Source organism: Melozone crissalis, unplaced genomic scaffold (genome assembly GCF_028551555.1).
Source record: "Melozone crissalis strain CALT ecotype California unplaced genomic scaffold, PUWL_Pcris_2 ptg000006l_1, whole genome shotgun sequence".
Classification (NCBI taxonomy): domain Eukaryota; kingdom Metazoa; phylum Chordata; class Aves; order Passeriformes; family Passerellidae; genus Melozone; species Melozone crissalis.
In genome coordinates, this window is record NW_026535784.1 from 29,752,577 (window position 1) to 29,896,755 (window position 144,179).

At 36.7% G+C, this 144,179-nt stretch overlaps 3 protein-coding genes across 12 annotated transcripts; 1 reads left to right on the forward strand and 2 right to left on the reverse strand.

Moving 5' to 3' along the window:
* Nucleotides 1-13,010: 13,010 nt before the first annotated feature.
* Nucleotides 13,011-20,583, reverse strand: SPCS3 (signal peptidase complex subunit 3). Its single transcript, XM_054292212.1, has 5 exons — nucleotides 20,374-20,583; nucleotides 17,790-17,865; nucleotides 15,456-15,530; nucleotides 13,899-14,014; nucleotides 13,011-13,454 (listed from the first exon to the last, which is right to left on the reverse strand). Exons 1-5 carry the CDS (start codon nucleotides 20,514-20,516, stop codon nucleotides 13,322-13,324), a joined length of 543 nt encoding a protein of 180 aa, XP_054148187.1. The 5' UTR covers nucleotides 20,517-20,583; the 3' UTR covers nucleotides 13,011-13,321.
* Nucleotides 20,584-27,097: 6,514 nt separating this feature from the next.
* On the forward strand, nucleotides 27,098-60,756 carry ASB5 (ankyrin repeat and SOCS box containing 5). Of its 3 annotated transcripts, none has more exons than XM_054292201.1 (8): nucleotides 27,098-27,267; nucleotides 50,173-50,240; nucleotides 53,535-53,614; nucleotides 54,710-54,817; nucleotides 56,177-56,327; nucleotides 56,461-56,595; nucleotides 58,587-58,778; nucleotides 60,148-60,756. In XM_054292201.1, exons 2-8 carry the CDS (start codon nucleotides 50,183-50,185, stop codon nucleotides 60,273-60,275), a joined length of 852 nt encoding a protein of 283 aa, XP_054148176.1. In that variant the 5' UTR covers nucleotides 27,098-27,267; nucleotides 50,173-50,182; the 3' UTR covers nucleotides 60,276-60,756. The 3 variants fall into 3 exon arrangements, with proteins under 3 accessions (XP_054148176.1, XP_054148160.1, XP_054148168.1); XM_054292193.1 differs by lacking the exon at nucleotides 27,098-27,267 and adding an exon at nucleotides 44,732-44,812; XM_054292185.1 differs by lacking the exons at nucleotides 27,098-27,267; nucleotides 50,173-50,240 and adding an exon at nucleotides 44,510-44,812.
* Nucleotides 60,757-63,399: 2,643 nt separating this feature from the next.
* On the reverse strand, nucleotides 63,400-119,634 carry WDR17 (WD repeat domain 17). 8 transcript variants are annotated; one of them, XM_054296071.1, is made up of 31 exons: nucleotides 108,976-109,032; nucleotides 108,066-108,166; nucleotides 101,817-101,945; nucleotides 100,637-100,820; nucleotides 98,638-98,868; nucleotides 96,246-96,497; nucleotides 95,375-95,497; nucleotides 94,871-95,058; nucleotides 93,446-93,614; nucleotides 91,425-91,516; nucleotides 87,027-87,109; nucleotides 86,045-86,131; nucleotides 85,148-85,312; nucleotides 84,071-84,273; nucleotides 83,785-83,934; nucleotides 83,547-83,677; nucleotides 81,584-81,709; nucleotides 79,264-79,419; nucleotides 78,923-78,987; nucleotides 78,410-78,542; nucleotides 77,102-77,193; nucleotides 75,863-75,962; nucleotides 74,619-74,758; nucleotides 72,157-72,177; nucleotides 71,086-71,197; nucleotides 70,239-70,380; nucleotides 70,048-70,150; nucleotides 69,079-69,180; nucleotides 67,935-68,030; nucleotides 67,584-67,767; nucleotides 63,400-65,894 (listed from the first exon to the last, which is right to left on the reverse strand). In XM_054296071.1, the coding sequence occupies exons 2-31, from the start codon at nucleotides 108,129-108,131 to the stop codon at nucleotides 65,775-65,777; spliced, it is 3,945 nt and encodes a 1,314-aa protein (XP_054152046.1). In that variant the 5' UTR covers nucleotides 108,132-108,166; nucleotides 108,976-109,032; the 3' UTR covers nucleotides 63,400-65,774. The 8 variants fall into 8 exon arrangements, with proteins under 8 accessions (XP_054152046.1, XP_054152045.1, XP_054152048.1 ...); XM_054296070.1 differs by lacking the exon at nucleotides 108,976-109,032 and adding an exon at nucleotides 108,333-108,499; XM_054296073.1 differs by lacking the exons at nucleotides 108,066-108,166; nucleotides 108,976-109,032 and adding an exon at nucleotides 119,615-119,634.
* Nucleotides 119,635-144,179: the final 24,545 nt, after the last annotated feature.

Consider the following 144,179-nt stretch of genomic DNA (forward strand, 5'->3'; position numbering starts at 1 on the left):
TTGATCAGAGAGTTTGGCATCTAGGACTAGCTATCGGGGCAGGCAGGGAAAAGAGGTAAAGAAAGAGGCATAGCAGAATGATTAAAGCAAACCTCAAAAAACTGAAAAGCATACTGATAGGTAGAATTGAAACATTCACAGATGTCAGCCATATAGCTACTCTTTCAAAGATTATCTCATTTTAGGAACTTAATATGTTTTCATATGTCTATATATTTAGGCAATATTGATCTGTGAATTTGAATAAATTACATTTCATATTTCACTTTATCTGTCCATGGTTTTTGTTTGTGCTTTTATTACATTGCCCACCCTAACATATTCCAAGGCCTTGAAAATATTTTCAGTAGACAACCACTAAAATATCTGGTAACTTAGTAACATTAATATACTCATAAAAAAGGGCTTAATATATTTTTACTGTAAAAATAAAAAGAATACCTACACATTCAGAAACAACTCTTCCAGATGATAGTTTAAAGGGTTTGCCAAATGCAGTTAAGGAGCATGGATAAATTAACATGAAAATGAGTGTATATGGCACAGTATGTTTTCTGTTTAGTGGATTAACAGACAACTTTAGCCTATTAGTGTTTTCTCTGCTATATACACATCAAATCAGCACTAAAAATACAACTTCTGTAACTTTAGCTTCAGCTCCCAGATAAACAAGACTCCTTTAACATGACAGCTATAAGCATTCATGAGAAAATAACTCTTTTCAGCAGTCATGTAACAGAAGCCATATGCAGAGACACATACCAGCAGTAGATAAAAATCTTACTATACTGAACTCAATTTCCCCAAGACACAGTTTTGCTCAATGTTCCACCACATCAGAACCACTATTCCTGTTTCTCACATGGTAAAATCACACATGTATGGATGTGACTTCATTTGATCCCAAGTGTAATCACAAGAGCATTGAGAAAGCTCTGGTGGGGAGCGCACACTTGCCGGGAGAAAAACTTTTACTGAAGAACTCAGGGAGAACGAAGTTTGAAAACATCACTCTTTCAGGGAAAACATGTAAAGAGCATTTAAATTAAGCAGTAAAATTCATCAAACCTCTGTAGTTTATCACACTGCCATCCACAGTCCTCTTTTTGTTACTGTTTTACTGCCAATGTTCACATACTGTTACACTGAATTTAACATTTGAAAGACCTAAGACTTTGTAGTATTAAACTTTAGTAGTATTTTGCAGTAATAAAGGCTTTTAAAGTATTAAACATATTTTGCTAAACACTTCAATAAGTCAGGCCCAAAGAAGGGAGAATGCCAGATAAAGAAGTCAGCTCTTGGCAGAATTCAACTCCTCTAAGGCTTCAAAGAAAGGGCAGTCTCTGAAGACAATGGATTGGGCAAGCAGTTTTTAGCATGCCATTAAACCAAAAAAAGTCCAGATCAAAAGTGGAAGCAGATTGGGCTGTCTCTCTGAAAACAATACTTTGCATGCCATAGTGTTTCTCCAATATAATTTTGACTTGGCTAGAACATTACTTTGGGTTTTCTTTAGCAGACCTTCTTTGAAAGGTGGGAATTTCTAAAGCACAGACTTCAGTTGAGTCATTACTATTGTTTCCTTTAAATTTTCTCACCAGCTCATCCTGCACCACTTCCCTTGTTCTCATGAATGAACAACAGTAATGGAAACGTACCCATTGGTAAGAAAGACTGAGAAAACTGTTGTGATACATTCTCAAATGTCCTGACAAAAAAAAGTCAACAGTTAATTCTAGTCGCTGATTTTAGGGCTGTTGTAAAAATTAAGAACTTAATATGAACTCATTTCAACTTTGGAGCCATGAAACTCCTTAAGAGCAAAAAAAAAGCATCCATCTTGTGCAACTTTGTTTTATGATCCATTACCGTAAAAAGGAAGGGGGATGTGATTTTAATCTTAAAATAATATCCCATCTGTGTAAAGGCAATGCATCATCAAAGCTTCATTTCCCCATAGCATCTCTGTATATCAGCACAGGGGAAAAAAATAAAAAGTCTTTACATACCAAGAAATCTTACCTCCTTTCGAGATTAATGAGCACTAGTCTGTACGTACATTAAGAGGTCACTCGACCCCATCTGTTGTGCAATAGGCAGGCACACTGGGATAAGTGAAGGAGACTGAAAAGCTTCATTTTCCCTCTATAAGTCATTGCATGCAAGCTTTGTGCTGTGGGCCCTTCGTGCGTTACGCCCTTGGAACTCCCTTTGACAGCAGTGGAATTTCTGAGATTGACATGAGCGTGGTACTGCCACACCAGGTTCTGCCAAGTGCTGCTTTCCTGCAACAAGCTCCCCCAGTTATTTGGTCTCTCCTAGTACTGAGACCAAAAGTTAAAAACCAAACAGCCCTCCATCAAACAAACATAAAAACCCCATGAAAATAAGGGGAATAGTCCAGTTCCACTAAAGACATGCAAGCTTTAACAAGTTGTAGCCTAGACTTCGTTTTACTTAGCTACAAAGGAGGCCAAGAACTTCCAGCTGCCCTTTCATGAAGGAGCACTATGACACAAACTCTGACTAAACAGACGCCTACTGCAATTTCTGTTCCACCATAACTATCAAGGCCTTCAAACACAAACACAAATATTAACATTTCTCTCCTATCAAGATTATAAATATATGGTTTTTAAATAATGATATCACAAGTCTGTTTCCTAGCTTCTCATTTGTTGCACTTTTAACCATGAAAACTGCCTCAAAAACCTGGTTTTTCTCTGTCTTAAGAACTTGCTCATATAGTTTAACAAAGTCTCCCTCTGCCATGTGTTACATTGCCATCTAGTGACACATTGTAAGGGTTTTTTCTGCTGATAAACTATTCTCAATCACTTTTCCCTAATGAAATTTCACTCAGTGTATTAGCTTAGGGTTAATAAAAGATTATTCAAATCATTAATGTAGTTTAATAGGAAAGGAAATTATATTATTTGATTGTTTTTAGACTATTTCTCACTGTGTGTTTGCTTTTCCATAATTAGCTCTTCAGCAGTCTCGCTGGTATTTTTTAATATTGTTAATGGAAAAGACCGTTATATTAGTAGGAAGTGGAAGTATTTTCTCTTTGAAAAAGAGATCACACAGGACTATTGGCATGGTTACAGACCTTGCTGTTAGTGCTCTGAATAATTATATTAATAATTTTGCTGGTTTTACACTTAAAATTGAACCTTCCCCCTAGTGCACATCTTACATGCCATCACCTTATCAATACCAGGTGCTTTCAAAACAATAAATCTAAGAACCAATTAAATTAAGCTAGGCCTAAGCCAAAAATGAATGGGCTTGTGCTGAAGATGAGAAACATACATGTGCTGTTGGGTTACAGCCTTCTCTCAAGCAGAGGGCCAGATAAACCAGGGTGTCACAGCCTCAGCTCACTGTGACACTGCAAGTCTCCTGGAACAGGCACAAGATGCTCCAGCACCATCTTGCTAAGGTAATAAATGCTCTAGAGGGACACAGTCAAAGCCCAGACTGACAGCAGCCTTGGCAGGGTCCTTCCCTTCAGCTTTAGAAGGCCTGTGGTGTGCAGCCCAGCCCTGGGGAGCTTGCACTGCACTGCCTCTGGCTACTCTCATGACAGCTAAAAATCCAAATGAGGACAGTTCCAGAGAGCCTCATCATAGTTTGCACAAAGATTTGGTTGACAGGGTTGACTTTACCTGTCTATAGTGTATTATACCAAACAGTCTTTGAAATTGTTCCAAACAATCTTTGAAATGTCGCTACTCTCCAGAAGCTATTTTGTGCACAACAGCAAGTTTGGATGCCCTGAGCTGTTTTTATGCTTTGGACTTAGGCACTGAAGGTGACCATTTCACTGAACTTCTTGCAATTCAGAACAGAATTAATGTGGTCCAAATGAGAAGAGTCTTGCCTCTGGCAAGAAAGTGATGCTGACCAGCTCAGGCTGCTAAGTCTAGTGATGAGACTGATTGTCCATCTGACTAAGTCCTGACTCACTGATTCTCTCTGCCTGAATGAAGGAGCAGTTACTTGCCATTCATTCACAGAAAACTGTTGGATCAGCAAGCTCTTCAAAATTACTTGGCCCCAACCCTTGAGTTGGGCCAATAAAGGTGGAAAAAGTATGTGAAATTTTCTTCAAATACTTTTACACTAAGTCATCCTCTTTCTTATCTGCCACTTTCAAAGTGGTTTATGAGCACTACTGATTCTTATTTATAGCCGATATCTTTGTCTTTCCCTTTTAAATTGGATCAAAAGTACTTTCCCAGTGCTTGCACATAAGGGAAAACCCCACAACATTCTGGAACTGGTATAAAACCAAAAGGTCCCTGATAAATGTAGCACTCCTTTATTTCTCATATATACAGAACACAATATTTTCTTACAGCACTTATTTTGGCCCTTCTTACTTGAAGTGGCAAAAGTTGGTAGGTAGAGGATAAAAATGGTTGGTTGTTTCTAATACAGTGGGAACTGCAGAGGCAGCAATTCTCATTTCATGCTCATGCTTTCTGTTGTTTTAACCACGGCTGCTTTGAGTTTCCTGCTGCTGCAGCACCAGCAACTGACTTGTATCTTGTCTCCTTGGGAAGCAGCTGTTCCCACTTAGCAGGGGTAGATGCTCAGAACACAGACATTTACCTTAAAGAACAGGGTCACTGCGGTTATCTGTATAGAAATACTACCCCACTTCAAAGGACAGCTACTCCTGCTCCAAATATTTACAAAAAATATTTTTGTTTTCTGTATGAAACATGTAACAGGTAATAAATTCACTGAAAATTGCCTTAAACATATTCACTACAACAACGTAGCTTCAGAAAGAAGATGATGCTGCCCAGACTTCATTCCCTACAGCAATCTCTACCCATACTATTCAAAGTTGGAAAATTTGATTTATATTTGCAATGAATTAGGATTCAAAATGCTTGTGAGGCAACCAACCATCACTCCCTATATAGTTTAAAACTCATCTGCATTTGTCGTCTGCAGCTTTTTTTTGGCCCATGAAAGATCTGTAGAGGACCCAAGAATAACATCCCAGAGTCTCGGGGCTGTCACAGATTTTAGCTGTAAAGATTTTTTCATTTACAACAGATGATAGCAAATCCCATCCCAGGGATGAGATTCCCAGGGATAAACTAAAGAGCACTCTCTTAAACGTCACCAGACACTTACTGCCTAGAGAACACAAATGCAAGGATGTCATTTGTGTACAAATGTACATAATTGACTCATCTTTTTTTACTGTATTATACATGACATTCATAAATACGTCAAATACATTTTAAAAAAAAGTTACAATAAGACAATCAGTGTCTAAATCCAAACACTCTGAAAATTCCTTTAAATTAAAATATCTCAATTCAAATAGGTAAAAACTCCTGCATATTAGAATTATATACCTAAATTTAAAGTCCAAATATCTTATATACCCTACTCTAAAAATGAACATTTCTCTCTCTCGATTGTTTTCTAAAGTGAATGCCTGACATCTGCTGGTAAATATACAAACTGCATATTGTTGAATTAAACTGTCTTTGTTTTTTAGACTAAGGAAGATGTTTTAGAATATGTAATTGATCAAATAAAAGATTAAAATTATTATAATCATGACCTAATGAGGTTTCAAAACTGAACTGCATCAATGTTGCTTTCACTCATCAGACTCGAGAGAGGTTCTTAGATTTTCCTACAAAATTTCCTTGCAGGAATGATCAAATCCAACCCTCAAAAAAACCAACATGAAAACCAATCATTTTTCCTCAACATGATTTTTGTTTATGTTATTTTTACTATATTAAATTAGCAAAAGCAATTTTAGTGCAATTAGACTGCCATTTTGTTTAGATTGAAGATTCTTCAAAAAGCTATTTCTACACTATTCTGTAATATTTCCGTCACGTTACCAAAAGTATAATTGCTGGTTAAAAGCACTGGAATGCCCATTAAAGCACTGACTTATAAAAGCCCAATCTGTGACAAAGGATACAAAACATTTTTTTAAGACATGTCAAGACCCAGGAAAGATATGGGAGAAAATAAAGGATATTTCTCTAGAAAAAGCAGCAGAGAGCACTGTCCCCAGAACTGATCAAATGAAGGCTTTCAATTTTTCTCCCTCTCATGTATTGCACAGTTCTTTTTCTAAAATCTGAGCAATTTTTAGCATGGATAATTAGGACTCAATTTTTATGATGTACCTTTGTAACACAATGTCTTGCTGAAACACAATTCAGAAACTAATTTTGCGCACAAATGGGTCAGCATATCAGAATTAAAAAATCTTGCTGGATCACAAGCAGAAATCAGGAAGGAATGAATATACCCAGGAAAATGAAAAACTAAAATATCGTATGAATTCTTTAATATGGAGTAATATGAAAGTGGTAAAAAACTAAAGTACTTTTTGACAAAATTTAAAAGGGGAAAAAATTTCCAAAGTTAACAATAGGATTTGCTTAAACCCTATATGGAAATGAAAGAGCAGAACTCCTCCTTCAGCCAGAGAAACTGATCCTTCATTGAAAAAAAAAATTGTCTGACAATAATTTCTTTTGTAAAGTAAAAAGCTATTGTCTTCATTCAATTTTGGTTTTTCATTTTCCCTCTGTACCAACAAAAACAATCCAGTATAATTAAAACTTGGTACAGTTTCTATTGAGCCTCTATATCATAATGTGCATTTCTGGTGTTGAACAATATAAACACTATACTTTGCTACGACACCACCAAAAAGAGAGCATAAAAGAATTACTATAAATTTAATTGCAAATGTAGATCAGTTTTCTGAAAGCAAACCATCCACAATTCTCTTCGACAGAATAAATTAATAAAAAAGGAGAGAGAACTAAAAAATACAAAAATTAATTAAAATCCAAGCCATCAAAAACCTTCACTCTGGATCCAGCAAAAAAGTCATTTACACCTCATATAGCTCCCTGAGAAAAGGGTTAAATTTGTGTTGCACCCTGTAGAGTGGCCAGATAAATCTCAGTGTTTGATGCTGGTTCCTCTGAAATACAAGCAGCACTGAAATAAAAATTGCTGAAGTTCCCTGGTGCTGACCAGTTCTTGAAGGATTACACTAAACAACAGATACGTATAGTATAAATATTTATTGGATCTCCCTGAAAGGATAGCAGCTTGTTCTGTAAAATACAAATGGAAGTTCACCATTCTTTGTTTTCTTTAACAGTAAAAATTATTAATTTCAGAGTAATGGGAAATTGTCATCCTGGGATCAGGAGAGCATTAAAAGAGACATCACTACCAAACCCATGACTACTATTATGTGAAGTATCCAGAAAAAAAGAAACAAACAAACCCAGACACCTCTTATCTGAAGACACCCTCTGGCTTTGATGAATATTGATGGATTCTTACACAGGTTATCTCACTTTGATAAGTGGCCTACTGTCCATGCTGAGGATGTCAGCATCTCCTTTACAAATTTCTGATTAATAACTTATTAAAGTGAGAGACAGGGAAAAAAGATACTCATCCAGTAAAAGGCTCTACCTATACTCTATTAAAGTTAAAAAAAAGTTTTATTAACCAAAAAACCAAATCCTAAGGAGATACTCCTTTTTAGAAGAGACACTTGACAATACAGAGAGGTGACAACTAGGCAAAGTTCACTGCTCATGTGGATCAAACCTTGTGAAACGAGGCAGTCTTTACAGTGAGATCAGGAAACATTTTTGATGAGATATATATAATCAAAAGTTAATGCTACTTCATTACAGCATTAAACCATACAAAACATTTTACTTTTTAATTTTAAAATTTGATAATATAAAAACCCCCAAAAAACAGTCTTTAAAAAGAAGAATGTTAATGTTGGTTGTTGCCACATGTGCATTTAGAATGCAGGCATTAGTGCATTAGTGCACTACTCTCTTTCTTACCATACTAATTCCTAAACCAAAATGCAAATGAACAAGTAATATTTAATGAGCAAAGGGGACTAGAAAGGCAGGAAAGAGAAAGAAACCCTTGCCTGCTCTTTCTTTCAGAACTAGGAGAGAGAAAGAAAGAAAACAAGAAGAAATTTACCTTCTAGAAATAAAAGTAAAGTAAAAAAAAAACAAAAATCAACCAACCAAATAAACCAAAAAACCAGCAACACCACCAAACAACAAAATGCAAAACCCAGAAAGACTTCAGCAGCCACAATCTGATCACTGTTACTTCCAAATTACAGCTAAACTAGTTTTATCTCAATCTTCAGTTACAATATCACACAAAACAGACCTGTCTGCCTCTCATAACTACATCTAACACCAACCATTCCTAAGCATAAACATTTTTACACTTCAACTCAGAAATCAGTGTTTGGCTTATCTTCTTTACCCATCTCATAGCTTCTACCACCACACTCTGAAACCTCATCTGTGTATCAAATCCAACAAATTCCCTTCAGCATGAGCACATGGGACCAGAGCAGTCTCTTGGAAAACAAAAGCAAACCCTGACAGAGCAAGAAGAAACACCAAGCAAGGAGGCAGACTGAATGAATAGCACTGTACCTGCTGTGCACGTTGTAACACAGAAACAAAACTCCACACACGGCATCCAAATCCCGGCTCTGCCAAAGGCCTGCCCAATTAAGAGTTCTCAATTATCCCTTCTGGTTACCAACCACCTGTGCAGCCAGCTGGTGGAACTTGTGGTGGGTTTATCCCATGCCACACAGGCAATTCTAGTTATCCCAGGATACTGTTTTGAAGACTGTTGCTTGCAAAAGCACTTCCAGTATGGCTTAAGAATGCCAGGATCTTTCTGGGACTAAATGTGTATTTTTCTTGTAAAGCTCTTGGAAATCATTGCATTACAAGTGCAAAGCACATGATGACTGCTGCTAACAAAGTTAGTGGTATAATACAAACATGTCTTCTAATTACAGAAATGCTTGCTCACTGTCATGGTCTTCTAGCACTGGAAATATGTATGCCCTCTAACCCATTTCTGCCAATTTTATAATTTTAAAACGTGCCAGCTATTTCTTCAGAATTTATGCGAGTACTACCAAGGAGCAAAAGGGAATACAGCTGGGAAGCAGAAGAAAGTTTCAGATGAATTTGCCCATGGTTAACCCACAGTTGTTCTTTTTCCACTTTATTTTCTAAATAGTTTATTCACAGAGGATTTAGAGTTTCATTATTAGACCATTAATGATTGAAAAAAGCAGTTGTGTTGAAGCTTGGAGTAAACAGGCAGGGGTAGTGAGAAGGAGGGAAGGATGAGAGGAGGGAAAGAGGAGAAGGTGGAGAGATGGAGAGAAAAATCCTGGCCATACAGATGATTACAGGGATGGCTGAGAGAATTGAGCTGTTCAACCTGGAGAAAGTTCCAGGAACTTCTAATTGAGGCCTTCCAGCACTTGCGAGGGGCCCTAAAGAAAGATGGGCATTAACAGTTTAGCAGGGCTTGTTCAGATAGGACAAGGGATAATGGTTTTACACTGAAGAAGGCTGGATTTATAGAAGGAAGAAGTTTGAGGGTGGGGAAGCACTGAGCATGCTGCCCAGAGGGGTTAGATGTCCCATCCCAGGAAACATTCAAGGTGAGGCTGGATGGGGCTCTGGGCAGCCTGATGTGGTTGGAGATGTCCCTGCTCACTGCAGAAGGGTTGCATTAGACGGCCTTTAAATGTCCTTTCCAACCAAGCTGTTCTATGATCATTCTTAATACTGAATACTCGTTTCCATCTGCGCATCTTCAGCTCATTATCTTCAATAACATTGAGAAAATGGTCTGAGGGAAGTGTTGGAGGGCACCAGAAAAAGATCCAGAAATGATTTGGCTTGTTCAAGCTAAGTCTTGGATATTTTTTTTTGTTTAATAAAAAGATGCCTGATATAACTACTGCAATATGAGCATTTACCCATATGTGTAGAATGAGACTTTTCAGGCTAAACAGTAGCTGTCTGTTGTTTTTGAATGAACAGTTTAAAATTTTATAAGTTTTAACTGTTTTAATGAAAAAAAAAAATTCCAAAATAAAGTAGCCAAATAAACCAGAAAAACTTTTTTTGAAGTCTTGACAGTTATTCTGTATGGATTTTCTGACACAAATTTGGAGCAAGATTGCTTCTCCAGTACCTGAGTTTTCAGCTTAAATAGCTTTCATTTTGCAGAACTGATCTGTAAAACCTACCATCTTGAAGCAATTTTCAGAACAATATTTTCAACAGTTGGAATCCAAAAATTATGCAGGAACTCTATTTAAATCTTGCTAGTAAACAATATATTAGCTAGGTTTCATTTCATTGTTCATAAGAAATATATAAAATAATTAACAACTGATAGAAACAATTTTTCTTAATGTCTATTTTCAATTACTGTAGAGCCACCCATAAATAAGACTGCCTGCTCAGGGGAGCAGAGCTCTAAACACAGATTTTTCAAAGCTATTTTGCCCCTCCTGCATAGAGCTGTCAGTGTAGTGCTGCATGTTTTTGATGGCAAATGGAAATAAAGGCTACTTTAAAAATTTCCCTTTTCCAGTCCTTACACAAGAACTGCTGTCTCCAGAACCTCACTTAAAAATTATTATCTGAAACGTATCTTTAGGATTTTCAGTTCAGCCTCTCCCCATTAAGTAAATCACTTGCCAGGGAATACCTTGTTTGTATATATTACTTCATAAACCAGCAATATTTGGTCAGCAACACAGCTAAGAGCACACTCAGCTGCCAGCAGTACTAGTACCTCATGAGATGTGTGAGACAAGAGGAAGTCAATGCCATTAGTTCCCACAAAAGCACATTCTTTTTGTAAATGCTTTTAAAAATTGTCACAACAAAATACAGTGGCCATTTGACTTTTGGAAAGGCTTTTTAATTTTTATAGAGATCAGTTGAGGAATTCACCTCCTTAAACTCTGAACCAACACCCCGTCTCCATGACTCAGGAGCAAAGACCAAGCTATTACAGCATCAAGTGCTCATTTATGCTGGCCTTTTCATCAGGATAAAAACAAGTTCTTCTCTCCAAGAATTTGAACTCCATGATGGTTTCTTCTTCGTCCCTCTAAAATGCTTACCTCAAACATAATTTCTCTTCACAGGGAAACACAAGTAAAGCATCAAACATCACATTTGAAAGCTACTGTTTCTGTGTTTTGAAATTCTGCTACTGTCTGCTGGGAGGAATATACTATTTTGTAGGACAGAAAGTAGCTTTCTCCCTGATGCTCTTTGACAGCAGATCCTTGTCTCTGTAGTTAAAGCTTCTCTTTAATAGGCAGACATTATATTCATTGGAAGAGTACTGCCAAAGGAATGCAGGGAAGTGGTTGAATGCCAAGCCACAAGAAATGCTTCAGTAAACAACTCAAGAATATAATTTATGAAAAAACCAACCACCTATTTGGCAATTAGCAAAACAAATCCACAACTGCCCAATTATCTCTAAAAATAGTTTGTTTTCCTTCTCTATGACAGTTTTAAGTTCTCTGTAACAGTTTTTAGAGCCATATATACAATTGATATCAAAGCACAGCAAAAATAGTATGTGTTTCAACGTGCTGATTATACTACTCTGTGGAAAACAGCACAAGTTCAGAGAACTGAAATTCATGCAAATATGCTGGATACAAATGACAAATTCTCCTACAACATTTATGTAAAAATTTTTTTTAGTTTTTTCACTTAAAATTTTGTTTGTACAGACAAAGCACCTTTTGGGAATTTTTTTCAAGACTTTTTTTGATTAATACATCAACATGAAGAATGTATTCAATAGTCACTTAGGAAAAATTCACAAATATTAAAGATCCCTTTTTAAAAGCAGGTTAGTTCCTTCAAAATCAATCAGCTCTTAGGTGAACTCAAAACAAAGGGAGATACTCTGCTCCGATCTTTTGCATCTCTTTTTTTTATAAGGGTTTTCACAATGCAGTTCTTATCATTTTTCCTATTACTTTTTTTCTGATTTACAGCATTAAAACCTGAGTTTTAGTTTCCTCTTTTTCCAAGCGTCCAGTACATCTAGAACATTCCCTGTCTGGCAATGAATTCCCTTTGTCATGCTTTGTTTGAAGACACACATGTAAATCAGGCACTGTGCCAGGAGGGCGACAGCAGATAGAGGGGGTGCTCCTTCTCCTGGCTATCCCCTGGATGGCCTGAATGCACCAGTCAATCACTGCAAGCCATTGCTGCTGCCTAGAGGCATCCTGGTACCCTGCTCCTTCCCTCCTCCCAACCCTGACAGCACTCCCAGCTGTGGCTGAGGGAAGGACACACACAGGGGGATGTGCAGCCACAGAGAGGCCGCTTTTTCTGCAGAGGTTTTGCCTGAAGCTGCTGCACGCTGCTTGCTACTTTTCCTGGCTCATGCAACTCAGCAAGCCTTGCAGGCAGACCCACTGACAATCAGGTTGGGAAATCTGCCTCAATTACTCTATCTTACCATGGGGAAACCCTGGTAAGATAGAGTAATTGGAAAGGTTTACCCAGACTGTTTAGGGAACATCTATCCTATCCCTCGCTGTGGAAGGTCCCCTCTGATATCAGTTGTCTCAGCCCCTTCTGGGACAAGCACGTTCATTCTTTCTTGATGAACAGATCCCAGTAAAAATCTAGAGATTCCATTTCAGAAAGCCTTTCTCTACCTAAAGCTTTTACTTTTCTTACTGACTTAGCCTTATGTCTTATGCTTAAAGAAATAAGACTCATACTGAGTAGATTTCTTTTTATTCTTCCAGTTTGCTGCGTTGCAAGCAGTTATTAAAATGATTTGTAATACAGAACTGAATGTGGGCTTCATCAGTGGCACTCAAGATTTGAGGCTGACTGACAGATAATGAACTACCAGTTTTCCAAGTAGCTGCTGACAGTCCTAGAAAGGACCAAGTTTAGCCTACTGTAACATACTGCACATGGATTTAAAAAAATGCCCTAAAATGGAACAGCCATTTCCTTCAGGCACTTCCAGAAACCAACTCCAGAAAGTATATTTGAGTTCTACACAAAATAAATAAGAATCACAGTACTTAAAAAGCCCAAACACAGGAAGACTATCTTCTGGTTTAAAAATATTTATTTAAAAGAAAAGGAGATCTATACTTAAATGGCCAGGAAAAAAAAAATCCTCAGTTTTCCCCCTCAAAACCGTTGCTCTGCAATTTACCTTTCCCTTAAGTTTCAGCTGCAATGTTTTATTAAAAAAAAAAAACCTGAATTTTCATTTCTTTTTCCTATGCTACTATCCTGAGGAAATTAAGCTCCATTCAGTGAAAAGTTGGATGGGATGCAAGAAGAAACTGCAATAAAATGTATCCACAATATACAAGTATAAAAATATTTTGCTTATGATTCAGTACTATAATTTAATAACTTTTTGTTGTTTCATAGGTATCTGGGAAAGGTACAGACACATGTCCTGATCCTGTTACAAGAGGTAGAATGCCAGCATTTGGTACAACATTCCAGGAGAGAGTCAAGGTGATATTCCTGTTTCCCCTGCAAAAGCAACAAAGACTATCAGCACAAACACTCAAGTTTAGTGATTTAATTAACAGTTACTAGTATTAAATAGATTAGGATACAGATTGTTTATCTGGGCCAGAAACAACAAGCTGTTTAATTTTAGGTAGTTACTGCCTACTTTTTTTTACTTGACTGCTTTGGAGTTGGGTGCATCACAGAACCAATTTTACACAGACTGAAGGCAGAAACCCAGAAGCCTGTTGCTCATTATAGCAGCACATCTTCCAGTCTACAGAATACATAGGATATCTTGCACCCCAAGGCAATCTTCTAACAATGAAAGATGCAATAGAGATGACAGAGTATCACATAGAACACAGGCACCTTACTACACCAATGAACACATGTATTAAATGCAAAGTAAGTAAGTAAATCAAGATACCATGAATACTAGTAATAAAACAAATATTTACTTACTTGAGACCATTTCCATCATCAAAGAAAAAGTACTTTGACTTCATGTCTTTTAAGGACAGCCTTGGGTTATCTCCTCTCAACATGATCTTGTCCCAAAGGACCACCTGATTTAGGGCCTAAAATCACAATTGTAATTAAGTCAGCAAGGTATCTTAGCAAATCACATTCAGACACTGGACCTTCATTGCACTGTTCCTCTAAAACCCCCTTTTGCAAGTACATGCTTGCAATCCCTAACTAATTTAACAAAGTAACATTTCACAGTGGGGCAATGTAATACTACTACACAGTGAAGTGCGGCATGGAATAAACGGAAACAACAAGGAACATTTTAAAACACAAGAAAGGCATTTAAAAAGAAGTCATATGCTTGAGAAGAATTACAAAGCATAAAGGGGTTTCCTTCTGAATTGCAAAGTAAGTCACTTTCAAAGCAGTATTTAGACTTTGTTTTAAATACAGGACCTAAACTGAGTTAGCATGACTCTGCTTATGTCCATATCATTTTTCCAACTTTAATGGAAATCTCTATTTTAATTGCAAGCATAACCCCAAAAAATTTATTAACAGTTGAGAAAGTGAGATCCCAAGTTCTTATATTACTGGAATTTACACTCTAAAGTGTAAATTCTTTACACCCTAAAGTGTAAAGTTGTTTCAAGTAGATGCTAAACAGTCTTGTTTACTAATTTATAGAACAATTTAGAAAAATACATCCCAGTATTTGTGAGAAGTGTTGAGTTACATGAAAGAAAAATCTAAAATATGGAACAATACAGTAAAATCACTGTACAATCTAGTACAAACACAATATCCACCACCTTGTTTAATATAACTAAGGTACTTTAAAAAAAAAGTTAAAAAAGAAGGACAGTTTTGTACAGCAAGTTAAGAAAACCCCCAAGTTTCACCATATCCTTGTAATGTGACCACAGCAGCTTTAACTACAATTCAGTGGTACTGTGGCAGCATGCTGTTTCATGAAAGCAATTTTTGAAACGGCTGCTCCACATGGCTTTTATCAGATCAGTAAAAAGGGTTTTCAGCTATCCCAAAGGGAAGGCTCAGTAGCAACCAATTTAAAGGAACAAGGCAAATTATTTTGAGAAGTATGACAAGGTAATGTAAATGAATTACAAGGCTACAGTAACTGGTAGGGTCAACTGTGATCCATGAACAAAACACACACCACATCAGGCCAGCCCAGAAGCCACTCCCTCCTGTTTCTAACAGCAGTCAACTGCAGACATTTAGGAAAAAAAGGAAAATGGACAGAAAAGGTGAAAAATCTTATTTACAGTATACTATTGTAAGTATACTGCAACACAAGGCATGTGTCATTTTTCTCCCATTTTACTGGGCATATATCAAGTTAGGTTTTATGGAGGTGAGCTTCCCAGCCTACAGTTTAACTGTCAAGAAAATAATCATGAAGGCCAGTGCAGGCTAGTAGGAAATACTGGTGGCCTTAACTCTTCTCAGAAGAACTACAGAATGCTTAAAAATAGCTGCAGTACTAAAATGAGTAATTGCTTCAAACTTCTTTTTAATACTTACATTGTTTTTTGTTGAATATTCTGCAGACAAATATAGAAACAACTGTTTAACATTCCAATCAAATATACTCTGCAGATGTATGCAAGTTAAGAAAAATACCATACTGTACTTATATAACCTTATTTTTACTAGATCTAAGTAGTCTATAATCATTACAGTGAGCTCTTACCTTTCAACATACCTCATCTTACTCATAAATCAGAGCACTGCCAGCAGTTTGAACACAAGTTTTAGTCATAATAAAGTGACAAGTTTTCAGGTGGGTATTTCTTTTTACTACTTATGAAGTCTAGCAGCTATTTCTCCTCCAATAATTTAGGAGTTCTATATTTGACACTGCAAGCTAGTAACCACAATCCTCTGCTAGACAACCTATTATAAAACCTTAAACATAAAAGTCACGACAGAATTCTTCCACAAATATTCCCAAGGCAATTTTTATAGTATCAGAGAACCCTTGCATCCAAATACAATAACGTTAAACAATATATAAATGCAAAATTGGTGACGGCTAGGGAATTCAAAGAGCCTTTAATGCCCATGATAGAGAAATTAGAATATGGGAAGTATTTCCTATTGGAAGGGACCCCAAAAATTAGCAAATTTGATTCTCTACTGACAACAAAGAAAGCTCATTAGACTCGAACAAAAAACTCTGATCAGATTTTTAATCAGCAGTAAAGACTGCTGTAAAAACTGCAGTAAAAACTGATGACTGCCATTTGAGACAGTATAATAATGCTGGGAATCTAAACAGTTGTCTGTTTATTTAACAATAATGCGTGACTGCTAAGGAAAACACTTTTTAATTCACAATAGAGATTAGCTGTAATCTTTTATTTCCTAGTCCTCTTTTCTATTCTATTTGCCATTATCTTAAAAGAATAAATAGATTCCCTAACCAGCCTCAAAATCTGTTTCTCCTTCTTCCACTCATCCCAAGACACACATGTTTTTCAGCTACTAATTCAAAGGGCAAGAAAGGAAAGAATTAAATATTTAACTCCTGTCGCTGCAAGAATAGGTAGAAATATTTTACTTGAAGATTTTTTTGTCACCTGGCTCAAAATATCAAACAAGATTTTGAAGATCTCCTTGATAGGATTTCTTATCACTTGCAAAAGTTAACAATGAATTAAATAAGCTTAAAGGAGACTGTCAAAATTCTATGCTCCCTTTCCTTTGCCTAGTTCCTTTTTCTAACTGCCATTTTATTTAACTTCTCCCAGGACTAACAACTTCTTTCTGCTAGTTAAGACAGTCCATGTACCTGTATCTCTTCAGACATTTTGAACAAAAAACCCTACCAGACTTCAACAGCTCTACGTATTGCAAGCTTTGTTTATGCCAGGCATGAGAGATTCAGTCAGAATATTAAAAAAAAAGGCTGTTACTAGTAGCAGTCATTCAAACATGGAATCTTTATGCTCACATACTGCAGACTAATCCTTTTATAAGAATATTTCTTTTAGAGGTCCTGTCCTGCTTTGCTCTGCTTCTCTCTATACACAATGTGTACAGGTCTGTGCATCTAATTTAGAATTCAGTCTCTCTTTTTAATATATATAAGCTTTTCAGAGGTAAAACTCAGGAACTTACTTCTCCTGCTTCCAGTTGATAAAAAAAAAAATCCTCTCATTCCTGTGCAAACAGGCCTGCAAAAATCTGATTAGCCTGTTTATCCAGCATTTGTATCAGGAGTTGTATTTTGTGTGGTCAGCTCACACAAGACACAGCTCCCCTTCAAAAGGGCAAAACCAAAACACACAGGTGATCAGTGCCTTGTCTAAAAGACAAAAACCAGCAGACAGGGAAAAATCCCAGGATTCTCAGACCAGCTGCAAAACGTGGTTTAGTGTAATCACCTGAACATGCCACCTATTATTTGGTACTGACTTCTGAAGAAAAACTCTTTCAAGAGCCTAAATGCAGACTAGCAGGGAAGCAAAGAAATACAAAAAAAAACCTGCAAAACTGCAACAGCAATTGATCCACTCCTCAAACCACTGATACAAACTTCACTTAAAAGTAATAATGTCTAGATGTTAAACTGCACTCCCCATTATTAGATACAGTGCACTTAACAAAAGAGCCTGATTTCAAAAAAAGGCATTAAACAACTTGTCAACTACTAGAGACCAAAGAGCTGGTTTAAGTTCTATTTCACTGCCATAGCTATGCAAAATACTATTTTTAGCTGCTTTAAATTTTTATTTTTAGACAAATTGCTAGTTTTCCCCATGTCCTGAATATCTGAAGATTATAAGGTAACAAAAATAGCATCTAAGTGTTCTCATTCCAAAAAGCCTGCAAACCATTTCTTCCATTAAGGATATCTGCAGTAATGTCAAATGTGACGAATCCCAGATCACTTCTTTCTCTAGGTCCAGTGAAATCTTCTACATTTTTTCTAGGAGAAAACAAAACACAAGATTATCCTTTCTCATTATTTATACCTTACACATTACAAAAATTATGGTTTTTATTAGATATTTCCCACATCCATTTTCTGTATTTTGCTTTATATACTTCTGGCTAAAAGGCAATCAAAATTACAAACTAACACCCACCTTCCAGAAATTATGGTGTCCCAGTTTTAAATGTCAGGCCTTGACACCACAGTGTCTAAGACATATAAGTAGCCTATTGACTTTTTCCTGTTAACAAAAATCTGTATACAAGCTGGACTACATTTCACTTTAGTAAAATATGTTTTAGCATCTCCCTATAAGTAAAACTGATTGGGACACCATCAGCATAGCAGTCTGCTGGCAACCACATTCAATATTATTTCTCAACTGTCCTTGAAGAAACAAAAAAACCCAATGCCTTTCGTGAGGCTTTGACCATTCCAACACAACAGTTTACATGCATAGCTCACACAAGTTTCAAGATTTATTCCTGTGATGTATTTAAGTAACAGCATGAAGAAAATAGTTATTTTCATCTACATTCTGGAAAATGGTATCATTTTGGAAGGCTTTATTATAAGCGTCCATTTGGAAAACTACCTCATGTTGGCACAGTAAAACACAATGGAAAGAGTAACTGGAAAATAACAGACACACAGCAGATATTGCCATATGTATTCATAAAGCTTATCAGTTTTATGAACTGATAAGATTAATGAATACATAAAGCTTTACCAAACTTACCATCTAAACGAGGAATACCACAAGCAATTAGCTTGGCCATCAACTATGAACCTCAACTCTTCATTGAACAATTTTTTTTATGAATTATGAACTTCATAGCTATATTTAGTCCAGTTCAGAAATTAGTCAATTAAAATATTATTTCATTAAAACCAGGTTTAGTAATCTCAAATTAAAAAAAAAGTTTACAAGTGAAGAAAACACTTTTGGAGATAGCAGATAAGAAAAACACCACCAAATCTTCACAATTTAAGCCTTGCTATGAATTTTCATCTCTTTGCAAAAAGCAGTATATTTTTAAGTAGAAAACCTTATCAAGCACTTGACTTCACCTCTTATCCATTGTCAGTCAGATGGAGTAGCAGGCCTGAGCTTGGGGTCTCCAGAACTTCTCAGACATTCAAGAGAAGCAGATTAGGTGTAGTAAAAGTACAGTAACACCAGATCTGTGTGCCTCACACAAGGGACTGGCAATACACATTTCACCCAAATCAGGCATTTGTATGCTGCCCTATATATGCTAGGCTCACCATAACATTCGAAGATATGCTTTTATGTCAAGTTTGTGCTTTTGCAATCCTCAGTGTAGCATGAATACAGGTTCTTGGTTTTTTTCCTGTGGTATTAAACCAGTCTTAAAGGTGATTAAACCAGAATTAAAGGTGACAGCAGTCCCCTTATTTGCAATCATATCTCCTTTCAAGTCCTGCTATTAGGCATTCACAGGTGACACAACTTGGGGTGGTTCCAAAGCTCCACAGAATCATCACCACATCACAGAATGGCCTGGGTTGGAAAGGACCTTAAAGATCATCAATTTCCAACCTTCCTGACATGGACAGGGACACCTTTCATTAGTCCAAGTTGTGCAGAGCTCCATCCAACCTGGCACTAAAGTGTGCTGCTTTAGCTCCCTAATCTGAGCCAAAATCAACCTAACAAAAAAGCATGAGCTGAGTTAAAGCAGGTCAGTTAAATGTCCTATTGGCCAGAAGCCCCAGTGTCCTCTGGTAAAGAACCACGTGGCAAAAACGGGAGCAAAGACCTCCACTCATAGGTGGCTGTAACAGCTGCTCGAATGCTTGTGAAACTACTGCCCTCCACATCACACATAAGTAACTAAATGGAAGTTCTCTGTGAGGAAGTCTCCTTTCAGAGAAAAAACCCCACCTCGAACTAACACCAAAACTAGGAAAAAAGGTTCCCCAGCACAAGTTTGCATCAGCCCATTTTATCTGTGTAGGCAACACGTTTTGATGTGCTATTGTGTCCTACACCTGGTGCATTTCACAGGAAAGAAGCCATCCCAATCACTTTGCTACCATGGGACAGAAAGTATGCTAGGTTACCAATGGAGGAACCCAAGAGAGCTACTAATCAAAAGCAAAAGGTACTACAATGGGATAAACGTTCATGGGATAAACTCCACGTTCCTGTATTCCCTGTCTCTCCACAGCCGCGGGCAGCAGCTGCCTCCGCTCCGCTCCCGGGGCCGAGGCGGCCGGGCCGCTCCCCGAGCGCCGCCCCGGCTCCCGCCTGGCCGCGCCGTCGTGGGGTTCCCCCATTGGCCCGCCCAGAGCGCAGGAGGCCGAGCCCGAGCGCCGCGCGAGCCGCCGGCCGCCCCTGCCGGCCGCAGCGTCCCCTCACCCGCCCCTGGCTCTCGGCTGCCGAGCCCTTCACTCCCCAGCGGGCAGCGCCTGCCGCCCGGCTGGGCCCGGCCCTGCCCCGCCACTCCCTTCCTTCCCTCTCCGCGCAGCACTCACAGCGTGACCCGGGAGACGGCGATGCGGACGGGCACGCTGCGCTCCTTGAAGGCGGTGGTGATGAAGCAGCCGAAGGTGAGCGCCGCCATCACGCTCAGCGAGAAGGCGAAGAGCGAGTTGGCCCGGGACAGCACCGTGTTCATCTCCCCGCTGGGCCCGGCCGGGGCTGCGGCCGCTGCTCGGGCGGGGCGGGCGCGCGGACGCGGCAGGAAGCGGGCGGCGGCGGGCAGGGGGGCCGCGCGCGCGACCGCCGGGAGGGGGCGTGGCCTCGCGCCGGCCGGGCGGGCTCCAGCATGGCCACGCCCCCTCGTCAACTCCGCCCCGTTCCGCCAGGAGATGGGCGGGGCCGGCGCCGGAGCGCGACATGGCGGCCGTGACATGGCGGCCGTGGTGGGGCGGGTCGGGAAGTGCTTTGTGGGTTCTTTGTCTGCCCCCGTCCCCTGTGCTCTCAGGGCACTCCCTCTCACAGGGCATCTGTCGTTCTCCTGGCTTTTTGCATTCGTGTAGTAAAGCGTAAATGAGTTTTAGGCGGAGGCTTGTATTTTTACTTGATGTCTGTATCTTGCTTTCACTGGTGGTGCTATTTGCCATTTCCTCCCTTGCTTCCTATAGGATGTTCCTATTCATTTGCCCTTCGTTACACACGTGCTCAGTGTGTCAATGTTCTTGCCTAGACATTTCCTTTAGTAGTTGGGCTTGTTCCTGGATCTTCTTCTTTGGCGTGGTGATCCCACACCGTCGGCAGGATGAGACAGCCTTTCACCTTACCCCACCAATTTGGTTGAAGTTTCAATTTAAATTGGTACCAGCAAAGATCAGTTTGTGTAGTGAGGTGATTCCTTACTCCTCCTGGGGCCCCTCTTTGATGCCCATTCCTGCTTCCCGGACCTGCAACGTTATCCATGTGAGAGCCCAGGGGAATGAGAACTTTTCAGTGTTTTGGTGCCCTGCTTTTCGGTGTTCCCAACCGCTGTATTCGTGTGTATTAACTATACCAGAACGGATAAACCGGGATTTCCGGGGCTGCCAATAGGTGTCAGCAGTGATTCGATTATGTTTGATTTCCCGGCCCTGAGGTTGCAGCGCTGTAAACCCTGGGAGTAGGAGCAGGAGCTCCGAGCTAGGAGTCTGACAGGCTGGGAGCCTCATGGGGACAGAAGGGACAGGGAGAAAAAGGTGGGCACTGCCAGGCCATTCTGAAATACCTCTCTTCTGTAATGATGGTGCTGTTTCTTTTCCTCCCTGTAGCCAGGAGCCAGGTCTATGAATCAGGGAAGAAAAATCTTTGCAGATAAAGGTAGGAAATAGAAAAGGAAAAAGATCATACTGAGGGTTTTTGTTTCCCCCAGACTGAGTACCTGCAGCAGCACATGTCTGTTTAGTCTGTAGGATGTGAAGGTACCTATGGAGCCATTCCTTTGGGGACCCTGTGTTCCGCCATCTGTGTGCCTGTGCGTTTGCCACATTGAGATCAGTCACAATCCTAAAGAGGGTAGGCTCTTTTCTGGATTGCGTTTCCTAATTATTGGCGTTTTTGATATTTCATAAGAGTTTCAGCAGCACAGAGAGTTTCTTGTGTAAAGATTTTTGTTGGCTTGTTATTAATTTATGCTATTCAAAATACTAATTATTGTTGTGGTTTATGGTCTGGAACTTGTTGTTGCTGAAATCTTGGATTGTTTTTACTGAAAAGTGGGTACTTTTCCCCAAAATAGTTGAAGACTTAGAAGCATTAAGGAAGCTTTTACTGTAAGCTTCATTTCAGAAGTTATAAAATGTCTGCTGCTTTCAAAAGGATAGTTCAAAAGTGAATACCATTTTTTTCCTCATATCTACGAAGAAAAGAAGGCTTAATCACCTTTGTTCTTGTTTTTAGTTCATGTGGTTGCTATTTTGAGTTTTTCATACTAAACAACACTTTATTAAAAATATGGCTCTTTGGCAGAATTTACAGGAATAAAGTAGTGAAATTTTGAAAGCAGTAGTTAGGTACCGGCAAAAGATCAAAATCAAAAGGCTTAGCCAAATTAATGTGTTTTTAAGGCAGTGCATAAATATGGCTATTGCTTGTGGAGGTCTGGATTTATTTTAGCAGAAACCTTAAATAAGTGTCACTTAAAAGCACAGTAAACAGGAGAAGACAGATGGTGTAATTTATTCAAGGACTGATCTATTACTGTTTCAGAATAAAGAAACCTATAGCTTTTTAATGACTGAAATATTGCAAAATCAAAATAGGAAAGTATCTTGAAATAAGGCAGTTGTGGGAGATAATTATTCACAATAGCTGTTTAGTCATAAGTTCTAGATTGCTCTTTGAAAGGTATAAAATATGATCTTTTGTGAAGAATGGTGACATAATATTAATATCAAAAGTTGCTGACAGCTAAATAAGTTATGTTACTGGGAATTGAGCAAATACTATAATTATGGAAACAAATTTGAAGGAGCTTGGGGAAGCAGGAAACTTTGGGAGACCATTTCCAAGATGCAGTGGAATGGTATTCATTACACCCAAGCAGCATCCTTAAGCCCAGACCAGCAAAGCACAAGGCGTGTCAGTGTTCAGGCTGGCTCTTACTTCAAGAAATGTCATGCTTTTCATTACAAACTCGTTGAAAAAAATGCAGAGATAGGATTGGCAGCAGGTCTGAACTGTAGAATTTGCCATCCTTCTCCAGTCCTCAGCCTAAAATTATCTGACTTTGCAAATGAGTTTTTGTACCCTCTTTGATCTATTAAACATGTGTTCTTTTTTTTAGAGTGCTGGCACTTCAGCAGGATTGATCCTTGTCAGCAGCTGATGATAAGTAGTTTTTTGAGAGAGAGTAGCTTGCTTTCTTTGGTTGATATGTTTCTACTCTGATGTTCAAATTACGGAGCAATTCCTTTCATCATCTGTAAACAAAATAGCAAGTGTTGACACTGACCATCAACAGAGATTGCTATGAGTTCTTTGTTTTCCCACTGAAGTCATATTGAACACATAGATGGAAGCTTTGGGGTGTATGTTGTGAATTTCAGGTGAAAGGGAGGTGTTAACTTCAGCCCAGCACCTGTAGCCTTCTTGGGGCTTAAGTTTCTGACTAATTTTACAGGGGAAAATTTAGGTGCCTGTGGCATTTTTGGCACCTAGATAGATGAGGACCTTATTTTTGATCTAGGTATGTATGTCTTGATCTTTTTACCATGAATGTCTAAATAGTTTCTTGTATTTGTCCTTTATTAATTGTTGAAATGTTAATTCTTTAAGAGACAGTAGCAGCACACAGCCTCTTAGACAGCTCTGGGTAGGAAGATAAAGATTAAAATAAATGTGGCCATGATCAGCTGTCTCTTGCAACAGCCCTCTTTCAGTTAACACCTCTTCTGGATGGCTCATTTTTACAGCTGGCGTGGAAAGGCTGTGACTAAGAGAAGAGGCTTTTTGGACTGCATTTGATTCTAATGTTCTCCTCACCTCCATTTTTTAAACTTTGGATCTACACAGTATGCAGAATAAGAAGATAAGCAAGAAGAAATTTTCACTTGTCTTTGTGGTATTACTGTGAATCCTTCAGCAAGAAAATCTCAGGGAATTTTTAATTTCTGATTTCAGAATGAAGTTGATATTTTACAATATTGTCTCGTTTAGTGGCATAATAAATAGCAAAATAAAAGCTGCATCACAGAGAGAATCAAATGCTCTTGGCTCCAAAGTCAATATGTTTTGGAGCCTAACATATTCAAGTTTTGGCTCCTGTGGGGTTTGCCCATTTCATGGCCTATGAAGCCAGGTTAGTAAATTCATTCAAACATTACTAATTTAGCTTAACCTTTCTGACTTCATTGTGCTTTCCATTCTGAACTAGAAACCTGAGTGCTACTGCTCCACCTCAACTGGGGTTTAACCTCATTCACTCAGCCGCTTGCAAGACTTCATCACAAGGTATTTTTATGTCTCTTGTAAAAGCACCAAGCAGAGACTTGTCGTGCCTCAGCTTGAAGAAAAAGATGTTTTACTAGCTCTGTCATGGTGATATCATTTAGCTGATACCAATTTTAGTGGATGGAAAAAGCCTTTCTGTTATGAGCAGTAGCCATGGGAGTCAGTATATAATGACATAAGCTTGCAGAATAAACTTTTAACTCTCATCCCTACTATTGACTGTGTAATTTCCTTTTATTAACAACATTCTTAGGCACCAAAATACACTTTACAGAGAAAGAAGAAAAATTAAACCACTTAACTGCTTTTACTTAGTCAAGAACAAAACCTGACAAAGTTTGAAGAAAGGGGGAATAAAAGTAAACAAATTATTTCACTGTTTTGAGAAACAAAAAATATTTTTGAAGAAAACATTTAAATGGTTAAAGAAAAATTTACAGACAGCCTGTAAGGAAGAATAAAGTTAACAATTTTGAAAGGAATTCAAATTGATGACAAAAGATTCACAGCTTAAGAATTATTTTATTTAGAGGCATCTGTTTAATAAGAACAGGTGACATTTTTGCTGTTAGTTGAAGAAAGGATTAAAAACTGCAAGAATACCAGGTTTAGTTACATTAATTTAGATTAATAAGGTGGTTGCCATGCCTACTAAAGTTACTTAAGTTAGTTTTTCAATCTAATTGAAACTAAAGTTAGTTTGTCAATCTAGTTGAAACACCAAAAGCATAGCTCCTGTGGTACCACAATCCTAAGAGGTTGAGTTAGTTGCCACAGAGGGAATCTCTGTTCTGTAGACATGGTTGGCAATGAAAGAAATTGCTTGGACCCAAGAAAGGAGCTATACAAAGGGAAAGAGGTGCAAAATGAGGAGATTCTTCCCAAGATACACTGATACACCTGTGTCAGTACATAAGGCCATCAAAAATTATGCCTAAGTATCCTTAAGAAGAGGCAGTGAGTATGTGCATTTTGACATTACTCTCCCTTCATAGTTTGCTATGAGTTTTTCCAGTGGGTCATTTGCCTTGTCACAGAATGGGTTGTAGGGGGTGGGTGTGAGTGGTTTTTTCATTGTAAAGTCCAACAAGTTTGGTTTTAATTTATTAAGAGTTGAAATTGCCAGATTTTGAACTGAGGAATGTACCAGTACACATTCCTTCCTGTTGATTTCCAGCAAGGGAGAGAGAGGGGCAGGAACCTTTAGCTGAGGAATGGGATGTGCAGCTGGAGGAGGTAACTTTTTAAACTTCTGGGGGGCAAGATTTGCTAGAGTTCGTCTGTCAGCAGGCTGTGTGTGCCTGCTGTCTGACACGTTTCAGGGTTTAGTAATGTCTCAAAGTACACACATGACTTATTTTGGAATCTTCTGTAATACTCTTAATAGTTGAGTTATGTTAGGTATCCAGAGAGGACTGCAACAAATACTGTAAATAAACTTACTATGTTTCTAGCAAAACTCAGATTGAATTTACTTGTAAGCTTGTTGGTCATGCCTACTTCCCTTCTGGGTAGAACTTTGCTGTCAGTGATTAGATGGACTGGTTAGGCAGATCAAGCATGTTCATGTGATAATGTGACAGCACAATTGGCTGATGCCAGACTTGTAGCTGAAGGGGAATCTATCCTCATTATGAGAAGCAGCTGTCCAGTGGTGCATAACAAAGGGGTACAGATTTAACATTACCATGTTATTTTTTCAAGGACTGAGAAAGTTAGAAGACTAAAATTTCATGATCACTTAAGTATCTGAGTTACTTTTTATGCCTTTAAATATATGTTATATGGAGAATGTCTGCTATGTGCAGAGATGCTGATTGATATTTAATCCCTGACCAGTAATCCCATTCTCTGGAAATCCAGACATACAAGTCTGTAGGCTAGAATTATTTTCTAAGATAGGAGTAGTATTTCCAACTACTAGAAAAGGCAAAACACCTCAATGAAACCATTTTTAATTCATTAAGAGTTAGTAGAATAAACAGTCTTTTTGTGATGTTAGAAATGAAATCATTAATGTACTCAAATAACTTGATTTGTATAGAGCCTAAACTGTGTCAGACCAACGATTTTAGTACACTGGACCAAAAAAGTACCACTGTACCTCCCAAAAGGATGAATTTGAACTTTTAGAGCAGTTCAAGAACTGTGGAAATAATGTGCTACACCAAAATATAGAGAGAAAGTATATACATAACAAACCTTTGTACATTTTTGTGTATTAAAGCTCTTTTAAAGGAACTGTTGTGCTTCATTGTTAGAGAAGGCAAATGGTGTCTAAATAAGTAACTGTTAAGTAGAATGGGTGTCAAAAGCCAGAGCTCAACTATGAGGAGAAGTGTTCTAAGACACTCTCATTTTTCCCTGTTGTGCCACTAAAGTTGTCATTGCATTGCATTTTGAAACAGACTTTTGGTTCAAGTCTTTGGTTGGGTTATCAGGCTATTAGCAGGGATTATGAGAACTACAGAAATTGGAATGAAACTAACTTTGGTTGTGAGTTGTAAGTTCATGTTGTATGGTTTGTGTAGATCCTGGATAGACATGGCATTCAGGAAGAAATCTGTAAAAAGGAGAAATGGGTCTTTCATTTCTTTGGTTTACAGTGTTATATCTGTTGTAATTGGCAACACAACTCTCAGGTTTTTGTGCTGATATTATGGCTTTGTCATGATGCTCAAGTAATTTTGTAGAATTCTTAAGGATACCAATGAGGTGCGGTGAAAAAGCAGTTCAGATCTAAACCAAGTTTCCTCTTTTCTGGATGAAAAAGTTTGTGTTCTCTCATATTTTGTCTTTTCATTCTCCCAAAGCAGTAGCACAGTCTGTACTTCAGCCACCTCTTCTCTTAATATTTTATGAAGAGTAGTATTTGGGTCGTACTAATGGGCCTGAGCTCCGGTTTAGAAAAGGACACAGCAGCTGCTTGATGTTTCCCTGTCACTCCAGCTTCTGAATTTCTTCAGGTAAATATGGCTTGTTTAGGTTTATTTTCTGTGCCTATGCATAAATGCATCATATCCTTAACTTATGAATGATATTAATGAAAAACACATTTAAGACTTTTTGAAGACTGTTTTATGGTATGTATGCCTTTTTTTTGTCTTCAATAAGATGTTAAGGTAACATTTTGAATAGTGAGGAAATAAATTTTAAAATAGTTCCTTTGAGTCTAGATTTCTCCAGTTCAAATGCTTTGAACATAAAATGGTAGAAAAAAATGCTGAACATAGATTAAGAAGTAAATGACATAACATTCAGTAGCTTTAGATAAGTAGGTAAAATTTTGAAGATTAGCATCTCATACACTCATTAAAATACAAGTCAGCTGGTCACTAAGCAGATAATTTTTCATGCTGAGTTAGACATTTCCTTTTCAGTAGCTCATGCTTCTCTTTTTTTGAGCCCTTCATGAAGCATTTTATGCTTATATCAGAAACTCAGTAATAAAATTTGATTTCTTACTTGTATTTTATTTTAAACTCTTTGTTTCAAGGGTATTACTTTAAAAATTTCTCCCAGTTGGTTGCCTATAATATATAAAATAATCAATTCTTGTAGGCACCTAAGAGTTCCTGTTTCTCTGCCTCTTATCTGAAAATCTACTGTTATACCTGCTATTGGACAGAAGTGTCAGAATCAGGATGTCTTGTGTATATCTAGATGTCTCTTACATGTGGAGGAAGACATGCTGGTGAAGTGTCATACAAATAATTCCTTGTATTGTATTTCATCTTTATCTCATTTTTAAAATAAACATTTTCACTTTCAGGGTTTTATATGCATCTCCAAAATAGAGAAGATAACTGTTAAGACTTAGTGTAATGGAATCTGTGTTGTGAATATAATTACTCTTTTACATCTTCTATAATTTAGTTTAAATAGATTACTTTAAAAAATATAAATAGAAAGAAGTATGTTTTCCAAATGTAACAACACAGCATGTGCTACAAAGAAATCATATTTCTAAGGGTTTTATAGTCTTTGATGTTAAAAGAAGTGCCTTCAAAGACTAAATATTCTGTCGGTTGTGTTAATTTTCTTTTGTATCTCATCTTACTGAAAATTAGACACACCAGTCTTCTAAAGCATAGAAGAAAAATTGTGAGAATAAAATAGTTTATGAATGTGGTTATGCAATTAATCATAGATGATAGACCACAGGTTTTGTGGTTTTCTTTTTTGTTTTTTTTTTCCCCTTTGGTTTTTTGTTTGTTTGGTTTGTTTGTTGGGTTTGTTTTTCTGAAAATTACTTTGTTTGGTTGAGGGTAAATTGTACACTAGATTTTGGACAGTTTGAATTAGCACAAACAGGTGCCAATGCTGGATACTTTCTTTCTGCACTTGGCTGCTACACAGCAAAGCATTAAAGGCCAGGGTACTTTGTCTGAGCTCTGGAGTTTGAAATGAACCCCTTTATAGTCATTATAAACAGCAGTATTGCTATCTTGATTCTACAGATTATGTTCTTGAGAAATGACAGCTGACCAAGCTACATTAAAAGGGAACTCTAGGACCATAAATTCCAGCATTTGAAGTTTCTTAAGGGGTTTTAAAATTAAAATAGTTAGTTGCCAGAAGTGGGGAAGCATATCAGAGGAATCATTACATTGTTCTTGTTTTATTTACTGGAAATGTGCTGGAAATGTGTCAAGGTAGGGTATCCTTGTCTGCTACAGTATTACTATCTTCTTAAACAAAATAAAAATACAAATATTGTTAATCTGCAATGTAGCTTGTTGCCATTTTCTTGTGTGCTATGATAAAACCCTAAATGCTAAAATAATTTTACATCCCGTCTCTTCTGTTGACATGAAGCGAATGAACAGTCAAGATTTCATTTCATTTAGGTTTGTAATCTGAATTTTGTATTAAAATAAAAATTATTAAATACATAGTTATTTATTCTTTTCACCAGGATACCTGAGTGTTTTTTTAACAGCAATGAAATTATCTTCAGAATACTCCCCATTTTACTACTGAGGAAATGAGGCCAAGAAATTTCATTCCCAGAAGTCAAAACTACATGGGAAATGCGAATATCCAGACTAAGCCACTGCTCTTTTTAAGTGTTTTGATATCATTATAGTGTTGTACATTTGTTACATATGGTGCATTTCCATTTGGAACCTCTCAATATTCTGAAGTGCTTCAAGATATTGCCATGCAAGAGAAAATGTGGAACACTTACATCTCACTTTTTTACAGTCCTTCATGTCATCTCATTGACTGCCAGATCCTTCATTTACTTACCTATGTTTCTATTTTCTGATTTCCATTGCAACAGCTGTAGCTTTCTGTTTCTGGTTTTCCCAGTCTGCATGGGCTTCCTCTCAGCTCTTCTGTGTTCAGATCTCGCATTCACATTGTTGGTTCTCCCAAAATGCCGTGTGGGCGTTAATTTCTAAGCAGTTGCTCAGTTTTCATGACTGGGTGCCTCATAGCATGGCTTTGCCAGCGAGCTCTAACAGTAATTTCTATAGCTCTTTAGAACCCTTCGATTAGGATAGACTTGGTTCTGTGCAGCTGGGAGAGTTTCCAGCTAAGCTGGCACATAAGAGTTACAGAGCACTAAAAAAAGAGGAAATATTATAAGACTAATTTTGCCAGCTTCTGATGAGTATGTGTGAACTGGAATTCTCAAAACTCATGATTTCATGTATTTTTTCATCCTTATGTAGTTTATTACTGATGAGGGAAATTTTTGAAAGGACGCGAGGCAAGTTTTGATACAGGAATAACCTTCCTGTTCAATTTTCATCTTGTTCCTAAAAGTGGTTTTACAAATCCGTGAGGTTGTTTGAAACATCACTTACAGAATACTAAATGCATATTAGCCTTATTATTGTAGTTTTAAATTTACTTTTTCTTGAACCTCGACAGAAGAAAAATAACTTGAAAAAAACAATCTAACAATTGAGAAATTTATTTTGTGATTTATCTACTGCAGTTATAAGAAGCAGGAAACAGTATTGTATGGTGAAGATGAATTCTGAGCACTGTTAACTCCTGCTGTTATTTATGGTAATTGCTATTTGGGGTTTTGCCTCTAAAAAGAAAGATTATTTTGTTTCTTAACAAAATATGGGAGAAGTCCAGATGAGAAAGCAGGTACTAGGTGGCATAACATGAAAAAAGGGAAAAGGGGTCAGGTAAAACACTGTAAGGAAGAAAAAGCTTTCTGTAACATAATTATGACTTTTCCTTGTACTGCATGGTAAATTTGTGAAATAGGTCCATAAGGTGGCTGGAAAATTCTGTGGACTGATCAAGTTAAGCTTAGTAATACTAGTACAAATATGGGAGAAGTAAGAAATTCCAGTATTGGGTGTGTTACAAAGGAAAATACCATTTCTATTAATGATTGAAACAGAGCTTGGCAGTGGTAGCTCAGATCATAATGCCTTTTATACTTGTGGAAAACATGACGCCTCAATTCAGTGTCGGATAACAATGTGCCAAATATAAAAAGGGATTTTCATTTGGCATTTTAAGTACTCATTCCCGCTTCTAAGAATGGTATGAGGAAAGTAGTTCCTATTCTGGCTGGATGAGAAAATGTCTATAAATGAAATTTGGTAAAAATTTGGGTATTTTTTTACTAACTAATATAGTTTACAAGGTAAACTCCTTTTTAATTGCCTTTTCTAGTTATGATTGACTTGTAAGTAGACTAAATTTTTTCAGAGAAAAATACCTGTTGCCTGTTTCTCTCAAGATAAGCACAATTCACTTCCTGTCTGTCAAAAATTTTAAAAATTTTCAAGAACATTTCCACTTACCATTGTCTTTTCTTCATTTGTATAAGTTTGTTTGAATTCAGTTTCCAGAAAACATTATAGCTTCTTACTCTAATAAATTACTCCGAGAGTCAGATGATAAGAGGTGCCTTATTGTTTCCACTTCCCTTCAGAAGTATGATTTTGTATTATAGTGCTTTATATCTGCTATTCTGTTCATTGAAGTCAGGGTGATTTGTGGATGCAGTGACATTTGGATCATACCCTTTTATCCTGATGGACCGCTGCCAACATTCTAAAATGTTTTTGTTTTTTTCTAATCACCAAATGAGAACCCAGGGTAGAATAGAAAGGTTTAGGATTACTTTGGTTAGAGCATTTTAAGTTACAATTCAAGACACTGTTTTTTTAATTAAGAAGGAAGTAGAAAAGTTTAGGGTAGGACTCTTTCTTGTGCTGCCAGGAATTTTTCCTTTAGGATTATAGTTCACTTAGAAATCTGGTTCTGTCATGCAGCTCCTCAGTTTGTGTCATGTTTCAACTCAGCAATTTACTGAGCAATTACTCACACTAATGGAACAACTTGTGAGTGACTACTGATGACTGTGAGTAATAGCTTTATGGTATAAAGGCAAATTAATTCTTAAAAAATTGGAGGAATTTAGATTCCCCTCTCTAAATCTGGCCAACAGATAAAGCCTGTCCGTGTCATATGATGCAGCACAATGAAATACATTTCATAACTATTAGAAATTTTCCATGTTGAAATGTTACCATTGCATTTTAATTAATTTAATTTTAGGTGCTCCAGTTCTTATGGATAAAAATATCTAGATGTTTGACTCGTATCACCTACTCTGAATACTGTTTTATGTATAGTGCTAAAGTCTAGATACTTTCATTCAGCCTGAGCAAAATAATGAGACTGTCAAAGCTGATAAAAATTAAATCTCTGTTTATTTATTAATGTGTACTTCAATTATTTACTGATATGATTCTAGTTTTTTAAGGAAAGAATATTAGTCTGACATAAAATGAAATATCAGAAAAGAGCAATTGTACTTAAGCAGCAGGAGAACGTATTTTAGCAAAAACATGTTATCTGAGTTATGTGGTTTAGTACACAAATTTCAGGAGTTTATAATAATACTTTTGAAGATGTATTTTAAACATGTAAATAAATGAATTAGAAATGCAGAATTTGTAATGCAACAGACCTTTTAAGTGGAACAAGTACAATCCAGGATCTTGGAACCTGCTGTCCCACATGAATATCACCGGGCTAGCAAGAGCGGCAGTGAACTCAGTACTATGTACAGTATAAATAATCGTCATATTTTCAGCAGCAGGCATCATGACCAGCTGATATTTTCTTTCCTCGGGACCAGTTGTTCCCAAGAGTGCATGGCTGGAGCCATCTGATCTTATCAACACATTTGAGAGCCCGACCCAAACACTGACAGAGGTTTTGCTGCAGCAATGACTGTCATAGAAGAAAGTCGCCCTTTTGCGCAGCAGTTATCCAATGTCTACTTTACTATACTGTCACTTTTTTGTTTTAAGCTTTTTGTGAAGATCAGCCTTGCTATACTTAGTCATTTCTACATTGTGAAAGGAAACCGTAAGGAAGCAGCAAGGATAGCTGCTGAATTTTATGGAGTTCCTCAAGGACAAGGTATATTTGTATATACTCTGTTATCTCTACTGTTTGGGGATTTGGTTTTTCAGGTAATTACTTATCTGGTAACTTCATTTGCATTCAGTTTTTCAAGTGATATGTGTGAGTGAGGTTTTTGTTCTGTACTTGTTGCTGTGTTTTTTATAAACAAAATTATCTGTAGGAGTGTTGTTAGATTATGTGAGCTTTTTTTTGGTTGTTTTTTTTTTGTTTGGTTGGGTTTTTTTTTAATTAACATTAAGTTGAGAATAAAATTCAAATATCACAGCTAGTTTTCTATTTGGAGAGAGGCCTAGATTTAAGATGCCTGTGTATAAATAAGGTTGCCAAATACTTCCCAATCTGGGACTATTTTCCCAATTGCTCTTAATGTCCCCCCCCAGATTACCATGCATAGTTGAAATTTTCCAAGTTTGGCATATGATTATTTTGCACCACTCTAGTGAAACTAGTCAAAATATTTCTGAAAGTTATGTCTTGATTAGGGTAAGATTTTCATATAGTAATTTTTTTGACAGATATAGTTGTCATATACCTTGAATAAGTTGTCTCTTGGCACATAGCAGGAACCTTAGTAACACTTTGTCAGGTCCAACTTTTGGGCATGTGTGTGGAAACCCTTCAGATTTTACTGGATTGCAAAGCTCTTGTGAAAATTCTTTTTTCTGTTCACGCGAGCAGAACTTTGGCAGAACTGTTGCTCCAAGCTCATTTGTAGTGAGGTACCATTTTCATTGAATTCTTCTTCTGCATTACAGAGCACTCTTTCTTCTAAATTGTGGCATGCTGGCACATGACTGAGCCCTGATTTTGCTCAGCTTGGGATCCCTGCTACCTCGTTTGTCTTTATTATTTTTCCTTATATTCTGGGATGGCATCAAGCTGAGTTAGGCAGTGGAACAGGAAGACTTGTCTTGCCTCTTGCTGCCTTTATCACTCATCCCTAGGTACCACAAATAGGAAGACAAAGCCCAAGTTAAACATAAAGGGAGAAACTATAGAAATAAACCAGAAACAGTTTCAAACTCAAAAGATTTTTTCAATCTTCAATGTCGGGACTAAAGCTAGACATTTTGTGTAGGGGTGTTAAAATTTGCAATCCAGAAAGAAAGGCTAAAATCCTAAAGTAGGAATTAGCTTATTTTGCAGAAGATTTACTTGAGATGGATTTCATCATGTGTTTTCTGCACAAGCTCTGAAACCCAGGGTTTTTACATCTGGGCCTGTTAATGGCACCACTTGAACTACTGTGCATGTGTGTGTGTGTATGTGCAGATACAGGTGTGGGAGGGTGTGGGTGTCGATGTATGTGTTCACTACAGTAGGGTAGGAAGAGCACAGACAGGAATACTTGCAGAGAATGGGAAAGGCGTTACTTGAAGTCAAGAATTCTTTGCCAGAAGCTGCTCGCTAGCTCTAAGGCAGCTCTTTATGGGGAGACCAACACATGAGCTGGGCACAGGAGGAAAGAGACTTGGGAGGAAGTGGACTGAAAGGAACAACGTGCATCAGGCTGGAGAGTGAAATAGTGTTTATGGTGTTACCTGTTGCTGAACCCAGGAATCTGTAATTCGGGCATGTGTCAGAAGTTGCATCTCACACCTAAAGAAATTTTAAGCATTAAGTATTGCTAAGCATTATAGTAACTGGCCAATGCAAAAGATTAAAATCTATCACTCTTGCAAGGTTACTGTTTTGGTGAGGTGGCAGAGGTTTTTATTGATTTAAAGATCAAACATATGCTCGATTTTCTAGTTTTCTGCTTGTTTTATTAAAAGAAAATGGTTTATGCAACTATTTTGTGCTTAAGTTGAACTTTTTACAGTTCAACATCAGTGTGCCACTGTCCAGCTTGCAGTGGTTGGTTCTGGATTTGTAACAGTTGTAAGCACATGTCCAGCTAGTGTTACAGAATCTGCTATTCATCCATTTGTTGGGACTAACAGCAGCAATCCTTGCTCTTTGGGATGCAAATAATTCTCCTCAGAATCATTATTTTATCTTATCTTTTCTGTATTTATTTCTATATCTGTGGAAAGAGGCATGCTAATATCTGAAGTCACAATGTGTTGTGGGATTTGATTTTTTGGTGTTGGTGAAACAGAGGGATGCCTCAGTAGACTTCATGTAATACATGTAACAAAATATCCCGTTAAAAGTGATATCTAAAAGATGTACAACAGGTAACATGAAGTCTGAAACTGCTTGAAACATTACATTGTAAAATTAAATACTGAGTAGCCTCCTAATTAATTATCCATTCTGTGTTTTTTTCTCAAGTAGCAGAGAAACCTTGGCAGAAAAAACACAGCACAAAGAACCACCAAGACAGATAATTAGCCTAGCATCTGTCATTAGCTAATTGAAGTTTAAGTGTTTCAATAAGTAATTCAAATTAGAGGAAATGTTTCTTTTTATTTTCTAGTTTTAACCTGATTACATACTCTCAAAATTCTGTTAGGAATGGTATTTTAGGTTTTCTGTTAATAACAAAAGATTACTATTGCTGTTATAATGGCTTGTCTAGGACAGAGTGCTATAATTTTGAAGAAATAAGAACCTTTGTAAATGTGCTACTAGGCACAGGCATTATTTCATATTTTCTAAATTGACCCCTTGAGTTAAAATAAGTCTTTCTTTTATGAAGTCTGTGTAATTGAGGGTGTTGCAGGTACAGAGAGGTAGTTTTTGGTGGAACTCCTTTTGTCAAACTGAAGGTATAGAGTCAGTTCAGGAACTGAGGCCCAGAGATCATGCATTTCAAGGCTGACTTGCTTTATTTTGTCACTTTTTCTTTATTAAATATAAAGAGACAGCTTTGCCTGTGTCATCTGCTTTGTGTGGTCTTGTTGCTAAATGGGTCATACTTTGTTCCTTAATATTTCAGGGATATTTTTCAATTTCAGTAGTCAGCAATCTACACTCCATTTATCCTTTGGATCTCAAGTGTACATGAATGGCTGGATAATGTCACAGTCATTAATTAGAAATTATTATACTGTTTATGTGACATGGAAATAGAGGAACTAGATCAGTGTTCAGCATCAGCTAAGAACAAAAAAGTGTATGTAAAGGCTCTACTAATTATAGGGCACTTTCATTTGTTTATGGAAATGATGTCTGAGTAAAACATTTCCTGTGTATAGCTCAAAGGTACCTTCAGAGGTAAATTGAGTGCTCTAGGATCAAATATACATGAGTTATCTGGTGAATGCTTGGCTAACCTGTTTTTAAAATGCTTAGTAATAGTGATTTCTGCAGCATCCTTGTGCAACCAATTGCAGGTTTTCTGTTCTCATCACTAAACTGCTTCCCACTTCCCCCAAGGGTGACCTAAATCTGTGTCTCTGCTAACTAAATTAATTAAATATGATTGTTTCTCTCTGTGTATAAGAAGTAATCAATGTAATGACTATTATAATCCATTTTCTTACTTCTGCTGTTTTTTTTCTTTTCTAGAATAAAGTAAAAAGCATTTAATTTAGTCTGTCCTCCTAAGTCTTATTTTCTAGCACCTGGAGTTACTGCAATTGCTCTCCCTTGGACTTGTGCCAGTTCATATATAGTTTACAGACATCTTTACTGATGTATAATTTCCCATGTTAAACAGAGTGCTCCAGCTGAGACTTTATGAGTGTAACCAGGGAACTATTAGTTGTATACAAGTGGAACACTTATGTCATGTGCCATGTATATGGCACCCTGTGTAATACCTCCTGGAATGGTGCTGCCCCCTCAGCAGTAAAGTACTATGGATAGAGGCTGTAGCCTGTTAGCCACATGTTAAAACAAAGTCACTGTATTGTGCATTTGCTTTTTCCTCTCTACATACAGTACTTTGTACTGGCCTTCAGCTAATTTCATGCTGTCTTGGTATCAGACAGTTTCTCTGTTTTACTTTTCTGTTTTGAATTGCTTCTCTCTGAGCAGTTGTAGCATCTACAGTTTAGTGTCATCTAGTGCCTGCATAAAAATAAATACATTATTCTATCATTCACAATATTAAAAGCCTGAATAGCACCAAATGCAGGACAGAACTTTGCAGTCTTTTTTACATTTGCTTAAAGTGAATTGAAGACCTGGGTCCTAATAAGCTATTAGAGTTGGATTATTTTTTTTCAATGAAGTCAGTGTTATTGGTACCATAAAAATTAAATGAAAAAGGGATCCATTCTATTATAAAGGTGCCATTTGCTGAGTTATTTTTAACTCTGGCACTAATTTTGTAAACACTTACTCATATACACTTGCCCCATTGACTTGAAAGGGACTGATTAGTTGTTTGGAGCCAAGTGCTTTCCAATCGGGCACTAGAGCTGTGTTAGAAATAGCTTGTGGTGCCTAGTGTTTCTTTATTTATTGTGTTGAAGGGAACATTTACATATTCATTGCATTTGAAATTTTACAAAAGTCAACATTTTATTGATTTCTTTCTTAATGGGTAAAGATGTAACAAGTGTATATGTTTGCTCCATTTTAAAATCCTGTGCCCTACAAACGGATGCACAAGAATAAACTAACTTGAAAATTAACTTTAGGTATATTTAGCTCCTTAGCAGACTATGTGTAATGACAGTGACCTGCACAGTAACATTTCTTCTTTCACAGTATTTCCAGTTCTGTGAAGAGTTAATAAATCAGCCTTTTGTACAGCTGTTGCTGGATGAACACTGGAGGGTCAAAAGCAGCTTTTAGACTCTGCCTACTATAGCAACTAACAAGTCATATCATGAAAGTGCTCTGTGTATAGGAGCACTGGTTTAGAGCTTCAGATGAGTTTTATAGTATAGTTGCTTTAGGATGTGGTAGTAGTGCTGTGGCATGAAGTGATTTCAAAGTTTGTGGATCAAATCTAAAGAATTAATAAATTATCAGATGTTTTGTGTCTGTAAGATATAAATTCTGCCAAAAAATACTGGTAAGATCTTGGTTTGTATGAAAGAGCCTATACTTTGTTACTAAAGATAACCTTACAGAAGGAGGCATAGTTCCCACTCATAAACATTTTTATAAGGCAGAAGGTGTCTATTTTATCAAAAGTAAACCTGATACTCAGTAAGTGTCTAAATTATCTACAAGCAGAAAGTGATAGAGAGGAACCTTCTTACGAAAAAATATGCAGAGGTTAACATAGCATAAACAGCAAAGAGTCACGTACATATACAGATACCTGGGGTCTGATAGACAAGCCAAGTTATTCTGAGAATGTAAAATGATTTGTCTTAAATATCGTATTTTTTAATTATGTCACCTATCTTCACAAAAATTTGTGTAAAATTTCACTTTATCCATAAGTGTGTGCGTTAAAGTTACTTGAAAGCAGAAATTGTGCTTCTGGTATGCTTCTTAAAATACATTCTGACTTTGCAGAACAGGAGAGGTGAATATGGCCTGGTTTCTTCTAAGGTTAAGAAAGGCTACTCTTGAATGACTGTAGCAAATTCTAAGCTACCCAGCTTTGCTGTATGTGTCTTGATCAGGCATGGTAGGAAAGCTCAGTACACTAGTTAGGCTAAATTAAGCCATCCACGGGATTGTGGTAGTTCAGTCTACTGAGTCTCCATCTTCTCACAGAGACTGGTAAATACTATGAAGTTTTCTGTTTCCTTTTTTCTTGTACACTGAGAACTACTTGGGTTGTTAGTGTACAAGAAAAATACAGCTCATAAATGGACAATAATGTTGTGTTTCACTGTTAGAGATCTACTGTTTGGATGGCTTGTAGTGAATGATTAGAGCAAAGTTTTCATATGTATTTTATCCTAACAAGTTGCAATTGATAATGCCAATCAGCAACAGTTGTTAGGTAGGGAAGATAGGCATGAGGCATTTTCTCAACTTGCATTCCACAGAGGTCACAGTTCTATTAATAAAAGCCATACAAGACCTCTCTTAGCTTCCTGGATACAATGGAGATTCATTTAGCAATGATAGGAATATTGTATGGCATACCTATTCACCATACCACTTGGTGTAAGGCACCACATTTAGCATTTGTTTTTCATTTGCAGCACGTAAGCTAATGGTGTAAAAATGCTTAAGATAGTGTGAATATTCTTTTTTGAAATTTTAGAAGGGTTTTTTTTTTTTTTGATGGAGCTCATCACTTTCTCTTGTATGCCAAATAACTTTGCCTAGTATGACAAATGACTGCCAAAGAGGAGTCATACTGCAGAATAACACCAAAAAGGCACCTTCTTTGAAGGAAGGAAATGACACCACATATTAGATAAATACCAGAACATTCTTTCTTGAAGAATATATTCTGTCTTAAAGAGGTTTTGCTCAGAGTTATATGATGCAACTAAATTGGCATGGCCTTAGCCCTGACTTATTTGCAGCAACAAAGAGCAAGAACATCTTTTGGCAAGCATGTTACTTTTAATTCAGATTTCTCATTTTTTACATCCCTCATCTGAAAGAAAATTTCTGAGGCCACAGAAAAATCTAGTGAATATGTATGCTGGAGCCTGTTTGCATGCTTGCCTCTTGAAAAGAAACTGATATAGCCTGTCATGTGGATTTGTTTGTGGGGTTTGTTTTTTACTCTTCTGTAAATGTGAGGACCTCCTTGAGGTCCACCAGCTGCATTTTTTGGTTGGTTTCATTCAGGTGTGCCTCCTTGAAATGTATTTTTTTTCTGAATGTGGACCTTAACTTTTCACCAGCCTAGGTCCCATTGGCTTGCTTGGAGTGTACACTAAACTCACATGGAAATGCCCTTCATCAATAGATTTCTCTATTTTTCTGTGTGAAATGAAGAGTAAGCTTATGAAATAATAAAAGCACAAAGTGAACATTATGAACTCTGATGTGTCTTAAAACCTGGGGTTTTAAAGGTGCATAGCAATAAGACTGAAAGGCAATCCTGGATCAATCTGTCTGCAAGGCTTTAAAGAGAGCTGGTGTTACAGAAAATATGCAGAAAACTGCAGTATTGGCTTGGGGCAAGCTCAGCTGTACCGTCTGCCCTGGTCTTTCTTGCATTGGTGGGGCATAAGGCAACAGGGGAAGACCAAAATAGCAAAGCTCCCTGAAGGTGATGTTCCTTCCTTCAGCCACTGGATTTTTATGGGCAGGGTATTGCTCTTCACATTCCTCTCTTGTAGGGGATGTTCTCAAACACTTGCAATGCAGGCAAACTGAGTGAACTTCTGCCAGTTAGAGGATGATGGCTTGGGGGGAATTGCATGCCTGAGTACTGAGCTCTGCTCAGGACTGCAGCAATCCTGGCTGGCCATAAATCCTTTGTGGCATGCTGCATCTGTTGCACCAGTGGATGTTACTCTCTGTGCCATGTCTGGAGCCTTTCTGGCAATAGATAGCTCTCTCTCTGTATGGGTATTCTTTCACTGTTATTGACTCAAGATTCTCTCTGGGGTGTCCTTTACCACTCCTATGCTGACTACAGGTTTCATGCCTGTGTCTGTCTTGCTGTCAATATCTGAAGCTCAGGCCTGCTTGGTAACTGATTTGCTTAGGTTCTGCCTCATGACTTCTGTATTTAGTTTAGTTTATATATTAGCAATTTTTCTGTGTTACTGCATGAAGAGTCTGACAGGTACACATTGCAAACAAGCCAAAAAATATAATAAATGTGTCACTGTTCTGTATTTGACTTCTGGGAGACCTGAGACAAAGCCTTTATTGTATCAGAAGTTTAAATATTTTTTCAACCTTTAGTTATGATTCCAGCATCCAAGAACATAAGGTGTAACAACTATAGAAATCTCAGGAGAAGAGGTAGGGAAATTATTGGCTAGACAGCCAGGCTGTTGCCATCATCATCATCATCATCTTCTTCTTCTTCTACTACTACTAGTACTGATTTGGATTTCCAGCTAAGAGACAGTGATGAAATTGTATTAAGAGTACGTAATAGATTATTTTAGAGCTTATAATGGTGTAAAGAAATGTCATTTTATGCTTAAGTAACTAGTGACCATTAAAGCATTCTCTACCTATGTGCTGGTATTTGTTAAGAGGACTGGTTGGTGACCTGGATAATGCCTAAGCTTCTTGTTGCCTGCTAATGACTTTATATCACCATCATACTTGCCATGAAGAATGGCTTGATGCAAGAATCTCTTTAACAGACAAATAAAAAGTTGTTCCAGGCCTTTCCCTGCTCCCCTCCTAGAGCTTTATCCCTGTACTTTCATGGTGCATTTATGTTCCTCGGCATTGAGTTGGCACTGTAAAATGTAACAGTGGCACCACTGTGGCCTTGTAGGATGCTGTTTTTGTCAGAAACCACAGTTCCTCAATCTTTCCTAAAATTTGCTTCATCTTGGCATCTCCTACAGGGAGGAATGTTCAAGATTTCTTCTGGTTTGTTTTTGGCAATGTCAAATAGCAGGCCACTGCTGAGGTACTGGCACTGAGCCACAGGGAGCCTGTTTGTCGTTTCAGCTTCTTGGTTGCAGGGTGTGGATCACATGAGCAGGAAGAATCAGTTTCTAGTCCTGTTCCAGAACTTAGTGTGGCACGTTCCATGCAGTCACTGTGACCCCATAGTAATCCTGGTCATGAAAACAGAGTAACCTGAAAGTTCAGAACAGTTTGGGAAGCAAAGTGGGTCATCAGTTTGCTGTTTTGAGATGGTTGCACACAAAATACTGATCTGTGACATTTGAAAATGGTGCAATTTTGTGCAATTTTTCCTAAGATAAATTACTGTTATACAAGTTTGGACTGTATTGCATTGGACTGCATCATATTTTGAAAAGTCAAGGGGGTTTGGGGTATTGTTGGTTTTATCAACACATTTTTTGTGTGTTACCACAATTGCACCTCTGTTGCCTTAAAAATAGTCTTGAAAATAGAATGAGTTCCCTGCTGAAAGGGAGGAACAAAAATTTACTTCTATTTTCATTCCCACCTGTTAAGAACTGTTGCCCCTTTAAACTCAGAGCTATGTGCTGACATGGAAATGTTGAAACTTTACTCATGTTTCCTTTTATAAAAACCTGGAATAAAAAGATTTTGAGAGTTTCCTTCAACACTTTTTCCTCTGCATTATAAATTTGAACAGAACTAATTATTAATGAAATTTAACATAGTGCTTTATTTAAAGCTTGTATGCTAATTTAGGCCAGAATTCCAAACCTATCAGTAAAGTCCTCTGGTTTCCTTACTGTCAGACTGTAGCATCTGTCCCTTCCCCTGGCTGCTTTTTTGAAGGTAACTGCATTGCTTCCATGAGTAACTGTAATCTAAATGCTGTGCCTAACTGCTTCTTTGCCAAGTCAGGAAAAATAATGGTCAGCTGTGTTTTTTACATGCTTGGACATCTCCTTAGACTTGTGCTAAAGGTTTTCTGGCAGATTTTGGAAGTGTTTGAATGTCTTCTATAGAGAAAAATCTGAAGAACATAATCTCAGGACTAAGCTTAAGTGGTTTTGTAGTTTTGAATGTTAATAGTTTTATTACCAAATGAAGTTGAAAGATACTGATTTTTATTTTGTAGCTGATGTAGTCCAGGGCATAAATGAGAACGATCACGTAGCAAATCCATGTCAGAGGTGGAACTGAAGTAGCACAGTCTTCAGCCTTACTCCATGGTTTTAGCCATGTTTATTCCCTCATCTCAACTATATTTTTAAAATAATTTTGGATTATTTTTGATGCCATTTTAGCTTTTTCTTTTTTAATTCTTGTATTTATGAACTGTTTTAATAGGACTTTTAAATGTTTTTTGCCTGGAGGTTGAATGGTTGGGCCTAGCAGAATTTAGCGAAAAGTTCCTTCTGCAGCCCTGAACTGGATAAGCTTTGCCTTTTTTAAAGCACAAAAATGCATATTGTTTTATTGTTCTCTAGAGTATTCAAAGTAACTCTATGACTGGCAAACATCTATGGAATATCTCTGTCTAATGGAGATACTTTTCCTACAAGCCATGCTTTGGAGATGGAGGGATTTGGGGGTGCTCTAACTGCATGGGGAGCTCCTTGTTTCCTGGCAGTTGTCTGCAGAAGAGGGCAGGTGATGCTGGCTCCTGTGGGGCTCTGCCTCTTTGAAGCCATGGCAGCTGCCTCTGTACCTGCTGCTTTCCTTGCTCCTGCCAGCCACACCTCCCCGACAAGGAAGAGAGAACAGAGGCTGGAATCAGTGTGGGAAGCATTTGTATGAAGTGCTTCCAGGTGTGTACCACTCCTGTAGAAAGATGCAGATTCATTCTCAGCTGACAACCTCACCCACAAAACTCCTACAAAAAAATGTAGATTTTTTTCTTGCCAGACCACTGTCAATTCCTGATCTGCAGTCCCAGATGCTTTACTTAATTCTGATCCTCACCACTTTCTACTGAGAGTCCTGGAATTCTATTCCAGATGGAAACTTAAAACTGACATGAGCCTCAGAGCCATGGCAAGCACAGAAACTGTCGGTTTATTTCTCACAGGAGAATAATGCTGGTATCTTCCTGCACAGGCACATGTTACATGTCCCTAGTATGCTCTCCTGTTAATTGCCCTCCCAATATTTATTTACTTGGAAGAAAGCATAATTCTAGTATTTAAGTGATATATTTATAATGTCCTGTTTATAATGAGCCGTTTTGTGAAAGTTCTGTTTCAGATTTACATGCAGAGATTTGATATGTTGAAGTGTTTATTTCAGCCTGGGAGATATTCTGGTTTGTTCAGCTAGATAAAACCCGAGGAAAACAGTTGTCTGAAGGCAGCCCAATGTCTGTGAGAGTGCTGTTTTGTTCTGTCTTGTGAGAAGAACAGTAGCCCACCTGCTTCTGTTCTGTAAAGGGTGTAGCACTATTCCAAGTGAGGCAGTTCTCATGTGCTGCAATTTCAAGGTAAAATTTGCAGCTGCTCCTCCTTCTTCCCCTCGCCCTATCTATCTATAATCTTGCCTCTGATTTTCTCCTAAAGAAAACCAAGAGTGATGTAGAAAATTTCATTAAATATCTGAGCATTATTTCAGAATTTTAGGGATTAAGTTTTGTCAGGTACCTGAAAAAATAGTATTAGTGAAACTCAGTAATGTTGATTTGCTTGTTAAAAATTTATAAGTGGCTACTTTATATATCTGTAGAGGAGAATAATGAGGAAATACTACAAGGAAATGCTGGGGAGGTAAAGGCGACATTTTAACATATTTTTATTACAGAGAAATCATTGTCTTTTACTCTGATGCAATTTTATCATGGATTGCTTCTCTTTGCAGATTTCTGTTGTATAGTATCAGCCTGATACATAGTAATGAACAAAACATTCTAGCACTCTTTGCTTGGTTTTGTTGCTGTTTCTAAAAAATATTGATCGGTGCTTCTTCTGGGAAGACTACAGCCTTACTTTCACAATGGGATCAGACTTTCAAAATAATTTTTCTTTAGTCAAAACATGCCTTTATTCAGGATTTAGTTTCATTGACATTTGTAGGATAACTTAAAAAAAAAACAAAACCAAGAAACAAACCACAGAAAATCAGGAGTGTTTCAAAATTTCATGGGTTCTCCTGAATTCTAAAATCACTCTTTACTGCACATTACATATCAGTAAAACCTGATGCAGTAATAATTGTTGTTACTATTATTAAAAGATAGAATATTTTTGGGTTTCTGTTTTAGGCTGCTTGGTATTCAAGCAGCAAAACATTTGAATGCTTATGCTTTAGGAATCTGTTTCTTTTTTGTGTTAAATGATTAAAAAATTAACACCTTCTTTCCATTTAAATCATGTAAATAGTTAAGACTCATGCTGTAGCTAAGCTGATTCTTTCTCTGTTTTAAAAATAGAAAATGCTGGAGCAGTCCTTCCCTTCCCCCACTCTGTAGTCACTAGTCCCAGCTAGTAAATGTTACTGAATGGATTTCAGTGTTGTGGCCATTCTACAGTAAGTACAGCAAGATCCTTTGTGAGAAAGCGAAAGGAGGAAAAAAGGTGCTAGAGATCATTTGTGGATGTTCGTCAGAGCAGAGCACCTGCACCAATGACAGACAGGCTTTCCTCGAGAAAGAGATCATGACAACAAACACTGCTGTGCAGAGGAGCCAGAATCTCCCCAAAAGACGCCTAGAAAGTGTAGGGGAGTGCCCTGCAAAACGGAAAGCTGGCTGGGGCATTCTGACCAGCCAAGGTTAGTACAGCAGCCATTTCACAAACCGGTACTGAAATATGCTAAGCTGACCCAATTTATGATGGTCTAGCTATAAAACTGATTTTTGGTTTTTTAGGTTTTTTTTCGAGCTGTAATGTAAATGCATGCTTTTGTTAGTGGGACTTTATTGTCTTGCATGGGTTAACACGAGGGTACTGAGGCTATTTTCGTTCTTTCTGCTCTCTTATCAGCTGATCTAAAATACCATTTCTTGTTTATCTGCCCTATTTGTTTTATGCAAGTGTTTAAGGCTTGACTTACCCTGACTTTTGGTGTCCTGTCACAAGGTAACTGGATACTAAAGATTAATTGTTTACTATGGGGAACCAGGGAATGAAAGGAGGGGGAGGAGTAAACTTTACATATAACTTTATGTGTAAGGAGTCTATGGATAGCTGAAATAGAAGGCAATAGAGGAATACAGGTGACTGAATTATTGTCCTGTACCAAGATACTAAGGACAAAATATAATTGTGAGGCTTTCCATAGAGAAGTACTTAGGAGGTTTTTAAGTTGCTGAACACTGACATTTTCAACAATGAGGAATAAACTCTGTTAGAAGTGTTTAGGACTCCTATTGCCTGTGCCATATTTTCCTATAATTTTTTTCCATAGTCCAAGTGTGTAAAAGGGAGCTTTGAATAATTGCAAGAGTGTTAAGAGGAATTTTTTTGAAAGAGTGATCATAATTCCATGATTTAATATTGATGATATCGTAAGGTTTAGAGTGAAACAGAATAAGAAATGAAGGAAGTCAAGCTTGAAATTCATGATCATATGATATAAAATAAAAAGATGGAAATGTTAAAATATTCAATGAAAGTAGTAGACAGGAGTGAGTTGATATGTTTTACATAAAGGAACTGTGAATTTACCATGTAAAATAGGGTTTAGCTATATGTTAGCTAGATTCTTAAAATATATTCTTATTCTTAAAATACCTTTGATGATTTCCAGTATTGACAGTTTTAGAATGAAGCAATATTCAATAATTTAAGCACGTTTCCTTATCTTCCAAGTAACCATTTGAATGCAATGATACTGTATGATTGCATTTATTCATCAGTTTTAATATGCAGAGCACCTTTTGCCCTCATGTTTTTCACTGTTTGGGCTAAGATTTCCTGACCTAAAGAAACTTTTATTTATGGTCATTTTAGCTCTTTAGGTCAGTATTTTCAAAAAAAAACTTGGACAATATCCCTCAGCTGAAAAGAAATTTCACAAGAGTTTATCAGTGTTAGTACTAGCCACTCCATTGTATGGTTGAAGGTTAGGCTCTCTTGTTACTCTTACAAAGAAATAGCCACAATTACTCTAGTTTTGAAATTCTCAGAATCTAAGTAAAATATGGAAACTAAAATTTTCTGTATAATCCATCTTAACAGGGTCTAGCTACTTAGAGCCTCTTTTTAATTGCCATGCTGGGAATATACATTTCTTGATAGGCATCCTGAAGTACTGAGAGACCTGTGTTGCATTTAAAGCTTCTGATTGTTGCAGTGCACTTGAATAGCAAATATATCTTCTATAAACTCTGAAGGATGCTTTTTTTCCTTCCTCTCTATTTCATCTATGCAGGTATCCAAACCTGACTTGGCTCTACAGGCACCCTTGCAGAGCAAAGGGAGAGAAAGTCATACTGCAATGCAGTCTGTAATTAAATAGGCAGATTGGAAAATGGACTGCAAGTGATGCAGAGGATGAAATATATCATAAGATTGGATAGAAGGGTGAAAGGATAGAGTCAAAATGGGAAAAGGCCTTCAGCCTGCTGACTTGAGGGGCTACAACTCCAAAATCTCATGGATGTGACAAAAATTACACACGGCACACATTTGCTGCACAAATGCTTTCTGTTTATAAGATTTAGGATTAGGCCCTGGGCTGCATTCACTCTCAGGCAGGCTGGGAAAATGCAGAGAATTCTCAGCAGTTTGGGGAAAATTGTTTGTACTCTTGATTAAGACTGAGACTGTGTTTGAGGAGCAAAATTATTCCAGACTTTAATCTTCAGAGTCTGAACTCAGCTCAGAATGTCCATAGGCATTTTCTGTCACCTTCTAGTTGGGAAGGGGACTGAAAAACCCTTACTTTGTTTTAGTGACTTGTCCAAGGAAATAATAACAGCCAAAGAATATTACCAGCTGCTTCTCCTACTCAAGTCATATCTGATTAGGATCTAATAGATTACTGAATTTGGAGATTTATCTGATTTTACATCTTGACATTCTAGCTAGGACATACAAGCTACTTTAGGTTAGAAAAACATCCAGACAGTTGTTGATGCTTCAGGAAGATGGAAACACAACCTGTGCATGAGCAATGGATGTGGAGCTGTGGCTGTGCTTTCATGTGACACGAGAAGGGGCCTGACACACTCCTTCCCACACATGCAAGGCTGAGCACAGACACCAGTGACTGCTGCTGCTCCCACCATTGCCATTGCCATCATCTTCACATGGCTTAATGTTAATTCTGTTGGGAACCAAGCAAGCTGTGTTTGGAAATTGCTGTTGTGTCATTCTAGGCTTTTTTGTAGAGTTCAGTGGCTTGTGTTTCTGTGGGAAAAGTATGCAAAAGTGCAATGCCAAACACTCAAAATGTTACCTGTGCCACCCTGATTTGACCATTCAGTGCATTATAGCCCAGTACTTGACAGCCCAGTCACATGCTGTACTCTTCCACAAAGCCCCAGCCTCCTTAGCTGTGCTCCTCCTCCAACATGAATGATGTTCTGAATATGCATTAGTTTTATAGTCAAAAAAAACATACGCAATGTTCTGCTGTTTGATGCAAAGGTTAGAATCATGCGGTGAATGGTAGGGAGAAAGGGTTAGTGTTTTAATGTCCTTAAAAGTAAATTCCATTCTTGTCTTTGGAACCTATGTGTTTTAAGACCAGTCACCTAATGTAAAAGTTTTTTGGCTGATCATGGTTATTATTATCTAAAACTGAAATTTCAGATGCTCAGAGCTCTCATAACCATAATTAAACTGTGCTTTTAGTGTGCACTCTAATGTTTAAGAACAAAAAAAAAAAGCTGTTAGAATGGTTTTATAATTCAAGCATCAAAACTCTGTCTTTTAGTTCTTTAGTTATAAAATAGCATGAATGAATGATCCGATATAGCTTCAGCAGGGGAGTTGAAGTATTCTTTTATCATTGGGACAGTACCATGAAAAAGGCAGTAGAAAATCAACAATGTTACAGTGAGTTTGTAGTTTGGATGACATGTCTTAAAGAGATCCTGCTAGACATGGAGATAAAAAAAAATTTGAATACCAACTCATTCACTGAATGCAACACTGGAATGGCAAAACTAATGTGTCATATGGTGCAGGTGCTGTTAGACACAGAACTGTGTGGGAAAGCTTTGTATGGCTTTTAGGAGTAGGCAATTGCTAGCATTTACCTTTGGAATGAAGCCCCCAGTTTGTAGATTTAAAGTCTACATTATGATAAACAATAGAAATTTATCATAATGTAGTATACTGGTTTGAATCAATCAAGTTTTCATTGTTTGTATACATATATGCATATATATATATATGTACACTGTTATATAGTTACATTGTTAGAGAATTTTCATATTACTTGAAACATTGAAATGACATATGTAAATACCACTTTAATGACATCTTCTCTTTCAGACATATTTTAATGCTCTCTAGCCTAAATTCTAATTCTCTTGGAGTTCTTCATTGTTGACTGTTTAAACTTCATTTATTAAAAAAAAAGTGACTTTTGTTTTTCTGGTCATATCTAATCATGATAGTTAAGCATCATAGATATATTTCTTAAAGTTTAAATCCTTCACTGAAGATTTTTTAAAATAATTTTCAACATAAAATATCACTTGAGTAGTTGACATGCTTCTTTATCCTACAAGGGATTTAGACAAATGAGTAATTTTATAATCCCACAATAAAAATCTTTTCAAACCTAATTAGATATACAAAATATCAGACACTTTCAACAACTGAGGTGAAGTGATTCTGTTGATCTTGGGACTCTGACGTGCCGGGTTTTTCTCTTTAGTTATTGATCCTGTATGTTGCTTCAGTTGCCAGAAGCTGAAGCACTCAGAATGCATCTTAAAAAATAAAAGGTAACAGCGCTTGTGTAAATACATAGCTTGTGTTGGTTTTGCAGAAATAAATATTAGCTACAATACTTTCCAAATACTCTGTGTTTCTCATCTCCCTGTAATGAGCTGTGTCAGGCTTCTATTTTCAGTTCTTCTTTGATGATAGTGCTTCTTCTGATGACTGGGACTCCATCTGTTTAGCCATAGACCAGTAATTTTTTTAAGTGCTGAGCCCTGGTATAAATACTCTCCCAAAAAGAACTTATTCATTACAGTTCTCCTTTTGAAAATCTAACCTTTAATTTACTTTTTATACTGAGTTGGGGGTTGTTGTTTTGTTCGTTTTTTGGTTGGTTTTTTTTGAGACTTCACAAATTTTTAGAAATGAATACAAAAGGAATTATATGACTGGAGGTAAAGACTGTTGTGAAAATATTTTTACTTAGTATTTTACTACTACAATTATAATTTCAGGAATGACTTCTAGATAATTGCAGGTAAAGGATGTAAAGGAGTGAAGTCTGTAGGGAAATGTGAGGAAAAGAACATTAATGACTTAGAAATGAATCAAAGTCAAGAACTGCAAACCCCTATTTTTGGATGTTTTCACTGCTGAGAATAGCTGTCAATGCCCCAGTTCAAAAACCAAAGAATATTTTAGAACATAATTGAAGGAATAGCGAACTACTAAAAGAAAAACACAGTTCAGGTACAGCTCAACAGCATTTGAAACATGTTCAGAATATCTTTGCTTTTCTTTCTAGATGTATTATGAGTAAGTAGTAAAATAACATAGGGACATTTGGAAGTACTTCCCTTAAAATCTATGTACTGTTACTGATTTTTGAGGACACAAAACTATGTCTTTGCATGAAGTTAAAATAGAAGGAGTTTTTCCTGCAGTTTATTCATGTCAAGGTTTTCTTGATTTCACTGTGAGTTTCTCTTGTGCTGAAATTCCGGTTAATCTGTCTTGGAAAGCCAATGCACAGATACCGGCACTTTGAGAAGTTGTTATGTTAAAGAAAGAAATGTGAAAAACTGACAAAAAAGGGCAGCAGTCCTTTGCCATAAGAAACTGACAGCTTGTACACGCTCATATATTCAAAGCTGTGTTTACTGAAGGCTGGAAGTTCGTATTACAGGGAGCTGCTGATCTTCCAAACATAGCCAGGGTGTTTTAGGAACAGGTCCAACTAGCAATAGCAGGGTTTTTTTTATTATTATTTTAATTTTTTTTATTTTCCAGATTGAAAGAAATGAGTAGGATTTATAATTGCAATTGGCTGGAAGTGCCATGGGGAGATGGAGATTTAGGTATTGTATAATAATTTGCAATTTTTTTTAACTTCAACTGTTAATGCAGTGAATCTATTTCTTCTTTCTTGTTAATGCTTACAAAGCAATGATGCTTTGTAATAGTTTGCCTTTCTGGTAAACTATACATCAGAGAACTTGAAACTAATGTGGCTTCTGTATATAGTTAGAGATACTTTGTATTCAGCATTGTCAGGGGCCATAGGGAATTAATGCATTATCAATTTTGGAGTAGACTATTTTTGCTATTACTGCTATTACAAACACAATGAATGAAAGTGTTTATGTTTCTGCTAATGACTTCTAAGTGAGAGACACTGTAATTTATAGATTAGCAGAAGGCAGTAATCTAGGCAAAGAATTCAAGAACACCTTTGATGTTTATTTATGGTAAATATTTATGTTGAACATATTCTTTTCCCTGTGGTATTTAATGATGAATTACTATGTATTCAACAAGTCATTTGGAATGTGAATTTTCTTTTTCCAGACTTGGTTGGCACAAAATTGTTCTGCAACTTTTTGCTTTTAGATTTTATTTGTAGTAGAGATGATACAAGCATTTTGCATTTTATGGATTTATCAGAAACAGCTGGCTGCTGAATATCTCTGCCTGAAGATAGGGATATAAGGTGGGTCTAGGTGCAAACCAGAGCTTATAACAGGATCTGGCATAATTTGATTATCAAATGTCATTGGAATAATTAAGAGACATTCTTCTGATCAATCCAAGATGGAAGGAGGTGAAGGAAATAAAAGTAGAAAATTGTTGCTTTCAGATCCTACCTGCATCTTTGTTGTGTTTATACATGGCTACAAGAATGTCTGAAATGTAAGTGTATTGAATGAGCATAAAAGCCTCATAACTCTTATGATTTTATAAGATATTTTTCCATAGAATCAGTTCTTTTTTTTCCTTTCCATTGAGTAGGATAAACTGAGAAAGAGATGTTCTCATCTATAGAGACAGAGGGCCAAAATTACCAAAAGCAACTTCTAAATACAGATTTAAATTTGAGGAATTTTTTGCAGCAGCCAGCAGGATAACTTAATGGATCTAATTTATTTGAATTAGAACAACTTGAATGCTCATTCAGATACTACTGCAGAAGAAGAAAAACAGTGATCAAAATACTCAAAGTGATTTCACCCATCCAAACCACAGTACAATAAATCTATCTGAGCTTGTTGGTATGACAAAGAAAATACTGATGATTTGTCAAAATTGGGTCACTTGAAGGTTTCTGAGCTCAAGGGTTTTTTAATGTATAATGGCCCTTAAAATCCCAATCACTTTATGTGTGGAGGGGTTAAGTTGTTTTGTTTGGTGGTGGGGGTTTTTTGTTTTATTTGTTTGTTTTATTTTGTGGGTTTAGCTTGTTTTTTTCTTTTTCTTTTTTTGGTTTGATATTTTTTTTTATTTCAACTATCAGTAAGAATTTCAAAACATTACATTAAATAAACCTGGAGTAAAAAGTACAGGGAGTAATGTGTGTGCATGTATATGTACATGCACACACAGATGACCAGAGCTTAGTGCAAATAATTCTGACAGAGGATTGGAAACTGGATCTTGCCAATAGTCCATCCACTGCCACAGATTAAAGAGTTCAAGGAGCTTCACACATACAGGATACTCTGACATGATAGAAATCCCACAGCGTTTTTAAAAACAGGTTTATAAAACCTTACTGTCATATTTTTAAATTTCTGCAATCAGCTCTGTGTAGTCTTGTGATAGCTTAAATAATCATCTGTGCTTTAGTTTTGCGAAGTTTTTGATCTCAGTAGTATTCAGGAGTGCTGAGTCACAAAGTGCACCATGTTCTCCAAGATGCAGTCATACTTCTCTGTGAGTTTTAGTCTCATTCACCAACACCAGTAGGAAAATTGAGGTTTTATCTACAGTTTCCTATTGAGCACTATTCCATATAATTTAACTAGGCCCTGATTTCTTTTCATGTTGAATATCCTTAAATTTTCCGTCATTCTTGATGTGATTTAAGGGGGTTGTTTATAGTAAACAAAAGTGTACTTTCTGAAACAGGCTAGTGGACAGGAGTCCAATAGGAAACAGAAACAGGGTCTATTTCTGGGGTATAGTTATCTTAGAGCTTAGGCTGGTGACTGCCAGTGATTGAGCAACAGCCTTTGCATTTCAGACTCCTTGCTTTGCCAGTAAATGCAGTGGCTGGCTCTGTAGGCAGTCCCTGCCCATGGCAGAGTCAAACCTGCACGCTTGGAAAAGTCACCTGCCAGTGTTAGCAATTCATCATGCCAGCCTAATTCTCTCTGCATTTCTTCAAGAATTTTGGGCAGCTTGATATAACTCACACAAGTTATTGTATTGGTATTTTACAGTTCTAGTGATTTTGTTCTTAGAGGAATAAATACTGATAATTCGTAATACATTTTGAAGATTTTTTTTCCTTGCACAAACTCTCAAAACTGAATTTTCAAAATTCCTGCCATAAATCAGTATCAGCTCTGGCTGCAGCCTTGGCTGTCTAGAAGGGACTTGTGAGTGTGCAGTCTTGCAGAGGAAAGGGCAGGTCCTTCAGCAAGAGCTTCAGGATTGCTCTGGAAGCTGGGCTGGGAGTTATGGAGGGTTATGTGTGTGAATGCAGGGTTGTTGTTGGGTTACTATTCTTTTTTACCTTTCTCTTTTGAGGGTGATAAATAAATGAAAATTAAGGCCAAAACTTTACAGTAGACATATCTAATTATTTTTAAGCCTAATAGTTTATGGAATGAGAACTTAGACTTTATATCTTCTTTATACTTTTGTAATTTTTTACTGTGATTCTCACTGTATTGCTCTCCTTGCACTTGTGTAGTAGCTTCAGATTAATTTGACCATACATAAAGATTCCCACATTGCTTTTCATATAAACCAACTTCTTTGTGACTTCTTCAGGCAGCTTAATGTCTGGTTTAAGTTCAAATAATGCCTATATTCCAGCTACAAAGTTTTATTATGTGTATTAAAAATGAACAGTGCAAAAATAGAAGTGGAATATGGTAATTAATGAATTTATTAAATAGATTACTGATATTAATATCTCAGTATTTTGTTCTGTGGACCGCATAATAATTTATTAGAGATGTGTTACAATTAATAATAGAGCACTATTTTACTGCTTAGAAACTGATGATTTGAGTCTCTAAAGAGGAAAAATTAATTTCATAGGACATTTGACTTCATTCTGTGCATCATATTTTCTGCTTTGCTCTGTGCATTCCAAACCCTTTCTAATTTACATGGCTTATTCAATAAATGTTGTTGTTATATAGGTTCTTGGGCAGATCGCTCACCGCTGCATGAGGCAGCCAGCCAAGGACGTCTTCTTTCTCTGAAGACTTTATTGTCACAGGTAAAGGCTCTGTTTTTTACAATTGCTTTAATTTTTAATGTTATTTAATTTCTCAGCATAGATTGTTAATGCAGATTTAGTACGCTTTGTTTTGCTTTTTTCACTTGAATTTTTCAGAGCAATACATATTTAGGAATTTTTCATATGATAAGATTTAAGCTAGTTTTTAAAATATTTCCTCTGTATGTTTCAACCCCCATCCACCCCTGCTCCCCCCCCCCAAAAAAAAAATCCCAAACTAAAATTGTTTAAATTTTGGTTTGGGACAATTTAAAAATTGTCTAAATTTATGTCAGTTGTCCTCTCTTGCATGGTATAAATCAATATAAAGCAGTTTCACTGCTTTAAGCCTTTGGGTAAATAGAGCAATCAGGAAGATACTAGTTAACAGGAAGAGTCACTGAAAGATTCTGGGTTTTGCATTGTTGTCATTTAAAAAAATTGCTACTATCAAAGGGAGAGACTGTAAATGCTAAATTTTAATATTAAAATATTGTCCTATTAGCTATTTTCAATACTGAAAATTTTCAATATTGAAAAATTATACTATAGAGTACATTTGATGAAAGCAGGTAAACAAAATTGTTCGTTCTTAAGAATCAAACAACATCTACTGCAAAAAAATTAGAAGGCTTGGTGATTTTACCAATTCAGTAAATGTTTTCTTTGCTAAAAATTCATAGCTTTGGATATTTCACCTCTAAGTCACAGGTTGGAAGAGTCATAGGAGAGTCCAGACTCAGGACTTTGTGGGGTTTTAAAGATTAACAAGAGTGGAGATGCACCACCCTTTGTCTCATCTGTTTCAGGGTTTCACTGCCCCTCAGTTAAATTTTTTTCCACATAGCTACTTGGAATTTGCCATGTTCTGACTTGGGTCTGTTGCCTTTTGCCCTGTCACTATGCATCTAAACAGTCTGCATATTTTATGCCTATTTCTGATGAAAAATAAATGCTCACTGAGGATTAATTTATTGCAAGTTGAATTTTAAGCCCATTTAGAGTATTGTAAACTATTCATTTGAACAATAGTGTGAGGAAATTACTCTAAATAGATTTTGTATGATCTTTAAACACCATTCACATCTATTTTAGGGGTACAATGTAGACACACTAACAATTGACCAAGTAACTCCACTCCATGAAGCCTGCCTGGGAGACCATGTAGGATGTGCAAGAATCCTCCTTGAAGCAGGAGCAAACGTAAGGCTTTGCTTTTGTTTTCTTTTATATGAAGTCCAATTCTAACCTTTGCTTAACTAAGGATAAATTGCTTGATTTTAATGTAATTGGTCTCTACTTACCCTGTTGGCTATGTTCATCTCATGTAATTACAGCTGCCATCTGAATGCTACCAAATGAGTGATGGGCAGCCACTGAGGCAGTACTGAGTTGGAGTGAATCTGTTAGCAGTCTTCATTATGATATTTTACTTCAAAAATACGGAATGCATTCCTCTACTGGGTTCCTCTTGTTTTAGGTGGCTTTCAGGAGGCTTTTCTTTTAATCTTCAGAATGTCTGCTGTCACGCTGCACCTCTGTGCTCTTAAAATTCTTTGGTATGAGTAGAAAAAAGTACAGTCTCTTTTCTGTGCTCCTGGCATAGGTGGTCTTATCTTTTATCCCAAAATGAAAATGGGACTTCATGGAACACTTTCAGTGCAATGTCTGCTGACATGAGAATTCAAGTGCATAGCTTCCTAGGTCTCTGATCTTTGTAATGGATATATTTACTGTTCTTAAAATTCAGTTTGCAGAATAATGTGGAAAATGTCTGTGTTATTATAGAAAAATAAAAAAAGATACATAGATATTTCCAAAGCAAATTTCTCCCTACTTCATCTAGCACAAGGAGTCTAAAGATACAAAACTATAAGAAAAAAAAATTCCCACCTGGTTTATTTTTAGTGTTTGTAATTGTTTTGGTGGGTTTAGGGGGTACATGGAAGAAGATGGGCCAGAGTCCTGGAAGAGTCCTTCTCCTCATACCTGTTTTCCTTCCTTTAGTATTATTAGGCCTCACAAACTTGTCTTCTTTGTCTCCTTTATTTCTCACACTGGAAATATTCAGTTGAAGAGTGAGGTTGGTATTAAAGCAGTGAGCCTGTGCTATTAGCTTTGTCTCCATGCTGAGAAATATCACTTGAATCTGGAGACTAAAACTACAGAAGAAAATGGCAAATAATCCTCAATTCCTGCCAGAGCTGTGGAGAGAAGATCCCTTTATCCCATTAGTATGCAAAGTGTAAATTTTCTGTATCATTGAAACAAGCTCAGTGAAATGACTTTTGAAAATTATTTACTGCCCAGATGTCAATATATGCTCTTAAGTATTCCAGGTTTTTTTTTCCCAACATACTTTAACAAGAATAACAGTAAACTAATTCCAACTGAGAAGCATGGTAAGAGAAAGACAGTTTCACAGAGACTGGTCAGTTAACTTGTTATTTTAATGAGTACTTTTTTTTTTTTTTTTGTATTTTATGCAATTTCTAACTATTTCCTGTTTAAAAATCTACCTTTCTTTTAATTCTTTTTGTAAATAGATTTTATATATTCTAGGTAAATGCTACAACAATTGATGGAGTGACACCTTTGTTTAATGCCTGTTCGAGAGGCAGTGCAGCATGTGCTGAGCTCCTGTTACAGTACGGTGCCAAAGCTCAGTGGGAGTCCTGTCTGCCATCACCAACACATGAAGCAGCCAGCAGAGGTAAGAAATTAGCTCCTCAATAAACATGGAGCAGCTGAGCAATGTCTCAGTAAGAGGGTTAAGAAATGTATGTGGTTTTGTCCATGAGGCAGCATACTGAAGTCCAGCAAACTGTCGTGCTTTGTACTGACAGGTCACAGTGAATGTCTGGAGGTACTGATATCCTGGGGTATAGATGTTGACCAAGATCTTCCTCACTTAGGAACACCTCTGTATGTAGCTTGTGTTTCACAGCAGATCCATTGCATTCGAAAGCTTCTTTATGCAGGTATGTCATGATTTAAATAAAATATTACTGGTCTGCAAAATAAGCATATTGTATACACCTTTCAACTCAGCTGTGCTCAGCCAATGGAACTGGAACCCTTGCTTGCAGGGTTCTACTTCAAAGTTTATGCTGAATAATATTTTCTTATAATTTACTTTTTTTTTTTGGTGTCACAGTAAGCTTAAAACAAAAAAAAGGAAGCAAGACCAGTAAGAATTGAATGTTCAAAATTTTCAGCACATAGTGCAGCTTTGTAGATATTAATTTTCTGTAGGAAAAAGAAGGGTAAAAAATGAGCTTTGAGAAATTTCATATAGTAATCATTGAGATTTCAGTCAAACTACTTTAGCAATGAAGTCCCCCTTGCTTTCATTCTTCAGCAAGTTCTGACTGATCTTTGCACAAGGCATAGAGGCTGAGTTGCAGAGGGAGGGGGTGAGGTAAAAGGCATCTGATCCTAATTTTCAGATTATTTTTTTAATCAATGGATTAGAGATGTTGAAGGCTGGCTCTGTTTCAGCACAGGGCCAGGGACACAACTGGCATAGCTGAAAGACAGTTTGGTGCATTTCAGGTATTTACATACAGGGCTTTTACATCCTGCAGAACAAGGAATTAAAATGTATATATGAATAATTCAGCCTTGCTATCATTGCACCCGAATAGTTTTTCTAGTTGATTGCATGCTATATTTAGAACTTAAACAAGCAGTTAAAGTGTTTCTCACTGAGTCCATCTTCTCGGATGATTAATTATTCTATGTCATGATTTTTTATGTTTAAGAACAGCAAAAGTATAATTAGCATACTTTGGGATTCAAATACTACTATACAGAAAAAAGAGTAACAGAAGGGCATATTCTGCATTTGTTGGTGCCCTGAAGTAGAAAAGGGTATGTAAATGGAGAATTTAAGTAACTACTTATGTAAATTAAATTTTTTCATGTTTTATCAGTTTGTGACAATGTACTAGAAGTTGAAAAGCAGGTAGACAATGAAATAAACAAGAGAAGGCAGAAGCATGCTCCAATTGTTAATATAAGAACAGGGAATTATTCAGATTTCAGATCTAATTACTATAGACCTGTGACATTATTATTTTACTCAAATGGACATTTAAAATGCAAAAAGTGTTGAATCAGGGATTATAGTTGGGACAGAAGGCAATTATTGGTCTCACAAGGTCAGTAAGAAGTCTGAAGAAGGCTGGGTTTTAGATGAACCAACAGCTTCCATGTGTAAGGGAGATTCTTCCATACTAGCTAGTTTAGTTTAACTCTTGTATGGGTTTTTCTTCTTGAATATGAATGCATTATTGCAAATTAATTTAGTCCATTTTAATTTAAAACATGTTAAAATTACATATTAATATAAAAGTTTACTAATTAGAACCCATGGATTAGAGAATTATTGGTTTGGGATTTTTTTTTCCTATTAGCTTTCTTGACCATGGATCTCACCTTAACTAAAATTAAAACTAATTTATAGATTAATAAATAAAGGTTGGATGGGATGGGGGTTTATTTCAAACCCACTGCCAGCTTCAACATGTGAAAAATTATAAGGCATTCAAGATTCTTTCTTGAGTTGGTGTATTCACAAAAATATACATACAAAACTTCAGTTTAGTGATATTTTTTTAAGACTTAAATAAGGAAAGTATGTTTTTTATGTAGTGCAAATTTTCTTAAATATGAACAAAAAGTGCTTTTTATGATTAGGCAACGGTGATGCTTCTGTTATCTGATTGGTACCTGAGGCTTTTTTAGCTGGTTGTACTTGGATAATAAAACCTAGGCTAAAGAACTAAAACCCAAACAAAACACTGATGTGATTAGTTATAGTTCTATGCAATAAAATAAAGTGGCTAAATGCACTATGGCAATCCAGACCAGTGGTGGTTTTTATTTGCTTTGTAGCCTCATCTTTCTTACTCAATGGCAAATTTAATTAATCTCTTCTTACGTCTCTTTATGTGCATCTGCCCACCAGGTGCCAACGTGCAGAAGGGAAAGCATTTGCAAACTCCACTCCATGCTGCTGCCCAGCATTCTAGCACAGAGATTGTAAACTTACTCCTTGAATTTGGGGCAGACATAAATGCCAAAAATTCAGATTTTGAGAGGCCTGTTGATTTAGCTGCCCCAAGCAGTTTAGTGGAGAGACTGCTGCTCTTCCACGAAGGTAAGTTTTAGATGTTTATATTTGAAACTGCAACTTGTGTTATCAAAATAACCAAACCTACCTAGAAAAACCCCCAATTTAACAGTCAAAAAAACCCATGTTATAGAAGGTAACACTAGGCTGTATGAAATGATTATATGAGCATTCAGGTAATTTCCTTTCTAATTATAAACATACTCAGAAATATTTAGCCTCAGGCCAGAGCCCATTGACCAAGCAGCCTCAGAATTTATACAAGCTGAAAAAGTATCGTCATATGTTTATTGGCTGTTTACTTAAGTAGATATTTAAGCTACACTTTTATTGGTTTTTACAGACCTTTTTGAAAAGAAACAGAGTATTTAAATTTCAGGTTAAAAATATATTTCATTTTGTTCAGCTGTCATAATATTTTAAATATGTATTTTATGTGCATATAAAGCAAATTATTTTGATTATGGGCAAAAAAAAAGAGTAAGAATTTTAATTTTCTAAATTTTCTTTACAAAATTTTCAAAACCTGAGAAACAGAAGACTAAAGAGTCTATAGTTCCTCAAACCTCTTAAAGGTCTATCTGCCTTGTCAAGAGAGAATATTGCAAAGGGAACTGGACTTGTTTAGACTGAACTATGTATAATGTAAAAATAAGCCACAAGAGAATGCAACTATTTCAATAACCATGGGCGTCTCTTTAGAGGTGAACTGACAAGTAACACTGGTTCATGTTTACCTCCAAAAAAAACCACCCTGTAGTCTGAATGCTGCTAACAAAACCCCTCTAAAAACTATATGTTTTCACAAATTTACCAAGACTAGTAATGTTTTTAAAAGTTAGAGCAAAGAAAAATATTACATTGCATGAAACATATCCAGGTTTATTGCCCAGAGAAAATAGCATTTTTAAGGAATGGGGGGCAGAATGATAAAGACATTATGATTAAGTAGTAAGACCACTAAATATGGTCCAGGATCTTGGGGTATTTTTCCTGCTTATTCTTGTTGCAGTGATGCATTGGTAGTGCAGCTGGTAGTGCTGTAGCAGGTATGGAACCTGTGCTGTGAATTAAAAAAACCAAAACAACAAGTCTGCAGTTTTTAAAAGTTATTGACATCGGATATTTTCTGGGAACTGGTTTTTAATTTAAAAAAAAACTGACCTTGTCTTGCTTTCTTTAGTATTTCCCTAACTATTTATTAAGGTTTAAGCAGCCCCAGTCTTTGTCTTTGAGGGGAGAAAGACAGTGAAGGAAACGGAATGAAGAAAAAGGTCAAATTTGCAAAATATGGATTTTTTTTCTTTTTTTAGAAATCTATTATTGTGTGAGGCAGTTGTAAAACAAAGTGCTGGCTTTTATAATTGTACAATTAAACTTCTTTCTTTATTTGCAGCCACACCATCTTCTCTTTGTCAGCTCTGCCGACTATGTATCCGAAATTACATAGGAAGAGCTAGACTGCATCTTGTTCCACAACTCCAGTTGCCAACAATACTTAAGAATTTCTTACAGTATAGATAACATAGTAATTAATTGTTAGAAACTTAAATATAGCGAGTACATTTTTTTTCTGTTTATTGTACATTTTATCTAAAGAACTGCTGGGCGGAAAAAAAAAAGCCTTTTGCATATTGCTTAAAAAAATGGTATCTTTGACACCTGGTGTTGGAAATGTAATAGTAATTGGGAGCCATTCAGCAACTAGTGCCAAGGTGCTAATCCAGCTGAATTGAATAAGTGTGCTGATACTCTGGGACATGATTGTATAACTTTATCTTAACCCTTTATAGCTTTAGTGCTGTTAACTTCAATTGCGTTTATGTTTTTAAAATCTGTTTGACACACCTCAACCACAAAGAGTTTCTTCATTATTATTTGTTAAGTTTGTCCATTTACAGTCAATATTTTATGTATTTTCAAATCCCTGTTGTTTGTGTACCTAAAAATAGTTGGTCATGGGTGCACTATATGCATTGATAAAAATAAAACAATTAAACATCAATTCTTTTTCTTTTTCTTTTTATAGACAGTTCATTAATCACAGTGAGAAACTTCCTTTACTCTTCCTCACTGCCTGTGCTGTGGATTGTAATTAAACTGATGTTAACATAACTTCAGTTTTTTATAGAATTCTGTTTACTGGTACAATTAGGAACTTCTCAAAATCCTTAATACAGAGATACTTTTGGTATCCTCTTATAAAAAAGAATTTTATGGGCGCTTCCGTTATCTTTTCGTAACAGTGCTGTATCGCAAGAATTTAATGGGCATATTAAATAATTACTTGCCTCAGAGAAAGATATATTTTAATATGTAGTGTCTGTGAGATTTCTGAAGGCATATAGTGGAGATGTGGATACTGAATCTTCAAGCTTAAATTCAGGAGGTGAATACAAGGTTTCAAAAATGTCAGTTTTCTGTATCAAGCACAGTTTTCTGTATCAAGTACAGCTCATGAAAGGACATTACTTCTCTTACTACATGTTTTGTAAACATTTACCCAGCTCCAAAACTCCTATTGCAAATTCCCAGAATACTCCAGCAGGCATTTCTGTGAAAAGGTATTGTTCAACTCTAGCCAGAGACAGAATGGTGACACCCCCAAGGGACATTAGAAAACCCTGAGGCTTTGCTCATGCCCTTGAATTTTTGACGATTGTGATCTGAATAGATTAAAATGCAGGACTCCTCCTTTCCCTCTTCTCATTTGCTGTTCTTTGGAGAACAGATTACTTTCTCAGTGACTGATGCTCAGTTCCTGCAAACCAAAGCACGGGACATCTGAAAACTTGCCATTTGCCCTTGGTGATTCACCCTCTTCCATTCCTTTTCAGTGACTCCTTTCAGTATTTATGTTTCTACTGGAAAGATGATAAGTGAGAAACTAACTATAGAGGAAGCTTGCACAAAGAGGAATGCTTACTCAGTTGCTAAATAATATGCTCCTAATAAAAAATGTAGCTGTCTTGACACTGTTTAATAACCTTAATTTGCTTCTTTTTACTGCAAAAGCTCTAGTTAGGGGGCTTTTCTGGAGTCCTTGGAAAGTCAAATGCAGATATCCTCAGTCAAAAGCAGAGGAGCTGCTTAGGAGTCCATCATATCCTGAGTCTGTACTGGGGTGTGTGTAGTGGTTTTTATTTTCATCCAGAAAGTAGCAATTTGGGGTTTTAGGTACAACACCATTACTGTGTATTACTCCCACAAGCAAGCGAACTTTGAAGTGCCAAGCCAACCACAGCACTGCTGAACTTCTCCACGTAGAATGAGCTCATTTAGAACCTCACCTTCAGGTGTACATACATTGCTTTTCAAGTTTGATTCAGACAAAGTGGCAAAAAAAGCTCTCATGTTCTAGACACCTGTATCAGATTGGAGCAAACACAGCTATTCTCCAAAACACCTATTTGGAACACATAAGGTTAGAAGTTTTGCTGAGAGTAACACCAGAGACCTCATTGAAAATAGGTGTGTTCATGCTCTTGTAGCATTTGCAAAATTTATTCCCACCATTCTCCATGATCCCTGCCACCATCCAAAGAGTGAACAAAGACCATCTTGGTAGTTTACAGGTATTTGGTAGTATTTTTGTGTGTAATTATACAGAATAGGGCACTAGTCAGAAGAAACTGGCTTTTGGTAATACCATTACTTCGATCTCAGGCAAGAGGCACTTTTCAACATAAACTTCCACCTTTTGCTAAGAGATAATTGTGTGAAAATTGAGTTCATTTTGGCAAGCTGAGCTGAGTTGGATTGGGCATTGCTTCTGTTACTATGTGACAGGGACAAACAAATGAGGGAATGGATATTGTTGGCCTGGCAGGACTATGCACTGGGACATGTCTCTGGCAGATCAGAGCCCTGTGCTACTTTCACATACCAAAAACACAGGGCAATGAAATACTTGGTGTTAGTGCTTGGTAAAATCCCTTCCAAAAATGATCCCTTGTTTAGCCAGAAATTACAGATTTGTTGCTGTTCTCATGCTGTCAGGGCCCTATTCAATGTGGCTTGGATGGGTTGAATTCTTAGTATGAAATAAATGTTATGTATTAAAATGTTAGAAACCAGGATCTGAAGCAAACAGTGACCCAGGTCAGAGCACTGTTTAAGTTCCCTATTACAATAAAGCTCTTACTTAAAGAACTGTTATACTAGTTAAAAAGTGTTCTAAGGCATTTTCAGAGAAAAAGAAAAAAAAATGCATTCCAGAGACCCACAGGAGGCACTGCACTGGGGGGTGAAAAAGCACGTGGAATGCAAGGTTCTCCCTGTGCTTCTCCTGGGCCTGCCCTGGGGCTGTGGGCTGCTTGGCTCCGGCCATGGCCAGGGCAGCATCACTGGCCCAGCCTGGCAGGAGCCCTGAGCAGGGTCGAACAGACAGGGCATCATGCCACACATCATGGCTTTAAAGTACCAAATCTCCTATCTCAGACTGCAGCTGCCAGTGAAGCTGTCTCTGAAGATAATAAACATGTCAGTACTGTTGGGACAGATTATTTCCAAAAAACAATGGATTTGGTTTTGCACGGATGTTGAACATAACAGAGATTTAATAGTAATTGGAAAGCACTAGCTGTGTAGCTTCGTATGTTTTTTCATTAAAATGGAAATATGACTTTTACAGAGGAGTCAAACAGTCTTTTGAAGACAAAGTATTCTTTAATATTAAGGGGGAGATATCTGTATTTGACTTGCTATACTAGACAATGAAGCTACACATTAGCAAACAATCTGAAATTATTTTTGAAACTGATGAAGCAGTTGACAGTTGCAACCACAGCTGTAACAGCAGACACAATTACAACCTTTTCTGCATATTGCCCTCACCCACCACTGTACAAACGACTTCAAGGAAAATACAACTTCGTGTTATTCACAAAGACTGTTACCTGATGGATCCCCAATATAAAAAATGCCCTTTGACTTAATTTTTGTATTTTAGCAAGGAATGAATTCCTAACCCTCACTCTGTAATTTAGAAGGAGTAGATTTGCCCAAGATTCCATGTTAGGTCATAATTTATGTGCAACACATTGATGCAGTTATTCTACATATTCAATATATTTTAACTGTGAAATATTAATAAAAATTTTTATGATACAACAAAATATTTTAAATATAGTAGAATGACAGTTGAGTTAATACTTCAGATCCCAATCCTCAGTCATGGGGCTTCATGATCAGTTCTTTTTTTTGCTCTCCACCTCTGTATCAAGAACTTTTATATACAAGGTTGTAAGATTTATGTGCTAAAAGACAGACAGTCTTTCATTTGACAGAAGCAAGATCAGATACTGACTGATGGAAAATTCTTTCAAAAACTATGAATTTTAACTTTTGAAACTGAATTCTTCTTCTGCAAGTACCATGGAGTAAACAAAGGAAAAATATTTTCAGAGAATACTTGCAGGAAGTAAAAGATTTGGTTCCAGCACCCATGTATAAAAATGGGGGTTTTAGGGTACAAAACAGCTGTGTTCCCCCACCCAATATATTCTTACACTAGAAACCCTGTAATAATACTCTAGAACATTGACAGAGGATTTTAAAGAGGGAGGGCAAAAGTCCAACCCAGGATTTTCTTTTATTTCTAATCTCCATCCCAACATTCCAGCATGGTGGCATTGTTATTTCTAGAGTTAAATAAGGGCAAGGCTTGCCTCTAAACTGAGGCTTTTTTGATAGGATCTACTAAATAGAGACCCAATACTATTTCCAGTTTTAGAACAGTTGCTTTAGAAATAATTCTGCCATTTTTTGATTGTAACCTCTTTATATTTAATGTAACTATCAGGAATTTAAATAAATTTCAAAATTTATTTTAAAGTAGCAGCAAAAAAACCCAGATGAAATAGATTTCTGCTTATGTACTAAGCTAACAAATGCTTAGCTTATTAAGCTAACAAAAAGTATTGCAACCAAGGCATCTTTTCTAAAAGTGAGCAATTCTGCTTATAAGAATTATTAATAAGAATAATGAGTATAATATTTGCCTTATAATAAATTCCATACTATACACAGCTTTAAATATTTTTAGTATTCTATTGCCCTAACTGCTTTTCCATTTGAGTGCAGATGTAGTAAATAAAAATATAAATACCCAAGTACTTACTTCTGGTCTGTCATATTATATGCATGTTTATAACTAATACAAAATGTAAAGAGAAAACAAGCTTTTTAAATGTACATAGCATAGTTAAATAACTTCAATAAATATGCTGCTTATTCTATACAAAGCCTTTGTTAAAAAAACCAAGAAAATTTATAAAGAGTTTTAGCCTCCTGTGAAAGTATAACGGAAAATGTTGCCAAATATGATCCTATTAGAAAATACAATTTTGTAATCTAGATAATCTAAATAAATAAATAAAAAATAGATCATCTAAAGAAAACATAGATAATCTACACAAAACATAAGTGACCTTCTATTTGTACTGCTGTTAAAGCACAATAACAAGTGGATGAAAAAAACACCTACTCTTGAAATTTTACTTTTGCTATAGAACCCTGTGTGTAAAAATTAGTTCAAATTAAAAAGGGAGACAGTGTGAAACAGCCAAAATATTCCAGTCATTCTAAAAAAAGTTTGGAGTTGCTGTCAATAAAGTAAATATTTCTGTGATTATATGTTTGGAAGGGTGTTTATGGGTTTCACAGTTTATTATCAATATTTTGGTAATATGTAGATAGTTGCTTACTTTACAAAGCATCTATTCACACAAAGTTGACAAAAATAATTGTCTGATGACAATATTCTTACAAAAAAAAATGACATGGCTATATATGAGATTAGGACTTTTTCTTTGGATTATCAAATAACTCTTTTCTTTGGATTCTCAACAAACATTTGTATAGAAATCCTTTTGTTCTCATGTTAAAATTTTCAAAGTTCAAGTAATTGACCTGCAGTAGGAATCAACTACCACCTCTCTGTCCTTTGACAATCAAGGTTAAATCAGCATTAACACCCAGAGTGTTATTTTAAGCACTATAAAGTACAGAGGAAACACCTCATCAAAATGGGTTAAGTCGTATTCCTGTTCCTAATGGTGAAAAAGGATTCACTTTGGCCCACATCAAAGCATCATTCAGTGAAATAGTAGATTTTCCATCTTCGAGGAAGAACACAGGACCCTGTGAAGCAAAAATGTTTGGGAAGGAAGAGAAAATGAAGTTATATACAGATTGTGTAAAGGCCACAACAAAAAGCATATTTTATCTCAGAAGAACATAAATGCCTTGTTTAGACCTATCGACTATGTTCATACAGATATTTTTCCCCACTCACTTAGAACTCTGATAACAGGGACACGTTATGAATTGAGGGCACTTATGTTCCCAAATCTGTGTCAACCCAACCTTTCACAATATTGAAATTTTTAGTTTGATGTGTTTTATTGTTATTTTATATATGCTTGTCAATTATTCCAGAGGTAAATTTAGCTTGAATTAGAAACTGAGGTAACAAGCATTTTTCTTCAGAATACTGTCCCTATTTCATCATGGATATGATTATTATTTCTGCTGATCCTTGCTTTTCCTATCCACAAAAATCCTCTTGATATAATGTCTCCATGAATTGTTTGAAAACAGAGTCTACACGCAGTCTACAGAATAATTTGAATTATTCACTATGAAAAGGACAAAGTATTCATGTGATGGAAAAAGAGCTATTTGCTAATTTATTAATTTGACAAAATGTGCTCTGAAAGCTGCATTTCAATTTCAGTGCTTTCTTAAAGAATTATGCTCTCCAGACTTGCTACATAAAACTTGTAAACCCATACAAGTAGGCTGCCATGCTTTAGTATTAACTGATTTTGATTGTTGAGCCGATCTGCATGCCCAAAGACACCACTCCTAATGTATGCTAATCTAGAAATACGGATCTTGTAGATGAGAAGCTGGTGACACCATATTTGCTATTCTTGTTGAATGGACTCTAACACTGGCAGCTTTACATGTCTGTTAGAAAATGTTGAGAGTACAGCCATGGGCAGAGACTACTCATCTATTCTGGAAGTGTTGAGAGCAAGTTATTTTAGATTGATGGTGAGCAGTTGAGAATTTTTTTACCTCAAAAATCCCACTAGCATTTTGTAAACTCTAATTTTCATCAGAAAACTATCCATCCCTCTTAGTCTTTAAACCACCCTGTTACTCTTTGGGCTGACATCTTACACTGGACAAAGGAAACAGATTCAGTATCACCTAGGAAAGTAAATTCATACTGAGGCATTTTCTGGAGTCAGGAGTAGTGTTTTCAAAATCTTTCAATTTTCTCTTTATTAAAATAACAAGATATGCTAAATAGGTGTTATAAGGATTAATGTGTATTAATCATAAAACTCAATGTGAGTGATGAATAAATATATTTGAATATTTAGTCTTCTAATGTCTGGATTTCATTAGTCATGAATTCCAAGTTTTATAGTATGCATTTCCATAGCGATAAAAACCAAAACGAGAAAAATATTAGTATGTGGTTGAAGACAAATATTCTCCTGGTTTTTATTCTAGCTGTGGTGAGGGATTAGCCAAAAGGTACATGCACTTTAGATACAACGTTTGGCAAAGGAAATCTTTAATGTGTAAACTAAAAGGTTTTGGATTTTGGAAATGACAATTGTTTGACTGGAGAATTCTTTATACAGTCTTTCTTATATCGCAGATGTCACTTCCTGTCAATTTAAGTCTGCTTCTGTGATAACAGGGTAAACCTTTTTCCAGCCAAATGGTGGGAGAGACCTTTGATTTATGGCAACCTCACAAATAGTCATTGCTATCAGCAAGAAAGAGCACTTCAGCTCTCTGAAAGCGTACCTGGATCTTTAGCCCTGTCAAACAGGAGGTGTGAACATCTGAATGACTGGGAAGATTTGATCCAGTGACACAGTCTGGCCCAACCATTCCTTTCAGAGGCTCCCCCTGAATTCGTGAGACAAGTACTGAGTACAGAGCTCTCTGTGATTCAGAGGGTGGGGTGCATGGCAACTCATCCGTGGGCCTAGGAACATAAAAGAAATTTGGTTTTCAACTTGGCTTCCTAATTTGTGTGAGAGGTTAAGATCTGCAAAGCAGTTACATTCAGACTTTACATAGGGAATAAATTTACAGCTAAACAGTTAAATACTACTAGTCTCACTCATGGTAATTTTATACTTTTCCACCTACTTGTTTAATTGTGTGCAAGCTCTCCATGCATCTAATTCCTCAGAAAGCTGTTCAATTTTCAAAGGTACCGATACTTCCCGTCTTTTTAAAAGCTGACTGAAAAGGAATGCAAGTAATTAAAGTCCTAATTAATCCTAATAATGACAATTTTCTTAGAAACAAGACATGATAGACAGTAGTAAAATAAAACTATTTCCGATTGGATATGGAATAACTATGGAAATAAATTGATCCTTCACAATATACACTATATTAAGCTTCAATAATACTCATACAAGTTCTAGAAGTATAGCTTTATATTTAAATTTTATTTTAATTATCCCTATTTACACTTTATTTCATTTGCTGTATTTTTTTTAACTTGAGGCCACTCTATATTTCAAGGCTATATGTGGTTTTATTTCTTAATATTGTCAACTTTACTAAAATTAAGGATCCCTTTTGCCTGCACGTACCATATATGGTAAAAATGCAATTAGAGAAACATGGTTCAACACATACATTGGGACAGCCTTGTTTCACTTGCAGAAAGCAGTTTCAAAGCCCTTGCAGTGGGTGCCTTTTTTTATTTGTCAAAATATAATATACGTGGCAGTTACTACCTGACCTAACTCTGCCATCTTTCATTTGCTTTAGGATCCCTTAAAAATGTCCTGCTTAAGCATATAAATTGTTCACCTTGAGCAGGTAAGTGTCCAGTTTAAGATGGGCCAGAAACTAAAAACCAGTGAGTCTTGAAGATATTGGGCAATCCAAGAACAAAGCTTTGAGCGGTGTTGTTTTGTGGTTCTTTACATAATAAATAATTGAAAACTTTACAGCCATAAGTAAAAGTATCACAAACTGAGTCTCAAAGACTGCTTGTTACTATTCTAATAATATCCACATCAGAATAGCCCTTCTGTAAAAGCTTGTATTTGATCTTGTTATTTCTTTAGGTTCAGAAAAGAAAAAACCAAACCAACAACAAACAAATGCTCCTTTTCCTTTTCACCCATCCTCTCACCAAGTTTCAGACATGAGGATAGCTAAGAGGAAAGACATGTTTTCATTTTTTTGGGATGTGATGTGAAGAAGTGGGATGTATGGCATATGTCATAATAAAGACTGAGATTACTTAGAGTTAATGAAGACACAGTATTACCTTGTATACTCATATAGTGCAGGTACAATGCTGTTGTACTCTCTTCTGATAGCAAGTAAAGCACCAATGTAACCACACAAAATCAGTAACTCATTCCGAAACCTATAAATGAACAAGTATCAATCATGAAAAACAACAAGCATTTGGAAAAACATTAAACAAACTCATATTCATGTTATAATTTTAAAACCTAATTTATCCATCCACCTTTTGTGGAGAATATATGTTCACTGATTATGCTTACTTTCTGTGTCATGGACTTGTTTAAACAGACTGCATCTGCTTCATATTGATTTCCATCGTTAAATTTTAAATGACATTTATGACACAATTTTTAAGCACAATTAAATAGAGTTACACAAACAACATCACTCAGACCTTTTAATGTCATAGAATGTAAATGTAAATAAATGTAAATAAAACTGCCCCAAATATTAGTGTAGATTTCAGTTTCACCAAGTTTCCCCAACTTTTTTCTCCTTTTTGTTCTTCACACATATACTCGTGTAGGCACCTAGGCCTAGCTGCAACCATCCATCATAAAGGTGAACCAGTGCTATCCATCTATTTTAGAGTTAATTCTGAGTTAATTCTGACAGCTCAACGTTCCTTAATGCTTTGACATAAAAGCCCACATGATTTGTGATACCACTTCAGCAAACTGAAACCAGAGCTGATCAAGGTGAAGCTCCTCACATAAGACCAATATTGATTCATAGATTGTAAATGCTCCACAGAGAAAGCAGCAATAAAATATCTTTTTTTTTTTCTTGCTAAACCTTCATAGTTTGGGAGAATCCACATTCTGTTCTCCAGACTGGAAAAAAGCATGCTTGCTGGATTTTTTTTTTGTGTCCCTCCTCTGTTAAACAAAAAAATGATACTAACAGTGTGCACCTATATATATACAATCTGAAAGATTCCTTTAAGGAAAGTCCCACTTTTCTAAGTCAGGGAAAATATACTCACTCACTACACTTAGGCAACATTAACTGCTCAGTCCGTATGTAACTTAAAAGATCAAGATATGGAAAGACTGAATCTAAAGTCCAATCTGAGCCACAGAGTTGTTCTGTTGAAAAATAAAAAGAAAAATATCTCATAAGGAAAGTTATACAGACAACTTTTGCTTTAAAATTGTTCTTCATCCAACTACATACCTTTCACATACTGAATGCCAACAGGGAGAGCCTTTTCAGGTTCTGTGCTTAACAGATAGTACTTCATTGTTTCAAATACATCCCCATCTGCCTGAATTGTCTCTGCCACTCGCATACACTCTTCCACATCAGGAAGATTACACTGGAAAACAAACATTTTGCCAGAAAATGACTGAAATGTTCAAACACTTTTCTAAGATGCAGAGAAATACTGATGTTTGCACACAACAAGAAAAAATTCTCTCTGAAGGAGTCATTGAAAGACATACCTGCATATACTGCGCATTAAGAAAGTCATCTAGATCACAGCAGCACTGGAAAAGGCTCTGTAACTTTAATTTACACAGTACCAGTTTTCATTGCTAGTGTTTTTGTGAAGCTTTTACTACTGTTTAATAAATATGCAGTCTGAGTCACACCCTAAGGGAGAGCAACCAAAGCAGACCCTTCTGCTGCTGAAGAGGAAAGGGGACATTTATGGACATAACAGGCGCAAAACATAAAACAATTCAGACTACAGAAAGTTGATCTGCCAAAACATGATTAGGCTGCACATCTAGTAGGTTATAAATTGTACTGACACGTGATTCTGAAGATCATAAGGTACTTCAGAAAGTAACGTGTCAGGGAAAGAGTGCACTGAAGGATAGAAATTAAAAACTAAATTTATTGTACAATACTGAAGATAAAGTCAACAAAGATTAATAGAGGAGAAAAGAATATGTTACATATAAGATGTGAAAGTCAAATTCATCCTGTGGTTTTATATGGCCTTATGTTTTTTGAAATTAGTAAATGAATCAATACAAAACCTTATTAGATTCAGGTAAATTCTTTTACATTGTACCTTTTCATGCAGGTCATTTATCTCTGCTGTGCATCCAGGATAAAAAGCACATAGTTTCACTAACTGCAGTGTATTATCAGGAATCATCATAAGAAGATCAACTGCTAAATCCCTGCACAAACAAAAGATGACATATAGTTACTCTTGATGGTTTTTAATAGAGGGAAGCTATTTTCCCTTTACATTCCTAATAAAAGAAGAGATTGCTGAAAAAATACTATTTCCAGAGAAGTGCAGAAGCAAGCTCAGTATCTAAGAATATTTTTGTTCAATAAATGAGGCTTAATTATTCATCTTACTGGGAAGGTCATTCATTAATGTTCTGTTGCTTTAGCTGGTTGAATTAAATAGTTGTGCAATTCTTAAGCCTCAGAACCATCTCAAAGTGAAATGGAAGAATTTGTGAGCAGGGATGGGAAAGGAGAATAGGAACACTCCAATGTGAGATAAGAAAAGATGATAATGTGGTTCCGTGTCATGAAGCCATCCTCAAAATTCCAGGCTTCTAAAGCTTCATGACATCAACATAGGACATCTCTCAGTCATCCAGAATGGCCTGGTGCTCATGCGACACAGAAATCGAGAGATTATACGGGGAAAAATGTGATACCTATTTTTATCCCTCTCAAAGGAATACTGTTTGAGCAAAGTGACATTTCTTACATTTTCCTAAACTTTTTACCATTTGTTACCCTATCCTTCACACAACAAACAGAAGAAGGGAATGTATAATATTAGGAAATTATTTGGAAATTGTTCTGTTTAAGTTTTAAGAACTGCTTATTCTCTGACTCTTCTATTCAAGCAGACATCATTTCTCCGGTGAACCTTAAGATTGACTTGCCCCTTTGTAAGGCAAAAAATCTACTGATCACCTCTGGATTTTCAGAATGTGGTCCTTAGCTTAAAAATGTTCAAGTTAGCTATTATCCAATATTTGCAACTGCTTTCTATCTCACTTTCAAGTGTTAATAGCAATTAAAAATTAGGACACTTAGAGAAATTTGAAAAGCTTGTGACTTTACTAAGGGAAAAAAATAAGCTTAAACTTTCTCCAAAAAAGCAAAATACCTGTATCCAAGTGATGGGAAGCTAAAAGGAAGACATTGAAACAGTATTGAAAAAAAATTTGCAATTCTTTACAGAGAAAATATCTGATAGAAAATAAATAAACTACAGCAGCAAATCTATGGGTCAGGGCAACTGACTTCAACAGCAACAACAAAAAAAATAGCTTTCTATTTTATGCCTTTTGACAACATAAAGAAACTCATGCCAAAAGGTCTTTAGAAAATCTGTCATAATATTACTGTGCAACAGCTACTTTTCCAAGTTACAGAAGCATTCTTCCAGAATCTAGGATATTTCACAAGTTCTTAAGCAATATTCAAGATCACTTACTTATATGTACTAATCTTAATAAGCAATTTAAACATTTTTTAAGTTATTAGAAATTTTCTTGTCAAAAAACTGAAATCAAATATTCATTTGAAAAAAGGTACTTCAAAGAAGATAATGGCCTACAAGTTGTGCTACCTGGAATGATTTTTAAGAACCTAGAGATTCTAAGAAACTGGAATGATTTTTAAGAATTAAACTGAAAATACTGTTGGTATAAAGATCAAAACAAGGTGGCTAAGTCTGCAAATGCAGAATTCAGTATCTCTGGTAAAATATGACTAGCTTTTTGAATAGTAGAAAGCTGCTTTTGACAATATTTAGGTGTTAAATACAAACAAAAATGTGTCCTTAAACATTCACTCATTTTCTCAAGGCTTTAGATTTGAGAAAGTGCATGAATGTTTAGGGGGTTTTTGGTTTTGGTTTTTTTTTTTTTTTTTTTTTTTGCTTGATTTTATATTTTAGAGCATTTCTAAAAACAACCAACCAAAACCCAAGAAACATTCCACCATTCAGTAACTGATTTCTTTATTAATTCATCAGGATCCTTCTGGTACTCCTTTTGCTGTCTACAATAAAGTGCTTCACTACAGTGAAATGTTTCCAACTGATATATCCCTCAGCATAACTACCAGTAAATTTAAGAAGGGAGCCCTTCAAATATCAGAGACCCTTGAACTCCACCTTCCCTATACATGATCTTATGAGTGCAGTTAACTAAAGGGATTATGCTGTGTGAAAATCCCTTTATTACAAAACAAAGAGATTCATGAATCTCTGATCTTTTCCTACAGAATATAAAAAATATGCTGCAAGGCTGAAAATCAGAATCCAGGATTGCAAGGTGTTCAGCACAGTGTGTGAAACCCATTGAAAAGTCCAGATATATACTTGGGCAATATGCAGTACATCACTTTAAAATTTTATCATGTACAGACTTTATCACCACGTAGACTTCAGTGTACACATGCTATAAGCTTACAGCACCTTTATGGACATACACATAGATGCCATACCATTATAAGCAGTAATTACAGCCCTGAGATCAGAACAAGCTTTTGTTATGAACTGGAAAAAATATGCACTGTTTCTTTAACTCCAGTAATTCCTATTGGAGGCTACATAAAAATCACCCTTAACAATGAAAGAGCTTCAGAAACCTTAAAAGCTGCAGATGGAGTTGCCAAAACAACTCTATTAAGATTGGTGCAATGCAGACATGCTAAACCACTGCAAAACGAAAGCAGCAAGTCACCAGTTTCTTATTTTATCTTTTTCTACAATGCTTCATTGTCTAATGAAAGCTAAATATTCTAACGTTCTAATCTCCTCTCTAAGGCAGAGGAGTTCCACTATGTTTCTCTCTAAATACATTAGCAAATACTAACTGTAGAAGAAAAACTGATCCTTAACAGTTTATGTACACATTTTTTGTGAAATGTTAATTACAAACCAGTTATACAGCTGCCAAATACACCTTAGAAAGGTTTCCTGCTTTTTCATTGTTAGACAGAAAAACAAGAAGCTGATTTTTTCAAAGTAAAACCACTACAATGAGGAAAAGAAAATTTGCCACAGAAGCCTTCCCCTATATGCAAGAGAGAAGTTACTCCTGTGCAACTAAACAGCAATCTTGTTTCATCCTTAAATCATTGCAGTCGTCTTGTGTTCCTAATACCAATAGAAGATAATTCCTCAGACTCATAGTTTTATATTTTTCAATCAACTACTTAAAAATCACTTCATATATCCTACTTGAGCTGTTCCTTTTGACTTTTTAACTCAGTTCCAGCCTCACTTTTTTTGAAGCAGTTCTTTTTACTCAGTAAAAACTAGGACTTCATAAGCTACCTATTGCCCAAGTATCTAGGGTGTTTTTTTCAGTGGGTTTTATACTCTGACAATGACTCCTCTCTCATTTACAATGCATACAGAATATATTTTGAGATTAAAGCAGAATATTTGCATGCCCTGTACTTCAAAGGTCTAATACAGCAATTCTTATTCAAGCAGCAATTTTTATTCTTCCATCCCATTGTGATTTAATCTCTACAAAAGTTTCACAATGACACACCTTGATTGCTTTGTCACGCAGAAAATTAAAAAAAATCTTTGGATTAAGAAATTCTTACCATGTTATTACTGTCATACATTTTCTTGCTAGTAATTCTAGGGCATAATGTGTTGCTGGTGCTGCACTTTCTCCCAAGACAGTACCCACACTGATTGCCAGCTCCAGTTCATTTCCACGAATCAGGTTTGCCATCGCAAGCTTGCTCAATGAAAAAATTATATCATTAAAGGACAGAAGCAGTTTTGGCCATTCATCATGTTGAGCATAGGACATTCACTTATGACACTTTTTACAGATGGACAAAATATGCAATAGTTAAACCAAATTTTATATATTTTGGGTCTCTTGAATGAGTAAATAACTGTGCACCATATGTCAATGTGCTTTTAAACAACCAAATAGATTTCCTTTAGCAGTATCTTCCTTTATTCAGCTGAAGAGATCACATAAATACAATACCTAAAATGCATGCTAGGAATTCGATCTAATCTTAAGGACACTAGCATTCAGAGATTATATTTCCCCCTCTCTTTCAATGAAAGGAGACTCAAAACCCCCAGAAAACAGGAAGGATTGTCCTGTTCTTACTCTTTCTGAGCACAGTTACTGATAGGCACAGCAGAATGTCAAACCCTATGAGACTACACAATAACTTCAAATATGCCTGTTTAGAAATATAGGAATTTACTGATTCTCAATTTCTCTTTGGGAAGAAATTATATTTTTTGGGGGGGATAGAGGAGGAAAAACATGTTAAGCTAACAACAACAAAATCCAGCTAAAATGAGGAAAAGAAACAATTTGTAAAACTACAAGCAAATAAAAACCATAATAAAATGTTTCCTACATGTCAGTTCTATTTTTTGTACGGAGGCGTGGGGTTTTCTTTTCCTATTTACTTCTTCATTTAGACTGCAAATTCTTCAAGGTGGATGATTGCACCTTCTTTAGCACAATAACTTCCAGTTTTGAATGGGTATTTTGGGTCACCATAAACAGTAACACTTAGATGTATATATCCAAGGTACTTAAGTATCTTACCTTGTCTAATATAACAAGATATTGTAAATAAAATTCAGCAGCAACATGCTACCTTCTGTGCATGAGAGAGACCTTGAATTTAATAGAATCAAGGGAGTTCTGCTACTAACTTTAATACTATAACTATCTAACTTTGCATAAGTATAGAAAAATCAAATGCCAAATACCATTTTAGAATATGATACATACATTTTAAAACATGTGTAGAGATGTAAAAAGGAAGTAAATATTCTTTTTCATTGTTAAAGAAAAAAAAATTACCTCTATATTTTCGACAGCCAAATGACAACATGCTGCAAGCACTGCACGACCATCCTGGAAATACCAATCTGCCAGTTCTTTACTGACCTTCTGCAGGAGACTGCAAGAACAAAAAAGAAATTCTACAAGGTCACTTTAAGGTTGGAGTGCCTTGGGTCTTGATTTATGTAATTCACCACATTTGCTTCTGTACCATAAATGTTGCTATATTTGGCTCACAGATAATGACACTACTAGCTTGAAAAATGCAATCTGTTTGAGCTTTATCCACTACTTATGTTGGTACATACTAAGGTGGGTCAGTTTCCCAAAGTTTACATCAGTAGGAAATGTCTCTTCAGATTGACAGAAGGAAAATCAAATACCTGGATATCCAATCTGTACCTGTAAACTCTGCACTAGTACTTCTCTAATTGCTCAAAAACTGCTTATGTAAATGAAGTAACTACACAGCCTCCAAACTGTTTTTCTTTAACTACAACTATAACTTGATAATTTAATTCAGGTTTTTGAGTGCTGTTCTGGGTGCATATTTGTGGCAAGGTGCATATTTGTGGTTTTTTTTTTAATGGACATGGACAATGAGAATCATAAAATGGCTCATGTTGGAAGGAACCTTAAAGATCATTCTGTTCCAAGCCGCCTGCCATGGGCAGGGATGTCTTCCCCTAGACTGGGTTACTCAGGGCCTCTTCCAACCTGATCTTGAACACTTCCAGAGATGGGGCAGCCACAGCTTCTCGGGGCAACCTGTTGCAGTGCCTCAGAGTAAAGGATTTTTTCCTAATATCTAATCTAAACCTACTCTCTCAGTTTGATTTTTATTTTACATTACCAGAACCTTCACTTATGACAAAGAGCAAAGCTTCAGGAGGAGATTGTGTGTAATAACAGGGGATCACAAATACTTGTTAATGCTAAATCTTACTCACCAAAAGTTCTCAGTTAATATGCTATATATTTTAGTGCACAGGAATGCATCTTACATATTAAGCAAGAGAAAAGGACATTTATAATTATAATGCACACATATGAAAAATCCATTTTGTGCCAGGAGGCACAACAGGGAAATAAGTGTAGCATCAGGTAGTTAGTAACTCCACTAAGTACTACAAGATGCAATATTTTGTGGAACACTACATTGCTGATGCCAAATTAAACCACTCTGCTTTATCACCCTTAATGACTTTACACTCTGCAGTAAAATGAGTTTTATAGTTATATACTAGAACAACTTACTCATTATAATCATCTGCATTGTTTCCAGCAGAATTTGAAGTTCCACTTGTTGTGGAGAGTGTCAACATCTGTATATTTCCTTCACAAGCTGCCTGGAAGTGAATAAAATATAGATTAATTAATGCAGAATTCAAACTGAAGATGAAATGAAATTTTTCAATAACAATAAAAATAATCTAAGATACATAAAAATCATTCTAAAGCCCAGTTATAAAAAAGAAAATATTTTACTGTATAAACTAATTAACTTAGTCATAGCTAAATCTTAGTCTAGTTTTATCTAGCCATACAAGAATTCTACTGAAGCAAGAGACTTCTTCCTTCCTATGCACTGGTGCAGGATTCTTCAGCATTTGGATATAATGGATGGTGAAGGCTACAACCTTGATTTTTACACCCCAAGTAGCAAGCAGCTCTGAGGGAAGGATGAAGTCCATAGATACTGCTCAGCAGGTAAACCAGCAAATCTGGAAAGATTTGGCATATAGTGGCTTAAGGTGAACTTTTCTTTGTATCTTACAATAATTTATTTCTAACATTAAATACAAAGAGATGAGTGTGGGTTAAAATGAAATCAGTTGACAAAGTGGTGGTTGGTAAAGGGATGGACTCAGTGATCTCAGAGATATTTTCCAACCTAATTGATTCTGTGAATTTCTTGAAATTCTTTCACATGCTTGAAGATGTAGCTGGGACAACAGCATTAAACCTCAAGGCCCAGTTACAAAGGAAGGTAAATCCTGGCATTTTGTCACTTTACTCATTATTATCTTATTAAACCTTTGAGACAGATTATTCTATGAATTGTGGTAGCTCTGCAATACCTCTCTTACATGAAAAATTAAGATCTTTCTGGAGCTTTAACTTGCTTTGAAGTTCAAACACTATAGTTTGAACTATAGTTCAAAACAATATAAGCATGTGTCAAAGCTACATTCTGTACATTATTTAGCTAAAACCTACAGATGATTTCTCAGTAGAAATTAATGAGAAATCAAATCCTACATGAATTTGATGTTAAGGACAATACCAGCTGTTTAAAATCAGGTTCCATTTCAATTGAAATTGAACACATTGGTTTACATTATGGTCATTTGTTGCAGTTTAGCAGAATCAGGCTTTAAATCTGTAAACGTGAGGTACCTCCTTCTTGTGATTTCTGTAAAAAAACTGGTCAATACCATATGAAAGTAAAGACTAGGGCATCATTATTCAGCTATTTTGCCTTTTAAATGTGCATGTCACATTCTGACTTAAAAGCTAAGAGATAAATACATCTCCCACACTGGTATATATGTATAGTTATACCTGTGCAACAAGTAGAGCCTCTTTAAGCTGACCTCTTGAAGTAAAGAATGAAACCAGTTTCTTCACATCTCCAATAGCTATACAGTATGGGATGACATCATCATTTTCTTCCTGAATTAACTGATCAGCTCTCCTAATTAAACAAATTAATAAATAAACAAGAAGGAACCATATATATGAACAATCACTTAAGCCAACTACATGGCGTAGGTGTTAGATGAAGCCAAATAAAGTTCACTGAAACCCATCTGCCTTTCCAGATTTACAAAGTGTGAATACTGCACTGAAAGAGTTTATAAAGTTGCAATTTATTTTCAACCCTTTGATTCTTGTACACAAGATTATTGAAATTCTCCACAGTTCTATCTCAAAGCTTACTGAACAAAAAGTAACATCACTAGAATGCTGGAACAAAAGACAACTGTATCTAGTAATAGTATCCATCCTTCCTACTTGTCTGAGTCCTGTTATGAACTGAAGCTACAATTTGCCATCATATTTTAGTTAACTTACCTTTGCATTAACTTCCTCCAATATTTCATTGATACACCAGGTGCAACTGAGAGAGCTTTGTCCCACTAGAAGAAAGCAATAATACATTTAACATGATAATTTCCATTTGAGAAGCAGCCATATTTTAAACTAGTGTAACTTTTCTTCCATTAAAAACATATTTGTCAAAGTTAAATAAGGAATGAGTTATGGTTTAGACTGCATATGTTAAAAATAAGTGGAACAAGATTATTTTTCTGGGGACTTGTGACCCATTCATTGCTTCCCCATCTTTGCTAGGGTTGCTGTTTTTTCAGAAACTTCAATAAGTTTTATTCTTCAATAGTGTTCTGATATTTTACCTCTCCAAGTTCTACCATTAGCTCACAATATCGTTGAATTTGTCCTAATCTTAAATGTATTTCTGCAGCTTCTTTGAGTCTTTCCTCTTTGCTGGGTGCACCAATACCACCTCCAAATTTAGACATCTTTACTGTTGTCAGTTCTTGTGCCTTGGACTGAGGGAAAAAAAAAAAAAAGATTTAGAAGTTTTCTGTGATGAAAAAAAATTTCCTTAAGAATGAACTATTGGTAAATATTACAGCAGAATATAATGGTTATAATTTAAGAAAAACATTAGCAAAAAGGCTAATTAAAAGAGATTTCAATGAGATTACAGTGAACTATATTTACATTGTTAAAGTAAATGTGTTAATGTTTTATTGTGCATATACATTTTCATTTATTATCTTCCTATAATAACTTATTTATTCTCATATATAATGGTAATTCATCCAGATGTCCCTCATAAAAATCTTGATATTTTGAAACTAAAAAAAAAACTATTTGTGAACATAAACCATAGAGAGCTGAAAATTGTACGTGTTACCATTATAATGATGTCCACACAAAGAAATAACAAAGACAGTAGGCTTAACTGGTAGACAACAAGTTCTGTGATCTGATCTGTCATGCCCCAGTAACCTTATAGCCAAGAAATTATTTATATTCCCAACTTCTGCAATTTTTATATTAGTTGCGAAGACAAGACTTAATTTCTTTATCTGGCAGAGCCTGAGAAACAAGCTGCAACAGAATTATATGTACAGGGAAAAAAAACCAAACAAAACAAAGGGAGATTCCCATTTCAAGAATTCTCAGTTGAATTCTATCTTCAATGCACAATGGTGGCATTGGGCTATTCATGACTTTGCAGAACTGTATATGGAAGATGGAGAATGAATTTTGAACATTCTTCCCCAAAGTAAACTGCCACGTAGACCAATGGCAGCTCTCAAGAATCTGGTTTTTTAAAAAAACGTACTACATTTTTTTTATCTCAGCACCTCTATACTTTTTATTATTTTCATGCTAAAGTCATCAATGCATCCTCTGTTTACTAAGACCAGAAAAACCAGAGCTGCTATACATCATTACTTCATCCTGAAATGTATAGGTGCTGCAGTGCCATTATTTAGTTTCCTAAGGAAAAGAGAATATTAGCAGTCCTTAATAAGCAGGCAGCATTACCCTACCCCATACTTTCTCTTAAAGATTTCAAACACCGATTTTGAGTCAGCAAGAAGGGGAAAAAATGCTTTTAATTAATGTGAACACTTAATTCAGGTCCACAGAATGACCAGCAATTACTGTAGTTACTCTAGGTCACTGGAGTTATAAATGCATGAAATAATTTTGCAGGGGTAAACAGACTGCTGGCACTGCACAAGTCAAGATTTAATGTCTTCTCAGGCCAACTGGCTGAGAAAATTGGTTTTTTGGACACATGGAGACACAAACAGAGCTTCATAGGATTTGCAGAGCAGCTGCTATTATTACAGTTAACAACACTACTAAACTTTAATCACTTGAGAGTGACAAGGAACATAGGACACTCTAAAAAAGCCTGTGATTTTACAGCAAACAACAGGTGATACCTGGCAAGTATTAGCCCTGGGGCTGGCAAGTGCATTTCCTGATCCATACCAGTAGATCATCTTTCCTCTATTTACAATCCAGTTATTGGAGTATGGGATTCTTCAGTACTCCTAAGAACTTCCTGACAGAATGATGAATCTTCATATTCTACACAAACTGGGTATCTCTTTGCATATTCATAAATGCAGCTACTAATTAATTTATGGCTTAGCACTTGAATTTCCCTTTCTCATCCAAGTCATTCTTAAGCTGTGTATCTGTATTAAGGACAGTTTCTTGCCATTCCTTCTTACAGAGAGCTACAGAACATATTTCTGATGAGTCTCCCCCGTTTTCAGACATGAATTCCCGTCTTTACATCTGAACATAGCTGCACACTTCATGTTTATACAAACAAATAATTTGAATTTACTGAACATAAAAGTACAGTGTATATAATAGGCAAGACAAATCACTTCATAGCTGAAACTGTAGTGATGATTGTTTGCAATTGATTTTGTTTTGAAATTGCTTTTCTAGTTAATAACTACAACCTAGCATTTTAACACTGAGTATGCATGAAGTCACACAGACTCAGCTGAATGCAATTGTAACAGACAAGTATTGCAGTGAAGAACTGGTATTGCACAAATATCTTTGGATATGAAGTTGTGACCCTTTGTAAAGCGTTGAATGTTATTTTTAAATAGTGAAATACTACATGGACTAACAACCACTTTCACATACTCTTTGTGCTTCACTTACCAGTCTAAATCTAATGAGGTGTTTCATATGCATAATTCCTTTGCAGTAGTTTTGTGGAAGCAAACTGTCATCCTGTCCCTTTATTACAGCAACCAAATCCCACAAATTTTTGCTGCCTCCTGGAGGCTAAAATTGTTAGGGAAGAAGAGTTTTATTACAGTTATGTTCAAGAGAGAAACTTGAACTTATAAAGATATTGGAAAACATTTGTCAGTCAACTCCAAGAAATACAATTTCAGACAATTCCAATATTAGAACCTTTATTATGAAAACATGAGTTAGTTCAAGAGACTACCAGTCCTTCAGTCTTCTTGAAGGCTGTAAAGATACAGTGAGATCCATGAACCTATTTGGTTATGTGTGGACATAGCTGAGGGCTCACCATTAGTTTTCCCTTTTCCTCTCAAATACACGCAAGCTATCTTGTGTCTACTGCTGGCACAAACCAACAGTCAGCTGCTGCCATGCAGGAGCTGACCCAGGACTTCCTTACTACTTTCTGTAAAGCAAAGGCATGGGCCAGGTAGAAAAGAACTTCAGGGCTTGACTGTCACAACCTGGTTTACTATCTTAATATTAAATCTTAAAATAGACACGTATAGTATAACGGTATATGAACAAAATATTGTTTTAAAATAAATTTTAAGCATTTCTATTGGTCTAGCCTTTGAATCAATCCTTCTGTAGAAACAGGACAACAGTTTAACACTGAATGAAGTCTGGAAGAGAGTGAGTATTCAAAAGCTTAAAAAAGTCATTAAACCTTTGATCTAAAGAAGCTTTTCTAAGAATAACAGGATCACAAGTTTAGAAGTCAAATTATTTCTGAGCTGGGAAAAAGTATAAAATCCTACTAAGGAAACCTCAACCACCCAACTTCCCTCCCTGCTTCCCCCCCTGTCTCTCCCCAAAAAAATAATAAAAGAGACTACTCTCTCTTTTTTCTCTCCCCTAAATCTCTTATCAGATTCCTCACAGTTTAGCACAATACCTCCTTTTCTGGAGTCAAAAAGCACTGCCCATACCTGATCAAAAAAGCTTTTGTTCTTGGAAAATTCTAGTATTCTTAAAACAGTTTTACTGTCAAATCAACAAGGGAAATCAAAATTTATAACTAATAAAAAACTAAGAATTCCATAAATATATTTTTAACAAAAGAGAAAATGTCTCATTTTGAAATTGAGAAAGATTGTTTCATCATTTCTCCGTTATCCACTTCAATTTAGGTAGAACTCAAACCAAATACTTTGGATGAACTAGGTCTTTTTAGAACAGTGTTTTGATTTAAATTACAACAGTATTGGACACAAGTTTCAGTAGTAGTAGAACCTGTAGTTCCAAGTAATTTTGTCTTTGCTGTACCTCAAGTACAGCTTCTATTCAGGTAAGAACTCAAAGGAACCCATAGTTTTTAACTCATTTGCACTGAGAAGCTGCAGCAATTTATAGAAAATATTACTATGCAATGGAGAAAAGGCAGTAGATGGATACTGAGGCACAGGTCATCTGGATCTACAGTTCCTAAAACATAAAAAGCAGTTTGGGGACAGACACAGGGCAGTTAAAAACTTGTCAGTAATGAAGGTGTTCTTTTAATAAAAACTCTAATGCAGTTTGATTAAGCACATAATTTCATTTTCTTCAATAGCAAATTGCTGTCAAATTAACCTTTCCTATAGAAAATTATATTATTTCACTAATTTAACTTTGCAGAAAGCTGATTTGTTTTTTGCAAAGCTAAATTAGTGAAATTTGTTTTTCACAACTGACAAACAATTAAATCATGGACACTTTTATATGCTGACCTGGTCAGAAATAAACTTATTTCTGTCTATTTTCTAAGCTCCCTTCAAGAAAGAGAGAAAAAAATGGTAGAGAAAAAAGAAATCTCAATTTTAGATTCTGACTTCAGAAAAGAAAGTCATGTGCATTAACAACATCCCTAATTTGGCAGAATACTTACTGAAAAAAATTCTGAAAACCACCTTAGTTTTTTTCCTTGAAGACTTCCTGACAATTTTTCCAATTCTTGTTTAATATCCCTGGAAACTTTACCACACAGCAAAGGAGGAGCTCCAGACTCCACGGCGCGATCTAACACACACAAAGATTTATATATGAAATTAAAATACAAAACAACCAAAGGAATAGGAATATTAACATAAAGAAAATTAAAACAATGGCTTATACAATTTGCTTACCTGTATTGCCGATAATATCATCCCAACATCTGTCTGTTATGATATTTATTTGTAGAGGGTTTATAAGAGGTGTCAATGACCAGAGTCTCACAGTGGAATCACGAGAGCAAGATGCCATCGTAAATGGACGACTAGGATGACACGTTAATCCTAGTACAGGGGATATTTTAAAATGTAGTGAAATAAGTTTATGTAATAACCTGTTTGATTAAATTACTTTATAAATTTCAAACCCTATTAGAATGCATTTCAATACAGAAATAAAACAAAATTTAAAAGATATTACCATACACATCTGCACCATGATCATAAACCGTGTCCAAACATGTTCCATCTCTTGTGTCCCAGACTCGAATTGTATAGTCCCAACTGCCAGATATTAGAAGGTAAGGAATTTCAGGATTCCACATCAGTCCCCGTACTGGAGCTGTATGTCCACTAAGAACATTTATACAAGCATCTTGTGTATAATCCCATATCCGAACGGTACTGAAACAGGATAAAAGAGAACAATTTACATCAGATCACCTATTGAAATATAATTATCTCTCTACTAAAGCAATATTTTAAACTTCAAATTTATCAGAATATTTATTTGCATCACAACAGGGCTCAAAGAGTTGTAGTGGAAGGGGCTACATCTGGCTGGCAACTGGTCAGCAGCAATGGTCATCATGGTTCGATTCTAGGGCCGGTCCTCTTCAATGTATTTTATTGTCAAGAAATTTGCTATCAGGTTGTCTTTTGTCATGAATCATTGCACTATGAACTAATAGATTTTGCTTCAAACATAAACCTGTAATGAATGATAATGGGAAAGCAATAGAAGCCAACACTCCAAACTTTACAAAAATATCTTGTATATTCTGCAGGGAAGTGGCTTAGAATCATAGAAAAATGCTTCCTTCTGCTTACCATGGACTGATGCGCCCTCCCTCAAAAGCAATGGCATCAAACAAAAAACCAGAAAGATACAATACTCATTAAAATTCTCTGCAGATTCTACTTAAGTACACTTTTGAAAAATATCAAATAAGGGCAGGTCTTGCACCTGTTTCTTTAGATGTAATGTAAGCATGTGGCATCCTCCTTGTGCTATTCCTCACACTAACAGTATCAAGCCTGAGCCTACTTTTGGGAAAGCATATGGAAACTTGCACTACTGCAGCAGTTGTGACTATTTTAGATAATGATCCTGCAGTCCAAATACTACATGAAGCTAAGAGCACAGCTAAAACCTGTATCTGAACAAGACAGAGATTTAGATTATTAAGTATTGACAACACCATTACAAGCAAAGATGTAAGTTTCTCCAATAGTCCTGCTTGAGTTTTAAGTTTTCTAACAATTCAGAAATACTCACCCATCATCAGAGCCACTGCAGAGGATTCCTTCTCTGAGAGGAGACCACCGTACATGAAACACCTTTGCAGTATGCCCAGTAAAAACTTTCAATGGTTGATCAGAGCTGGTTGCCAAGTAATAAACACGAACATTTTTATCCTCACAACCAGTAGCTATCATATCTCTGCAAAATAAAAACAGCAAAATCCTTGGTCACAGAGATGATAAAAGCTTCTTCGAATTTAAAAAAAATAGATGTGCAATTTGAAATTATTTTTTTTAAATAGCAATTTTTTACTTCTCCTTCATCTCTTCAAGATGTAACTATTGATAATCTGATTAAAAAAACTAAATCAGAATAAACCTGACAAAGATCCTTTAGTGGCAATGGGGAATATATTTGCACTCGTCTGACTATGCACCCAATACACAACTATGATTAAATCAAATTACTAGAATTTTTTTTTTCCAAAAGTTCTCATTCATTATTAGGAATTATCTACAAAATTTACATGTAATCACAAAGGTCTAGAGGTGTAGATTGGTGTCCTTGAAATGACTGCTACATTTTCACCTTAGCAGTCATTTCAAGGACACCAATCTACACCTCTAGACCTCTCTTTCCTGGTATTGAATGTCTTCCCCCCTCTTCTCGCCCATTATATATTCAGCTAGATAATTTTTTTCTCATCAATATGAAATGATCCTCCTTTGAAAGTTAAGAAAGTTCATGGTAGTCAATCAAATATACTACTGGGAAGAGAGAGCTGCAATAGGCATAACCTACTTTGGAATAGATATTTTCAGTGTTTAACTATCACAGTGAATATCACATTCTACATAAATTTGTGTTACTTTACTGGTAATCAATTTAAATAGTAAATGTTGTCAATTCGTTGGGTTAATTTTTACTTACTTGTTGTTTTGACTCCAATCACAGCCAAACACTGCAGCTGGATGTTTGTACTTGTGAAGAACATTGCCATCAATGGTTCGAATAATACTGAAAACAATTACAATGTGATATTATAAGGAAAAATACATTCTGGGTAGGCTATCAAAAATTAGGTTTTATTCTGTGCAAATAAACCAGAGAGCAAAAATGTGTACACAAAGAATCGGAGAAACGGTCACAAACAATATCAGCCCCTCAATCACAACATTTAACTGGATGTTGACTGTACAACATCTAACTTCACTTCAGTTATCTATGTTTCTTCAGAGGGGCTTTAAAGATGTTCACTGTGGTACATATTTCTTGAAAATATCTCATAGCCCAGAATCAAAGCTGTAGTCATGGCTTTAAGGTACAAATAGATCTTTATGAATTAAAAAGAAAGTTAATTATTTTCTAAAATTTCTGCCCATTATGTTCAGGAATGGAATGACACAGGTAGCAGAGGAAACAAATGAAGAAAGATTTTTAAGATGCACTGAAAACAATATTTGCAAAATTGGTTTCAATGGACATTCATGCATTTTTAGAAAGGGGGTATTATACTCCTGTGATAGTGCACTTGTGGTTATTTAATTCTAAAATAATACTTTTTAGTCCTTGAAACAACAAACTAAATAAAATTTTAAAATTAAGACAAGTAAAGTTGGATATCTTTCGAAAAGTGTCCTCTACAGATAAGAAACCTAGAAGGATATTCTTGTCCAAATAAAAATCACTATTTAATTTCACTATCAGTGTGTCTTAGACACTCTTCCTATTGAAAACATTTCCTTTATTTTTTTTTTTAAATCATGAAAAATGTACCCTAACAAGTACAGAAGAGTAATAGAATTTAAGTTTTGTCCAGTAAGAAAAGTTTTTAAATTAATTGAGAGTACTGTCAAAATTTATGGACTTGAGAAGTGCATTTAGCCATTTGTTTTCTTCCAATAACACTCACCAAAATCCATCACTGCTGCAGGTTGCTATTCTTTTGGAATCTTTATGACTCCAGGCAATGCAGAAGATTCCATTCTTTCCATGCTTCAAAAAATGCAAAATACCTATCAATAAGAAATAATTCACCCCTTTTTCTCTCATCTATTGACTCATCTTTTTTACTTTATTCTTCTATGGTCTTCAGTCCTTTTCTCCCAGTATAGTATACTGTACTAAACCACATGATAATGAGTACCCAATATAAGCTGGATGTTTGAGAATCCAAGTCCAAAACATTGGGACTATGGAGATATGTAGTAAAACCATTATAGCCTCCAGGATCTAAGAGACAATATCAGGTCAAGATGAAGAATGAGCAATCTGTAACTATATAAACCTGAAAGTTAAACAAACAACATTGTGGACAATCAAGAGGGGCCTTTGGGCCTTGAGGCAACAACTTGAGAGATGTGAAGCATAAGTTGTGTTCTCTCCTGCCAGTTGCAGGGAATGATGTGGCAAGAAACAGGGAGATCATGCAGATGAACAACAGGACTTGATGCTGGTGTTACCAGCATGGTTTTCAGGGTTTTGATCATGGGTCAGTTTATACAATACCAAGCCTGGTGGCAACAAATGGGGTTCAGCTGTCTCCAAAGACAAAAAGGATCTTAGTTCAGGAGTTCACAGGGCTCACTGCAAGAGCTTTAAACTAGTTTGGAAAGAGACCAAGGCCAGGCTTGCCAGAGAGAATGTGTAGGGAAGGAGAGAACCATAGAAACCACTCTAGTAGCATTAGGAGGCTTAAGAGACAGTATCTGGAGCAAGCACAAGCAGCCAAAGAAGTAATCATTAGACAGAACTACAGGGAATCCCTTTGCACCTCCACTGGGATATGGACAGAATCAAATACTTCTGTTAGATGCCTGTACCCCAACAGACACAGTATAGGGAACAAACTGGATGAACTAGAGATCTGTGTGCAGTCACAAGCCTTTGTGTACACTGTGATTACAGAGACACAGTGGGATAGCTTGCATGACTGGAATGTTGCCACAAAAGGCTACATAATGTTTAGGAAAGACAGGCCAGAAAGTCACATTGGTGGAATTTTCCCCTGTGTGAGGCAACACTTAGGATGTACCAAGCTCTGTCTTGGACTGGATAATGGGCAAGTCGAGAGCTTATGGTTTGGATAAAAGACACTGTTGTGGGTGTTTGCTATAGGCTGCTTGATAGGTAAAAAGAAGTGGATGAAGCCATCTACAGCCAGCTAGAAGCAGCCCCAAAGTCACAGTCACTAGTCCTTGTGGGGCACTTTAACTACCCTCACATCTGCTGGAGAAGCAGCACAGTGAAGTACAGAGTCCAAGAGGTTCCTGGAAAGTGTTAATGACAACTTCCTGTCATAGGTAGTGTAGGATTCCACAAGGAATCTTGTGCTGCTTGAATCTCATACTAACAAACAGGGAAAACCTTGTGAGAGATATAAAGGTTGGGGGAACCCTTGGCTGTAATGACTATTGAGACTGTGGAGTTCAGTATCAAGCAAGGTGGAAGCAGGGCAGCAAGTAAGACACAGTCATGGACTTGAGCAGAGCTACCTTTAGTCTCTTCAGGGATTTTCTTTGAACAGTTCCATGGGAACACATCTTGCAGGGAAAAAGGTCCAAGAGAACCAGTTGATATTCAAGGATCGTTTCCTCCAGGCTCAAAACAATGCACCCCGATGAGCAAGAAATTGGAGAAAGGGGGCAAGAGATCTTCATGGATGATCAAAGAACTTCTGTCATTACTTAAGCACACGTAGTAAATGCACAGGAGATAGAAGCAGGGTCAGGCCCCTTGGAATTAATACAGAGAGGCTGGCAGAATAAGTAGAAAGGAGATAAGGAGCACAAAGGCTCATCTGGAATTAAGTCTGGCCAAGGATGTCAAGGAGAAGAAGTAGTCCTTCTTCAGCTCTATTAATAACAAAAGGAAAACCAAGGATAATGTAGGCCCATTACTAAATGGAGGGAGGACCCTGGTAGCAGAGGATGCAGAAAAGGCAGAGTTATTGAACAATTTCTTTACAACAGTCTTCACTGACTGAACCAGCTCTCAAGAGTCTCTGACTCAAGGGACCACCATAGAAGAATGCTGGAAGCAATACTTTCCCTTGATCAAGATGAACTGGGTTAGAGAACACACAGAAAAACTTGACATCCAAGGTCCATGGGCCCTGACAGGATGCATCCAAAAATGCTGAAAGAGTATCACCACAGCGAGGCTGCTCATGGCCATCTTTGAAAGGAAGGCTGTGGCAATCTGGAGAGGTGTCTGAGGAGAGAACTGTAAGAAAGCAAATGTCACTCCAGTCTCCAAAAAGAAAGAGGAAGACCCAGGGAACTACTAACCAATTAGCCTCACCTCAAGGGATGATGAGGGGAGAACAGTGTATATTGCTCACCTTGACTTCATCAAGAATTTCAATACTGTCTCTGACAAAGTCCTCATAGTCAAACTCAGAAAGTGTGGAGCGGATGAGTGGACAGTGAGGTGGATGGAAAACTGGCTGAACAGCAGATCCCAGGGGGTCGTAATCAGTGGCACAGGCTCTAGTTGGAAGCCTATCACTAGTGATGGCCCCCAAGATTCAATACCAGTCCCAGAATTGTATAGGTTGTTCATCAATGACTTGATAAAGGGGCAGATGCATCCTCAGCAAGTTGACTGACAACACAAAGCTGCACAAAGCTGGGAGGAGTGACCAATACCCCAGGGTACTGTGCAGCCCTTCAGAGGGACTTTGGCAGGTTGGAGAGGTGGGCAGAGAGGAACCAGCTGAAATTCAGCAAAGGCAACTGCAGGGTCCTGTACCTGGGGAAGAATAAACTCATGTACCAGCACAGGCGGGGCTGATCCACTGGAAAGCAGCTCTGTGGAGAAGGAGGGTGGAGTGGGAGTCCTGGTGGACACCAAGCTGTCCATGAGCAGCAGTGTGACCTTGTGGCCAAGAGGCCAATGGTGTCCTGGGGCGCATTAGGAAGAGCATTCCAGCAGGGCACCATCCAGGAGGTGATCCTGCTCTTCTATTCTGCCCTGGTGAGGACAGAATTGTGCCCAGTTTTGTCTTCAGTTAAAGAGAGATATGGAACTTGTGGAGAGGGTTCAATAGGGGTCAACAAAAATTATTTCTCTTAGAAGAAAAGGCTGAGAGAGCTGGGCCTATTCAGTCTTGAGAAGTCACAACTGAGAGGCGATAATCAATGTCTGTCAGTATCTGATGGGAGCATGCCAAGAGGATGGAGCCAGGCACTGCTCAGTAGTGCCAATCAAGGGGCAATGGGCAGAAACTGACGCACAGGAAGTTCCAACTGAACATGAGGAAGAACTTCACTTACACTTGTGTAAGTGACCAAGCACTGGAACAAACTGTCCTGAGAGGTTGGGGAGTCTCCCTCTCGGGAGATATTCCAGAACCATCTGGATGCAATCCTGTGCAAAGTGTTCTAGGATGACCCTGCTTGAGCAGGGAGGTTGGACCAAATGACTCCCTGTTGTCCCTTCCAACATTAATCATCCAGTGATTCTGAATAAAGGTTAGTTACTTGTTGGAATAATGAAGTATATGGGCATGAAAAATTGTGGCATGAGAAAACTTAATTGGGATGTGTATCAGGACCAGTATTACAGAAAAGATATTTATTAGCACAAATGCCAATATCAGTATTAGAATGCCAGAACTCCTGAAGGTAGGTATATTTGTTTTCTGCTCGTGCCTCTCCTCACTCCCCCACCTCTCTTCTTAAAGATCATCCCTTGTACATTGATGTGGATCCTATACTTAAATGATGATGTCTGTATAATCTGAAGATCACAGCTATATACCAGGAATACACAAAATAGTGTAAAATACTACAGCATAATATTACACAACTCTTTCTGCCAGTAAACATTATGCTATTATTTCAGGACTTAAAAATGCCTGGATAAATTTCAGGTAATACAAGGCAAGCCACTGAATGAGTCATATTGCTTAGTGTGCTGCAAAATGGAGCTTTACTGATCTAGGCTTCAGGTACTTCAAGTTTTTTCTGGCCCTTATGTTTGAAAATATTGATGCTGAGTCTGTATGTCCATATATGTTTACACAGTTAAGGAATTAGTAATGCTTTTGCCACGTATCCCTACAAGACCAATTTTAAGATAATGGAGTCCATCTGGTGCTTCACCACTCTCATATTACAAACCCATTCCGAGGAAGTAAAAATACTTCTGCCACACATGTAAACTGGCACCTAGATAACTCCATAGACTTTTATTCTATAGCACCTTTTAAAAATATATGTACTTTGGCCATCTCTACTTATGGACACTAGAGGGAATGACTAACTTGCATTTCATATAGACAAAAAAAGTAGCAATCCCATCTTACCTCACTGAATCTGGTTATTATTTTGCCTTTTCGAATATCCCAGATAAAGGCACCATTTCTGGATGTCCCACCTGCTATGCAGTTCAGATTTCCTTTAAAGAGAGATGTTTATAAAATATTACAATAAGTATAAAATCACAAGATTGTTTAACAATGGTTTTGCTTTAAATTGAAGAAATGTAATATGAACATAAGCCATCAATGGTACATGAACATGAGGCTAGCATTTGCTACTAAGTCACAAACATCAATTTCAGTGAAAGCCTGACCTGCTTTTCTACATTCCTGTTTTGAGGAATGGTCAAATAAAAATTGTATTCCTGTAAAAAGTGTCTTAATGCCTGCTAAAAGTCTTGCATGTAAGAAATTAATGATCATGATGCATATGACTAAACCTGAAGGAGAGGCAACCTCAATGTTTCAAGCCTAAAGTTGTAGCAACTAGAGCATTTCCCTTTAAAGTTCACTACATATAAAGACAAATCCTAAAAATGAGACAGAACACTTAACAGTATTTTGTTTCCTTAATCTTGCACCGCTGCTGCACCTAAGACCATCAAGAATGTACCTGAATCTGTAACCACACTCTACAACGTGGAAAATCTGAGTACAAAATTCCACAGTGAGAACCGAAAAATTCATTTCAGGTCTAACCCAAAAGCCACCAAAGTCTCCTCACTACAGTGACTCTCTATCCCAATATAGCTATACTTTTAATTAAATAGCAGATTTATAGGAAACTTTTGACTGTTATTTTATTGCAAGCTTCAGAGGCAGAAAAGACAATCTATGCAGGAGGAGTCTAGCAAGGTAAATATACAAAATGGGAGTAAACTCAGGTAGGAGAATGATGGGGAGAAAAAAGAAAATAGGAATAATCACTTTTTTCAAAGGTCTGAGACCAAACAAATTGGGGCATGCATTAGATTACACATTAGGAACAAAGTACAAGGCAGGAACTGTCTGGGAGTAAGCACCAAAAGTTCTGGCTGGGAGGGACAGCAGCTTTTGGACAGGATACTAAGGAACAAAATTGGAGCATGTACTTCCAATTTATCTTAAAAAAAAAAACAAAAACCAAAAACAAAAGCAACAAACCTACACCCCTCCTGCAGCAAACAAACTATTGAATCAATGTGAGATACAACTAAACACTGAATTTAAACTTCAAAATTAAATAGCCAAGAATATGCACTGTATTTCATATTGTCATGATTTCCATATAGCAAGAAAAATTATTTGTGAAGATATATATACAGTGCAAGAGACTCTCTGAAATGAAAAAGTGCAAATTTATTTAACATATGCAGACTATATTAAGCTTCCCACCACAATATTTTTCTTCTGTCAGTTATTATTTTTTAAGAGTTTAAAAGTGCAGGTGAGAAGAGAAAGGTGAATTATTTAGATTAAAAAAAAATACATCTGCTATCCAAAGAAATAAAACATGACAGGGAAGTCAACTTATTGTAAACTATTGACAACTATCGGATGTGTATTTTTATGTATACCAAAGGGGGTTACAGAATAGCTTTGAAAACAAAATTTCCTAGTGAGTCCAGTGATTTGTCTAAGAAAAAGTAGACGCTTTCCAGAAAAGACACTTGCTATTCTAATAAGGTCAAAGCAGAGTTATTCAGTGATTAGACTCGTACACAAAGAAGGAAGAAAAAGAGCTAAATACATATCTTCCACTATTTCAGCAAAAATATAATCTGAATTCCTTTAAGTAGCTGCTTCTTGTGCAAAGCAGGACAGTTTGTCATCTGCATAATGCCATGTTAGAAGTGTTCCAGAGATTTTCATCCCTCCATTCTGAGTATGAAATACTGTGAGCATTACTCAGAAGGGTAAGTTTCAGCAAGGTCTGAAGAACTGAATTCTACTGGTTTCACAGATAATTAAGTTTTGTTTAAACCTTAGAAGATGCCTTTCTATATAAAACTAATACTTTTATATGACAAACTCTGCAGTTAATGCTAATTGAAAGAACACTTAGACATACAGCAAAATATTCTTACCTGGAGCCCAAGAAATGGAATAAATAACCCCCTCATTACCAGGAGATGTATAAACCGCTGATAAAGTATTTATGTCCCAAACTTTTATTGTGCCATCAAATGAAGCTGTAGCAAGAAGATCAGGGTTATCAGGTTTGAATTTGCAATCAAAGATGGTCTCAACATGTCCCTTAAATGAAACAAATATTTAATCCATTTTTATTATATTTGATTTTCTTCATAAGTCCAACTCTAGATCAACCTCTAAAATACACTGCATTTAATTTAATTGTCAGGTCAATTAAGAGTTCCAAAACCCTTTTATATTTAGGCTTATCAGTCAAAATAAAAGACATAAAATAACTTAGACTATAACATGCTCTTTCATAGGTTATAATTGAAACCAGAAAAAATTCTTTCCTGAAAACATAGGGTAATGCAATGCCAGGAACTTGTTAGCATTTTCTGTTGAAACTATGTTGCTAAAATATTGAATTAAAAAACTAAGCAAAAAAAAAAACAACTTAATTTTTTAAAACAGGAACAGTTTTTCCCTTTTGGTTAAAAGTACCTGATTGGGAAAATAAAGTTCTGTATGATGAACATGTTCTACAAGTTGTCTAGTGCCCCACTCAATATTCTGTGTTTCTATATACAGTCTATACTCTATTGCAGCTTAAACTTCAATCCATCAGAGTTTTAATGTATCAATTGGTTGTTTTCCAAGACATGCCTTTGTAGAATTTAAGTTTATAAATATACGAAACACAAGTATTATGTAAGAATTTTTTTAAGCCTCAGTTGCTTTACAGGATGAAATCCAATAAAAATGGAAAGAGAAAACCAACCAACAGCCTCTATTCAAATGCATATGGGAGAACAGCTGAAAATTGTTTGGTTTTTTTTTCAGTGAAAAGGGAACTTGGAAAGAGGAAAAGAGAAATATCCTCAAGAACCTCAGTAACTAAAAGCCTGGTGAAGAAAAGGGTCATCTAAAATATGTTAAACCTGTTTCTGAATTTCAGGTTCAAAGTAAATTTAATAATTCTTTGTAATGTTAAACTGAGTGCATTCACCTTATAGCTCTCTGATTTGACTCAAACTTTTATTCTGAATTATAGAAAACCCATTAGAGAAAATTTCTGAAAACTAAAATTTCAAACTAAAATTTCAGTTAAAAAAATAAACAAACCAAAAACAAGTCTGTAACTCTTTATTTCTGTTTTTAAAAAAGCTGTCAGAATACTTCCAACAGAATTCAGTAACTTCCAATTAAAAATTACTTTTAACTCCAGAACTGTGACTTTATTTCCTAGAAATTTGGGCTCTTTTTAACAATAGAAACTGCTTTACAGTACTGCAAAGCCTTCATTCTCCATTTTCTCGCTGTTAGAAAAAAGTGCATAAGCAAAATAAACTCTATTCAAAAACAGAGATGAAGCATACCAAATCTCTAAGGAAATCCCACTTTTTGGCTCCCATGTCATAAAGCCCCACTCCACCATCCATGAAGCAACAGACGGTATGACCAGGAGGAAGAGAAAATGCTTGGTTTTGGGTTAAAGTTGGAGGAGGAACAGCCTCACTTGTTGAAGATGTATGGTGATTTTTAGGAGGATACTGTGATGAACATTCTTAACAATATGAAGCAAAAGACAAAGACAGAAGATTATTTCTTATTACAATAATAAGTGAAATTATAAAGAGTAAAATGCTTGTATTCTAATAAGATTTAAAACAAAAGAAATGGAGAATTCCTGTATGAAGCCTGGCCTACTAAAGAAGGACCTTATAAAGTACTTTATGCATTTGTCTAATCCACTAGCAGCAGAAGATACTTTAATTAAGAACTAAATAGCTGACCAACACTACAGAGATTGATCTGGACTCATAAATAAGATTTTCTTAAGTTGCAACCATTTAACTAATAACAATCAAAATTACACTTACGCTTTTGTTTAGGAGGAGAACTTAGCACATGCAAGCCATGGAAACCAGTTTGCTTCAATTTAAAATTCTCTACAGGTGTTGTACGTGAAACATTCCAAACACGTAACACACCAACCTGAGAATCTGAGGTTTAAAAAAACAAAACAAAACACAGAGGTATGTGGTTTGAGGACTGATTTATACAAAAATACAGCAGTGAATTAAACTTCAAGTCCTAAGAATAACTTTATAAGCAGGCACTGTCAACTCCATAGAATCATAGAACAGTTAGGGCTGGAGGGAATCTCTGGAGATCATCTAGTGTAACATCCATGGCATCCTATTTGTCCTCCATTCACCGCAATGGCCATATCACCATTAACAACAATCATTATTAATATTGGCTATTTAAACACAGATAAATTCTTCCTCTATTTTTATAAAATATTCTGCCAGCCTTAATTTCTTTATTCATTAGTTCAACCTGAGCCATAATGTCTATGGTGTAGAAAAGAGGCAGGAAATAGATTACTTTCTTCTTTTAATCTTTTAAATCTCTGAAGTGGCATCAATTACTACAATGCATTTTTATTCCTATTCCCAAAGGAATTAATATATTTTTTTTTAAAGGGTGCATGAGGAAAATATTATTTGGCAAATTGTAGAAAGTCACATTATTTATGTAGCTAAAACTTTTAAAACATGAAAAAACTGCTCAGTGTAGTTTTATTATTTTCTGGTTTTGTGTTATGGTCTTTTTTATGTACAATTCATGTATGCTTCTACTTTAAAAAATATTATGAAACATAAAAATCAAATTCGGAGTATCAATTTTTGAAGACTCAGTCCTGTATTTGTTATCTTTGTATAAATCAGGAAATAAAAGCCTTACCTCCAGTTATAAACATTCCAGGTGCACTAGAAACCCAGGCTAAACACTGAACAGATGCTGCTGCACTGGGAAACATAAAAGTTGTGATACAGGACAGAGATTCAGAATCAACTAGTCGAATGCCATTATGTAAATTAGCAACAAGAAGGTAATCAGTTGACAAAGGGTCCCACTCCAGAGCGGTAACTGGATCCTCTTCATCTGTTCCTTCAAGAGACTCTGGTCTTAAGACATGCTTCTGATTTTTAGAACCTTTAAAGTGCACAAGAAAACAGGTTATTTAAAAATTAAATCAAATACATACTTTCAATAGTTACAAGATTGGCAAACATAATTTTTTCCTCTCTCCCTGAAATTTTCACTAGCCTGCTCTCTTGTCTGCAGCAGTGAAATTATGAAGCTGTCTTGGCAATACTTGACTTAAGAGTATTACTTTTTCTATCAGATTTGACTTTATGTTTAATACAGCAGAAAACAGAAACAGCTATCAGATTTATAAACATAATTTTATAGGAAACGAAAGTATGTTAAATCACATACATTGTTCTAAGAATTTCTGCGAGTAAAGGTCTGCAGCACAGCATAAAATACAAGCCATTTGAATGCAAATAAATCTTCACACCACAGCATATACAGGCAAAATAAAGGCAGTAAGAACCAGAAAAACACTGTGGCAGTAAAGGCTTATTCTGAAGAACTGCCTTTAAACTTTTTTTCTTCTTTAAAACAGTGTGTGAAACTATGAAGTGCTTATAGATTCTGTAGCCAAAACAGACCATTCATATCTAGTCTGACACCCACAAAAAAGATTATATGTTTCACTTGATGATCCATATTATTGAAACCCACATTTTTTAATATTATATTTATCTCCCACTTTTTTATTTTTTCAGAGAGATTAATCTTAGTTGTATAAGACAGAGTACAGTCCAAATGAAATAGATCTGTATTTCTGAAGTTGTGATCTTATAACAAAAAAAAATTACTGCTTTTCTAGAAATAAGGAATTGACACCTTCCATTATTCATAGATAGACTTCATGAAAAGTATCAGTGTGATAAATACTTAGATGTTATCATATTAAAATTGATCTCCTTTTCCCAGTGCCAGTGCTAACTCAGTCAGTACTACAGAAGCAAGGGAATCTATTCTCTGGGACATCCTGTGTGACAACTTAGTAGAGTGAACTGAAAGAAAATAAATTTTGCATGGTGTCACAGACATCTTTTCATAAAAATCCTTTCTTTAGGACTTTTCCCCTTTCTGAGAAGCTGTGGCCTCAGCAACAAAATGCAAACAATGGTTATCTGCTGCTGTGGAATGCAACAGGTGGATCCGTGATTGGTCTTGGGTGAATGTTTGGATTTACTGACCACTCATGGGAGAGCTGTTCTTGCTTTCTGCCGGGACACAGAACTTTGTTGATTCATTCCTTTTCTATTCTTAGCTTAGCAAGCTTCTGAGAATTTTTCTCTCTATTCCTATTAGCATAGTAATAATGTAATATATAGCATAAAATAATAAATCAAGCCTTCTGAACATGAGGTCAAGATTCTTGTCTCTCTCTTCACCCTGAAAAACCCTTGCAAGCTCTGTAACAGCATGGCTGTTGGAGAACAATTCTATGTAAAATTAACACATTATTTAAAGAACAGTTTTTTCTCACAATGTTGAAAATCAATTTTTTTACAAGGAAGAAGCAGTCGGGAAAAAATTCAAATAGTCAACCTAATACAGATTTCTGCCTTTGAAGAAAACTATGAAAACAAGTGGAATTTTACCTTGAAATGAGCATATCAATGTGACACCTTCTTAGCAGAGAACTAGACTATTCATAAAGTATGCACAAATGTGTGTGGTAGATTTTAGACAAAAAGAGATAAATATTTTCCCATCTATCCTTTGACAGAACAGAACCATGAAGACAATATTAAGTATGAGGTGAGATTCTACCAATAAAATTGCAGAGGATTCTAGAATATGAAACAGATGACTCCAGAAAAAATGCAAAAATAGGAAAGTAAACAAAAGATTCAAGTCCTTCCATTTAGAAAAATAAAATTGCAGAAAAATATAGTTCAGTAGAAGATCATGGCTGTTATCATTTGCAAAAAAAAAAAAAGTTTACTGCAGTTGTGAAAAAAATGCAGCCTTATCTTGGTCTCAAAAGGCAGGAGACTATGAGAAGTGAGAAAGAAAGAAAATGCTCTGAATTCTGTATCTAAGAAAGAATATTTTTGTGATATGGAAGGAATAGGAATATTGTGAATCAGGAAAAAATGTTATGTATGTACCGACATCATAGAATCTAATTTTAAAAAGTGAAGAATTACATATGGAGAAACAAGATATATATATATAAAACTAAATATTTTGTCATATGAGTTTTTACCTGATTGAAAAATAGAGAGGCTTCCATCAGTATGTCCAAATACCACCTTTCCTTTTTTCTTTGGATGCCATCTGAACAGACTGATATCTGACAAGAAACTATGTGCTTCTCTATGCACAGTTACCCCGCTGTCAGGTCCTGAGATAGTCCAAATGTACAGTGGACCTCTGTGTGACACAAATGCAACTGCGTCACCTGCATTCCAGCACCATCCAAGGGATGCAGGAATTCCTGAAACATACAGGTAAACCTTGTAAGAACCAGGACACAAAATTCAGGTAGTATTCCTCGAACCAGTATCAGCAATGGCCTTGAAAAACACTAGAAATAATTTTTCTACATAGAAGTTGCTAGACTGAAATTTAGAGAAGTGTGTGAATATCTTACAGTGTAAAAGTAAACTAGACTTCCAGAGGCAGGAAGTAAAATAATTTCCCAAATTACTTTTATGCTACTTTGATGGGCTGTATTTCATGATATCTACACTTCATCAGTGCCAAAGACAATCACACATTTGAAAGAAGATAAGCCTGATCCTGCAAACAATACTTTCAGAATTTCATTCACTACTTTGCTTTGCTATAAGTTATTTACCATTAAGATAGTAAAATACCGAGAATTTCAAAATGCCTGTTTTAGCAAAATACAATGAAATTTAGAGAGAAATCTAACTGAAGCAGATATTTTTGACAAGATCAGATATTTTAGTTCTGTAATAAAAGGGAACTCTTGATAGCTTTCTTCTGGATACATGACAGTTTTAATTCCGTTGTCTAATACCTAACTGTAGGCAGTCCTATTTAAGAATTTTGTTCTTAATGTCTCCAACCCTCATAATCCTCAAAACTTAATAATATGTGCCTGAAGGAATAAATGACAGTAAGACAAATTTCTGAAGCTGAAAAATTAAAACTGTATTTAGACACTTTTATGTGGCAGTGTAAAAGGGACTAAAAGAGAAAGCAATAAAAGGTTTAAACATATTATCTTAATTTAGTTTCTAAAAATATTAAAATAGTAATAACATTTTGTCATGTGTAGTCATTGGCTTAAGTAGATTTTTAAACAAGCCATGTATTGAAAAAAAGTACCAGCATTTATATTTATGCATATTATTCTTTTGGAATAGATTACATCACTGTGGAATTTTCTTTTGCATGATATGGAAGTCATAAAGGATTTCCAGAGGTATCCGTAAATTCTCTGGAGAAAACAGAGTAGGGAGTCCCAAAATAGCTTATTAGATCCTGAGGTTCTAACTGTTCTTGGTTTGCACCCACTTTCTGACAATGAAAATGCAGGAGTCAAGGACACCTGATGCGACTGACTGTAAGAACCAATCTCAATTTGAAATACAGGTACTGATTTTGACTGGCATAAATCAGAACTGGACACGGAAATGTAACTGTAACAGATGCCTGATCCCCCCTAGACTTGTAAAACAAGCTCCAGCAGTTTCAAGGCCTGAAAGTTTCAAGGCGGAGACAAGATTCAGGTGGACAAGCATTAGGGTGTTTAAACAAAAGCTGTTGTTCAAATTCACTGATGATTTATACTTGAATCTGTTAAGGTCACCTTTTGTTTGCTTTCACTTAGCTAAGTCATTGTGAAATATTTTATTGTAAAATTTAATTGTTAATCCTTTATACAGTGATGAAAATAATGTTGGTTTTGGGATTTTTTTTCCCCCCTACTCAACAAGAAATCACTAGCAAATTTAATTCTTTAACTGGTTAAGTTCTTTAGAAAAAAAGAATAATGTCTTTCTTTACCAAATGCAAGATGGTTGAAGGCAATTTAGTCACACTACCATTATTTTCTAGAATGAACTGCAACAAATCTGACAAGAATATTTTAAGATTGTGTTAGGCAATTATTATTGTGCTAGGCAATTGTTAAATCTCCACCCTAACAACTATAGAGTTTATACTATATCAAGTATTTTTTATACCCATGGATCAAGCTGTATGGATAAAACAGATCTCCATGTCTAAAATACCTTTTGTATTGTCCAGCTTGGCCACAACTTTCTGTTCATTCACATTCCATATGATCACTAAACTATCTGCACTGGCACTTGCAAACACATCAGGGTTGTGGGGACACCAAGACATGGCTGTGATTGTCTTCTTGTGCTCAGACATAATCGCATGGAGCTTGAATTCATTGTATCGGTGATCCAGCTAAACAAATAGTAAAATTCATTTTAGAAACACATTTTTTGCAAACTTACTTTAAATCCCTCTGTGTTGGAGAATACTTCATATAACAGTATTAGACTTATGGATGAATTTATAGTGCATTGAACTATTGCCAGTACCTCACATCTCAATAAAATAAATTCTCATATATTTGACTTGGAAAGAAAGGTTGCCTGATATCCAACTATGCAAAAAACAGTTTTATGTCTATCTTCCTGTCACTTAAAAATTATTATATTTCATTTAGAAGTGTACTCAAACAATCCTAAAATGTTTTATTTGTAGGCATGGTAGCAATAATTTAATAATCTCCAAGGGGGTAAACAGGAAAGAATATAAAAATGAGTTTGAAATCCTTCTCACTTTATAAGTTACTTAGTACAGTTAAAATACATATTAAAAAAAAAGCCCAAATATGACACAGTAAATTTTGTTCATTTTAATCCTACAACCTGTATAACTCTTAAAATTAAAGTACATCCTTTATTTCCTCACATATTTCTCAATCTGAAAATTCTACGTCACAGCATTTCTGGTTTTTTAGGTAGATGTTAATATACAACAACTGCAAACTTCCGAAGACCACAGTGCTGAGGTGTTTGGGCTCCAAATTAAATAAAGATAGGTCACTGAATCCTCAACTTTGGACCATGGATCCACTATGCAAAAGACTATTTTATACTACAGCTTCAAATGGAATTGTGGAATTCCATTCCATTAATTCATTTCTCCCTCAGAACCCAGTCTTCTATCACTGAGTTTCACACATCTCAAATGTTTGCTGCACTGTAAGCCTGTCTTCTGAAAACAACTCTTGACACACACAACTTCAAGGGTATCCTGAATGTAATACTGAGCTTTACATAGATATCTTCTCAGCAGCAACCCTACTTGCAAAAGCATTTGTTGAAGGGGTTCAAATTGAGATCAACAACACTATGAAAGTGTAACTAATCAGATAAACAAGAATAATCTTACCTGATAAATATAAACAGCAAGGGTAGCACAGTAGGCAAATCTGTCACCACTAGCGGCACATATATCCTTATTCCATGGCTGACATCCAGCAGCTAAAAGTCCCACTTGTTTAACACGTGACATTTTTGCCTTTAAAAGAGAAATTCATTAGACCCCAAGATGACAGAATATTAAAGATTAAAATAATGCATTTTTGTTCCCATAAATAATTTATAAATGTCTACTTTAAAAATACAACTTTCCTAAGATACAAATGAATGTATCTGAAATAAAGACAAGCAGATGTTCAGAGGCTTCAGTGCTACACAAGAAAGGGTGCCTAACACCATTCACAAAAAATTCAGTTAGAAGAAAAGGAGGGGGCAGGGGATCTTGCCCCTAAAAACTTGAATACTTCTTGATTTGTACTAGCTGAAACTGTTCATCATGTCCATTTTCTTCTGTGGTTCAATACTTTCTCTATTACAGTTTACTGCCTTCCTCTGCTCTCCCATTCATCTCCCACTGACAGCCAGACAAAATAAACCACATACTAATAGTTTTAAGGAAAACCGACACGTAGAAAGGTCTTCAAACCACTTGCATAGAACAGCTCTTTATCACATTATCCTCATTATCATCCTTTCTGGAGAAGCTTTCTAAATTTTCTTCATAATTACTGCCTAACAAAAAACTTTGAAGTGAGCTGTGAAAAATCAAAAGCAAAGCTTAGGGTAACATTACTGTACAGCAAACTATGCTTTCTCTGTCCAAAACAAGTCTCACAGTACCAGCTGTGCTCAGAGTGATAAAACTGAATTCAACATAAAAATGCAAGAAATGCTTTGCTGGGCCAGACCAATTATTTACCTAGCCCCCATTTCATTCAGGATAACGTCAACATGTTACCTAGTAACAGAATGTCTCAGGGTCACATTTATGCTGTGGATAGATTAATGGACTGAGGGACATCAGGTGGAAAAATATTACATGGAATATGGAGGATGACATCTTTAGGTCAAAGAGCTAAGACTATAATCCTGAAAGAGCAGGACAGCCACGTTAAATTTATCAAGTGTTAGATACCATATCAAGTTTCACAAAGAAAAGGGAATTAATGAGAAATGAGACTTCAAATGCAATAAAGCATTTTGAGGGAACAACTGTTGATGAAGTACAAGGGTTGGTTCCTCAATGCACTGCTGTGTAACAGTTTAGCACAGATATGTTGCTGTAGATCAGTCTTGACCTACCGGATGTCAAATGTATAGAGGGGGAAATATTTTTCTGGATGACAGTAGTATTAAGACACTTACAGAACAAACTTTATACATGTGTTGCAGTAGTGATCTACAGTACCCAAAGAAACCAATTGGCCACTATCAACTAAAAATTGGTTGTCTAAATATTATCAAAATTTTATTTTAATGCATTTATACTAGGGATAAAAATAAACTTGAATTATTAATTTTATTTTTAATTTTTCTCCTCTGCTTGGTATATCTGCTTAGCAGGTAAACAGCAATGAATAATTATAGGTAGCAAATTTCATATGTTTCTCTCACTTTGGAAAGTGAAAAAAAAATTGAGACTGACTTATTTTGGGGGCTTCTTTAGCAGAAGATTAGGATCAGCTGAATGTTTGAGACTGATATCTCTCAAAGATATCACTGACGCTAGTTACAGTGCTTAAACATTCTGAGTGAGTACCAAATGACTGAAGGAAAAGAAACGCTCACATGTAACCTTTGAAAATTTGGTGAAAGAGACTGCAACAGCAGAACAGAAATATACAGAAAATCAAGTTACAAGATATAGCTTTGTTCCAGACTAGGGCTTTGGCTATTAGACTTCATTTCTATCTGTCAATAATTTTTATTCTTCCGACCTTTGTAGTAAATTAGAGATTCCAGAGAGAACATTTCTATAAATTGCATAATCTTGCAACTTCTTTGCAATCCATCTCATGTTCTAAATGGTGAGCTCTAAATGATATGAGAGAGAAATTTATCTAATTATTTAAAGAATCAACATCATCAAGTGGCAAAAATAGACTCCAAACTTCTTATTTTTCCATTTAATGTTCTTTTACTGCTTAGTAAAATTACAAATTTCAGAGGTCCCTTCTATGCAATTAAAATGTAAATCACATATGCAGAGAAATAATTTGATTTGGGGCATTCAGAACAGACTTCTTGTAGTTCCCACGAAAAAATAACTGGCACCATTAGCAACCACTTTTACTGAAATTAACGTCCCCCAGATGATCCTCCAGCTGATTAGATAACTATTTTAGGAAAGCACAGAATACCTGGAACTAGAAATTTTGGGTTCTGCTCTTGATTCCAGGGAAAACAATGGTTAAAACTGTAGGTGTGTCAGCAAATTGATAAGGGACGTTAAAAAAAGGCACGGTGAAGTAGGAAAGAATGAGCTGTAAAATATTAGATTATCATAGGTTTAGTTTGCAGGTTTACTGCCTGAAAACCATCAATGTAAGACTGATAAAAAGTTGACAACTATATAGAACCTAAGACTACACAAGTCTTTACTTCATAATAATAAAAGATTTTTCTCACTTTGTACAGATACCCTTTTTTACCTTCTCATATGGGAGCTAAGAATTCTTGATTTGATGAAGTTTTAATCTGTAAGAAAAAATGATTTAAGACTTGTTTAATTTGCAGTTTGATTCCATGTAAAATTAATTGCAAAGCCAAGATCTCTTACAGATGCTAAAACAGAATTCTACAGATTTTTCTTTTAGAGTAACAACAGATTTGTCTTGTAGGATTCTGCAGTAATCTCTTTAAAAATACTGCTAATAGGTGAAATTTTTCAATTTTAGATGAAAAATGTTGGTCTGTAATATGGCGTTATTTCACTGAGTTAAGAATTCATGCTTAATAAGTATTCTTAAACTTTGATTAGATTTTCCCCATTTAAATATATGTTAAAAAGTTACATATATAAAATATTCTGAGCTTTATTACAGGAAGGAATTTGCATTTTAATAACTAATATTTATTGTTTAAAACTTGTTCTTATTTCCTCCTCTTTGTAATGATATACAATTTGACAAGAGGAAGCATTTGCCTTGAAATTCAAAATGACAGTATCTAGAAGAAGAAATGACAGTTGTGTGTGGAATACTGACTTGCTCTCTCGTAGGTATCATGCCTTAAAGCAATTGCCTGCACATCTTTTCAAACATTATAGATTTCTGTTAAGCATAATTAACCGAGTAAGCAGATATAAAAGAGACAGATGTATTCATCAAAACAGCCTGAGCAAAAGGACAAAAACGTAGAAATGCAGCATAACTGAACATATGTATGATTTCACACTTGGTGCATTTTCATACAATGGAGATGTTTTATACTTTGTAAAGAAGTATTTTATTTTTAAGTAATTATATTTGACTCTTAAGTATACAATGAAAAAACCTCTGTGTGTGTAAAAAAAGCATACCACATTGGGAAAGCTAGCAGTGTGTGCTCACAGTTTCCAAGGAGATGAAGGAAAGAGGGAGGACAACAAAACCCTTTCTTTTCAATTGGCAGAAACAGCAACATTCTAGGTCCTTCCTTGTTGCTTAATATAGAAAAAACCCCAACAACCAACCACATTAAACTGAAAATCGGTATATCATAAATATTATTTTAAAATAACAACTGAATTGACTAGATACATATCATGGCTTTATATCAATAACTTAAAGATAATGCCTAATAATCCCTACCTTAGCATAGGTATCAATTTTTGGAAAGCACTTTAGAATTTCCATGTTCATTTCAATACCTTGCTGGTCCCAAAAATGGAAAATATTGTTCTCATTGTAGAATGAAATCACTTTACTTGACAGATGGAGGAACTAAATCTTGATGTTCCCGAATAATGCGGTTACTACAGGATGCAGGAGAAAAGACTGAGTGTTGTGTCACACCACACACAAAACTGCAGTGCCAGTAGCCTGGCAACTGCAGCTCTTTAACAGGCACCATTTTAATTTTAATCTAACTCCTTTTTCTCTGCTTCAGCTACTCAGTGTATTTCATTGCTCATTGTATTTCCCAACTGCACTATGATAACACTTGTAGAATAACAATAGCTCTTTAAACCCATCACTTAACACTTTCATTATCAATACAGTGCAGGCATGTCATCAGTATCCATAAATATCTAACCATCAAGCACAAGCAACAACAGATGCTCACATGTGCTTTGATTGTGGTCCATGTGCTGTAAGACCTATCCAAATATGCAATATGGCATGCATACAAAAGTGGATATAGAGTAGCCTTATGTTAATCAATATGCTTCTGTGTATACAAAGTGTAGTTTCTTAACAGCTACAAGCAGTGAAGTGCTAGTGTCCTCTGCTTCTGTTCACTCTATTGTCATTATTTTCCATCAGGTTTGTCTCTTTTCTTATGTGGAAAGCTTGCTGTCACTCCTGTATGTCAGACATATAAAACTCTCATATATCTCATCCACACTACTGTCCCAAGGCACCAATATTTTTGTCAGCAAATCAATGATAACATAATAATTAGTAAGATCTTTAGTGATATAAAGACATTATATCATGTTATTTCTCCTTGAAAACATTGGGTGTATTTACCCATCCTTGGAGATGAAAATGTCACCTGTGAACCACAGAGTTTCAAATTCATTACCCTATCCAGTGGGACCAGTTAGAAGCACTAGAGAGTGGACAATCATTTTATCTTGCTAAAAGCATGAAGGTGTTCAAACTTATGAAGAAATGTTGGCATGTCTGCAAGACAGAGCAGAAAATGACTTCTGACTGAATGTCTGCCTCAACAGCACTGAGACGCATGGAAAAACACAAATATAATTAGCACTGGTGTTCTTCCATTGGAACTGGGAAACACCAAGCACATTATAGCCATGTTAGGAAATTAAAATCTCAGTAATTTTTCCTGACCCATGAAATGTGAGTAATTAGAAATACTCTGGTATATATGGAAATATTCTGGTATATATACAGCTTAAAAGACAAGAGATAACTTACAATATGAAAACTTTGACAAAACAAACAAAAGTTCTTCCTGCTTTGGAATACTGCAAAATGCTAAGCAATCCATAGTCTTGACGTGGCTTAACAAACTGCAGTTACTACTGCAGGTGTCTGAATAGTCTGAGACAATGCACACTACTCAAGCAACTCCTTCTGGGCAGTGATAACCAAGCCAATATCTGCAGAGTATTGCTTAATCATAGTTTGCAGATAATGTGCAATACACAGAGATATGTATACAACCATGTCTGATCACATAATGAAGCATCTAAGAGTCTGCATAAGATTCTGTTCTCAACTTCCAACACAGAGTTACAACAATCACCAGAAGACTGCTTTTCTGCTGGCAAATTGCCAAGACTGCTCTGATTTCAGATAAAGTTACCTCTTGACACATCTCACACCCGAATCCCTGATGACAGCTGTTAAAAGATAATTCTACATCTGAAGCACCCATATCATGGGTGACATGTAAAATGAGAACAGTGGAACAGTATTAATATCTGCCAGTTTTTTTATACTTATGAGCATATAGCTGGCATTATCGAGTAATACACATTAATCCAATGAAAGCAGCTGTTTTCACTAGCATCTCCTGCATTCTAATTAGCTGACTATATACTCTGAAAACAGAAATCACAGAAATGTAAGGTACCATAAAAGAGCTTAATACAGTGAGAGAAATGTGACTTATATCCATTTCCCACCATAAATCTATGAAAGCAGCTGTAGACATGCAGCTAACACATACTAAAAATAAATCCAAGTAATCCTGCAAATGTTGCTATAGTAACAACTCCTCCTCAGAAAAATGGTAATAAAAACATAAAGCTATCCAAGATACAACTTGGAAATGACTCTATGTGAATTTAATCTCTCCCAAATATTTGTGGTTTACCCTATTACTAACTATAATTATTTCATTTTACTCCATGCACGGTATATTAATTCCTTCTAATACAACAAAGTGTAATGTTTGCTTTTCATCTCATTGCATATTAAAAAATTACTACTTGTTAAATTATGCAACCTAAAAAATGCAAGTAGGTGGCTGTCACACTTCCAGTACCTTTTATGCAGCTAGCAACATTAATTTTCAAAAAAGTCATTTTGTCTCAAACCACGACAACTACTTTTGATATAATCAATATAATAATAAAGAGCAGCTTAAAGAAGAAAAATATAAAAATAGTAAAAGAGAAAATATTACTTTAAGCAATTCTTACTCTTTGTTGTCCTTCATACCAATCATCTTCATCAAACCAGTGGGAAATATAAGTCATCCAAGCCATGAAAGAAGGCACAGTTGAAATAAAAAATACAGAACCTGAAGACATATAAGTACAATAAATCCTGTGCTAAAATTTATTCAACAGTATAATAAGCTATTCAAAGATCATATCTGAAGTCTGTGATATGCTTTGAGATTAATAAGTTTTAAATTAGTAAATATGTAATCTGAAATACTTTTAACAGCAATTTAAATGTTCTACCTATTGGATTTTCTAATGGAAAACGGAATTCAATACTACAGTAATAATTAGATTATATATTCCAGTATTTAAAATTGAAGCAGGTTAGTGCTTCAAGATTGATTTTGCCGTGCTTCTGAGCTCCAAAAATGAGGTGCTGTTTGAGTCATTCTTATCTGTCTTCTAAAAAATTACTTTCATTTTTTAAAAATGTAGTTCAGTGCACAAAAGCTTGTACTGAAATGTAAAATATGCTCAGAATCATGGAGAATGATTTGTTTTGGTTATGTAGGGAGTGGTTTCAATTGGCACAGTAGGAGGGGCCAAAATTATCGCAAATACCAAGCATCGGTTTAACTTTTTTTTTTTTGTAAGAGGAAAAAGAAAAATCTGCAAGTCCATTGTTCACAGCCAGCAGAGCCTAAAGGGCTCAGTTGCAGCCACCAGCATTGTCTGAAAAACGTAAAAAGCCTAATTTAACCAATTCATGGGAATGGATCTGCTTCTTTTCTCTTCCTTAGAAGAGTTTCACATATCTGACAACATTTATGCCTCACACAGGTAGTATCCTTTTCTGGTATGCCTCCAAGTTTCACATTAGGTTTCACAGTGCATTATGCCAGTGAAAATGAAAGGTAAAAATGAATAAAAGCTGTACTACCACATTTCCATGCTGCAGCAATATACTTCTTCAGCTGTGCTATGTAGGAGACGTTATCATACAAATCTTCCTGACTGCATAGTTACAGCAGCTCAAATCCTCAATAGACACTGTGCAGACCTAAAAAAAACCAGTTTCTTAAGAAACCTAGGATCCAGATAAGCTCTGCCTTTCTACGCTGACTTAACAAGCTGTTCCTCAGTTTGTAATATAATAAATGTAAAAACTAAACAGGGAGGTCTATTGCTTAATCAAGAAAAAAACAAAGCAAAGTCGGAAAAGTAGCTGGAAGTACCAGCTACTAACTGGTCGACATTACATGACAATTCCACAGAGCAATTCTGTGTTATTACCTGTCCTACCCCAGAATGTGTAGTTTCCATTAAGGGTACTGTAAAGGCAGGTGACATTCTCCAGGGGAATAAAGAAAAACAGCAATATTTTTGGTTCAAACCTCTTATTCAGAAATTCTGACAACCAAGGTGAAAAAAAGAAAACAAACCAAAAACAAACCACACACACAAAACCATAAATATTTAAGTCAAGGCACCCAGTAATAGGAAGTAGCATTCCAAGATTATCAGATTTTTTGTAGTTATACAGTCATCCATGTAAATGGATACAGACACAAGAATATACAGAACTTCCAACAATACTGCTGAAATTTTTCAAATTAATTGCCCTTTGAGATTTCAGCTCAAACATAAGCATAAGCATAGTGCACAGAATTGCATGGTCTCATAAACTGTATGAGAAACATGGCACCAATTCAGTCACCTCAAATGACAGCACTGAAGACACTCCTGACCATAACCATGGTCTATGAGCAATCAAGAAAAACATTACTGATGTACCGCTTCTGTGAACAAAATTTTAAAAATTGTGAAAACGTATCCACATTATTACTGCTTGTTACACATGAAAATCATGGTTTCAAGTAAATAAGTACTTGCCCATTATGGAAAGTCTTTGCTTTCAGGGTGTTGTGTCTTTTTTATAAGGGCACATAGTATCACTGAGAATCTTGATCAAACAATGACAAGTAGTTCAGTAGTATCACACTTGTTTCTCTTTTATGCCTATAGCTGTTCCACCATCTCTGAAAACGTGTTTCTTTTGTATGCCTATGTATTGGTTTTGCACCCTCTGGCTTTTGGTAGTTAGGGGAGCCACAGAGGCGGCTTCTGTGAGAAGTTGCTGGAAGCTTCCACCATGCCTGGCAGAGCCAACTCCTGATGGCTCCTGAAGATGGACAAGCTGCTGGCCAAAGCTGGGCCAATGAGAGAGGTTGGTAACGCCTCTCTGATAATGTATTTTAAGAAGGAAATCAAAACAAAGTGCAGGTGGTTTTTTTTTTTTGTCAGACAAGAGGAGGAGGTGAGAACATGTGAGGGAAACAACAGAAGCAGCAAGATCAGTGGAGAAGGAGGGGAGGAGCTGTTCCAGGCGCCACAGCCATGATTCCTCTGCAGGCTGTGGTGAGACCAAGGTGAAGCAGCTGTGTCCCTGCAGCTCAGGGGGATCCACGGGGAATGCAGAGATCCACCCACAGCCCACAGGGAGGTGTTCATGCTGGAGAGGGTGGATGCCTGGAGGAGGCTGGGATCCAGTGGGAGCCCTGGTGGAGAGAGAGAGAGCCGCTGCTACCCAGCTGGAGCAGCCTGTCCTTGGAGCACTGCACCCGTGAAGAGTGACCCACACCACAGCAGCTCCAGGAGGACTGTGTGCCCGTGGAGGGGCTCACATTGCAGCACTTTTGGGAGGACTCCTGCTGGTGAGAGTGCACCCACTCTGGAGAGGTTCATGGAGAACTGTTTCCTGTGGGAGGGACCCCATGGTGTGGCAGGGGGAGGACTCCTCTCCCTGTGTAGGGGAAGAAAACCTGGGGTGATGAACTGAGCAAACCCCCATGCCCTGTCTCCCTGCACTGTCGGTGGGAAGGAGGAAGGGGTTGGGGGAAGAAAGGATGTTTTTAAGGGCTTATTTTACTTATTATCCTTCTCTAATTTAGTTAGCAATAAATTCACTTTGTACCTTTAAGTTGAGCCTGTTTTGCCCTTGGACTTTTTTTTTTCTCTCAATCCTTACCTCAACTCATGAACACTTCATTAATTTTTCTCCCCTCTGCCCAGCTGTGGCAGGGGAGGGTGAGCAAGTGGCTTTTGTGGGTGCCTGAAGTTTGGCCATTGTCAAACCACAACAGCCTGTACCTGCTCCACCATCTATGTGATCTGAGTTTTCTAGTCTCAATACCAACCTGTCAGAAGAATGAGTCTCTCAAGACAGACAAACACTGTGACTCACATTTAGTTTCAGCATCATCAGGGAAGCATGGGCTAAAATGGATATGGATACTGTATTATCCTTTCAATAAATTGGTAAATATCTTCAACTGAAAAGTACAGATATAATTAAAATCATCTCAGGATAGCAGATGGGAACTTAAACTGCTTAAAAATATCTGTTACAATTACCTGTGAATAAATTAAGAAGTTTGATGCTAAATTATACGTGAAAAATTAAAGACAAGAAAGACTGCAAATGCATTATAAGGCAATTATATGTTTTTGCCTACTTCATCATTCATCTCCAGGTGCTGGGAAAACTATTATATTATAGTGTGCTGGTTTTGGCTAGGGTAGAGTTAATTTTCTTCCCAGTGGCTGGTATGGGGATGTGTTTTGGGTTTGTGCTGAACAGAATTGACAACACAGAGAATATAATTCATATAGATTACACAGAGCCAAGGCATTTTCTGGGGGTGCATATGAAGCTGTAAGGAAATTCAGGCTGGGACAGTTGACCCCAATTGACCAAAGCAATATTCCAGACTATGCTACATCATGCCAAGTACATAAAGTGAGGGGAAGAAGGAGCAGGGGGAGACATTCAGAGTGACAGTGTTTGTTTTCCCAAGTAACCACTGATGGGGCCCAGCTCTCCTGGAGATGGCAGAGCACCTACCTGCCCATGCGAAGCAGTGAAAGAATTCCTTGTTTAGCTTTGCTTGTGTGCTTGGTTTTTGATTTCCTCCTTAAACTGTCTTTATCTCAACCCACAAGTTCTCTGGCTTTTACCTTGCAGATTCTCTCCCTGATCCTGCTGGTGGGGGAGTGAGAGAGTAGGTGAGTGGGGCTTGGCTGTTGGTTGGGGTTAAACCATGACATACAGGTATAACAAAACTTATGTGTAGAATGAATAAAACTATGTGTACTAAATAGTGTAATAAAAATATGAAAAGCCTCAAAATGTTCGATGCTTTAAATTGTTGTAATTAATCTTATTAAATGTTTTATAAGTAACTTCGTATGCTCTTAACCTAAAGTCCAGCTAGTACCTCCAGTTAAGTGTTCATTGATCTCAATTTAAGGACAACAAAATGTACTATAATAGATCAGACCAAAAGAGACATCCTCAAGGCATATACAGTCTTGTATATAATACATTGCCCAATAAATTTGTTTTAAATATTCTAGAAGAAATAAAACCAGACAAAACATCTTATTGATTTGATGCAGAAACAATTGTTTAATTCTTCAGCTGACACAAGAAAATGGCATGAAACTGTGTGAGGACATGTTCAGATCAGACATTATGGAAAGATTCTTCACTGAGAGGGTGGTCAGTCACTGGGACAGATTCCTCCTGAAGCTTTCATGACACCAAACCATTCAGATTTCACTAAGCATCTGGACGATGCTCTTATTCATGTGGTTTAGCGAGGAGCAGAATGTCGGACTCAATGATCCTTAAAGACCCCTTCAAACTTGAGATATACTATAATTCTATGATCAAACTTGTGCTGCAGACATTTCACAATCCTCCCTTTGGAACTAGGTACTCTTATTTTAGCTCATTTCAGATTGAGTAGCCCTAAATACAAAAAACTTATAACTGTCAGAAGGAAAAAGTGGAAGGGATGTTGAAAATAATAATGATTTACCATATAAACATCACAATGTGTTTTTAAAGTTCAGAACTACAATGGTCAAGAATTACAAGAAACCAAATGCAACCAACCACCCCACCTCCCAAAGGAAACTCATTAAAAAAAAAACCAAAACAAAACAAAAACCCCACTCATGGTTATCTTCTCTTTGTATTTCATATCAAAGTTGATCTTCTGGACATTCCAGTGCACATATCTGTTTAGCATAAGAGCAAGCTGCTACCTTGCTCTTTACAAAAGACATGACCTTAACAATCTGGGAGAATATGCTGGAGAGTATACTGGCCTCAATCTCTACCCACTGAAAAAAACTGTACCTAAATATAACATACATGTATAATTTGCCTAGAAAACAGAGGATGAAAGATTACATCTGAAAATAATATCCTATATTGCATCAGAAAGAGCAAACTGATACTACTCTCCCATGTTATCTGGCAATACCAGAAATCAGCAATGCACTTTAGTTAAGAAATGCATGATGAGAGGTAAGAAACCTCTATTTTGATCTTCCACTTACACCATGAAATTTGCTCTTATTAAACAATTTGAAGTTGATATACTGTGACAAATCAACCATGTACTTTTTTTCAAATACATCTTTAACCACTGTTTCTGTTTCTGCTTAACTATTATATACAGAAATATTTAGACATTTTCTGTTTAACCTCTATAAAAAGTTATGTTTGATATATTCTTGTCATAAATTAGTAGCATTATATGTTTTTCAAAATTAAGAATTATTTTAAATTATTCCAACTTTTACCTCAGAAGTTTTTATTTTTGCTATACTCAGTTCTCTGAGAAAGCTTCCTGCAAATCTATATAGACATAATTTCATACTATGTCCCACCAAAACTCTAAAAATTATCTGTCTTAACTACTGAATTACTAAAGATTAATATGCTGTGACTTTGAACTGAAGACACAAAACTAATTAGAAGAATGTCTTAATAACAAAAATGCACAACAAATAACCCAAGAACAAAATACTTTAAAATTTCCTTAAATTAAAAAAGCCTAGAAATTAATTACTTTCATAATTTATATGCCATTATGCAAATTCATTACACCAACATATACAGTACAGAAGTCAGTTAAATCCTCAAGTTTTATTTATTAACAAGCACTTTAAGAATCTTTACACTGAGAACACAAAGCATGTAACAATGCCAAGTATCCTAAAATAAATCCTAAAATACAATGTTTAGGGTAAAGCTGTGCAAGAACCAATCATATGATAACGACACAGCAAACTTATACCTCAGCAATCTTATGTCATACAAGGTCAGGCAACAATTAGATTTCCCTAGACTTCCCCAACTCCTATCAAGCTACTAATGGCTCAAACATAGGATGGCTCTAGATAGGTGTCCTTTTTATTTTTTCCCTCACTTGCTCTTTCCCAGCAAGCTATATGGATTTATCAGGACAAGATGACACACAGAACAATCAGGCCACCTCACAGTGATTGGAATAAGCTTTTAGTAACAGATGTACAACACTATCATCACCACCAGACCTACACTGGGCTGAGACTTTCACACAACCTTCTCACAAGCTACTTTTAAGATTGAGCTTTATCAGGAGATTAAGCTTTAGCTACCAACAATAGCAGTGGATTGGACTTGATCATGTATCTTCTTAAGGATGTTCTATAACTGGATTTTAAAAATAAATTCGATGAAGCTTTATAGTCTTTTCCCAAGAAAATAAATTAACATCTCTTCAGAAAAAAATTATAAGTTTATATATATTTATAATACCACTTTTACTATGGCTTAGCAGATACCATTCTAATGCTGTGAAGAATACATATAAAAAATGACAATTTTAAATATCTCCAATTGTGTCCTTGATCAAAAAAGACAAAAAGGAATATATTTACAGAGAAAAATTACAATCTCATTCATGAAACCATGTGTATATTGAAATATTTGTATCAGTTCCGTAATCACTACTTGTATAAAATTTGAATGCAGCCAACATTAAAGTACCCCAGTTATGATTTAACCAGGCAGGTAGCTGACTGCCCATGGCCACTTGGTGATTTTTTGGTCTGTCAGCAAACAGTTCATGCCAAGAAACATACTGCATGTATTTTTTGATATTATGATCACAAGATTTTATTTATGTCTAGTTAAGTCATTCCATTGTAACATATTCTTCAGAGACAGATTCTAATAAATTTAGACTATAATAGTGCAAATCCCTGTCTGCAGTAATAATGCACACATTATAAAGTAAATATTTTAATTACATCAACTTTTTATACTATAGTTGGCTAATTCGGATGTTAAGATAAATTAAATAATTAATATAAAGTACATTTCTAAGGCAGACATAAGAAACAACATAAGCACTCTCTCATGTACCAAAAACTTATCTATCAAGAAAAAAAATGTCAGCATCTGTAGGACAAAAAAGACCACAAAGAAAATAAAATGAAAGTAGGAAAATAATTTAATGAAATAAAACAAATTCTTTCTAGCTGTGAAACTCGAAGTAAGATTTAATATCAACTGTATTTGTTAATGGATTTGCTGAGAAAAGAAAGGTTGAACAGTCAAAGTGGGGATGACATGCAGTTGTATATCAACTTACTAATTTTCCAAATTTGAATTGGTAGTTAAAGCTGGACATGGGCAAGAAAAACTTGTTTTTATTAGAAAAAGAGGCCAACTCTTGAAAAGTTTACCTCCAATACAATGTTCTAAAACATGAGATTTTCTGCCCTAGGAATTTTTACAGAGCAGTCAGTTTAACAGGTTTTTTCAGACACTTCAGAGCCACTTGTGCCCAAATATCCATAAAGGCAAAAGAAATCTCAAAAAGCAAACATCATAATAAACCCCCAAATAAGAAACCCTTGAACTGCAAAAAGATTGCCCTTGATTCTCTGGGAAACCAGTATGGGATACAACTACATAACCTGATGACAGCCAGCAGTTAGCAAGAAAAGATGTGCTTAGGTTAGCAACAAATGATTAGTGTTGAGAAGAGCTCTTCTCAACACTAACCTCACACTTGGCAGCAGAAATCTCAGTCTTTCCTTCCTGAGTATTAAATCTCAGTCTTTCCTTTCCAATGTATGAAACTGATCTCCTGGATCCGACATATCCTCTTTCACTCAGTCATTCCCAGTCACAGGTATTTTCAGACAATAGGTAACAACTTGAAAAGAAAGTTAGGAGAATGAAAATAGTAGCTTTAATCAGTTCTCTTAGACCTTGATTAACCTATCTGGGGTAAAAAAATTAAATATAATCAACTCTAACATAAAACACCCAAATGATTTTTTAGCCAGATTGAAAAAGAGAACACAAGTTTAAAACCAAAGAATTAGGTTTCAGACTGTCAACAAACTAGGCCTTTTGTGTCTCATAACGAAAGAGGTTACAGAGCATGTTATCTAATGGTACAAGTAAATGTCAACAATTACATCTAAGACAGAAATAAAGTGATGTTAAAACATACAACTCAAAGGGATGAGATAAATGCTGTGTGTGGTGTCTCCCTTCTTGCCCCCCCCTAAAAAAAATGCAAACAGATGTGGTGGGTTTTAACAGACCACAAAATTGAGTACATACTACACAACTATAGCACACCAAGCAGAATGGAATCAGTCAAAAGGAGAGAAAGAGGGGAAAAAACCTTTTGCAAGATCAGTCAAACAATGGATGTAATAAACCATGGGAAAAGTATGAGCCACCAACAGGATGTAGCCAGAAGAGATGTACAACATGTTAGGAAAGATCTTGCCAGCACAGAAGGAGAGCATGTTCAAGAAACATTTAAATACAGAGGTTTAAAAAATAATGAAACAAGGAGGCAATTACCAGAGATAATAGAAATGATATTTGAATGAAGATATCATTTGTGCTAAGCAGCTGGGTTAAAATTGGTCATGGTGCTAGAGGGTAGGTAAAGGTTCCTGGACCTGAAGCAAATTTATAGAAGCATTAAGAAAAAAAAAATCATTAAGTAGGGGAAAGGCTACTACTAACTTCATCAACAGACAAATAATATACAGCACAAGGGAAAAAAAAAAAGATTACATCAATCCTTTTCCACAGCAACAACTGCTTCTGAGACCCTCTACTATCAATAAATAGGAAATTAGATACTGGACAACAGCAAAAAAAAAAAAAGATTAATCACTGATGAAGATCTTAAAAATCACTATTTATCAACTTGTTTGCTTACAAGCAATTTTCCACATACAATTAAACAACGTAGTCCAAGAGAAAAAGTGTAAGAAGACTTAGAAGGGACAACAGCGCTAACAACAGTCAAGGTCATCAGCATAAAATAAACCACCTACTCAGAAAGAACTGGAAGAGGCAAGTTCCTACACTTGACACTGCTTTGAGAACTAATAAATTATATTGTCAACAAATAAACAAGTCAGCAAAGTTCTGCAGGCCTTTACTGATAACCAAATAAATCCCACATATACCAGAAAAACCAAATTCTCCCACCAGTACTAGAACAGGATATGGAAAAATGGCCATAATGGATACAGCCAAGGTGTGCTTATAGGATGCAGGTGGGGAAAAGATTACCATAAAAGCTTCCATCTTTCTCCAGTGCCCATAGTACAGCTCAGCTGCTACCGTAAATAATGGCTAGCCTGAGAGATAGGATGTCAACAAATTGCCTATACCCTACAGGGGAATCCACAGTTCTTGTAGTCACTTTCTGGAATTCAAATGTTATATTGATATTTACTTATCTTCTTGGGCTGCCTGCATTTGGTTTATAAAACAAATAATGTCAGTTACACAACATCACCACCAGGACTTGGCGAAGTTACTCCTACTGGCCACATCAACTTTAATTCACAGACTGCAGGAAGAGGAAATACTGCTCTCCCTAAGTTACAATCTCCTATTACCACTGCTAGAAATAAAATACTGAATTAAATGGACAGTTAGGACTCACCAAAGACCTCCCTTACTTCTTGCTATGTGGGAATTTTCCTCATAGCAGATGACCAAATGACAAGTTTATTGCATGTCATAGGTCCTTTAAACAGCCAGAGCTACTCAAAGAGTCAAAGATTTGGTATAACAGAACACAGAAAATGTTGGAACTGAGGAAGAAGCCTGTAGATATCTTATCAAGGAGAATAATCAATAAATGAAAAAAAAAAACAGTAAGCCCCATGATATTTTTAAATTTTTGCATTATCTGTATTCTTCCATGCATACTCCATATTACCTCTCTTTTTACCACCATGTCTCCATGTGGGTTACAAGAATTTGTTGAAGATGAATACAGTCTTAACTGAAGCTTTTGAACAGTTTTGAAATACAAAATATAAAAATGATATCACTAAGTCATCTAGACTGATTCACGCAAGGCACTTATTCTCAAACAGAAACCTTGAAATGTATCAGTATCTTACACAGTTGTGCCTGTAATTAGGAAAGAAACACCACAAGTGTATCTTCTCTATTTTAGGACTACAAAAAACTAGAGTGCAAGGATTAGAACCTTGAACATATTTTAAAACAGTGGGAAATATGTCTTTCCAGAAATAACTTAAAGCAAAATAACTGTACTAAAGTTTGAAGAACATCTTACTGTTATGTGTTTCTTACCAGAATTCTTCCCCTGTTATACTCTTATGAATAGCAGGTAGCTGCATAATGTCAGGGCAAAATTTTTAAACAAGGTACAAAACCACAAGGCTCAACACTCCTATAAAAACCCTCTAAAATTAGTTAGAAAGAGATGCAATGAACTTCCTAGCCCATTGAAGTTTTGAAAGACTAAGTGCATGGCAATCAGAAAGAGGCTCTTGAACCAATAGGGTTTAGCCCTCAAAATGGACATTTCCAAGTATTTATTTTCTATATCATTCCATGGTTAAGTCCATTATTAAGAACAGTACGGTCTTTATCGAGTCTAAAATCCAGGATTATGTTCTTCACTGCAGCATTACAAGTAATTAAAGATCTTGCTCAACAGTAGCAAGATGAGCAAGTTTCCAACACAGTTTCTCAAACTGTTGAATGACAATGTCTATGTAAAGCAACATCTTTAAGATACTACAAGAATTTACTGTACAGAAAAAAACCCTTAAGCTTATTTCTACATTTGCAGAGTCTGCTGTCTTAAATTCACTCTCATAAGCTTTTCTTGTAGTTTGCTTTTGTACTTGAATGATTTTTTTTAACTCTCTAAGCTTGATTTTGCTTCCCCCTCCCACCCTCGTCCCAGCTGGGAAAATCATTTATAGTATAAACAAGCCCAAAGCTCTCCCTCCCTGCGGAGGGCAAGCGTTCGCTTGTTTCTTTTAGAGATTGCTGCTCCCGCCTTTACTCGATCTTAAGTTCGCGTTTCCGCACAAGCAGGTTTGTAAAGAGACGCACACAGAGCAGGACAGTCCCCAGAACAGTGTAAAATCCCGACAGTACCGTCAGACGGCTCCTGGATGCTTCAGACACCGCCCGCAGCCCCGAGCGCTCCCCGGGGCCGCTCCGTCCCCGGAGCGCGGGTGGGCGCAGGGCGGCGGCGGCGGAGCCCCGCGCAACCTCCCGGGCCGTGCCGCACCCCGCGGGGCAAGAAACGCGGGCCAAGAACGCGGGGCAAGAAACGCAGGGCAAGAAACGCCGCACCGCACCTGCCCTGGCCTGCCGAGCTCTGGCCGCTGCGCGGGGGCGGCCGCCGGCGCTGCTCCCTCACCTGCCGGCCCGCAGCGCCCGCAGCGCCCACAGCGCGGCCGCGGCAGCGCCGTCTCCGGGCAACCCGCGCGCCCGCCCCCGCCGCGTTGCCGGGCAACGCGCGCGCACCCCGAGCGCGGCCCCGGCACCGCCGCTGGGAGCGGGGCGCGCGGGCCGTGTGGGGACAGCGGCCCTGGCCCGGCTCCGCTGGCACCCGTGTCCGGCTGGGCCGTGCGGACCGTGGGTTAGCGGCTACGCGGCCTTGAAGGTCTCTTCCGACCCTAGTGATGCTGTCATTGTGTGACTGTTCCGTGCGGCCCCGGCTGGGGCGGCGGCTGGGAAGGAGAGGTTTCAGGGCTCTCAAGCCGCATTCCCCGTTACTGGCAGGGCACCTGAAACCAGGCCGGATTTTGCGCTCCCCGAGGATCTCCGGGGGTGCTGGTCCGTCCCCAGACGCCCCGGTTGTCAAGCCAAGCACTTGGAAAGTGACATGAAATTTACTCGGTTTGATAAAGTGACATGAATATTGACTCATTTAGCTGTAGCTGCCCTTCGTTCGCAGGGACCGTGGTTACGTGCTGAAGGGCTGAAGGGAACTGCAGCTAACGCACTAATCCCATCAAACAGGAGTCACAAAATGCATCCCACCAGATTCCACTCCACCTGGAGTTATCATGTACATATGTGGGATCATGATTCACAGACACTTACTGGGCAACATCCACCTGTTTTTCTCTTCTACTTTTTCCCTCCTCCAACAGTTTGTGCAGCTGGGTGGTGGCTTGCAGTGTGGAACTTTTTTAGTGAAAAGTATTTTGCCTTGAATTATATTTCAGATAGAAGAATTTCCTGGTCCAACTCAGTTTATCACCATTGCTATGTTTGTGTCAAAGTGATGCAAACAGTGGGAAAGTACCCAATAGAGTGTGAAACTACAGTCCCGAAGACAGTTCTTGATTTCTTTCAATAAAGCTGACACAATCCACTGTACCTGACATGTACACAAATAAGAAAAAATGTCTTGTTACCCTGTTCTCTGCAATAAAGCAATGTGTTGTTTGAGAAGATTTGTTGTACTGTGTAATTCCTGACAAATTCTTCTTTAGGAGAAGGCACTGAGAAGAGGTGGATAAAGAATCACCTTGTCTAAGATTTGCTGGGCAGAAAATATACAATATACATCAACTGTATAAGGAAAATAAATGTATTCTTTCACTCTTAATATTGTATCTTTTGGCAAAAATAAACTATGAGATTTTTATACTAAATGTTGCATTTGAGGTCATGGTTATGTACCCTGTACATTTATCCGTCATCCTAGACTTTTGATCTCCAAAACATCCCACAACATTGAACACTATTTTTAAAGTCAGCATTTGCATTTGTTATTTTTAAAACATCCATCTGGAAATCCATGTGCTCCCTTTTTAATAATAGATAGCAAATAATTTTCTGTTCAGTTTTTGTCTAGCTTCCCTATGCTTCCCTAGCTCTTTTCAGCCAAGCCTTCCACCAGCTGAAGAGATCTAACCAACTTTCACTCTTGGGAAGATCTAACTGATAAGTGCAAATTACCACATATGTTGCCTTTATCTTTTCTAGTTAAATTGGGTGGCCTAGGGTGACTGGAACTGCCTAGAGCTTATTCCTAGAAAAGTGTCGGTCTGTGGATCAAAGGACTGATTCACAGGACCATAATATAGTAAAAGAGGATGACTCAGATTAGAGGGACCTTCTGAGACAATCTGGTCAAACCTCCTGTTCAAAGCAGGGTGAGCTACGAGGACAGGACAGATCGCTCATGGTTTTATTTTGGCAGTCCTCCACTGAACCTACTCCCTTTTGTTGATGCCTTTCTTGTTTTGGGGGCCCAAAACTGGAAGCAGGAGAAAAGATGTGGCCTAAGAAGTGCTTAGGAGAGAGAAATAATCTTTTAACACTTTCTCTTTTACATGCTAAGGATAGAAACCTTTTCTTTAAATAGAACTAATCACATTTAAGTGCATAAAGTAATTTTCTCTGGATTCTGAGGTTATATTTAGCACTGCAATCCTTGCTGTGTTGTGTTTTATTTTAGTTACTTAGAAAAGAAATATAAATTTTACTATTAGGAGTCTTGATTAACATAGGCATACCTAATAACTCCTTTATGCAAGGTGTCTAATTCTACCACACTACTAAGAATAAATCCTACTTTTTCTAGCTTCTCTGTGACTTTCAGCTCAAGAAGTAAAGGTATCAAGGTGAAATGCAGTAGTTTATTGTCATCCATGTCCAACATACACAGTCTTATCTACAGCATTAGTTGTCGTTAGTAGAGCCTTAAGTTTATGCAGAAGTTTTTCTTGTTTTTCCTCAGTCACTAAAAGCTAAGCAGAAGTTTATTCAGCTAGTTGTTTCTTATTCTTACCAGAGCTCTGTATTTTCTCCTGTACTCCTGTTATTAAAGAAGGATATATTTATCCCAATTATGAACATTCAATAAAATCAGTAGAAATAGAAATTTAAAGATATTGAAAATGCAATTTAAATTTACATCACATGTCAAATCAACAAATACTTAGAATTTTGGTTACTTTCGTTTTATTCCTATGATATGAGTGACCTCTGGTGGGAATATGTAAATATTGTTTTAATTTCTCACTAAGAATTTTTTTCCCACTAATGATCGTATTCACTTGCTGTCTGGCAGGAAACATATGCCTTTCTACCTCATGTTAACTGAAGTAGAAATTATATCCAGCAAATGATTTCATGGGGGACTCAGGCTGGTGGTTATCTTCTCCCATTTTTCCTAAGATGTCCTTAATGAAAGGTGTCAAAATGAGAAAATACTTGAAAGAAGCCTAATTAATTGCGTTCATGCAGTTTTTTTATTAGGTGCATACAGTCTCTGCTGTGACTAAAATCAGTAACATTTTATAAACTATTTTAAGCAGAGGAATTACCACCTTGGTGCTGGTGTTGATGTTTGTTGGTACTTACAGCATTGGGATTGCCTAAAATTCATTCCAGGAAATGAAATGCAGTGAGTCCAACATTTGCAAATGAGATCAGGCCAAATCAGAAAGTCCCATTTGTCCTTAGTGACTTGCACAATGTAGACTTTGAACAGCCACTGCAGGGCGTGAGGAAGAAGAAGGTGACAGACCCTTCCTGGCTGATGATTAGCGATAGTTTTCAAAAAGCAGTAACCAGGGATAATCACTACTCTGAACACGCTCTGGTTAACAAGCTCTTAGCAACAGTACATACAAACCTTTTTGTTAAAGGCAGTGCCTGCTAATGTAGTGCTCAGGCCCTACAGCAGTAACTTATGTCTGTGTATGGGTCTCTACAACCAAGATTTATGATTAAACCGTCGAGATTCTACTTGAAATCATTATTTCCTTGTTACAATGTCTTCTGTAGTTTATATATAACATTTTCATAGAATAATTGAATCATCAGGGTGGGAAGAGACCTTCAAGATCATCAAGTCCAACCATCAATTTTGCATCATTAAATATCGAGTGCATAAACCTAAAATTATAAACCCAAGAATTAACATTTTAGTTCAGCTGGATATTATAGGGTGTGCTCAATGGACCCTTTGATGTAGAAGTACAGTGTGTTCTGCCTCTCAATTGCTTCCTTCTTCTCCTGCATATCCTTCTTCAGAGATAAGAAAGAAAGGGAGAGAGAAGGATGGGTATAAATTGTTTACTCATTCCACCCCACTAACAACACTTCTTATTTCACAGGCAGCAATCATATTTTGTCTCAAAGATTTTATTTCATGCACTTTTCATTAAACTTTCCCATCTCACATTTAGCCTGTGAACACATCTCATATTAAATCCGGTGAACTAGGTTCCTTTCTTTTCTTCTGAATATCTTGACATTATTTTGAACTAAGAGATTACATATGAGAAGCTATGTGTTATCAATTCTGTTTTATAGCAACTAGGCAGTCATTTTTTTTAGTTTTAGATAATTGCAAAATCTGGAGTAATATCGGGTCTTTAATGATGGACAACTTTTCTACTCATTATTAGTAAGTCTTCTGGAAGAAAGGAAGAAGCTGTACAACTGTTTCAATAGCAACAATAGTTCAAAAGTAGCAATAGATGCCAGTTGTCCCATAAATTTGTGTTGTTTTAAATCTATTGTTACTCATGCTGCAAGCTCTTAACACTTCCAATGAACTTTGATATTGTGGCACTGCTAAGGCCCAGATCTGTCTGCGGAAGAACCAGATCTATCATCAGACACAAAGACTGAAATCACCCTTTGGCTAGGAAAGTCTGTCATGCTCAAACAACAGCGTCTGCATCGAGATGAGGTGGGCTTAGGTGATTTCAAATACAGTGCTGTGTCCAGTGCCAGCAGGTGTGTGGGCCATGGAGCTCCCTGGGGCGCGCCACAGAACAGGGATATGTGGTAGAGCTGTGTGCTCTGGGCAGGGGCCATGCAATGTTGCTGTAGGGTGACACTACAAAGCACATGGCAAGCATGGGCCAGACATCACATCTTCAGGAGATGGACACTGGAAATTGGTTGAGTCAGGGTTTTCTGGTTTTGCTGAAACTTCTTCATTGTCAGCACATTAAATTGTATAAATACAATCTGATCTCTTCCCTCATGGGCTTATGAAATAATTTCTTTAGAGTTCTTACCGTATCCTCCCCTTTCTATTCTGCCTCCTTCTTACTTCCTTCAGTCCCTCATCTGCACCTTTTATCCCTGAGAAGCCTTTCAATGACCAGGTACATAGTTAGTTTTCTTCTTAGCCCTCTTCTTACTCTGCTTTTCAGAGTGTTTAAATCTACCTCAATGTAGCCTCCCCTTAGCAGGAGTTCTCTCTGCTTTTCTTTTATCTTCTTCTACCATGAAGATAAAAAATTATCTCATGATTGTAAGTAAAATCTGACAGCTTAAATAAGGGATGATAATATAGTCAATGTATAGTAAAATTATGTCAGACTATGACAGTTCTGCTGAAGAATTAAAAAGTTAGAGTTCACACACTTTTTTTTTCTGTAGAAAGACATTATGAACATTAATCCTTCATATGCAAAAAATGGAAGATTAAAGAACAATTCTACTTATTTAGGTTTTCTTTTGATCTTTTTTCCTTGTCCTTCCCTCCTGCTTGCTCCCTGATGCCATTCAAACTCTTCAGTTTCCATTCAATAAAGTAGTATGTTTCTTGTCAAGTTCTTTCATGCAGATATAATTTCTTAATGCTTTCATATTCATCTCTGGAGGCTAAATCAGTCATTTGCAAGAAAGTAACACAGCAGATGTAACAGGAACAGGACCAAGTTCCAGAACTGAGATCTTGTTGCTTTCAAATTTGGAGCATCATGGCATCTACATAAAATAAGGCTAATACTATAACTGCTTTTATAGAAGCAATGCTGTTGTTTAGAGAACTTTATAGTAGTAAGATCCAAGAGTAATGAATCTCACCTTTCATTGTGTCAGACAAAAGTTTTGTCCCTGATTACAACAGAGGCAAGGTTGTGCTTGGACATACTGGAAACAGAAAGATAAGGTCTGTTTTCAGCACACTTCCAACATGATATAATTTTCTAAAACATCAAACATAGCATTAGGAAAGTACAGCAGAACTACTATAGCAGATTAATGTGTTGTATGATTCATAAAATATAATGCAACACTGAAAAAGGGTCAAACCCAATATTTTTTGTAGTCTGCCACACTTGTTAAATAATGGCAAATATGTGCTTGACTTGCCTAAATGAACTAAACATAAGAGTAATGTACCCTTCAACAAAATAGCTAATTTTTTCCTTTCATAATGCTGAACATTTCATAATCCAGTGCCAGTGGATACACCAGTACATTCAGTAGAAGCAAAATCTAGTACTTATTCTGTACCAGATGATTTACAAACTTATGATTGTAATAAGTTGTAATGTCCCCTTTTGCTGCATAACTGAAGCTTAAAAGCAGGTAGAGCATTATAATTTTCCCTTTTATCTTGAAGTAGTTAAGGATATTTTTCAATTGCCTGCTGTTTTTACTCTTCCCCCTACCCACTCTCTTTTTTCACTTTTTTCTTTATGTTCTTATTCTGTGCTATTTTTACCTGTAGATCTGGAAAAAAGAAATAAGTGTTTCCTCTCTGACTGCAACTTTCAGAGCACTTGTCTCCCATAAGCATCTCAATGCTTTTGCCTTGTTGCTGAGAGACCCCATCTCCTGACCCTGCAAGCTCTGCTTGGGGAACTTGACCCTTTCATTCAACACTGCTGAGAAATGCAGCAAATAGCAAGGCTGGCTTTGTGGATGGAGATGTGCTTTTTCAGAAGTGTTTGAGTATTTGACTGGGGGATCTGGAAGAGTAATGTTATCCTCTTTGGAGAGGAATCAAGCCGCCACAGAGAGTGGTGGGCTGCTTTTTAGGGTTTTGTTTGTTCGTTTTCTGCGCTTTTTTTGTTGTTGTTTGGCTATGTTTGGTTTTGGCCTCGGGTTTTTCTTTTTTTAGTGGGGGGAAGGATGTTCTATAAACTGCTTATGTTACCTGCACGGCAGGATGTTGTGCTTTTTTCTGAGAAACCGTGCTTGGCCTTGTAAACAGGGGAGTGGTAGTAATGCTGCCTGCCTCACCAGCTCCGCACCTCACTTAGGCTTGTTTGTTTATTGCACAACAGAAAGGTACATTTTGTTTGCAGCGTATGCCAGTGACATCACCGATTTGGCTCTGCTGAATAGCCTGAGCGGTTGTCTGTCTAATGCGAGGCGTTTCTTTAAGGCTTCCTTTACAATCTGGTCACGTTCCGACACCAAAAATTTTCAGACCGGCTATTTAAAAGACGTACCAAAAAAGAAAAGAGAGGAAAGAAAAGGAAAAAACAAATAAAACAAACCGGAGCAAGAGCAGAGTGAAAACCTGCGGCAACGTTTGCCCGCGGTGCCGGTGGGTGGCGGGCGGAGCGCAGCCGCTGCAGCGGTGATGTCATGCGGACGGCGCTGGTGCGGAGCGCGGCCGGCAGGGGGCGCCGCTCTGGGCCCGCCGGCGGCGAGCGCGGTCCCTCTGCAGGGACGGGGGTGTGGGAGCGGGGCTCGGCGGGCACCGCGGCTCGGCGGGCACCGCGGCTCGGCGGGCACCGGGGCTCGGCTGGAACCAGAGCTCGGCGGGCACCCGGGCTCGGCGGGCACCGGGGCTCGGCTGGAACCAGAGCTCGGCGGGCACCCGGGCTCGGCGGGCACCGCGGCTCGGCGGGCACCGGGGCTCGGCGGGCACCGTGGCTCGGCGGGCACCGGGGCTCGGCTGGAACCAGAGCTCGGCGGGCACCCGGGCTCGGCTGGAACCGGGGCTCAGCTGGAACCGGGGCTCGGCGGGCACCGGGGGCTGCTCTCAAACCGCGTGCTCATCATCTCTGATCCATGCAAAAACAAAACAAAACAGCGCCCCACCTTCCCCTCCCGCGCCCACTCCCCCCCTCCCCCCCGCAAAAAAAAAAAAAAAAGAAAAGAAAAAAGGGAAAAGCAGGGATTACGTCATTTGTTTTTAAAGCGAGTGGAAATCCTTTTTCCTTGAGGAGTGGAGGGAGACTGTTTTTCCCGCAGCCTCCTGCAGGTGGAGAGCTGGAGGATAATTTAAGGTTTGATGCGGACGCAGAAGACAACGCAGTTACTAATCTCAGACAGGAATTTCTTGAAGTCAGAACGGTCGATCTTGATTCAAGTCGCCGCCCCATCACAAAAACAACCTTTTTTTTTTTTTCCTGATTGATTAGAGCTGTTTCGGTTCACAGAAGAATACAGTTCGAATGAAAAACAGTGCTTCCATTGGACAAAGCCGAAGCTTCTATCAGCTTCTCAGAGAAGTCCCCCTGTAGCCCCCCTCCCCTGTTACAAAACCTCTCCGCATAACCCCAATACAGCTGCCAAAACACATAGTCCTGGAAGGTGATTGCTTCTGTCTTCATAAGCACGTGAAACAGTCCAGTGTTTCCTTCAGAGCTGGGTAGACAGTTCCACAAAGTTCCAGTAATCAGTTTTCTGCCAAAGAAAATAAAATGTACAGGCAGTAAGGAGGGTAAACGGAGCATGTTGAAGAAGGCTTATTCCAAATTGTTGCTTGTGAAATATGCAATATTTCGGTGATATTTGAAAAGAAGAGTGCTCTCCACTGTGAAAAAAACCCCAAACCCTCTTTGTAATCTCATCCTGAGTAATTTTGTGTTCTGTGAGAATCCTGTTGCTAGTAGTGAAACCGATTAGAGTATTGTCAGATGCACTTTGATACTGTATGAGAAAGCTAGTGCAATCATTGAAATTATTAGCATGGGGAAAAAGAGGATGATAGTAGCATAAACGAATGAAGGGACTGGAATAGGGAAAAATACTGATAATACTAAAAACACTTTGCTTATGACTTGTGTTGACAACTCCTGGCTTTTACTAACAAAACAGATAAAATATCAGAGGTATCCTAGGTAGACATTATTTCTTTATCCTGAATACTAATTCGTTTTACTGAAGCCTTTTTGATTTGTTCTTCTCCACCAAATCACTTAGATTCATTGACAGAATCCCAGTATTCTGAGAGGAAAAATTTTCCAGCTGACTTTAAAAACTATAATTATTTCAATAACATGGTAAAGATAGTAATTAGAGATTTTCCTCATCTTTCAGTGTAAAAGTTGTATAGGTCATGGGACATGGCTAGTCAGGATATTTTTGTAGGCATAGACTTTTGCATTCTCTTCTCTTCCAGCTGTGAAAATACAGTTGCAAAACTAAATCCAGTTTATGTTGGTAACCTTTTTTTCCCAAAGTTCCAAAGAAATTATTACCTCTCTGGTGAAGGTCTCTACTGAGGAAGGTGCGACTTCAAATGCAGCAAAAATTGGTGAATATAGGCACCATGCAGGACTCAGATGTTGAATTTAAAGATGATTATAATGACAGTTTTTATCACCCAAGTGATGCTAGTATGATGAGTGTTGATGAGATCCTGTCACTATTCTTCCTTTAGAAGGTGTTGGAGCATATGCAGTAGAGGAAATAAAATAGTTGGAAGCACATTTTGAAGAAAAAATTCCAGGCAGAAGTAGCAGGGGAAAAAAGGTCTCTGTCCTTCAAAGTGTTGCTCTTCATATTTTGTTATTGTGAATATTTGTGCTGGTGTTGAGAGGCAGCAGGAGGAGTAGGCCAGGAAAACACTTAACTGAGAATGATGAAACTGAACTTATTAGACCAAGTGTTTTCTTGAAAAGAGAGTTAGAAGTGGAAGATTTATCTGCTTTTGTGTTATTTGGGCAATGGGGAGAAAAGGTTTCCATTTGATCTATAGTAGTTTTCCATTTCAAAGCATGATTCTGATCAACAATTAAGTACTTTGTGACCAAGTCAATGTCAGGTCTTACATACGAGGAAACTGTTTAATAAGTCTGTCTGAAAGTACTGATATTAAGCATGATATCTGAAATGTTTATTCATCCTTTACCATAGCCCAGAGAATGGCTTGGGCCAGATGCCCTTCCACAATCATCTTCTGAGAAAAGTTACTTTTTGAACAGTTCTCTTACAATATTGGCCCAATAATGTACCAAATATTGACACTGAGTTCATAAATTGTCCCTGTCTGAAGGCAGGTGCAGTTTGCTCATATGTAATATAGCTAATACACATACTATTTTTCCATTTTAAGATTTGAAAATCTTAAGGTGATATCTTTGGGCCTCTGGTCACCTCTGTGCCTCCTGGGAAAGTCTGGTGGGAGGAATGCTGACTATGTGAGAGGAAGACTGAGAAGTGTTCATATTAGCAGACTGAGACTGCAGGATGTGCATCCAATATTGCTATTTCTTGTCTTTCTTTAAAGATTGTGGTGATTATGAGAGGTCTTCAGTAACTCGAGAAAGCTAATTAATAGCTTTCAAAAGGGAAAGGAAAGATATTTAAAAAGCTGTACGCGGCACAGTCTCATCTCAGTTCCTGGGAAGGTTATGAAAGATATCTTTCTGGAAGCCATCATTAGGCACTGCAAGGTAAATTATGTGATTCATAAAGCCATCCTAGCTTTACTGAGGACAAACCATGTCTGACTAACCTGATTACATTCTGTAATGGGGCACCTGTCTCTAGACAAGGGTACAAGAGGTAAACAATCTTGTTTACCTTGACTAAACCAAGTATTTTGACATGGTTTCTTAAAGCATTAGGGACTAGTGGCCAGAACACAGGTGAGAAGGCAGCTCCACTGTATGTCTCAAAGGATAGAGGTGTACAGCATGATGTCTAAGGAGTGGCTGCACTTCAGAGGCTGATACTGGTGCAAACATTACATAACAATTTCATCGTTGACCTGGATGATGGCAGGGAAAGTGCCCTTTTGTTTGTGAATGACGGCAAAATGGGTGGCAGAGCGAGTCAGCCTGTACACTGGGCTATACACAGGGATAGCATTCTAAGGGACCTCAGCTAATCTGATTATGAGGTACCTGGTGGAATTTGTTAAGAACAGACTTACCTGGGCTGGCATAACCCCATGCAACAGCATTGGCTGGTGAGTGACTTGCCAGGAATCAGCTCTTTCAGAAACGACCCGAGGCTGAGTGAGGATTTAACATGAGTCAGCGCTGTGTCACGAAGGCGGTCTGCCTGCTTGGTGGCCACAGTACGTGCAGCCTGCATAGCAAGGGAAGTGATTCTTCCCCCTCATTCAGTACTCAGATTGCATCAGGTGAGTACAGGAGATGCATCCATCCTTCCCCCACACCCGTCAGGAGGCTGCTAAACTGGAACATGCTCAGAGGATGGCTGTCAGAACAGCTAAGGGGATAGGGCACCATGGAGATTTTCAGCTGTTGAAAACATGGAGTTCTCATTTCAATAAAGGATAAATAGATACAATTATTTGATACAGAATGGTTCTTTAAAAATGGTGTGCTTTTAACACCTAAGGTTGTGTGGGTAGAGAAGTTCTGGAGTGGAAAAAATCTAATACTTAGGAAGTAGTTTGGAAAGAATACTGTTCTTTCCAAACATACAAAGGTTAAAAAAGAGTAAGAAAGTAGTATTGACCCTTAGTATTCCAATTTGCACTACGAGAAAGATTAAAAATAAACAGATTAAAGGAATTTTATGATTGGCTTCTTTGCTATTCTCCTTTTACACTTATTCTGGTCTGCTTTGGTTTCCATAGCTACTAGTTTAATCATGATGCACAGAGCTATTTCTAATTACAGTATATGCCAGCATAAAATTAATTCTTTGAGTATCTCAAGCAAAAAAAAAAAAAAAAACCAGCTTGCAGCTTGTTCTTTGACATTTTATTATTGCAAATCCTGAAGTAGCACACTAGCACATCATATTCAGTCTGTTCAATTTTATTTTTAAAAAAAGAAGCCTTTAAATATATACCTGCTTAGATCTGTGTCAAGGGAGACAGGTTAAAAAAGGACTGTATTATACCCAAGTCTGATGCATTAATTTCAAATTATATAGCACTCCTAAATGATCAGTGGCTATTACAGAAAATACTTGTCATACTGAACATCCAATGTCATCTATTTGTATTCTCTGTCTTTTATCAATGTGGAGTTTCTGTGACATCTTTAAATTCCTCTTAGGCAAATATATGTTTTTTCCTTCCAAAACAAAGACAATGAATTAGATATATCTTCTGTCTTGAAGAACTTGCAAGGACTCCGGTTCTACAACTGAGTATGGGTGAACCAGATATGTAGTTCAGTGAGAAGTTATTCAAGTGCTATGATTGCAGGCTAGGTCAAAAATTAATCTTCCTTCTAATTCAGTAAAAGTCTTTCTGTGAGTAAAGAACGTGAATTCAGATCTGAATACATTTATAAATAAGACCTAGAATTTTAAACTTCTAAAATGATACACTGCCTCTGCTTGATTGATGAGTTTTAACAATGTTTAATTACTTGGAAAAGCTTATGTGCATATTTCTCTTCAACAGAATTTGGATCATGTGTATCCCATTTGCTTCTTCCATAAACATCCTTGCTATATTGTATAGTGAACTCTGTGCTTTTATATAATGTACGTTATATATTTCTATTTCTTAAAAAACTTTGCCAACTTTGCCAACTTTATTGATTCAATCACTTTAGATGAGCTTTCACATGTACATCAAAAGATGCTTCACTCATTGTAAGATAATAATTTATGTCTCATTGCTTGAAAAATTATCTATAGACTGAGGGTTTTAATTAGTTTTTTTATGTTAAATCCATCTTGTCTCATCTTTACCCTTCTTCCCCAAACTTTGTAAGTTTTTTTTTATGTAGAATTTTACCTGCATGAGATGGCTGGTCTACTAGACTTTAAAGGTATCTTTTATCTTTATTTATGTATATGCTTTTTTCAGGTACCTTAATTCTGGACTTGCATTGTACCAAATTAGAATATTATTTTACTGAAAAATGTGTGACTATTTCACTTTCCAATCTATAAAGTTGTTTTTTTTTTTTTGAGGGTAAACATTAGTGTAGTTAAAATACCCTTCTGTGAGCACTTTGTAAAAACTTGTCTGTTCCACCAGTACTGATAGAGCTACCAATTTAAATTGATCTGGCAAAAAATTTAAAAAGTTTAAAAAACGAAACCAACCAGCCAACCAGACAAACCTAATAAATAATAAAAGTAGACTTGCTAAGTTTGATGCAGAATGCTTGGAATGTTTCTTTTTATGCTCTCTCAGCTATTGGGCATTCTCATCCTGTTGTGATTAAAAAGTGCTGTCTGAGTAAATTAAATAGAGTAATCAATAGAAGTTGTCCTATAACCCAGCACACTCAAACAAAATCCAATCTAAAAACTCTCACAATTCAGTATATTCTTATATATTCCCATGAACACTGCTTTAAAGTTGATAGGCATATATTTGTTTCAGAAACTATGGGGCTGTACTGATATACAAAATGGAATTAACTGTGAATTCCTTGTAGAGTTTCCATAAGGAAAATGCTGGCTTCAAAATGTATTGACATACTCGGGTATATTGGTGTGTTATTTGAGCAGAATGATTGGCCATCATTTATTATTGGCAGATGGAATTGATAGCTCTGTGTTAAAGATTGCAATCAATTCAAACCTTGTTCTGTCCTGATTCTTCAAGCCTAATAGATACAGCATAGGGTAGGGCTTACATCCATTGGTTTTAAATGTCTTGAAAATTCACTTTTTTATTTCCCTTTTTGAATGATCTTATAGCTATTCTAGTGTGTTTAAATAACCAAATAATTGCTAAATATTTCTCTGGTAAACTGATGAGGGAGAAAAATAACATGGAAGATATACAAGAACAAATGGATCATGTGATCATCTAATTTCATTTTTCCTCATATTAAGTGGTAGAGGAAGTGTGAATTGATCCCACAAAATGAAAGAAGTTAGTGTTAGCCAGTTCAGAGTTAAAATAATATGACTTGCTTTGATGGTGGCTGAATCCAGTGAACCTTGCTAGATGCAAGGTGGCAGCTTCTCTGGCTGCCAAGTGAAGTGGCCTGGCTCTGTGTCTGCAGGCAGTCTCGAGCCAGGCCACTTCCCAGTGGGCACACAGGTACACAGCCACAGCCACACGTATTGCAGGGACAGCCAGCCATTGCAGACACCTGCAAAAACACACAGAGCATTCCTCAGCATGAACAAGATGAGCCAGAAAAACCTAGTGACCAGTAGCTTGTCTACATGTGTCAGGTCTCTCTTATTCCCTGACTTCTCTCCATCTTGCTGGTCTTGTTTCTTGTTGATTCATCTTGATCCCCCCTAATCTCCATCCTTGCCTTCCCCAGATAAACAACTTTTATGGAATTACTTCTACCCAATGGGTCACCATTGCACCTAGGTACCACTGGCTTTGCAATCTCTATTTGGTAAAATCAGACCATTTTTTCCAACTAACTGAGCAAGCGATTCATATTGCTTTGTCTAAAATGATGTGTGGGGTTGTTATTGTTGCTAGTTGGAGGAAATAGGGCATTGCCTTAACAATGGAAACAAACTTGGGTAACAACAGGATTGTTCATGTTATAGTTAAGTTTTATCAGCCCTTTAAGTGAAAGATTGGTTAAAAAACTTATTCTAAAAGGCTTTAAAAATATTCTGCATGACTCATTTAGGGTTTGGGGCTTTGTTCTCAATGTAAACTGCAGTAGTGTGGTTTTTTTTTTTTAATATATAATGGCTTTGAAATACAGTGTATTCTTTATAAGCAAAAAAATTTGCTGTTTAAAAAGCGTGAAATGCAGATGTTTAAAATTATGCAAAGTGCTTATTTTGACTCAATGAGTGTTCCAATGAATGATGGTGCAGACATTTAAATTTCATAAATGGTTGCTTTTCAGAATCACTGTTAGTGGAACTGAAAAAATATCAGGATCTCTCTATTTTAGCCTTGAGCAGTACACAAGGTCTAGTTTGAGATGCAGTTAGTAAAAGGGTTCTATGAGGGGTTATAAATATGTTAATAGTAACACATTTACATTCAAAATCTTTGTAGAAATAATCCACCCATTCAGTTTAGTGGTGGTTATGTAGGGATTAAAATTTTTAAAGTGGGAATTAGAAGGGCCCAATAAATAGATAATATGCTTGTATATAACAGGGAACTTTTTAGAATGTGAATAGAAATAAGTTGAGCATTCCTAAGCAAGTTCCTGTTGAAAGTAAAAGGATAGTATTTTTGAAAGTGAAAAGTCTAAACACATGAGGAAAAGCTCAGACAGAATATTGCAGTAATATGTTTAATTAAAATGAAAAGAGTTTGAGGTTTACAACGTGTACAATGTCCCCCCTCTCCCCCAAGTAATTAAGTCATATAGATGACACCAGGAGGGAACTCGGAGACCACTGAGGTGTAAAATTTGAACTCAACAAAAATGGAGCTCATAGTTTTCAATGACACTTGAGAGTCTCTAGGTAAGAATTAAGGGACAGACAAGTAATGCGGATGTCATTGTGGGAGTCAGTTATAGACCACTTAGCCAGGATGATGACACCAAGGAGTTACTCTTCAAGGAACTGAGACACCTCCAAATCAAGTGCCCTTATCCTTATGGAAGACTTCAACTTGCCAGAAATTAACTGGGAGCATCACACAGCTAGCACAAACAGGCCTGGAATATTCCTAAGGCATTTGGATGATAACTTCATGGTCCAGGTACCGAGTGAGCAAACTAGGAACAATGCCCTCATTGATTTGTTGATGTTAGCAGAGTGGGTCTGATGAGTGAAATGGATATTGGTGGCTGTCTTGTCCACGGTGACCACAAAGCAATCAAGTTTAAAAGCTTTGTTGATAGAAGGAAAAGTTTCAGTGCCTACAAAACTTCAACGCTGAGTATGAGAGCAGACTTGAGGCCTCCAGGGGAACTTGGGAGTGAGGTTCCCTGGGAAGGTGCTTCTGAATATGCTTGGGATCCATCAGTGCTGGTCAGTTTTTCAGCACCGCCTTCTAAACGCAAGGGACCTGGCAGTTCCAAACTGTCAGGAGTCAAGCAGGTGAGGTGCAGGAGGCCAGCTTGCCTGACTAGGAATCTTATTTTGGAGATAAGGCAAAAAAGGAAAGAATATGGCCAGTGGAAGCAAATGCAGGTAACATGCAAGGGACACAAAGATCCTGCTTGACAGTCTAGGGAGAAAATTTGTGTGGCCACAGCTCAACTGGAGTTGAAGCTGACAAGAACTATGGGGGACAATAAAAAAGTAAAGGCAGTGCAGAAATTACACCAAACCATCACAGTCAGGGACATTGACGAGGCAGATGTGTTTAATGCTTTCTTTTCCTCTGTCTTCAACATCATTCCTGGGCTCCCAGCATCCTGAGCAGGAGGATCATACCTGTGAGACTAATAAAAGAGGAGCAGCTGAGATCACTTGATCTGTTCAGCCTGGAGAGAAGACGACTGAGGAGGAGACCTCATCATCATCTATAGGTTTCTCACAATAGGAAACTAAAGGCAGGTTCTCATCTCTTCCCCCTGGTGATAAGTGACCCTAAGGAATGGTATGAAGATGTGTCAGGAAAGGTTTACACTGGGTATTAAGAAAAGTTTTTTACCCCAGAGGATGGTCAGGCACTGGAATAGGCTCCATGGAGAAGTGGTCACAGCACCAAATGTGACAGAGTTTGAGAAGTGTTTAGACATTATCCGGCACATAGTGGTGTTTTTAGGGCTGTACTCTGCAGGGTCAGGACTAGACTTGGATGATCCTTGTGGGTCTCTTGTAGCTCAGGATATTTTATGATATAATAAGACACAGCCATAAGACACAGAGCTAAAACGTTGTGGTCATTGCTAACTCCATTGTTCCTTAATCTTCAGGAGCAAGATTCCACTCAGTGAGGAACAAACCTAAAGCATTGTGTCAAATAACATCTAATAAGGCTTTAATAGTGAAGATAGTAACCAACTGTGACAATCACAGAACTAGTCTGAGACTGCTGAAACCTGAAATTGTTTAACTGGTAACTATTTGTAAACTAATTACTTAACTGGTAACTGTTCAATCTACAACTGAAGCCAGCCTTCATGGTACTAGGTAAGTGGCAGATATCAAAGGAGTGTTTGGGGTTTTTTTCTTTAAAAGGAGGCTCTCAGGAATTTTTCAGAGTGCTACGGATTAAATTTGTTTGAAAACTCAGGCTACAGGGAGGTATATTCCTCATTTTACTTCTAGACGAGTCTATTAATGAACTCTTTTTTGAAAGGTGAGTATTGGGCTATTAAGATGTCTTCATTTGATACACTAAGAATATATTGAGTGGGTTTGTGTTTTATTATCTTGATTGAATTTTGATTAAACTTTTCTGTTTAATGGTTGAAAGGTATTTTAATGATTGAAAGAGCCTATAAAATTTAGGCTAACAAGGATATGTCTAATTTTCCATAAAATGTGTCCACTAACATCTAATGAATTAATGTTTTGCATAGTTCTCAACATGTGTATCTTTATAGTCTTTCAGGAAGTTCCTTATAGCCTGTATATTGAGCTTAGTAGCAGTTGTGAAAGAATTTAAAAACCTGTAAGGAAGAAAATTAGTTGCTAGTTTAGGTTCTTAAATACTTGAAGTAGCAAAAGGAGATTGAGGTTCCAAACTGTCACTTTACTATCCACTGGATTGTAAGAAAAATGTAAAAAAAACCCCTTTGGATTAACTTGGCCATGGAAAGTGTAAGAGAGGATCATTGAGTTCAGGTTGTCTAAAAGCATAGCAGCTGAGACACTGATCTTCTTGGGGAAAAGTCAGAAGACAGAGATCAAAATACAGTCTTAATAGTTGATAGGGTTTGGGATGTGGGTGGGGTATCTCTTTTTTTCTGAGCATCAGCTGGGAGGAATGAGGAATGTCCCACCCAGAGAATGCTACAATTTGGTGGTGGGAATGCATCATTAAAACAGTATTTAATTTGCCTCAGGCAGAAAAGGAAAATGAATTTGCATCTTCCATTTCACAGGTGAGTGTTCTTGGATTGTACTGTGGTCTAAAATATGTTTTCTTTTTTCTCCATCTGCATTTTACAATAGAATATTTATCTCTGAATTATTGAAAGAGAAGCAGTTGGCATTTACCCTCTTTCTGATGCCTATTTTACAGAAGGTATGCCAGAAAAGAGATAGATTTTTTTTATCTATTCTTCATCTCTTAGCCTCCCTCTTGGTAAATCCTAGACATTCCTCTGATTGATGAACATTATATTATTTATATCCTTTAAAATATAAAGCTTTGTTTCTGGAGTCTTCTCATAGGATCCTAACTTTCAGACTTGTTACCAAACAAATTAGGGTAAATGCCTAAATATTTTTTATATCTAATTCTTATCAAAGTATTGAAGAGATCTGAAAGCATATATGGAAATTTAACTGCACTCTGATATCAAATCAGCAAGAAGCAGGAGACATGGGAGTTACTTGTGTAAATAGTTTTTTCTTATTCTGGTGCTGTTCTCTGGGAAAGTATTCAAGCCTCAAAGAAAGAACTATTTAATAAGAATCCTTGCTATTGCCAGGGAGCACACACACTTCCATGAATTAACTGACTAACTAGGCCAATTTCTCCTTTTCTTGTTATTTTTTTTAATGCATTGTTTTCATCAGATTTATTTTTTAGGTATTATGATATGGTATTATAATATGATATTGATCTATCATCACCTATTACTCTATTACATGCATCAGATCTAGATGGATGCATTGAGCCTCACCCAAATGTTAGTGATTTTAATTACTTGTTGTGTCCCTTGCTGGGATTGACAAATGTGTAACTTGCTTCTGAGTCATTTCTGCACAGAGCATGCAGGGACCGTCATGCTGAACACATCCCCAGTCATGTGACTGAAAAGTCTGATGCATGATTTATCTTGAATCATACCCTGTATTTTTCTGGAACAAACAAGATATATTTGCAACAGCCAGGAGCATGGCAAACCTCACTGGTTTTCTAAACAGACATTGCAGTAAGCTCTTTAAAAGAGTAGAAAAGTTAAAGCTTATCCAAGCTTGTGCCAAGAGATTTAGACTGCATTCCCAGTCCTCTTTTCTGTCTTTTTACTTTATGTGCAGGGACAACTTAGCCTCCTTGCTTGTTTCACACACATTTTCTTTGCCAGGTATGACTGTGGTTTTGACTGCATAATCCAGATATTGCTTATGTATTAGGTAATCTGTGAGTTTGAGCCACAGAAGACGCAAAATACAGTTTTATGGTACAAAGCCTGCCTTCAGTTACTGAGGAGTTTTTTATTTCCCAGACCCACGGAGAAAAGCAGGCCCTCATATCCACTGTTTCTGTAGGCAAGTTCTGGATTGTTACCTGGCTTAACCTGGGATGCTGTCCAGAGGGTCTAATTCTGACATGCTTTAGGAAAGGAGTTTAGGTATTTAAATGGGATAATATTCTGTAGCTATTACCATAACTATGTAACATTAAAAAAAAGTCTGCAGCAACAGCTCTCAGGTGACTTTAGAATTCTTTTTGTATAGATGCTTTCTGGTTTTTTCATTTTATTTAAAGGCTAACCAATTTGTAGAATCTTAAATGCTTTGTTCGTTAAATAGAGGTTTTTGAAAATTAATATTCCTGTCACTAGAACAGTACTGCAAACAGAAAGCAGTCATACTGCCAAGTGACAGTGAATGCAACAGTTGCTTTTGGAACTGAATAGAGTTCTTTTGATGTGGTTTGTACTGTGAAACATCTAAAAATGTTATGTACTTTTCCAAACTATATAAGTAGTAGTAAGATTATGTCAAAATATATAGCTTTAACATAAGTGGGGTGTTTACTTGCTGATTTTACTTTGTATGCCCCAGAGTGTAAAGATTACTTGTTTCTCTAGTGAAATTCAGTAAGTTTTGGGTTAGATTTGTATTTGTAATAGAACATTTATTTCAGAAACTACTTGGCTCAAAAGATTAGGCATGTTAATATTAACTAGTCACAGTCAGCTAAGTTTATTCCTAAAGTGTTTTTTTTTTTTATTACTGTACTATTTGCTGCCTTCTAGGCAAACTAAAATAATTTTGTTCCTCCCAGTTTTGAAATTACCACTACCATTGCATTCTGAATCCTAAGAAAATCTACAGAGATTTACTCTAAGATTGATTCATCCACTGTTTGAAAATACTGATACATATTTTTTGCTATTTTTAGAAAGGATGATGAAATGGCTTTAGCATGTGGTAATTCATACTATGGTATCTGTATGTATAGATGCTATGGCTTTGCCTGTATTGAATTGTATTTGATTGGAAATATGCAACAGCTTATTTTCTTTTTAATTATATAGCTGGAAAAATTCTTTGGAGCAGGGAGGCTGAAATGTATGCTAGCAAATGTTTATTTTTTTTTGTGTATATGCGAACTGCAAGATTGTTATGGTTGACATTTCTATCTGATCCACGCTGGCAAAATATTTGATTTAAATGTTAATTCTTTCACAGCATTTCTTTCCATTTCTGCATTGCCCATGGAACTGTTAGCAGCAGAATGCTGCAGGTTCAGATAATTCTATTTCACTCTCCAATGGATATCTGAAATTAAAAAGTATTCCAACAGCAGTCATATATTCAATATCAGTCCTGTTTAACACTTTTATCAGTGATCTGGACAAGGGGGTTAAATGCATCCTCAGTAAGTTTGCAGGTTGGGTCGATGGGTTGAGGTCAGTGGTACAAGGATCAACAGGGCCAGGTGCTGGGTCCCGCACTTGGGTTACAGCAACCCCCTGCGGCACTACAGGTTTGGGAAGGAGTGGCTGGAAAGCTGTCTGGCAGAAAAGGACCTGGAAGTGTTGGTCAATGAGAGCAGAATTTATTGGTCTAGTATATGGACACCTGGAATTTCCTTTGGCCTCCAATAGAGCAATAATACATAAGGGTTTTTCTTTTATCTTTATAAGGTAGTCTAAGTTTCAGTTATTTGTATGTTCTGGTCAGTTGTTTGTGCTCATGATGATTTTTTTCAGATATAGCACCAACTTAGAACTATAAATTCAATTCTTACTTACTAATCTTAGTTCTATATTAATACTTTGGATTTTCTTGTGGATCATCAGAGAATTGGATGGTTTTGTCAGGAGTCTAAGCGGACACGAGTGTCAAATGCCCACATTTCAAAATTTGGTGGCATATACTGGCCTGTCAGAAGGTGCAACTTTCAGGCTATGCCCTGTTCTCTTGTCATTACTGCCTCTATGTGATAAAGACAGCTTAAAATAGGCACTATTTTAATGTAATCCTATGTTACCTTGATGCAAGAGTCTTATGGAGAAGGTACTGTGTGCTGCCAGGCAGTCGATAGTGGTGAGCAGGTAAAAGGGAGCAGGCAAAGTATCACAATCTGCTGGTAATTCTCAGCAGGCATTCTCATGAACTGTTTTGACATGAATGAGAATTGGTCTCCTGAATGAGTTCTGACAATACTTGAATGTCAATCTCATTAATTTTCTCATAATTCCAAGTGCAAAGAGCTATCAGAGCAAAAGAGTGAAATTGTATTCTTCTTTAAATATATTCTATATATAAATATTTATTAAAAATCATAAGCAAAACCCAGACCATCTCCTAAGAGAAACTCGTTTTTAACATATGACAGGCTAATGTTTTGTCTTCATTGCTTGACTAGAGTTCTAGCATCTGTATCTCTGGCCTGAAGGCCTTATTCTTTCCAGGAATGGTCTTCAGCCTATACCTGCTTTTATGTAGCTGGACTAAGATGAAACAGATGGCTGGTTGCAAAAGAGAATATAAAACTGCATAGAAGTATTCTAAAAGCTCTACTGCTTTTCATCTTGTTTTACACAAGGTCATTTTGTGATTTTTTTCCTGTCTGAGTCCTTCCTGAAGACGAAAATGTGCTGTGGGTTGTAAAACTCTTAATTCCCCACCCTTAATGGCCTGATGAAAGATTGAATAATCCTCATGCAAGTTAGAACATTAACATGAAGTCCACAGAGGCGGAAGGAAACCAGGAAAGCCTAAAAAAGAAAGATCAACAGCTTCTGATTAAACAACATGTTATTTTAATTCTGTCTTGATTTAGTGGATGAGTTAAAATCGGTGGATTTTGAATAAAATCTCTTCTGCGCAGTAGATGTAGCGTGTGTCTGATGCAAGTTGATATTCAGACTAGAGGTTTATCATCCTGGGAAGCTGTTTACTAGTTTGGGGTGACCCAGCTTTTTTGATCCTTAAGGGATAGAGTTCTTACTTTTAATGAGCTTGAAGATCTTTGTGCTTAATTGATTAGTTAGATTTTTAAAGCAGTAGTGCATGAATTTCTTAGCTTGAAAAATTATTTCTGCCTGTAGTCCACAGTGTTTTCCAGTTTAACCATAGAGGATGCAGAACTTTGTAGTCTGGTAGTGTTTTCCCTTTCTCACTTTTTCTCTGATTATCAACCTTTAACCCTGTGTATCCTGATCTGGTTTTGGTTTAAAATATTATTCAGATGGAATATTTTCATGCTAGATTATCAATTGAAAAGAGGAATCAGTGGAAGACTGATGAGTCCACTGCTGCACTGAATAGAGTAAAAAATGTCTACTACATAATAATACTTATTCCTGTTTGTCAGGTAGTGTGCTTGGCATCTCATCTTCCAGGGCCTGTGCATCTCCTGATGTACTCACCTGAGAATAATTTGAAGTCTGCATTGAAGTTCCACATTTTTGGTATTTTGTTTTGAAGACTGTACTAGTTTCATCAGCAGTTTTTGATAGACTCTTCCATGGGAAATGGAAAATATGGCAAAATAAGGAACTTTCATTGTGGCTGATTTCACTTTGTTTTGGGGTTTAACTGGGTCTCAAATTTGACTTCTGTATTTGAAATTGAAGACAGTAAATACTGATCTTTTGCTCTGTGGTTCAGGGAATAAAGTAAAATGGCTAGGGCTTATCTGACTTGCTCCAAATCAATCATGACTAGCCCTGCTGAAATCAATGTGGATAGAGCAGTGTAAAATCAGTGTTGAGTGTGTGTCAAATTAAATTTAATAGTTTTTAAAAGTGAGCACAATCGATGTAATTTCTAAAGCCTAGTATTTTATTGTATCTTGTACTATCACATGGAACACCACTGCAGTCTCCACAAAGACTTCCATAAGACCTCTATGCCAGCCTAAATTCTAACTAAATCATTTTGAGAAGGAGTTGACAGAAGACCTTGTTTATAAGCCCTATTTACCTACTAAAACCAAAGCTATAAATAACCCACCTGCTCTCTGTCTGCCTGCTGGCATATTTGCTGACTTTGCCTTTCTTTTTCTTAACTGGCATAATTTCTTGTGATATGATACGTGAACAATGAAGGCTTTTTTAAAAATGGTTTTTGATAGCTAGCATTTTAACTGTTTTTGATGACAGTGCAAATTTGATAAAATTTCTCTCAAACAGCAAGTGGTAGTGCTGCTTCAAAATAAATAGTTTTGCTTAGAAGTAAGACAAGAAGCTCATCTAACTGCTATATTTCCGGAAAGACCATCTCAAAGTGGACTAAAACTCTCTTGAGACAAGTTCAAGATCAAGCTTTAATACTCTATTTATTTATTTTTTTGCGATCTTAGAAATTACAAAGAAAAGTTTGCAGAAAGCTCATTGAGGGTCTGGATTGGTAGATTAAATTCCAACTTTTCAAAGAGCTCAAGGAACAGATGAATGAATGTGTTTTGCACTTGTGAGAGTGATTTTATAGCTTCGTTGATCCAACACTTCTCTAGAATATAATTCTCCTGTTTAGCAGAGAAAAAGTAGTCACTCTTTCAGAGCCTATTTCCAATTTCCTATCTGCAAAATATTTATTCTACTTGAAGATCTGCTAGATGTTCTGGAGAAGGTAGTTTGAATATTTTAAAAGAACTAATTATTAATTGGGATTTAATTTTTGGAAATCTGGCAAGAATTTTATGGTTTTCAGAGAGAACAATAAAGGTCAACCCATCCTGACTCAATTTATGTATAATAGCTGATATTTTGGTACATGGGTACTATTCAGAAAGAATTAAAATTTAACTAAAGGAACACGTGTTTTTTCCAGCATCTCTTGTAACCTATAGGCTTAGTATGTGTACCCTTGCTTTTCACTTTCATAAATCCTTCATTTCTCCATGTATTATATCTAAATGCTTCTTAATGCCAATATCTTAAAGCATTGAAGAAGTATAATGAAGGGAGATTAATTATTTCAGTTTGATGAGATTATTCTTAAAGACAAGAAAAAAAATTCTGAATTTTCAAACATCACTTTTTCTGTCACAATATTTTCATGATGTAAATATATATTAGATGTTCTGTGAAAAAGTAATGGTTCTAAGGACCTTGGAAAATGTATCCAGGTCTTTAATTTTTAATATTGTGACCAAGTAGCTGTTTTTATTTCCAAATGAATTTGATGATTGTGTTTTAAATAATGAGGTAGCCTCTGGTGAGGCAGAGCTAGTGATGCCTGTAAATACCAGGAAAGCTCCTGGGATGTTAGAAGACAGGGACTGTAATCTCCTCAAATGGATGGACAAGAGGATTTTATAGCAGTACTAAATGGAAGCTCCTGCCCAAAGATATGTTAAATTGCAATATACACTTTGGAGATGGGAGTGCTTGCTGGTATATAATTCTTTCATATCTGTATATTCAGTTGCTATAGGAACAAGACTTTAGATAGAGTAAAGTAGAGAATAAACTGAGAACTTAATGTACAGCTCTTTCTGATGAAAGAGATGTCCTTTTATCCTCACATCTTGATGCCATCTGGACTATAGTTCAATATTATTTTACTATGCCATCTAAGTTTCTTCTAAAATGTACTTCTGATCATGCCTTGGCAATAAATGCTGAGTACAGTAAACTATTTGAGTGAAGGAGCTGTTGTTCTGCAGGGGGTGGGTAATTCACAACTATAAGTAGAAGGCTTAATGACAGATCTCAATTTCCTTTTACATATGTTGCATACATGCCTGTAAAATCCCTGCATACATGAAATTTGTGTAAAACTTCAAATAACAATTCTGGAAATAACTGAACCAAATTCTATTTAGTCTTCTGGTGGAAGGCGGTGCCTGTCCACTGTCTGTTTTCAATGTTAATGAATCTTTCCTT

Bases quoted from the DNA above. Each gene is read 5' to 3' on its own strand.
- SPCS3 (XM_054292212.1), bottom strand. From the start codon at position 20,516: ATGAACACGGTGCTGTCCCGGGCCAACTCGCTCTTCGCCTTCTCGCTG. The intron at 14,015-15,455 runs GTAAGTATTAAA...TTGTGATTTTAG, and splicing joins AATATTCAACAAAAAACAAT to GCCCTAAATCAGGTGGTCCT. The intron at 13,455-13,898 runs GTAAGTAAATAT...TTGCTTTTGCAG, and splicing joins GATGATGGAAATGGTCTCAA to GGGAAACAGGAATATCACCT.
- ASB5 (XM_054292185.1), top strand. From the start codon at position 44,698: ATGACAACAAACACTGCTGTGCAGAGGAGCCAGAATCTCCCCAAAAGA. The intron at 56,328-56,460 runs GTAAGAAATTAG...TTGTACTGACAG, and splicing joins ACATGAAGCAGCCAGCAGAG to GTCACAGTGAATGTCTGGAG. The intron at 56,596-58,586 runs GTATGTCATGAT...TCTGCCCACCAG, and splicing joins TCGAAAGCTTCTTTATGCAG to GTGCCAACGTGCAGAAGGGA.
- WDR17 (XM_054296068.1), bottom strand. From the start codon at position 108,176: ATGTCTTCAGGTTCTGTATTTTTTATTTCAACTGTGCCTTCTTTCATG. The intron at 83,935-84,070 runs GTAATATCTTTT...CCCCTGTACTAG, and splicing joins TCATGGTGCAGATGTGTATG to GATTAACGTGTCATCCTAGT. The intron at 65,895-67,583 runs GTACGCTTTCAG...TTTGCTTCACAG, and splicing joins TGACAGGGCTAAAGATCCAG to GGTCCTGTGTTCTTCCTCGA.